A 144,179-nucleotide genomic window follows, 5' to 3' on the forward strand; every position below is an offset into this window, starting at 1 on the left:
ATACACAGTGGAATACTACTCAGCCATAAAAAAGAATGACATAATGCCATTTGCAGCAACATGGATGGAACTAGAGAATCTCATCCTGAGTGAAATGAGCCAGAAAGACAAAGGCAAATACCATATGATATCACTTATAACTGGAATCTAATATCCAGCACAAATGGACATCTCCTCAGAAAAGAAAATCATGGACTTGGAGAAGAGACTTGTGGCTGCCTGATGGGAGGGGAAGGGAGTAGGAGGGATCAGGAGCTTGGGCTTATCAGACACAACTTAGAATAGATTTATAAGGAGATCCTGCTGAATAGCATTGAGAACTTTGTCTAGATACTCATGTTGCAACAGAAGAAAGGGTCGGGGAAAAATGTAATTGTAATGTATACATGTAAGGATAACCTGACCCCCTTGCTGTACAGTGGGAAAATAAAAATAAAAATAAAAAATAAAATAAAATAAAATAAAATAATAAAATAAAATAAAATATGGGAAACATCGGAATGCATCCCCCAAATGGGCCCTGGCTCCACTCTGTAGGATGTGATGATGTGGCTACTTCATGGTTTCCTGACATCTGTTTCTGCAAGTCTTCATGGACAGCTGCTGGAAGTCTCATCTGTATAGTCCCCTTGTCACTTTGTCATTTCTGCTTTCACTCTCCAAAGATAAATGATTCCTTTTTAATGAGAGCCTCTTGAAATAGAGTTTGAGGCAACAACTATTTGTTTGTTGGTTTTCAGTCCTAATTATAGCCTAGAAATTAAACTCAGCTTATACAGACACATAAAACAAGATGCATTTTAAAAGGTAGAGAAAAGAGGAAAGGAAGGAAGGAAGGAAAATAAAGGGCAACAAAATGGCCTTCATATAAGATTCAGAAAACTGAAGCCATTTTACTTTTTTTAAGGCTTTTGGTGGGCCAACATTTGTCCCTAAGCATCCCAAAAATGGGGAGGCTGGTCAGTTATATGGTTCAAAGTGTACATAATATGAATGCAAACCAACTTTTCAGAAGTATAGTTTTTCTTGGTTCCCATACTATACAATAATTTTTCCCAGGTTCCTTATAAAAGGGGGCCCAAAAGGAAGAACAGAATAGTTTCAGCTGAACTGTACTTTAGACAGCATTTAGGAGAGGCTACAAGCAATCGAATTCAGAAGAGAATAATTTGCTTTCATATATGTATTCCTAGTTACTAACAGTGGTGGACAAATAATAGAAATTTGTAAATATTCCTTGTTTGTGTTCAAAAAATAAAAGGGAAAGAATTTGTGATTTACTGATCATCTTTAACAGAAAGTTCTCTGGAAGAAGAACTCTCTTCCAAGGTCCTAATGCAACATCCTGCACAGTTGCATCACCAGTCACACCAGGGTTTTCTATGGAAAGAGCATCCTGTCTTGAGGAGAGTGATGGATACCACTTAGGGTTAAACATTAATTGTATAGAATTGAGAATGTCATTGTGGGTTTAAATTTCTTGGAGGAAATGTCTGTCTAGCTTTTGTAACCATCATTGTGATCCTGAGAACTTGGGAGGTGAACAGTAATAGCTGGTGCTTCGAACTTAGATCTTCTCCCTACTACACAGGGAAAATGGTCACTCATTTTACTTTGTGCCTTTATTCCTTTAATTCCTTCACCTTTAGCTCTGTTTAATCTAATCTCAGGATTGACCAGTTTTTTCCTACTTCATTTTCTGGATTAAATCATAAAATATCTATATCTATTCAGTCAATATTAAAGCTTACTTTCCAAGCCATAGTTTTCTTTACCAACCTTTATGTCCACTAAACAACAATTATACTGTGGCCTGAAAGACAGTATCATTGTGTGGGTTAAATTCAGAGTAGGAAAAGGGCGGGGGTGCATAACAATGATGCTATAGTATTCTTTACTGTGTTGTAACTGTCCACCTAGGTTATGTGAGAAGGCCTAAAGGTGAAGCCAAGTCACAAAAATAGGTTGCTTTATTACACACTGCTCCACCTTCGGAAGCATATTGCTTCAATTAGAACAATGGTACACATTTTGTGTTGGTAAAGAATGAGGCAGTCTTTCCCTTTATTTTCTTTGATCAACATTTTCTTTACTTGGAAAAGCAGTCCCTGTGTGAAAAAGCAGGAAACAAAGCACTCTCATTTGGATTTTATTCTTACCCCTGCCTGTGAAACACCAAAATATTGCAGTGGGCCAGTCTCCCATGATGGCATATTCCACCTTCCTTAGTCTAGCTATTTGGACATTGAAATGGAGACTCCTGTGGATTTTCTTTCTGCTTTTTTTTTTTTTTTTTTTTTAAATCTCATAATACGCTTTTTTTTAAGGGCTAGTTAACATTTCTTTACCACAACAGAATACCTGTACAGTAAAAGAGAGAAGAAGAGAGCTGGGGAATGTAGACCTTTACTGCTGTTCCATTGACTATGCCGTATAGCAAATACTAATAAAGTCCAACAGACCCACTTGGGGTTGTCAGAGGGAAGCCATGCATGATAATCCTCCAGCACTAAGGTTACCAGACCAGCCTGTGAGAGAACTCACAGTCTTGTAAGCATCATGGTGACAGACTCATAACACATGTGCAGCCCTTGCCCAGTGGAATCTGTTGCCATCAAAAGCACTTATATCTGGCAAGCCTTGAAAGCAGAATTTTATATCCTTTCACATATATGTGGATACTGGGCTGTAGGACAGGAAAAGTCTTGAAAGAGGTCAGATGTGATATTCATTGCATTTTGCTTTTATGATCAGTTGCCTCCACCTTGGCTGTCCTTGTGCATATGGAGGCTATGCCAAGGAGCTAGGGCAGCTGGCATTTCTATAGACCATTCACGCCCCTCTACACTGTAAGTCATACTTGTTTGTGAAATTACAGAATCTAAAGAGAATGAGAAAAGTGAGAGAAAGAAGTAGCAACTGAGCTCATAGTCTTGCTTGCATTACATTTGATGGGAAGATGTACCTGTAGGAGGAATGGCTAAGAAAAGGCAGGTTTCAGGTAATCAGGACTGTATGAATATTCCACAAGCCTTATATAAAAGTATAGAAGAAATGTAGCTGCTCAGACATTGGGCTAAAATAGGTTAAACCAACAGCTGTGTTACTTTCTAGCTCTATCTTGGAAAGTTGCTGAACTTTTCTGAACCTCTGTACTCTCATATATAAAATGAGATAGCTAAGAGTGTTGTTGGAGAACCAAACAAGGTACTGTTTGTTTAACTATTGCCATCCTCCCTACTGCATTATTTTCATCCTTATAGTTACTAGTTTTGTTCTCTAGGCACATAGTCTTAAAACATTATTGTTATAATCTAATATCACTAGGAACTCCCTGTATGTCACTGATCAACACATTTGTAAAGCAAGAATAATGCACTTCCTTATTTGAACTAAAGCCTGATTTTTTTTCAAATAGGAAAGAGAGGTTATGTTTAAATCAGTTTATTCAGTCCTTAGTTAAGAATTACTCAAATTGGTAGCTTAATTTGTAGATATTTTCTTTAAGAAGTAATTTTTACAGGGTCCAGCCTCTCAGACTGCTAGCAGAGTCACATTTAATAAGTCATGTCTCTTCGTTGGACTTCATTTTCTTCATTTATGAAGTAATGCATGAGGTCTTCCCAATTCTCACTCACTGTGCACAACTCATTTGAGTTTCATAAAATTCCAAGGAGTTGATTAAGGTAGGGACTGCTTCCCATATTTCACAGATTATCCAGATTATTCAAAGAAATTAGTGACACAGTTTGTCCAAGGTCACTACTAGTAAGTAGAGAGGCTAGGTCTTGAACCAGGAACTTCCAGTCCTAAGGAGAGTATTTTACTCACTGCTTATGTGGAAATGATGACAAGGTATTAAATAATTAGGAAACATTAAAGCTTATTAAGTGTACTGTCATACCGGTTTCACAGGCACTTCAGAATTGTATAGTTCTTTGTGATTATCCTTATAATGGCCTTTATTACTACTAAAAATCAGTGATCACCATTCAGTCATGTAGGGGCTGCTTTCAAAAGTTTGAGGCTGGTTAGAATCTGTACTGACCCCTTAATATTTTCAGGATATTATCACTTTCCATTGAATAAATAATTATTTGTTATGCCAAAGAGATTTATTCCCTTAGATGTTATCTTCCTCTCCAATAGTGTTTAAAAGGGCTGGCAGTTTGACTTTTATTGTCAGTTTTATTCAGAGATGATGGTAGCATTGAAAATAGTAGATAACATTTGGTGAGCTTTTACTTAAAAGAGTCCAGCTCTTTGCCTAGTACCTTAAGTAGATTTCCCATGTAATCTTCTAAATTAAACATATGGAATTATATCTATTACCCTCATTTTATAATTAAGAAAATTGAAACATAAGAAGGTTAAATGACTAGTATGGGATCATAGACCTAGCATGCTGTAGCACCAGGAATTGAACTCAGATCATTTATTCTTATATATCTTTTAGAGGTAGGTTGGCTTATGTTTTTAAAATACTGTTGCGCTTAAGCTTTGTAATTAATCCATTCAGTCTATATTTGCCCAGCACCTATTATGTGTCAGGCACATTGTTGGTGTTGAAGAGAAAATCGTGAACAAAATGGATGGCCTAGTATATGAAGAGGTAATAGGAATAGTTCCAGGTAGGAAGGATGGCAGGTAGAATTGTTCAGTTACTCCCACAGCCAGTCTATCTCAAGAAAATGAAAGCTCTCCTAAGTGCTCAGGACTTAGGATGTTTGACGCTGTCATACCGACTCAACCACTTTGATCCTAAGGACATGGAGAGCCCACCATTTTGAGTAAGCACATTCAAATCAGAATTTTGTCAGCATTGATTAAAATTTTTGAGGAAGAGTTTTAGGGAACCCATTCCATCCAGGAAATTTAATTCATTGAACAATTTTCTATAAGACCTAGCTAAAACATTTTCAGTTGTTTCCATTCTAATGTTCATGTTATTGAAAGTATTTTCATAAAAGTCAATTCTTTCTCCATTTAAATTTAACAGTATTTGACTTATTGATCAGATTTATGTCCATAGCAAGTTAACTTTTCATATTTCATGAAGCATTGATTTCCTATGAAAATGTGTTTTGTTTTGGAGTTTCCACTGTGGCACAATGGGTTAAGGATCTTTGTGTTGCCACAGCTGTGGTGTAGTTTGCAACTGTGGCTTGGATTCAGTTCTTGGCTTGGGAACTTCCAGATGCTATGGGCGTGGCTGAAGGAGAAAAAATAATGTGTTTTGTTTTTTAAAGATTCACATGTGTGTTTTTGGCTGTTACGTTTTATATTACGGTGATTATTTTTTTCCGATAATAGGCATTCCAAGTATGATATTTTATATTTATTTCCTAGCTCATCCTTGACAAATACATGGGCATATAATTTGAAATGATGTAGAAAGGAAGGAGAATAACTCAGGCCATGCAGAAATGGATGGGCAGTAGCAGAAGAATGGAGAAAGTGAAAGGTAGTATGGACTGGAAGGATAAATGGAAAGGGTGTTGAAAGAGAAGGAAGAGGGAGGATAAAGTAAGCAGAAGGTATGGGAGAGGAAGTCGAAATAATCTCATTTTCAAAATGGAGGAATCAGAACAGTTAGCTGCAAGCAGTGAGGTCTAATAACCTGTACCACTTACTATTAATGGGACATCTGTGTGTTACCTCTTAAAGTATGTTGAGTGGGACTTTTTCATTTTAATCAATAGTGACCCTTTTAAGCTTTTTTCTTTGCATATTTGCTAGACCTTTTTGTATCTTGATAGAATCACCTGTTTATCCTTTTCATATTTACCAGATAATGTTCTCTTCGTCTGTTTCCTGGCCCACTATGTTGCTAATATTGTCTATAGACTTATGGACAGAAATTTTGCCAGAAAGAATATGTTTGGTTGGGCCTAGAGAATCATTTTGAAAAGATGCAGTGGCATCTGGAATCGATGTACTCTTGCACAGAGAACACCTTCTGAGGAGGCAGAGGATTTGGTCTCCCCATAGAACTCCACAGAAGGCCCTATTAGCACCCCCACTGCAGTCTTCCATAATGATTTTCAGAATGGTATTAGTGAAACCACCTCAAGCTGGGGCTGTCAAGATCACGTAGAGCTGGTAACTAGAAACCGAAGCCTGCTCTTGTTTGGGAAGGTTGAGTAAAGTTCTGTCCCTCCACAACCACTGCCACCAAGATGCTCTCCAAACAGTCTATGTAGTTTTTCTTCATAACCTTATTACTCTTTTTTACTGAATATTTATTTCTGTGATTACTAGTTTAATGGTTTCCCCTGACCAGAGACCATAAGGTCCCCACAGAAACATACAAGGTCTGTTTTGTTCACCACTTTGTACCTGTATTTAATATAATCCCCAGCACACAGTGGGCGCTTAATTAGTAGTTGTTTAAAAAAAATAAGTGAATGGATAACCTGAAACAGAGGACAGAACAGAGCTTTTGAACTTGGAGAACAGAGAAGGGTCCTATTTATTCATTCCTCTGCTTCCTTCCTATGCCTTTATACTGGTTTTATCCCATGATGAGTGAGTCTCCCTGGTAATGTCCTATGGCTGCATCCAGAGCTGGCTTTTCTTGCTTTCCTGAATGATGGATTTGGTTCCAAGGGAAGTTGGTAGAATTAAAAAAATTCAGAGTCCAGGCTTTCCCTCATGGGAACAAGCTGAGAGAAGAAAAAGACCTTTATAAAATTGAGTGTTAACAACTGTTGACATGAAAGACAGGCGGTATGAAATCAAGAATACATCATTATTTGAATCTTGGAATTTTTCAGATGTTCGGAGGACATTGACACTCCTCCTTACCACCACCAACACCCTGGAGAGCACAAGGGATGCAGTTACTTCTAAATGATGGCTCTAATGAAGATAAACCATGAATTGATCTACTTAGTTTTTGGAGCAAATATGTAAAAGGACTGTCCTTGCTTCTCTCTAACCTGATTTTCTGCCTCTCTTCCCTTCATTCTCTGCACTCCAGCAACACAATAACCTTTTTGTTCTTTGGACAAAGCAGTCTTTCTTGTGCCTCAGGGCCTTGGTGTGTTCTGTTCCCTCTGCCTAGAATACTCTTCCTTAACTTTTTCACCTGTCCATAATTCAGTTCTCTGCTTCAGTGTCACTTTCTTACCTATCACCATGCTCTCTAAACTACTCTCCAACATAAGTCCTACTTTTATCTTTTTTCTTACAGTTATCTCTATGATTATCTTATGTCTTCAGTCTTTCATTCATTCACTTTCTGTCTTTCACCCTAAAAAGTAAAGTTTCTAAGAGTATAAATGTTTCCATCTCTAGATTATTACCTGGCACATGGTATGCATTTAAAGCATTCTTATTAAATGAGTAAATGAATGAATGGTTGAATGAATGGATGAGATAAGGAGAATGTGGGAGTTTAAGAATGTTCAAGAGTCTCTGGTCTTTGAGGGCTACATTAGGGAGTTGGATTTTTTTTAAATTTAATCAGAAATACAGTTTAATTTACAGTGTTGTGATAATTTCTTCTGTACAACAAAGCGATTCAGTTATAGTTATACACAATCTATTCTTTTTCAGATCACAGAATATTGGGTAGATGTCCAGTGCTATACAGCAGGTCCCTGTTGGCCAATGATTGCACATTACAGAGTGTGCATACACCAATCCCAAATCCCAAATCCATCTCTCCCCCAACCTGCCATAAGTTTGTTTTCAAAGTCTGTGAGTCTGTTTCTGTTCTGCAAAGAAGTTCATTTGTATCCTTTTTTTGATTCCACAAATAAGTGATATCATTTTGTCTTTCTCTGTCTGACTTCACTTAGTATGATAATCTCTAGATCCATGCATGTTGATGCAGATAGCATTGTTTTGTTCTTTTTTATGGCTGAGTAATATTCCATTCCATGTACATACCACATCTTCTTTATCCATTTCCTCTGTTGATGGGCATTTAGGTTCCTGTCATGATTTAGTTATTGCAAATAGTGTTGCAATTAACATCAGGATGTATGTATCTTTTCCAGTTATGGTTTTCTCTGGTTAGATGTCCAGGAGTGAGATTGCTGGATCATACGGTAGTTCCATTTTTAGTCTTTTAAGGAGCATCCATACTGTTTCCTATAGTAGTTGTATCAATTTACATTCTTAACAACAGTGTAGGAGGGTTTCCTTTTCTCCACACCCTCTGCAGCATTGAATGTTTATGGACTTTTTGATGATGGCCATTCAGACTGGTGTAAGTTTTTGATTTTCATTTATCTAATAATTAGTGATATTGAACATCTTTTCATGTCTTCTTTCGAGGAATGACTCTTTAGATGTTGAACATCTGTATGTCTTCTTTGGAGGAATGACTGTTTAGATATTCTGCCCCTTTTTTTGATTGGGTTTTTTTAATTGATATTGAGTTGTTTATACATTTTGGAAATCAATCCTTTGTTAGTCACTTTATTTGTAAATGCTTCCTCCTATTCTTTGGGTTGTCTTTTTGTTTTGTTTATGGTTTCCTTTGCTGGGCAAAACCCTTAAAGTTTAAATAGGTCCCATTTGTTTGTTTTTGTTTTTATTTTCATTACTCTAGGAGGTAGATCTGAAGAGATATTACCATGCTTATGTCAGAGAATGTTCTGCCTGTGTTTTCCTCTAAATTTTTTATAATAGCTTATTTATTTATTTATTTTTGCTTTTGTAGGCCACACTCATGGCATATGGAGGTTTCCAGGCTAGGGTTGAATTGAAGCTACAGCTGCTGGCCTAAACCACAGCCGCAGTAATGACAGATCTGAGCCACGTTTGCAACCTATACCACAGCTCATGGCAATGCAAGATCCTTAACCCACTGAGTGAGGCCAGGGATTGATCCTGCATCCTCATGGATGCTAGTCAGATTTGTTAACTGCTGTGCCATGACAGGAATTCCTCTGATCTTATATTCAGATCATCAGTCCATTTTGAGTTTATTTTTGTCTGTGGTATTAGAGAGTTCTAATTTCATTCTTTTACATAAAGCTGTCCAGTTTTCCCAGCATCACTTATTAAAGAGACTTTCTTTTATCCATTGTATACTCTTGCCTTCTTTGTCATATTAGTTGACCATAGGTGCATGGGTTTATTTATGGGCTTTCTGTCCTGTTCCACTCATTTATATTTCTGTTTTTGTGACAGTACCATATTGTTTTGATGACTGTAGCTTTGTAATATTGTTTCCTCCAACTTAGTTTTTCTTTCTGCCAAAGGATTGCTTTGGCTATTTAGGGTCTGTTGTGCTTCCATAAATAGAGTGTACTATATCAATCTATATTCTGTGTTTCCAACAGCAGAATCCACTCATGCTAGTGTAGGCAGAAGAGGAACATATTCAAAAGATACTGCTACTGCTGTTATCACTCCCTCTGTGTTATATGGGATCCAGGCAAATATTTTGTTTCAAGTGATACATGACACTTACTGTTAGTAAGTGATAAATCTAATCTGTGAACATTTAGATGACAATGTAGGGCATGTTAGATAAATGCAATTTTTTTTCTGTGATATTTAACCATATTAAGATCTGGGGCAATCCGAATAGGACACTATCACATCTAACCCAGACAACTTGCTGGCTTGATTAGGTGTATTTAGACATATCTATATCCTATACAAATAAGGTACATGATCTCAAACAAATGCTTGATTATGAGGTTACTTCCTATTTTGTATGTTTTTATTTTCTTGTTTCATTTTTGTCTTAATTTTTTGTGGCTATAATGAAAAGTATCTTCCAAGACATGGAGCTATGCCATCATGATCCACACCCAACCTCACTGGAGACTGCTCTTGTGAAAACTTCTTTTCCCTTTGGCATCAACAACACTTGGGTCTGAATGCCAGAAGTCTGCCACGTGTGCTCTCAAAGAGCTAGGCTCTCACCCTGCTATGCTTTTCAATGGATCAGTCTCTGTGTAGAGCTCTTTCTCATATTGCTTAGGCCCCAAACCATGTGTCCAACAGGTGTGTTTTGATGGGTCAAATTTAAGTGAAACACCTGTCCCCCAGCTGCAAGAGAGTCTGGGAATGGAGTCCTTTTTCAGTTCTTCCTTTGAAAGGCAGGGCTCCTAATGTGGAAAGTTACTTAAGTGTAGGAAGGATTTTCCGTAGTCTTGGCTATCAGAGGTCCAATGAAGCAACTTATTAGCATTTCAAATAAAGTGATATGATTTATATTTTTAAATCATAAAAACAACCTGGCTTCTGATTAGATTGGTTTATGAGTTGGATGGTGGCAAGAGTGGCACAGGGAGACTGTTGAGGATACCATTCTAGTTGTGCAGGGTGGATGTATGAGACATGAAGGTAACTTTGGATTTGTGTGGCAAAAGGATAGATGGAGAAAGGTAGATAGATTCCCATCCAGTGCAACAGTGCTCTGCAAATCCGATGGATAGACAAGAGGGGGTGAGCTGTAGGGAAGACCACCTCATTTAACTAAGGTATTTCTCTCTCAGTATATAAAGAGAATGCCTCTTTTATTAACTTAGTCTTACACTTCTAATAGGATGTCTGTGAAGATAATAGAAGACCAGAAGTTATCAAATTGGTCACCTAATATCACCTAAGATATTCAGTACCAAAATAAGGGCATAGTATTCTATTTTTCTTAGTCCCAGTATGGTTTTCATAATCTTGCTCATGGATAATAATGTAGTTTAATTAAATGGAGTGTCTAAACAAAGCAGGTTAACAATATATTAACCTTTTTCTTTTTTAATATTAATTTTATATTTGCTAAAACTGCAGCAGGCATCCAGGTCAAACTGCAAAGCTCTCTATTTCAGTTGGTTCTTATCTCCTAAAGAAGCCAAGAGCCTGGAGTCCACAAACTAAACTCTGATGCGATTGCTGCAAATCTGAGTCACCAGGAAGTGCTTTTAAAAAGAATTTCCCGCTATTTGTAAAACACATATCATCAGCTCTTTTATTACTAATATGAAGATAAATACATAATATATAATAAAATATAAAATATATAGTACAAATATAAAATATTACAAAAATATAAATATATATTATATGCAATATATCATACATATATAATATATATAAATATATATATAAAACCTGATCCAACTACATCTAAGAGGAATGTGGAATTTTTGAGAAGGTTTGAAAGGTGGAAAACCCTCTATAAAGAAGAAGAATTGTTTTTGGAAATCTGATCATGAGTGATAGAGTGAAAGTGAGTGAGGGGAAAATGTGAGCAAAACATCAAAGATAACTTCCTTCAATTATGGTCACCTTTGTGGTAAAGGAACAAACCTTGGAGCCTCTCCAAACAGGTTTAGTCATCACACTCACTCTGCAAGACAGCCAAATCCTGACCTGGCCAGTCCCTGGCCTACACGGGGAAGAGGTCCTTTCCCTCCAGGGCTATGTTTGTTCAGTAGCAGTGATTAAGTGAGAAATGATTTCAGAAGAGATTTAAAGGATTTGCACAAAGCACCCCAAAATGTCATGGCATCACTCATACCTCCATTGCTGCTTGACAGCAGAGGTGAAACAGAAGGTGGCCAGTGATCACCCACAGGAAACAGACCCTTTATCATGAGAACAACCTATTTTGAAGGAAATTATTGCTATTATAATCATAATTTATTGATATGAGACATAACTTTATTCTAAATAGTGGCTGGATGATTGGTGGAATGTCTTCATTAACTACGAAATGAGTGTCCTGATGATATACTAGAAAACACATTGAGTGAGATTCATAATTTGCCATCCAAAAAACTAATTTGCCACATTAGGAAAGGAGGACCACATTTTAAGTAGTATGTTTATATTTCATGCCTTGACATTTTAAATCTCATGCTAAAAAGTTTATAGCTCTGTGTGTTTTGGCTTTTGTGGTTATAGTCAAAAGAAAACAAAAACTTTGCAGACAAGTTGTGTGAATGAATCTATTTACTTTTCTTCCAGTTTTTTAATTTAATTTTTTAGAGAGAGAGATGTATAAGCAGAGATCTGGGGGAATCTGCTGTTGGTTTTAATGAAATGAGAAGATTGGAAAAAACAGGGACTGCCAATAATCACCTGTGCACTAACATTATATACACTGTTGATAAAAAGAACAGAAGACCTACAAGGGAGTTAGAAGGGAGATATACTGTGTCCATAGGTCTGAAGACTTAATGTTTTTCAAATGACAAGTCTCCCCATATTCATCCATAAATTCAATTTAATCACAAAGTCACAGTGGATTTACTTTCCTTACCGAAATTGAAATACACATTCTAAATTAATAATTTAAAGGTTCTAGAATAATAGCCTTGATAAAGAGCCAAATTACAGAACTAATACTATCTGATTTCAAAACATATAGTAAAGCTGTAGTATAAAGCAATATGATATTAGTGTAAAGCAGGAATAGGAAAACTTCATATGTAAAGATCAAATAGTATTTTAGGCTATGTGGGCTGGTACTGTCTCTGTCATAGTCAGTCAGTTGAAAAGTCATACACGATACATAAAGGAGTGAGTGTGGCTGTGGTTCAATAAACCTTTATTCAAAGACACAAAATTTAAGTTTATGTAATTTTTCCATGTCATAAAAACCTCTTTTGATTTTTTTCCAATCATTTCAAAATGTGAAAATCATTCTTGACTTGAAGCTGTACGTGAACAGGCACTGTGCCAGCCTTGACCTGGGGGCCATTGTTTGCTGACCCCTGAGGTAGGATAGACAAAAGGACCAATGGAACAGAATAAATAGTCAAGAAATAGACCTACAGATGTATAGACAACTAGTTTTTTTGACAAAGGTATACAGGGAATATTGTGGAAAAAGATAGTCAAATGGTGTTGTAATATTCATATGGAAGCAGAAGGAATGTTTATCTGTACCCTACAATATATGGAAATATTGCCTCCAAATAGATAATGTAAAACCTAAAAGTGTAAAAGTTCTAGAAGAAATCTTTGTGACTTTGGTTTAGAACAGAACTTTTTTTTCCCCTTTCTTTCTTTTTTTTTAATGCTACACTTGAAGCATTTGGAAGTTCCTGGGCTAGGGGTTGAATTGGAGCTGTAGCTGAGGCCTATGCCACAGCCATGGCAACAACAGATCCAAGATGCATCTATGACCTATGCCACAGTTTGAGGCAATGCCAGATCCTTAACCCACTGAGCGAGGCCAGAGATCAAACCCACATCCTCATGGAGACAATGTTGGGTCCTTCCACTGAGCCAAAAGGAACTCTGGAATTACTTTTTTTATTAAAAAAAAAAAAAAAATTAGAGCAGGATTTCTTTTTCTTTTTCTTTTTTTTTTCTTTTTGTCTTTTTGCCTTTTCTAGGGCTGCTTCCCGAGGCACATGGAGTTTCCCAGGCTAGGGGTTGAATCGGAGTTGTAGCCACTGGCCTACGCCAGAGCCACAGCAACAGGGGATCCAAGCCGCGTCTGCAACCTACACCACAGCTCATGGCAATGCCAGATCCCTAACCCACGGAGCAAGGTCAGGGATTGAACCCGCAACCTCATGGTTCCTAGTTGGATTCGTTAACCACTGTGCCACAACGGGAACTCCAGAACAGGATTTCTTAGAATATCAAAAGCATGATCCATAAAAGGACAAATTGATAAATTGGATTTTATCAAAACAATAAGAATGAGGAAAAGACTCCTGTTCTTTGGATGACACTGTCATAAAAACTAAATATCCATCAGTAGGTCAGTGGATAAATAATTGTGGTAGAGCCATACAATGGATTGGTAAAAAGGAATGAACTATTCATGTTGCAACAGAGAGAGATGAATCTCAAAATAATTATGCTAAATTTAAAAATCCAGACAAAAATAGTATATACTGTTTGATTCTTTAAAATGTAAACTATTCTCTAGTGACAGAAATCAGATGAATGGTTTCTGGGGATTATGTCTGGGTAGGGGCAGACACGAAGGATTATGAAAGAGCATCAGAAAACTTGGGACTGATGGATAAATTCATTGTCTTGGTCATGGCCATGGTTTTTTGGAGTATATAGATGTCAAAACTTATAGTACACTTTAAATATATGTGGTCTTTTTATATGTCAATCATATCTTAATAAAAGACTTAAATACAGAAAAACACCTAGAGTCAGTCTAATTGTTTTTTGTAATTATTAGACAAAGATGTTTTAAAAATCTATGATTAATATATTCAAGAAAATAGATGAGTAATGGAGAGTTTCATTGGAGAAACGGAATATAGAAAAAAAGTACCAACTAGAAATCTAAAAATAGATAAATACAGTTTCTAAAACCTAACTTAAAGAGTTAGGTTTAACAGATAATTTGACAATTAAGAAGAGGAGTTTAATTAATGGAAACATAAGTTATGCATTGATTATTTATTGTATAACAAAGAACCAAAAAAACACATTAAACATTTATTTTGTTCACTGGCCTGAAGCTTATATAAGGCAGCTCTGCTTTAGATCACAGTTTCTGGGGCGCTCTGCTTCAGGCTGCAGGTATGTTGCTGGCTAGATTCCCTGAATTCCTTGTGACCACATTGAGGGGGAGAGCAGCTTTAGGCCAAGGAATTTTAAAATTTAGATGAAATGGACAGTTTCCTTGAACAACACAGTTACCAAGTTACCAAAACTTACACAAGAGCAAATTTTAAAATCTGAATAATACTAGATTTACTATAGAAGTTGAATATAGAGTTAAAAACAGTATCACACAAAGATCCAGGTTCAAACAGTTTTTGGATGAAGTCTGCCAATGGTTTAAAGAAGAGGTAAAAATCTATCCTAAATCCATTCTTTAGAGCAATAAAGAAAAAAAAGGAACATTTCACAACCCATTCTGAGGCCAACATAAATTTGGTAAGAAAATCACAGACCAATTTTTCAGTTGACATTGACGTAAAACACCTAAAAAATGTTGCAAGTTGAATAATATATATAAAAAAAATATGTCAGAACTAATTTGGGTTTATCTTAAAAAGTAGTGTTGGTTTATCAGTTGAAAAATCAATATAGATCACTGTATTAAGAAAACAAATAAGAAAAATCATATGTTCACATTAATAGATGCAGACATAGCATTAGAAAAAGCAGCAGCCTTTCATGATAATAACATTTTCTTAATCTAGTAAAGAATATATGCAAAACATCTACAGCAATCTTCATTCTTAATGGTGACATATTGCAAGATTTTCCCCAAGATCAGGAATGAGGTAGAGAAGCCTGCTCTGACCAATTCCACTCAACATTGTGCTAGAGGACCTAGCCAGTGCAATAAGGCAAAAAATAAAAGCGTAATAATTTGGAAAGAAAAATTATCATTATTCATAGGCAACCTGGTCTTGTTGGTAGGAAATCTAAAATAACTGAAGACAACTAATTAATTCTAATGAGTGAATGTAGCAGACATCAATTGAGTTTTACATGCAATGTAATAAATATTCACAGTTCATAATGTTTGTAATGATAAATGCATATATGGTTATTGTACAAAAATGTTGGCATCAGATGCCTGTGATTTCTGAGGTTAAGATTTTCTTGCATAAGTTTGTTAAAAACCTTTATAATCATCAAATACCAAGCAAATGATAACAAACTATTAGATATTAATATTTAAAGGATGATGCCACTAAATATAGCATCAAATGATCAATTGTTTAACAATAAGTCTGATGAAAGATTTTTAAGACTTCTATGAAGAACACTCTAAAATACTATTGAGATATTAAATAAAACCTATCATGTTCTTGGATTAGCAGACCCAAAACTGTAGAGACACCAGTTCTTCCCAAATTAACCTATGGATTAAATGCCATTCCAATAAAAATCCTAACATTTTTAATGGAAATTGATAAGCTGATTGTAAAATATATGGCAATTCACATGGAAAGAACAGCCAGGAAAATAATGAAGAAGGTGGAAAATTTATACTATGAGATATTAAAATTTATTATTCTTGTTATAAAACACAGGTGCTACCACAATGCAGTGAGGAAAATAATTGTCGTTTCAATAATTGGTACTGGGTAACTTGGATTATCCATAAGGGAAAAAAATTGAATCTTGACTCCTGCAACCTACTCTACACAAAAATCAATTCCAGGACTGTTGTGGATTTAAATGTGAAAAGTAGAACTTTTTAAAAGATAACATAGGAGAACAGGAGAATTTCTTCATGAATAGGTAGGCAAAAATTAATTAAGAGTATTTTGTGCTCAGCTCCACCCAGCACGAAATAAGCTCAAAAGTTGAAACAAGCTATAAATTGTACTATTATTCACCTGACCATCTCACTTCAAGCCCCTGCATCTTGATTTTAAATAGCTGGAATCCACTTTTATAGGAATCTCTTTATAACAATATCTAAGATATTTGGGGATACTTCATAAAGACAATAAAAGGAAAAACTGGGAATGCATGTGGAAATCCTGAACTATATCTGGTTTACTATGCAGTCATTGTAAGAATAAATCCATACAGCAAACTATAAACAATATACAAGGTTATGATATTTATTTCAAAATCTATCTCCAAGGATTTAATGAAAATTGTAGCCAGCTGAAGCTAAGGGCTTTTCTGTCTCTCCCACTGTGGTTTATATTTCTCCTCTTTTATCACTTAGGTCCTGCTAATGTTTTATATTCCATGGCAGGTTGGAGAGATTGGTTATGATAATAGCTGCCAATACAACTACTCTGCCAAAACAATAGAAAGTATGATAGGAACATGAGCTTTGGAGTCAGACACATTTCTCTGGAATCCCACTGTGGATGCTTCCTGTCTAAACTAGGGCAGTATATCATATCTCTCTGAGCCTGTTTCTCCAGTTGAGGAATAAGGTGAGATTCTCATAGGCTATCCTGAGGACTAAATGAAGATGGTATGTCCAGTCCATAATAGTTGCTCAAAAATGGAAGCTGATTTTTTGCTGCTTCTTAGAGTCATTGCCAACTGCAAGGAATTCATCTCTGAAATAATAATGGCTCAAATTTAGATTTCTTATAGAAGTTTATATCCACACATTTCTTTTTTTTTTTCTGTTTTTTTTTTTTTTGTCTTTTTGCCTTTTCTAGGGCCGCTCCCATGGCATATAGAGGTTCCCAGGCTAGGGGTCTAATTGGAGCTGTAGCTGCTGGCCTATGCCACAGCAATGCCAGATCCGAGCAGCGTCTGAGACCTTTGCAACAGCTCATGGCAATGCCGGATCCTTAACCCACTGAGCAAGGCCAGGGATCAAACCCGCAACCTCATGTTCCTAGTTGGATTCGTTAACCACTGAGCCACAAGGGGAACTCACTATCCACAGATTTCTAAAGAAGGCTTTGCTTTTATTAAACATGTTCCACAAATTTCAAATGTGGTCAGTTCCTTGAACATTCTTTGTTTACCTGTACCCTGTATCCACAGCTTTTGGTTTCTCTCACCCCCTCTGTGCCCAGCCCCCATGGTACAAAGAAGAGAGTTTATGTGATCCAAAGGGCTTTGTTGTTGTTGTTTGTTTGTTGCTCTTTAGGGTCGCATCTACAGCATCTGGAAGTTCCCAGGCTAGGGACTGAATTGGAGTTGCAGCTGCCAGCCTACATCAAAGCCACAGCAGCATGGGACCTGAGCCACAACTGTGACTTAAACCGCAGCTTATGGCAATGCTGAATTTTTAACCCACTCAGAGAGGCCAAGGATCGAGCCTGAATCCTCATGGATACTAGTAGGGTTTGTTATTGCTGAGCCACAATGGGAAGTCCTTTTTTTTTTTTTTTTTTTTTTTAATGGAGAAGAAGTCCTATGTTGGATCAGAAGGAAAAAAATGGGCTCTCCATTGTGGAGAAGTGCTAAGTCCCATGATAACTTCACACAACTCCCTTACGTCTACAGGTGTCCAAGTTTTACTCTTTGAAAACATATGGCCCAAATTATGCCGTAGGCCAAAGTTACTTGGTCCTTTTTTGTTGTTGTTGTTTTGTTTTTTTAGGGCTGCACCCACGGCATATGACATTCCCAGGCTAGAGGTGGAATTGGAGCTGTGGCTGCTGGCCTATGCCACAGTCACAGCAACACCAGATCCGAGCCACATCTATGACCTACATCACAGCTTACGGCAACACCAGATCCTTAACTGACTGAGCAAGGTCAGGGATGGAACCCTCATCCTCATGGATATTGGTCAGGTTCATTAAGCACTACTCCACAAGGGGAACTCCTGTCACAGGTCCTTCTTGTTTTAGTTGAACACACTGGCATGTACTGCAGGGGTTGAAGTCTTTCCTTCTTAGCTATTGTTTGGTTACCAACTCATGCCTCTTCCTTGGATGTCCTAGTATTGAGAAATGGGGGTGGGTTGGGTATTTACAAATGTGAAAACCTGAAGCCAGGCATATCTCTTTTACAATGCAGTGAACCTTCCAAACCCTTGTCTTAGTCTCTTGGAACCAAACAAATTACATGCCATAGTGTGCTGTATATCACGGCTAGAATGTTCATAACATCTGGCTGAGTGGAGTTTGGGAATGGGCTTCTCTGGTGAGCTGGAGCAGATTGTGTCTTTGACTGACAAGCTGCCATTTTCTTGAGATTTGATGATTTGGGCTCCTTCACCTATCCATGCAAAAAAAAAAATCTTAACCTCAGAGAACTTTGGCATTTGACACCAATATTTTTATACAGTAACCATACATACATTTATCACTCAGAGCTTTATGAACAGTGAAGGTTTATTACACTGCACTCAAACCTCATTTAACCTTTTCTATTGAAGCAATACTTTAAAACAGAGTTGAGAGAGTTTGTACAACCAAGGCTGGTTGGTTGACCTTTTTTTTTGTGTTTCCATCCTTGAGAAGCTTTTGGCATGGATGTTTGTGGTCAGTAGATATTTTCTGTAACCTTGAAGAAATTTACCCGCTAGTCTGAATGTATTCTCTTGGTGCTGTAAGTCCTTGGAAGTTTTTGGGCTTGCAGAAATGTAAAAGCAAGACCTCAGAATTGCTTCTTCTTCAGTAGAAGTGATCAGATCTTCCCTTGTGTACACCATCCTTACTTCCATCTTTGAGCATTTCCCTTTTGCTTTTCCCGTTTTCTGACCCACCTGTCAGCCATTATATAAGGACCACTGCATGCATGATGATTATTATTTCATTGCTTACTATTCCGGCCCACATGTAATTCTATTCCTTAAAAGTTTCTTCTTGTTTAAATCACAAAATACAACATTTTATTACCATACCAATATTTATTATCATGCCATTTTACTACTGAATTATCTTGGATTATTATCTGATTTTATACATATAAATAATGCTTTTTCAACTTGCTTGTAAGGTCCTGGAGTCTGGACTTGCATGCTGTACTTCTGAATTCCATGCACACCTAATACCATGCCTGATACATAGTAGGAATACAGGGTAGGTGGAATGAACTTATTTTGACAGAGTATCTTTAGGCAAATAAGTATTTACGCTTGAAGAGAAATATTCCTTAATAAGAAGGCAGTGATTCAGAATGCCTTCTTTGGATATTCAGAAGGTCCACGTAGTTATTATTTCTTAGAAATGGACCTATTTGTATTTGGTATCTGTGAAGGGCTACTGTGTTGCTTCTTGGATCTAGAAGCAAAGCTTTAAACCATTTGTTTTATTACTTTTCCATTCCAACTCCATTCCAGGGGATATCTGCAGCATTGAGTTGCACAAGGAGGAGTTTTAAGCTCAGTGAGAAGGAAGACCATGTCAGCAGAGAGAGAATGAATGGAAATGCATGTGCCATTTATTTGTTATTGCTGCAATGTATATCTCAAAATCAAGTCTGAGAAGTATGGTTGATATTAATGTTACTTTTAGATCTGCTTCTTGGGTGTCTCACTAAAATCAGTGCTAATAGCATTTTCTTCCCACTGGGGAATTGAAAGATGCTGGCTCTAATTTCAAACAGGTCTGTAGACATGTTCAATAATGGCAAAGTTGATCATTTTGGTTCATCTTTTTAATTTTATTGAACCAAGCCATTGTTCCTCTTTCTGTTTTTGCCACCCATAGGAGCTTTCAAATCACTTCCACTATTTAGGGCCCTGACTGGGGCTTTACCATCACTATGTGCATTGTCTTTCTGGTGGTCTGGGGAAAGAACAGACAGGTAACATCAAGCAGAGCTGCCAAACACTTTAACCAGCTATAGATCTGAGCTCCAAACAATCCCAGGAAAGGTGTTCCTGAGCCCCACATCTTTTTATCTGTAGTACATTTGGTGCCTAATACCATTAGATCTGTTCTGAGTGCTTTGTAGATATTAACATAGCTAATCCTCATAACAGCTTGATAAAGAGGGTACTATTTAATAGATGAGGCACAAAGAGATTACTATTATTTTGCCTAGGGTCACACAGTCAGTAAATGGCAGAGGAGGGATTTGAATTAAGGCACTCTTGTTTCAGAGCACATGTCTTTAAGCACTATACTTCATTTCTTGTGTTCTGTGTTTTTTATTTTTGTTAAACATTTAATTGCGAAATTCCCTATATCCAAAGCATCAGTAAAACAGTTTTGAGAATATGGAGAAGAGGAGGCCCCATTACTGACTACAAAGGACATAGCATTCAGAGGAGTAAAGGACATCGTCCAGTTGTGCACAGCATATGGAGGGCATTTTCTCTGCCCTTGAGGACACCTGATTCTTCATTGATGAGAGGAGAACAGCTCAGATGTTGGGAGGACAGATGACTCATTTTACAATGAGAGCAACCACTGTTGAAGTGCTTGACCATTAGGAGACCTTTCATGTGGGTTTTGGGAGTGAAAAATAGAACCCCTCGTCATTCATTTAATAAACATGCTTTAAGCATTGGCAAATACAAGGTGGAATATTAAGAAATACTAGAATATTTATAGATTCTTAACTTTTAAATATTATTCTAAAACTTCACCAATTTGGACTACATGGGGAAAAAACAGTACAAAAGTACTACCCATTTGCAAATTTCATGTTCAAATAATGCAGTGTTATCCCTGCACATCTATTTTCATAAGGAAGGGCAATGAGAGAAATGGAGAAGGGGGAAGAAAACAAAAGATTGGACACATGCCAGTAATTCTAGCACATTCAGTTACTAGGGCCTAAGGATCTTTACTCTCCTTGTCTGAAGATTCTCAATGTGGGTACCCCTGCTTGGCATTTTTAAAATCCATAGGCAGCATGAACTTGGCCAGTGTACCAGCCCCGTAGGAATACTAAATGTACCTCATTTCATTTATAGGAAAGAAGCAAATTAAGACAGAGCACTTTTGTGTGAACCATAAACTGCATTTAACAAGGCAGGAGGCTTGGGAATCCATGCTCAGGCTGCTTGTTTTTCCTGGCACCTTGTTAAATATGGTTAAGAGTCTGCATGCTGGGGAGCAGCTCACTTTCTCTTTGTTCATGGGAGTGGCTCTCTCTGACCTGAGAGACCTGGGTGGATGGAGTGCAGTCTTAGATTCTGGGGCTGGACAAGGACAAGGGAGCTCACTGGACCTAAACTTACCACCTTCAAACAGTGCCCACCTCAGCTGGGCCCCAGAGCCTGTGCATGGGTCCTTCTGTTTGCAAGCCCTCCAAAGAACAGGGCTGCTTCAGACACTGATTCCAACATCTAATAACACTTATTATCAAGCCACTCTTTCTATGTCTAAATTAAATCCTTCATCCTGCAGTTTAGTGCATCTCCTTTTGTTCTGCCCTGAATAAAGATGGAGAACAGCTGGTCAGCATTCCCTGTAGAATAACTCTTCAGACAGACACTTGAAAGCTATTAAGTTCCCTCAGAGTCTCCTCTTCTCCAGACAAATGCTGAAGCTTCCTCCCACTTTTTTTTCTCCACTCACCTTTCTCTTTTTGGCTGTAGGTCCTTCTCCAGCTGCTTACTTCTTCAAGCCACCTGGAATTCTAACTGCACTTGTTCCTGATGGTATTGTTACTGGGAAATGATGGTAGGGTTTTGTTTTTTCTTTCAATCATCATTTGCTGGTGGACTTAGTGTTTATCCTAGATTTTCATCCGTTAGTTCAAATAAATGGAAAAATTTTTCATACTTTCATTTTATTTTTCATTTTTTAAAGTTTTATTCAAGTATAGTTGATTTACAATGATGTGATAATTTCTGCTGTACAACCAAGTGATTCAGTTATACATGTACACACTTCCATTTCAAGTGTGGTTTCTGAATTCAGCATATGATATTGGGTGGGTGTGTGTGTGTATACTAATTCTGATTACTTTGTAATATCTACCCAGAATTCAGTGGTGAGGAGGATTCTGAGGCTCTGCACAGTTAAGCAGAAAAAAATAATGCCGAAATTAATGTGTTGTACTATGAGCTATGGTTGAAAACTGGTGTGACAGCATTATTCTCAAGTTGTATGGTGCCTAAATAAGTGGTTGAAAAATTATAATACTAAATAATTGTGTTTTTCATGTCCTCTTAGGATATTTCCTTTAGGAAATACAGTCCTTTTTCTTAAAAATCTACCTGTGGGGGGAACATCATTGATTTATTTCTCATTTACTCTGATTTAGTACATCTAAAACATATTGGTCCCTCCCTCACCTGCATCCCCTGTATTCTGTTGGCTCACCAGCAGTCTTGGGAAGCATCTCCATCACATCCTAGCAAGTTATTAACCAATTCTTGGGTTATTGACAGCCTGATAACTGGCTTGCTGGCCTTTTTGCCCCATCGCTTGGCCATCCTGCCAGTGCCCTAGTGGATACTTTGTTCTTGGCAGCCTCTTTTCAAGAATAATGAATGGATAAATAGTGCTTAATACAACTCATTTGTTTGTTTCTTTCTTTTTTAAAAAACTGACTTTTAGGGTCTCCAAAGTAGGTATCATCCAGTGTACTTATTTTAGTTTCCTACTACTTTCCAGGAAACCTTTTGTTTCAGCATTTTTAAAGTACATTTTGCACATTCTAAGAATTGTTATCATCTCACCTCGAATCTCCTCCCCTCTTTCCAGGCATCTAAATCTTACCCATTGTATGTGACCCATCATCCATGAAGCTTTTCTAAATGTAGATTTTTCATTCTTTATTGATGTCTCCTTTCTCTAACCTCCTACTACAATTATATTCTGTCACTTAGTCCAATTATGTACAGTTTGTGTGCCTCACTAATTGTTCCATGTGAACCAACTGGTCGACTATCTTCAGTTACATTCTAATTTTCTTCAGAGAAGAGACCATACCTTCTCTTTTGTCTGTTTGTTTTACCCTCCTTCCTTTTGTTTCAGTCTGCCCCACACCAGTGCTATGCTCAGAAATAGTACTCCAGAAGTACCTATTATGTGACCCTCCAAATAAGCAGTCTGATTGCTTTTCATAAAAGATTAGATAAAAAAAATAATCTGGCCACTCTTTATGGCTTTGGATAGATAAATATTTCAGAAGGTATAGTTACCAGTGACATTAGTAAAGCAAAATGTATTTGGGATCACATATAGATTCTTTTTTGGAGAAGAAGAAAAGTGATTTCATTTTGACAGGGCTCAAAGTATTATTAATTACACTGATGCTAATATGGTTTTGAGGAATAGCATAAAAAGGTATTGTAATGCAGTTTCTCACCTGGCTTGCATAAAGGGTGATGAGATGTCCACCATAAGATGTCTTTACTCTGGCACAGTGAACAAATTAAAAAGTGCAGGCAAAATCCAAAAGCAGAAGCAAAACTCTTAATCCCTCATTAGTAAATAATATTCACTAGCGTAGTCAAGAAAAATCAGAGAGGAACCTGTTGGCTATGGTCTGTATCTAATGTTTTGGTAGGACATGCTTCAGTCAGGGAAGGTTTTAGAAACCAGGAAAGACACTGGAGGACCCCAGCATGGCTGTCATTCTGTTCCCCATATAATGGTGGACCTCCCCTAAAGTCACCTGAAAGGCAAAGCAAAACTGTGCCAAAGAGTGGCATTTCTGAACCACAGCATAGTGGCTTAATTGATTTATACTTCATTCTTTTCAAAAGACAGCTGAATGTCAAAGGTCTTTCTTTTGTGTAGTACTGGAAATCTGGTTGTCAAACAACCTCCACTCATTTAATAATTTATCCCATTTTGTAAAAGAAAGGCAGCTGACATGCAGTAAATCTACTCCATATTTAAATTACTGCATTGAACAATAATAAGGAGAATGAAAAATACAGTCCATTATTTAAAATTAAACATATATGAAACTGTTTTTTTTTTTTTTCCAAATGATCACCAAAGGCTATAGTTTAAAGGCAGCACTGAAGCTCTGAGTGGAATAAAAATGCCTAACAGTAGTTTGCAAATGGCAGCAGAATTATTTATTCTATTTTTTCTATACATAAGGAATTGAGCTAAATGAACAATGTTTAAGCATGTCAGAATTTCATCAATTTTGCATGAGCATACTCAAATATCCTGGTGGGGGTAATTGCTTGCAAATACATTTAAACTAATGATATGTTATATCCTTACTTGATATAAAACTATTAAAAGATACGTTATTGCATTTGACAATGCCATGCAGCTGGGTCAGATCTTAATGACAGATTTCTGCATTTGTGAATTAAGATACACTCTGCTGGAAGCAAATATTTTGTAAAAATAAAAGCTATATACTATGTAAGTTTGATCATTTATCTAAAATTTCCATTTCTGTTTGTTGGGAGCTGTAAAATTTAGGAGAGAGGAAGGGTTTGTCCCTTTCCTAAATTTGGGAAATGAATCCATAACTATAACTGAATATTCCTCATACCCCATTCCCCTCAGCAGGAGCAAACAGAACTTGTAAAATCCACTGTGGAGTTTTAAAGGTCTACTTAAGAGTGTGGTTTTGCATCCCTTGTAGGCTGAAGTAACTGACATGCCTCAAACCAATTAGAGAAAGTGGCCCTTTACTCCCATGAAAAAGACGTATTTATTTTGTAAGAGGAATTAAACTAGGCTGAAAGGAAACATCAGATGGGGAAAATAATTCAAGGGAAAAATGAAATCGAAATCCACTTGCAAAAATGGTTTTATTGAAAGGAAAGTGTAAGAGTTTGCTGGAAGGATTCTTTGGTCCTTCACTCTTAGGGGATATTGGCTTGTGTGTGTGTGCACGTGTGTGTGCCTGTTTTTGGTTTTGCTTGAGGTCAGTATACAAAGAGTCCGCTTTGTAACAGCTTGGATTTTACTTGCCTGGATCTCACCCTATACTCTTGTGATCAAAACCCCAGTGTGATTTCTTTTCTTGACAGTGGGCTAAAATGCGTATTAATTTGTCTCCAGTACCAGGATATGAGACTCCTGGATAGATTGTGAAACAGGCATTAATGCTTATACGTGATTATGGAACTTGGGGAGCTAGCTTGGCATCCCACTGGAAGTCAGATGATGTTATGATTACAAGGGAAGTATATCAATACTTCCCTAATTGTTTCTTAGGACTTTGGGTTCTATTTATGATGTCATTACAAAGCCATGCATTATCTGCATAATCGCCAAGGAAAAGACTCTCATGAAGGAAAACACTTCCCACTGAGATAATGCCGCAAGTGACTGCTATACATCCAACGGCATATGTACGGTGTTGAAATAATAAGACAGCATGGAATAATGATGAATTCTTGTTCCCATCATGACAGAAAGCTTTCCTGAAATTATCACTATTACTGGCTTAATTGATCCATGCTCGGTGAAAGGATTTTAGCAAATGCATAGCTTTGGGACTCCTCTATTCCACAGTATAATTTCTGACAGTATCAGCCTAAGCAAGGCCAGTTACTCTTTGCAGGAGCTGTGATTGCCCTGCATAGAATGTACAGGGCATCTCTGGAAGACTCTGTATTTGTGTGTGTGTGTGTGTGTATGTATCTCTATTCAAACATGCACACACACAATTTGGCTGATAGCTTGGGGCTGAAAAATAAAGGTAAGATAAACTTGCCTCTAGAATAAGAAAAAAGATAATTTTTCTCAGCGAACAGACTCTTCATGGAGTGAAAAAATTGCACATTATTGTCGCTTGGTGTTATATATATGAAGCTCTTGCCTTCACTTGGCAGCCTAGCAAAGCTAGATCTTTTATATGGCAAAGAACAGTACAATATACCTTTACTGCAAGGTTTTCAGTTACATGGTAATTCTGATACATATTCTCTCCCTCTCCTTAAAAGACACGTATGCTCTGATTTTCAACATCATTGAAGATTATTACAACTCCACTTCATAATATACTGTAAATTTTATTATAAAGCACCAATTCCTTGGCTCCTAAGAACAATCTTAAGGAAAGAGTGCACTATACTTCTTCCTCTTGCAGTAATGCGAGAGGAGACCTAATGAAGCTCTTTATGCAAATTTTCCAGTTATCAGGTAAAATCTTCACATTGAAATCTGTCACATGTTGTAAAATTTCTTTATGTTATCAAATGCTAATGATGACTCAGAACACAGCCCACAGAGGATCTTTGAAATCCTTCATAAAAACTGTATTCCACCCCAATATCAGAGGGCTTGGAAATTCCACCACTCTGAAGACGCAGGTTTGTAATTAGCATGGTGCAGGCTTCTCTGCCCTCTGAAACCATAATGTTAATTACAAAAATTACACTGTGTTTAAAAGTGCAATTAAGAGACTCCACTGCACAAAGGGAATCTTGGAACCTCTTTTCACACTTTGAAGCCAGGTCATAATGTAGCCCATAAAAAGGAGGCCAAGGCTCATTCCCTTTTAAAGGCTTCAGAAGATCAGAGAGGCGATCTCAGCAAGAATGAGCTCTACTGAGCTCTGCAGCGCTCTTAATGAACAATGTTCTACCTGGAGCCAGGGAGGAGGCAAAAGGAGAAAATTAGCTGAAAAATGATGGCTGTTCTACACCCAGCTTGGCTATTGCCAACATCAACGCCCAGCTTGGGTCTACTTTGGGCCAATTCTGGAGTCATTTGCTTGGTCCTGGTGTCTTCATGGTTCCCCAAGTGAGACCCACATATCCGTAAGTAAAACTCTAAGATGGAGTTTTATGGATTCAGGCCTGTTTTTGTACTTCATTCGGGATGGAACACTGTATGATTTGTTTGAACAAAAATTATACCAAGAAATAAGTCTCTCCTTCCCTAACTTTTTGGAGGAAATAAGGGAGAGAAATAGTAGGATTTAAGCTGAGTACTTCCTTCAGTGACTTAATGGTTGGATTCAGGCTACACTGCTGGTGGTGAAGTGGATTAATGGTTGGTACAAAGCAAGCAGGGTAGAAGAGTAGGCACATCATAAACTAAGAAACAAAGGTCTGGAATTAGTGTCTCAGGTCTGCATTTCTGTGACATTTAGTGACAATTTAACTTCTCTAAGCCTCAGCTGCCCCATCAGGAGAGTGGGAATAATGCAGGTCTTGAGGAAGATCAAGATAGAATCATCTGGAATAATTAATTGGTAGCAAAAATACTCAGCAGTGTGCAAAGGGGGCGAGCATACACAAATTAATATTATTTCATATATAGCTTGGGTAGACAATATGAGAATTTTGGTTAACTCTTGAGGAAGTTCTGCGTCTCATCCTGTGTTAAATTGATTCCCCCCACCCCCACCCTCACAATTCATATGTTGAAGTCCTAACCCCCAGGCTCTAAGAATGGGCAGATGTAATTAGTTGAGATGAAGTTATTGGGTGTGAGGGGCTCTAACCCAATATGACTGGTAACCCTTATAAAGGGAAATTTTCATACAGAGACATTCATGCACACAGGAAAAACCAGGTAAAAAGACAGGGAGAAGACTGCAGTCTCCAAGCAAAAGAGAGGGGCCTGGCACACATCCTTCCCTCTCAGCCCTCAGAAAACCAGCCCTGCCAACACCTTGATCTTGGACTTCTAGCCTTAAGTTCTGTGGGAGACAATACATTTCTATTGCCTGTGCCATCAGTTTGTGGTATTTTGATATGGCAGTCCTAGGAAATTAAGATACCCTGGAAATGAATATGTTCTTAAGGTCGTTTTTTGTTTTCTGTTTTTTGTTTTTTTTTCTGAAAACTGTTAAATGTCTTACCTGTATTTCAAACAAATAATATGTAAGGCCACACAGCCCTTTATATCATTTGTCCTTCACTCATAGCTAGTTTTTAAGTGATTCTTCTCCACTACTGGCCCTTCAGACAAACTTTTGGATTCTAGCCTACCCTAGTTTCCTTGCCTCCCTTTTCCTTTTCTTAGGGAACACCCTGCTACAGAATTGTTGCTGTTGCTGAGGACAAAAGTTAGGAAGTAGCATTTGGCCCTATGTTTATGAGGCAGCAGAAAGCTGCCCCAAATTTATTTACGTCCCAAAAGTGTTCATTTTTGCACAAAGAACAGTATAAGATAGAGAATGAATAAACTGACATTAGCTAGACAATATTTTTAAGAATTGTGGAATGGGACTAGAATGTTAGAATTTAGAGAGAAGATTTTTCTCCAACTAAAAGCTAGAGAAAAGGTCCCAGAAAGAGAGCAGCCTGGGAGATAGGCAGCTCAGCATTGGTATTCTGGAGAGCATAAGGCAGAAAGACATTTTCATACCTATTTGGCCAATCATGTAGGTTCAGGTCTGGAACTGTTCTGGCATATCAGATAACAGTGATAGTTACTCTAGAAAAAGATCCATGTATAACAGACAAAACAGTTTTTAAAGAGAGTTCCCTGGTGGTCTAGTGGTTAGGATTCATTGTTTTCATTGCCGTGGCTAGGTTCAATCCTTGCACATCAAGCTGCTGCACACTATGCCAAAATAAATAAATAAATAAATTCAGGAAGGCATTTTTTAAAATCACCCTTTAAAAATCTTTGTCCTCATTCTTTCTCTGACACGCCTAAACACACACACACACACATACACAAAAACAAAAGCAAACATACATGCTAAATCCCAAATAGAGGATTTTGTGGGTTTTGGATTTTTTTTTTTTTTGGTAGATTTGTAAAATCTGCAAAAATGCATTTCTCGGGTGTCTAGAACAAACATCAGGGTAAAATGCCGCCTAAGTAATTTCTGTCGGGGGAATTTTTGATTCTCTGTCCCCTGAAGACCTGGGACATGTTAAACACACTGTTTTGTACTCATGAGCCCCTATGTGGTCTCTGAGCCTGGTGCACTTTGTTTAATCCTTCCTTCCATTTACAAATAAGTTTCTTGTGAAGTTTAATGTGAAAACTCCCAATACTGCCCAATAAATCACCACTCAGACCTTTTGTAGAAACACTGAAGGTTTGTGGAGAAACTGATTTAAAGATGGAAGGGAAATTCTTTGTCCCCCTTCCCCCCCACCCTGCCCCCCACAGCCCCTAAAGTCCTGCACAGTGTGCTGCCCATTGGCCTGGGCTGTTTGGCCTATGTGTCTGGAAAAATTCACTTCCTCCTCCTTCATCTTCTACCTGCCTGACTCGTTACGGAACCAGACAGTTTACATATGTGATCCTTCCTATTTAGAAAATTAATGGTGTTTTCTGGCTCCAAATCACAGCTTGTGGTGCTCTGCAGGCGATGAAAAACTTGGCCAGCTTCAGCAGCAAGGCAGCCATTAGAAAATTAACCCTTGGTGACCAAGGAGCAAAGGTAGGCGAGCGGGGTCCTGGCGACGTGGCAGGCTGTAGCTTTCAGGTGTCGATACATATGTTAGCCGTGTAGGAACAGCACACACAGGGCCCCCTGAGAGCTTCTAGCTAGCATGTTTGTGGTTGGCCACTGTGGAGAGGGCACGGACATAGCACTTGGCAGTTAGTGCAACCAATATGCCACGGTTTTTATTAGAGCTCAGGAGAAAGCCCAAAGCCCAGCTTTGGAATCCCAGCCATCACTGTCTTGGCTCTACCTGATTAAAAGATGTGCCATTCATGGCATCCCTGTGTGCCTTCATTTCCCAACCCTGTGCTGTACCTCCCTGCCTGCCTTGGGAAATGGCTGGCCTCAGAAAGACAGAATCATAGAATCCAGAGAGGGCTAATTCCACTTCAAGACATTAATTTAATGTGTTCAGTAATTTAATACATTGTCTCTCCTGCTTGCTTGCTTTTAGGGCTGGGTATTTTTTGTTTTTTTTCGGTTTTGTTTTTTGTACACAGGAGTCAAAGGGAGCTTTTTCCTTGCATAGTTTTGAAAGTTCCCTCTGTGTGTGTGTGTATGTAGAGGGGTAAGGGTCAGAGCATGGGGCTTGGACATGTCAAGTCTAACTTTGGGAATTTGGTTTCTTGAGGGCCTATATTCTTGGACCACTGCTATGGTTTTTTTTCTTCACAGTAACAACCAAACCAATGTGTCTTCAAGGTTCGGCTCTGGTCCTAGATTAATCCCCAGTGGATATAAAATCATTTTCCTCACCCTGTCCCAATGGAACTGGCGTTAGTGACCCCTAGGATCAAGTGCACTGAGGCATGCTTTTCTGTATTTATTTCTTAAACTGAAGAGATGGGAGGACCCTAGGTTATGAGCAGTAATGGATCCCTGAGCCTACCACTGCAGGGAGAATGGCAGCCCAGAGCATAGGGGATCATGGACTGGAGACTTCCTGTCTCCATCCCTACACACCTACCTGCAGTCCTGAAGTTGGTTTTATTTTTAGGTTCCTAGTACAGGAAAACACAGCTGCTTATTTTACTGCTTCTGAATGCTGTGCTCCGTGGTATTCAGTGAAATCAGGCTATATTCATCTCTAACATTGTGTAGCACCAGCTTTAATACAAACAGGGGTAAATAATGCTGGCACATTAATTACTCCTTTCTAGTTTACTCTGACAAAAATGTACTAAAATGAAGGCTAATATAATTATAGATGATGCATTTTCAATTAGCCTTTGTTAATACTATTAATAAGATTAATAATATATACTAAAAATGTCAATATGCTTATCTAAATAATTTTTTTAAAATCATCCTTTCAAGTCCCAGCATCAAACATTAAGGCACAGTGTCTTAATTACATGTGCTCATCAACAAAGTTAAATGGATAACATCCCTCAAGTGTGGCAGAGACAGACAGAGGCAAGCTCTGAAGCTGCCTATGTGTTCACCTTTCTCAGCCCCATTTTACTTTTTCTGTGAACAATCAGCATTCATGGAAAGAACATATCCAAATCAGCACTGGGCTTCTCAAAGTTCTTCTATGGTGAGGGCTACACATGGAGCAGCCTGCTCTCTAGTACACACACACACACACACACACACACACACACACACACACACACACACACTACCCCTTTCTGAACTGAATGATAAAATGTGGGTTTTTCTGCCTTTATAATTTTAATAATATACAGCACAACTGTGACTGGTGTTAATGTATAGAATTAATTGCCCCAGTGAGACATTTCTTCCAAAAAAGCAATAATAGCTGGATTCTCCTTGAGAATGTGAAAACCCTCTGGTATACTAATAAAATGAAAAAGGTTCACAAAATAATATCCTAAATAATTGGGTTCCCTGTACCAAAGGACCCCATGTATTTTCTCTTAAGTGAACTAAAAAAAATTGTGATTATTCCTTTGGACTTAATAAAACATAATTGAAAAAATATCAGTGAGGGTAACGTAGAGCAGTCACATCCATGTCCCTTTAATATTTTTAAGGTGAAATTCTTAAGACTTTCTCGTTATTAAGGATAAAAAATATTTTGCAAGTAAACAGAGATTTCACCTGGCTGATAACATACTGGTAACATGCCCCATTCTCCCTACCCCACACTCTGAGTGTGTGTGTGTGTGATGTATACTTGATCATTAAAACTTTTCAGCAGCTCCAGTTTGTAAATCCACTAGCCCTTTCCTCCCCAGAAACTGGGAAACTGCATACTCTTACTGTGTTGTATTCATAAACAAATTAGTGTCCTTTGAATAGAGTGTGTGTGTGTAAGGAGGTTGGAAGCACAAAACTGTTCTCCTGCCTGGATGGATGTTTTCATCCCAGTGGCTTTTCTTTTTTCCCTTCAGACATAAAGGCTTCCTCAGACTGAAAATCTCACCCTTCATTCTTTTTTTCCCTCCTCTTCTTAACCTGTTTATTCACTTGTTCTTAGGCTACAACAACCAGATTAAAAAAAAAAAAGCCAAAAAAAAAAAAAAAAAAACCAGGGCTGGAAATGAACATAATTTTCCATGAAGAGGAGCTAGGGAGGGTGTTGGGGACCTGGAGGGAAATGCAAAGAGGACTTGGGATAGAGCCGGGGATGCTAGAGAGACAGAATGCTGAAGATAGTTGTCCCAGCTACGAGATAAAAGCTACATTACATGAAATTAATGGAGGCTGTCTGCGACATACATGAATCACTGTTTCAACACCAAGAAACCAGCACAAAAGAATAAAGAAATCTGAGTACTAACTACATCTTCAAAGGTCTCCTATTTACCCAGCTATACTGGGTACTGACACAAGTGGGGGGAAATATAAGAAAAAAGCACTGCTGTGATCGAATGAATGCGACCATATGAGCTATATTGGAGCCGTATGCATCCTATTTAGCTGATATCAAACACAGTTTAATGAAAGTTAAATAGTTTCTGAGGAGTGCATGAGCTGGAACAGATTAGATTCCACCGAGGGGTCTCTCAGCATATTGTTGCTCACATGTATTCCCTGCTCAGGGCTGCTACAATTCCAGCACTCCATTAGCAATACACAAAAGACTTATGCAGATAGCGGGCATAAGCTCCTACCGCCATGTTGGGAAATAAAAACACACACACACACACAGACACACGCACACACGGATGAAGGTTTTGTTCAATGTGTTCATCTCAAAATGGATCTCTGTAATTCAAAACTGATAAGAGCATTTGTAGGAAGAAGGAAGTAGCTGCCTATATTTTTAAAAAGAGAAATATGTAAACTGCCTCAAATAGAAGATGTTGCATCAGGCACATAATGAGAGTTTGATCTTTCAGAGGACAATGATGTGGGTGAATGCTATGCCCTTTTGATCCATAAGCTCTGTCTGGTCTAAAGGTATGGCAGCTTCCTTTTTAAAACCACCCCATGAAGTTAGAGGGGTGTACATTTCTGTAAATTCTCACACACACACACACAGCATCCCTCCAGCAATGCCTCATTTTTAAAATGTACAATTCCTTCCAGAAATACTGCTGAACAGCCTGTCCATCTATTCACATGGCTGTCGCAAAAACTGACATGAATTGCAATTAATAATTTCATTACTTGGCAAAGATTTTTTTAAAAACTTCTCTACAATTAAGTTGTCTGTGTGCTTTTTTTCCTTCCTTCTGTCCAACCATCTCCTGCTCTGTCTTTATTGAGCTGACTTTTCATGGACAGTGACAGTGGTGTTTTAATTTAAATAAACAGGAGAGATCTTCATATTGGTCTTTCTATAAAAGTGGCCAGAACAGTTGGATAAAATTGCTTCATTTGCTTCTTTCAGATGAAGAGTAAAGGAAAAGTCAATTCCTCCTTAACTGTGTTCACTTTTTTCACTCTTGCATAATTGCAATCAAACGTCATTGGGCATTTACTGTATCTCCAGCATTTTCTCTGTGCTAGGCTGCATTATAAAGATTAATCAGATATGTTCCCTATACTTAAAGGGCTTACAATTTAGAGTTTCTCAACTAGGGGGTGATTCTGACCTCCACCCCTAGAGGATATTTAGTGATGTCTGGAGACATTTATCTTTGGTTGTCCTAACTGGGGAACTACTACTGGCATCCAGTGGGTAGAGGCTAGGGGTGCTATTAAACACCCTGCAGTGAGTGCATAGAACAGCCCTCACAACAATGACTTGTCCAATCCAAAGTGTCCATAGTGCCAGGATTTAGAGAGATGAGTATTTCCTAGGAAGAAGCAAGGTGAAACTTCCAGTAAAACATTGAACTTGCTGGTATATCGACACCTTGTTCCTGTGTGCAGTAAAGTTTGAACACTTTGGTGTATTGTCACCTGGTGGCACTCAGGGACTGAATGAGTCTTCCATGGCATTTTGCTTAAATTGGGGAGTAAATTTCTAAAGGTTTTTTTTTTTTTTTTTTCAGCCAGGGACAATTCCTCAAGTTTTTGGAAACCTTTTTCAATATCTTAAATAACTGCCTGAGATTAGGGATAAGGATTCTTGTGTAAATTCAGCCAAGTAAAAGGAAACAGTAAAACACCATACATCTGTCTTAACTTTCTTAGCTCTGGGGAGACTTTCCTATTAATACTATTCAAGCCCTTCTAGAAGGGGTGTGATTTTCTCCATCATCTCTTCTATGCCCTCTCCCTATTATTCCTCAAGATAAAAATGGCCCTACATTAGGGAGCTGAGTTCCCATTTAGGGTGGCCTGTCAGATGCACTATGATAATCATCCCTATTTCTTCATCTCTGGGCTCAGGTATAATAATTTCATTAAGAAGCAGAGTAGGTGTTAAAGTTGTCACCGGCTGCCTGTTCTGGTCAAGAAGGATTTCCCCACATTATTCCTGCTGTCCCTGCCATCACATTATATCACCCATTCCATGGGACATCATGTCAGAAATGGTACACACTCCATCTGGTGGTGACAAAATGGGGGGCTACTGTCCTGTTTGGCAACATCAGCTAGCCTAGAATATCTGTGAAAATATTGATGGGTATGTCCTTCACTTCCTCTTAGATTTGTGTTCTTCAGATAATTGGGAATATAACACCACTGTGGCTAGAAGCTGAAGCATAATTTATAATGAACTGATAGCAGAGTTTATCTACTATGACTAATAATCATAATGTAGTAACAGTCGTGTCAGTCATAATAAGAAGGAACTAATTAGAGTGGAAAACAATATCTCTCCTTAAGAAACCTTCCCTAGCTGAGAAAATAAGACATGTGGATTGTACAACGTGTGCTAATTCATTTAGCACAGTGAACCTACGGAACAGCACTTCCATGGGATGATTGACTGACCCAGGAAATAATTCATGTGGAAACTAATTGATTGAGGATAACTCTCATACCACCTTTACCTGTGACACGAGACACTTTACAATGGCACTGAGATGCTATTGCATGAAGTAGCCCAAAGCAATTATTTCCTAGGAAATGACTCCTTATGTATTCTTACATGTAAGTGTCAGCTGGTCTGAGTGTCGAGTAAAGAGGAGAGGCTGGCTGCAGTGGGGATTGCAAAGGCATAGTTTTGATAAAGAACATTGTCAATGAAATGAGACCACATTCCTGCTGATTGGCAAAGGTTTGGGGAATATTTTGGAGAGACTTGTAACAGTGTGCTGTGAGGATTTCAAGAATCCTGCAACAGTTTCTCTTTAACCTGCAGGTGGCATTAGTAGTAAAAATGTATTTCGTATCTTTCCTGAAAAAATATTCAGCAATGAAGTGAGGGAAACAGTAAAGGGCTTCACAGCATGACTCAATTAGAGGAGCAAGCCCGATTCATTGCAGATGGCTTTTTGCTATGTTTAATAATCCAGGGAACTCAATGATCCAAATCCAGAAATAGTAAACTACAATTCTTATAGGAATTGAAAAATCTGGGGGAGTTTTTTCTTTCTTCTGAGTCTGGAATACAAGCATACATCTATATGCACTTGTGCGCACGTGCACGTGCGCGCGTGCACACACACACACACACACACACATCTTTGTGGTTCTCCTTCTATGTGGGAGGCCAAGAATCTGAGCACTGGGAGCAAACTTTGTTCTTTGCTTACAGAGAAGGAATGGAAACTCAGCAAAGAGTGATTGAAACTCTTTCTGAAAACCAATCCTCTAAGATTCTCTCTCATCAATGCTGGCTCTATGTCCAGCACTGCAGACACCATGCATTGCTGGCATACCAGTTCCTACAGCTACAGTATGTATTTTTCAGCAACTTCATGGCATAACAGCATACTTAATTCACTGGCCAAGAAAATCCTTGGATGTGATGAAATACTTGGAATAGAGCCATTTTAGTGAAGTCTTCCCTTATAACCTCTCCAAATACCTGCCAATCTAAGTATTCATACCTGGGAATGGAAATGGGAAACTAAGACAATATTGCTTTAGAAACTCTAAGGCATCAAAGTGATTAAACAAACTCAGGAAGACAGAGAGCAAGTGTAAAACCTTTTGGGATTGGGGTCTGTGCTCTTATACTGTATTATATGGAATAGGATAACTATGAGGGAGATGATGTTAAATAGGATGGCCCAGCATATAGCAAGCAAGCAGTCCCTAAGCATCCTTCAGTGAAACGCGGCCTTCCAGCAGGAAGAGGAAACAAGCATTGACTGGAGTTTTTCTAAACACAAAAATCAGGTTGATGGATAAAGATTCTCCAGGAAAAGGCTGCTAACAACTAACTAGTAAAGTTATCGGTTGTTCTGAAGTGAATAAATTCTTATCTTATGTTTATCACATTTCAATGCTTTATTATTCATGCCTCTGCTTCCCTTTTAATAGACATTTTGAGTATTCTGTTTCCTTACAGTCCTGATCAATATACCGGAAGTAGATCACTAGCCATGGGATCTACTTTTCAAAGTTCTTTTCAGATGAGCTGATATGAAGGCCAATATCTTAGCAGTATTTGGCACTGATATAATATGAAGTGTCTGTCAAGGAATTAGTTAAGTCACTGGGTTTTATTGAGCCTTCAAGTTATAATCTAAGCTTCCCCTTTTCTCATTAGCCTCTGTCTAGCATTTCTATTTGTCTGGCTCCAGAATATAGGCTCTCTATGCACAGCTCTTCCTCCTACCAGTACTGGCTGGGTATTTCCATCAAGAAGTCAATTTCTACTGAGGTTGCCACTTCCAACATCTCTCACTGCAACCTGGGCTGTGACTGGCTACTGCTGTGCCTTTGAGCTCTGCTGTTCCCTGAGTGGGTGAGGTCCTGGATCCCAGAGAGCCCCCAGGCTGCACAGCTGATCTGTGGGGAAGCAGAAAAGATGGTCTTCCTTCCCTTTGGCATTAGCTGCTATTAGAGGGGTTTCAAGCAGTGTTATCTGTGCCCCAAGACTTAAAGAGTATTTAGAAAAAGATCTCCAGTAATAACTTTGAGTTCTCAGAAACAAATGTCCTGGAGGCTGGGCTGGAACACAGAGCCACCATACATACTCAAGACACAAACAACCCAGTGCCTGGCTGGGGCTTCCTACCTCAGACACACCATGTGTCAGAACCTGGGCTCCCCAGTCTAACTTGACACACTGTGCTCAGCTTAGACTTTGTACACAGAGAGCAATCTTAACTCAGTGCCCCATTGTCTTTTGCTCCTACTGAATCTGTCCAGGGACATGAACACCCCGATTTCTTCTGTCTGGTCTCCTTAACTCCAGCCCTTGGATATTTTAAAAAAGGATCCACTAGTCTCCTTATTTAGATGAAAATATTCTTTGAGTTGAAATTTAGGACATGTGGTTTTTAAAAGCATTGTTCTTTCTAATTTGAAAAGTTATTATTTACATTGTGCTATAGATTGAATATTTGTTTGTGTTCCTCCCAAATTCATATGTGGAAATTCTAATCCCCAAAGTGATGATATTTGGAGGTGAGGGTTGGGGGTGATAATTAAGTCGTGAGGGCAGGGCCTTCATGGTGGGATTAGTGCCTGAATAAGAAGAGAGCTGAGAGAGTTTGCTTCCTCTTTCTCTCTTTCTGCTCTGTGAGGACAAAGCAAGAAGAGAGCTCTCACCAGAACTCAGTCATGCTGGAACCCTAAGTCTTGGACTTGTCAGACTCCGGAACTGTGGGAAACAAATTTTTGTTTTTTAAGTTACCCAGGGTATGGTATTTTGTTACAGTAGACTAAGATACTTGGTCTTAAAATGTTTTACAGTTGGTTTTGTATTTAACAAGTAGCTTCTAAAATATCCCATAAAACCAAGACAATCTTAGAAAATCTGGACATATGACTGCCTCAGCTTCAGTGTAAGCAATAGCAATAAACTTGAGGAACTGAGAAAACATGGTACTCAGTCACCTCTACTTGAGGTTCTCTTATCACTTTATCTGGTTTTTAGCTCCTATGTGTTCTGTATGTTATAGAATATATGGGATCTATATATGTGGCAATTTATGAGACTTAATAATGCAGCTTGATTATGTACATGATAATCATGTCTCCCTTGACTCTGTTTTCTATTCCTGACTGGCTCCTTGAGTGGGCCATGGGCCCTCAGTTTTCATTGGTACAACTGTTATGCAGGCTTCAATCCATTTGCATTTCAACAGCCTTGGTGAAACATTTCATTTTCATCAAATTCTCTTCAAAGATCCTTTATAGATAAGATAGGCCTTGGTTTTATGATGCCTCAAATATATGCCTCCCACCTCCGACCATGTAGAAGATGAAAACTACCGGTCCTTGTAAATCCACTAATATGCGTTTGACTTTTGCTTCCCTTGCACTTATTTTCATTTCTATTCTACAGCTATACACCAGACCAGCACCAAGTTGCCCCCAACGCTATGCTCCATAATTTCTCAAGATATACACACACTCCTTCAAGTAAATGCAATTAAAACGGTACAACATCCAGTTATAAGTCCTGAAGATCTTAATGTACAGCATGGTGATCATAGTTAATTATACTGTATTGCATACATGGAAGTCAGAAACAGAGTAAAATTTAAATGTTCTCATCAATAAAAAAAATTATGTGATATTATGAAGGTGCTGGCTAACACTATTATGGTAATCATTCTGCAATAGATAAGTGTATCAAATCAACACATTAGACACCTTAAACTTATGCAGTGTTGTATGTCAATTATATTTCTGTAAAGCTGGAAAAGAAAAGTACATGCAATTGAATCCAATTATTCATTTCGACATCCTACTCTATGCACAATTCTGAAAAGATTTCATGATTACAAAACAATGGGCACTTCAGATTTTTACAGCAGAGAGGTTAAAATATTGGTGAAGGTATGGTATAGAAAGTATGAAGGTGGGAAGTAGGAAATCTCGGGCTTTCATACTAGCTTTATAGCTTAATCATTCTCTGTCTCAGCTTACTCATCTTAGAAATAGGAATCATAATACTTGTTCTCTGTATTTTATACTGATATCAAGGCAAATAAAACAAAAATACTCTGAAGAACATAAAATGGTGAGCAAACATAAGGATGGCTAGTGTTAGATCTATCACTGCTTAAAACAGCTAGATTACCTTCAGGACACTCAGCCTTGCCCAGGAGTCCCTCCCAACAGGTAACAGGTATTATGTCTGCGCTTGGTAAGGCAAGCTTGTATCCGTATGAGACACATACTATGGATTTGGGCCTTATGGACAGTGGTATATTAGATTTGGTCTCTTTATGAAAATTGTGCTTCATCCATTCATTTGACAGAAAAAGTCAAAATGTGAAAATGAATGATTGTCTCAAAAGAAAAGTGGCTATGTAGAGAGGGTGAAGCATGGGGAGATGCCTCTGTCAGGAGTGAATGCAGAGGGAGTATGGCAAGTGCTTCAGACTTTGCAGCTGGAAGATGCAGTAAAAGGAGTTAAGGAGGAAGCATTTTCTTTTCTTTTTTTTAGAGTGCTTGCCCTTTAAAGAAGGGAACACTGACCCAGGAAGTCTGAGGTATTTTTATAAAGAACTTATAAGGCCCTATGTTTTGACTTGGGTGTGCATATTTCTAATTTTCTGCCCCTTTACAGACACATTTGTTCTCACCATATTGCAACAGATCTGTATTCCTAGCCAATTCCCTTGAATTCCTAATTCTTGTTAACAACTCTGGCAATTAACCAATTACTCCTTCCACTGAAGGGCTCAGGGAGGAAGGGACCAATGATTTATAGCAGCACAGCATCCGTGCTTGTTGAATTGAACTCAATTGCTGGAGTACTTCATTTAGAGAATAGATAGGCAGGTGAGTAGCCAACAGGCTGAAGCCAATCAAAAGACTAAAACTGCCAGCAGGTGACAGGTTGGAAGTGCCACTCCCTCTGACTCTTGTGCTGTTTCTTGCCTCTTCTCCGTGTTCCCAGAACGCTGTTGAAAACATGGTGTTGCCCATGTGGGTCAACCAGCTAATCCAGTGCTGACGGTTTTACAGAATTTAAGGAGTGTTAGAAGTTGTCTAGCTGGGGAGTCCAGGAAGCTCTTCTAAAATGCCCTAGTGAACAGCCGTTTAGGTGCTTTACAAATAGTATCAGTAATGACTGAAAGGAAGCTCATTCCACTGCTAGACAAGTCTCTTTGTTGGAAAGTCTCCCTTAAAATGAGAAAACAAAAGCAAAACAAAATAAAAACTTTGTAGTCTGTACTCACCACTCATCCTATTTTTGTCCTGTGAAGCAATCTAGAATAACCCTTTTCCCACCTTAGATAATGTGTCTGCAAAGCTAGAGAACAGCTTTCATGTTTCTATCCTTTTTGGTCACTGTAGTTCCTCTAATGATCATGGAGTATGGTTTTCTTATCTCTTTCCAGCATCATCTAAAGACATGCTTTCCTTTTGCAAGTCTCTTCTTAAATGGCAGTACCAAAATTTTAATGTATTTACCAGTTTGATTTTCTTTTGATCTATATTCCTGCCATTTAACATTCCCATATCACCTGTAGTTCCAGTAAACCATAGATTCTGAGGGAACTATTCAACTGAAGCCAATAAAGTGACCAGAAACATTCTGATGACATTTGCTAGTTCTTATCTGAAATAACTTTTGGAGTCATCATTTCTGTTTCAAGAACTGTTTCTAGGGCTGTGTGGCATGGCTTGAACTTTTGATGTGCTCTTTAAGAGAATCTAAATTTACTGAGTTAATAAAACTATAGACACTGATAAAGGCAATAATAGAGCAAGGGGAGGTGAGCAATGGTATATCAGCTAGAGGGAGGGAAGGGAAGGTCACTCTCGAGAGAGGCAGGCAAATGTTTCTTGCAGAAAAGAAAGCTCTTTGGTGGTAGATATGGAATCAGCCTAAAGGGCAGGGCTGACCAGGTGTGCAGACATGCCAGTGTGTACATGATGTGAATCGAGGGGTGCTAAAACACTACCACTTCCCACATATTTGTTGTACTCCTCCTACCACCAGAAAGCCCTATGTGGTTAACACCTTTTGCTTAAGGCCACCATAAAAATGTAAATGTTCTCTGGGAGATTAAAATATTAATCCATTATCAACCAGTAACATCTTAGCTATACATGACCAAATTAGTACTGGCTGGTCACTGAGTGGATCCCTGAGGGAATAGGCTGCAAAACTGATAGGTTTTAATTGAAGGAGAATAAAGAAGATACAAAAAGACAAAGTTGCAAGATTGTGATGCAAGGCAGTGAATAGAAGGAATAGAGATAAAGATTTGGTGAATAGTGAGCTGCCTGAAACAAGTGAGGGGCTACTGTGAAGGCCTATGGCACCTCCTACCATCCGTGTGGATACTGGGAACTGGATGAATAGAAGGAGGATGCTAAAAAGCAGCTCTAAAGGAATACTAATATATCTCTTAGGTTGAAATGCTATGGATGGAGGCCCTGAAGAAATATCTATAGGGTTTGAGCTCAGAAACTCTAATAAGTCAACTGTGTAGGCATGGCATCCTAGTTCTTTTTTTAATTATCATTTCCTTCTTCTGTATGGACCTAAATGTTTTCAGAGCTGTAAATTATAAGGGGAACTATCATTTGGATCCCTGCTTTTTTCTCTTTTTATTTTATTTTCTTTGATTTTCCCCATTTTATTCCTGCTATTTTCTTGACCAAACCCCAAAAGAGTGTTGAATTAGCAAATGGATGGGAGGAGGGGTCACAAAGTAGCTCATAAGTGAGAAAAAGATAAGAATAATTTTCATATTCTTTATAATCATGAACTAGGAGTCTTTGACTTCCAATGGCAAAGAAACTACTCAAAGTATCTTAGGCACAAAAGAAGAGTTTATTTATTCCAGTAAAGAAAGAGTGGAAAAAGGAAGGTAATCTCAGGGATGTCTTGATTCTGACACTTCAGTGCTGGCACCTCTCTTTCCTCCTATCCTCCTATTTTTATGGATGCTTCTTCTTCTTGCTGCCTGGTAGCATTATTCTTTCCTACAATGGAGGGGCTTTCTTCACATTGAAGGCTTATTTATAGCTTTACAACCTCATGACCATATGAGATAGAAAATATAAAATATATATATATATATAAGTTTTAGGAAAAATGCGAAGCAGAGAAGGCTCTTATTTGTTCAATGTAAGTTGTTATTCCCAGAATGATCATCAGCCAAGGTGTAGAGTGCCTTAATTGGCTTATTCTGAATCCCATGTTACTCCCATGGCCAGCTGATATCAGCCAAGAAAGGAAGGACGTTGGACAAAAAAATCTAGAATCATATAAAGAGGAAGACTGGGGGAGTCATTTGATAGCAGTGTCGACACCATGAATTCCAAATGAGAGTGAAAATCTTGGTGGGGATTTTTACAACCTGCAGCCTACTTTTTGAAATGGACTGTGTTAGTCTACTAAGACTACCATGACAAAATATCACTAACCAGGTGGCTGAATAGTAGAAATTTGCTCTCGCACAGTTCTGGAAGCTGGAAGTCTAAGATCAAGGGGAGGTCGGGTTGTTTTCTCCTGAGCCTTCACTTTGTGGTTTGTAAATAGCCTCCTTCTCACTGTGTCTCACTGTGTCTTACAGTGTCTCCCCATTACACATACATATTTATCCTTCTCATAAGGACACCAGCAATTTGGGATTTGGGTCTCACCCTTATGATTTCATTTAACCTTAATTATCTCCATAAATTTCCTACCGCCAAATAAGTCACACTGGGGGTGGGAGCATCAGCATAAGGATTTTAAGGGGATTAACATGGACTAATCTAGTTTTCCATTTCCACTAAGGAAATGGACCCAGCTGAAGAATGATGTTTGAATTTATTTTTTTCCCCTAAATCTTACAGGGTAGGCATAAGTTTGCAAGGATTGGGAAAAAACATATAGAATATTTGCAGTTTAAGGGTTGATGAGATCAAGATCATGTGGTATAAGGCCTCTGAAGACCAGATCTAGCAAATATGTAAAAGAAATTAGATTAGTATGAGCTGGGAATTCTGCCTAATAAAAATAAACAAAAAACAAAAACTGATGTTAAGTTCTTGGAATGGTCTCCCCAAAGAGGACAGCCCTAATCTCAGGAGAGGCAAGTACTTTTGTGCCAAGTTAAAGAAAAATCTCTCTCTGATTTTGTCTGATGTGCAGGTTGGCCATATTTTTTGTCAGTGCCATCATCCAAGAGCTAAGTTTTTTCAAAATGTCTAGGAAAATACAATACTTATCTGTAAATGTGAATGCTAATGTAACCCTATTGCTTACTAACTGCCATAGGATGAAATAGATACATATTTAAAATATCTATGGTTGGACCTTTAAAATCATCATTTCTACTAAGAGGCAGTTTATACCATATTTTTTCTTTTTACCTAAAGTGAAAATCCAGTCTCTTTACTGAGAGACTAATAATCTGGTAGGGATCCTTATTTATTTGGAAGAATGAGGTTTAGGAAAACAGAAATAAAAGTATTTTTGGAAATCAGGTCTGGGGAATGGATCACTACTGTGATCCATTGAATGAAAGCCGAGTGTTCACTTGGTGTGTGGTTCATTTATAATCCCACCTACCTGTGTACGTGGACTATATTTGAGGTGTGTGTGTGTGTGTGTATGTGTGTATATATGTATGTGTGAGAGAGAGAGAGAGGTTAGTAAGAGAGGTGGGGATGAAACAGAATTGAAAGGGAAGGAAATCAGTATGTGAGTAGCACAATTTAGAAATTACTCTTTTAAAAATAATATAGTTTGAAAAATAAGAGAAACCTGGCAATGAGTTTTCTTTCTTATAGCCAGGTTTGTGTTAAAAACTTTCTCATATACAAATGGAAACTCATGTATCATGCCCTCTGCAAATATAAGCAAGGTTGTGCACATATGTCCCAAATTAATTCTGAAGCAATTTCAGACCAAGATTTGTGTTAATGTATTTAACAAGTAATTAGTTGTTCATTCATTCATTAACAGCATATTTAAAAACTTCTTGCAAAGCCCCACCTCCCCCCTCAACAAAGTGGAACTTCTAAGAAGACAGAAGGGATATAAAATATGTTGGGGAAAATGGGAAAAACAAATCAAAAAATGAAAATTACATGTTAGTTGTAGAAGAACATTAGTCATAGAAATGGGATTTACAAAGAAAACACTTTGCTTCCCTTTACCTTTTCACACAAAAAGGGTGAAGTTGTGAATTGGAGCTGCATCAGTGGGTACTTTAGCATTTTATGATTCCAGTTTAGTATAATGTTTTTCTCTCTTGGACATTATAATTTTTTCTTCCATTTGTAAAGTGCTTTATAGTTTTCTAAGCAGTTTCACATAGAGTAGTTCATTTGTGGAACTAATAGCATTTACGGGGGATAACAATATTCTAATAGAATTGTGCAATTCACATAATGAGTTTAACTTGTTATAAAAATGAATGTCACTAGAATAAGATTGAAGGAGGAACAAAACTGGTCAACAAACTTTATGTAAATGCTGACCATTCCTGATTTGTAGGAGGCAGGGGTTTCTGTATTTTTCTTCAGGCCTCTTCATTCTTCCCCTTTATTTGTAGACCACCTTTCCTGTCTGTCTCCATTTCCAGTTAGCACAGAAGATGACTTGGAGCAGCAGAGGTAGGAATAAGAGGGCTTAATGTGGTGCTTTGTACTTACTCAGGGCACAAGAAATATGTATGTTTTCATGTTTCATAAAAATATTAATGAGCACAGTTGGCCACTTCTTAGTAGCTGACAAAGATTTGAAAATATTTTATGCAGAGATTAATAGAAATGCAAAACAGCATTTAGGATAAGCTAATAGCATTTTACCCTATTAAAACATACCTCTAGCCTTAGCATAGAGAGATTAGACAATACCTAGTGTTGAATCACCATATCTATTATTTTTTCATCTCTTCTCTGCTCAAACATCGATTCAAGCCTGGCTTTCCAACTTGAGAACTTCATACCATCTTCACATTTCATTTTTGGTAAAAATAGAAAATCATCTAGGATGGAATAATTAATTAGGTAGTTATCAATTTGAAGTAATCTTCAAAGAAGGAATTGGAGGATCTGGAACAATAAAGAAATGGAGGAGTGGGGGGTGAGAAATAAAATTATTTTGGATGAATACAACCATGGGTAAAATATTTTAACTTTCAACAAGGAAGGCTAAAGGCACAAAGATATCCTGTGCCTGCTTCACATTCCTTAAATGTTGTGACAGAGATTGCTTGGTTCCATTCTCATTTTTTCCCTCTTATAAAAATGTCACCCACATTGTCATATGTGGCAATGTGCCCAGCTAAAAATCTGCACTGCCCAGCCTCCCTTTCTCCTCCTTGTTTATATCAGCCTATGGTTTTTGCAATATAGTTAGACTTCTGATCACAAGGAATTGTAGAGAATGGAAGCTACATTCTAAGGATAGACAGGAAAAGACAAAAGGAATCTGAGATACATATGTTGTGTTGAATACCTCTTGTGTATGCCTATTATTCCAACTACTGCTAGGTGACCAGCTTTGCTCCGGTACCTCATCCTTCCTGATCCATAGAATCTCTAATCATTATCTTTACATGGGACATTAGTAGGAACTTCTTTGACACCTAATTAAGTACTAATCCAGAAATGTTAGTGGTGGTGTATATGGGGAGTTAACAAATCTGGGGAAGACTCAGTACCCTTACCAATGGGAAGTGGGGGACAATCAATCCATTGTCCTCTTTCTTTCTGTCAGAAAGTCCTGAAATATATATCATAAAACTTCTCTAACAGCCCATGGAACACTGCAATAGGTCATCCATAGTTGTACTGTCTCAATAAAGCAATCTTGTATTGGCATTCTGTTTTCCTCATGCACACTCCTTCTATACTCCACTCCTGCCCATAAAATGACTTGTATATTCACCTTTGCCTCAGACTCCTCTTTCCAGAGATTCAAGGCAGAAAGTCACAGGAAGAGCAGGATTTTGTTTGTTCTTCCTCCTTTAGGTGTTTTAGGCATAAAGTTAGGTTGTTTGAGATTTTTTTCTTATTTCCTGAGGTAAGCTTTTACCATTCTAAACTTCCCTCTTAAAACTGCTTTTGCTGTGTATTACAGGTTTTGGATCATTTTGTTCTCATTTTATTTGTCTCTAGGTATTTTTTATTTGATTTCTACAGTTATCCATTGATTGTTCACTAGCATATTGTTTGGCTTCCATGTGTTTGTGTGTTTTACAGTTTTTTTTTTTTTCTTGTATATGATTTCTCATTTCATAGCATTGTGGTTGGAAAAGATGCTTGGTATGATTTCAGCTTTCTTAAATTTACTGAGGCTGGCTTTGTGGCCCAGGATATGATCTATCCTGGAGAATCTTCCCTGTGTATTTGAAAAACAATGTGTATTCTACTACTTTTAGATGGAATGCTCTATAAATATCAGGTTCATCTAGTCTAATGTATCATTTTGACCTGTGTTTTCTTATTAATTTTCTGTCTGAATGATGTGTCCATTGATGTAAGTGGGGTATTAAAGTCCCCCACTATTACTGTGTTATCGTCAATTTCTCATTTATGTTATTGCTTGCCTTATATATTGAGGTGCTAAGTTGGGTGCGTATATATTTTCAGTTGTTACATCTTCTTGGATTTTTTTCTTTTATCATTATGTAATGCTTTTTTTTGTCTCCTGTAACATTCTTTATTTAAGTCTATTTTTCTGATATAAGTATTGCAGCTCTGGCTTTCCTTTGATTTCCATTTGCATGGAATACCTTTTCCATCCCCTCACTTTCAGTCCATTTGTATCTCTTGATCTGAGTTGAGTCTCTTGTAGGTAGCAAATATTTGGGTCTTGTCTTTGTATCCATATAGCAAGTCTGTCTTTTTGTTGGAGCGTTTAGTCCATTTACATTTAAGGTACAATGTATGTTCCTACTGCCATTTTCTTAATTGTCTTGGATTTGATTTTATAGGTCTTCCCTGCCCCTTTTTTTCTTTTGTTCTCTTGTGATTTGATGACTGTATTTAGTGTTGTGTTTAGATTCCTTTTTCTATTTGTGTGTATATCTATCATAGATTTTTGTTTTATAGTTATGAGGTTTTTATATAGGAGTCTACATACATGCTTGTTTTAAGTTACTGATCTCTTAATTTCAAACACATATTAGATACTTTGCATTTGAAATCTCCTCCCCTCACAATTACTGTTTTTGATTTTATATTTTACATCTAATTGTTTTGTGGGCAGCTGTGGGCTCAGGAGTCTTTAGGCAGTCTATTTGCTATTGAGTGGGGCTGTTTCCCCACCCTGTTTGTTCTTTTACCTGAGGCATCCCAGCACTGGAGCCTTAGACTGTTGGGTGGGGCTGGGTCTAGGACACAAAATATCAGCCTCCAGGGAGCTCACATAGATGAATGCTCCCCAGTGTATTTGCCACCAGTGTCTGTGTCCCTAGGGTGGGCCACAGCTATGCCCTGCCTCCCCAGGAGATCCTCTGAGACCAGCAAGCAGGTCTGGCTCAGGCTCCTATTAACCTCACTATTTTGTCCTTGATCCTAGTGCGCATGAGATTTTGTGTGAGCTCTTTTAAGACTCTATTTCCCCCAATTGTGTGGAGCCCCTGCAGTCAAACCCCCCTGGCCTTCAAAGCCAAATTCTCTGGGGGCTCCTCTTCCCAGTGCTAGACTCCCAGGCTGGGTGGGCCTGATGCAGGGTTCAGGACTCTCACTCTTGTGGGAGAAAAGCTAATGAAATAAAAACAGGTGTAACAATTTTTTTTTAGGTGGCAGACTTAAGCCCTAACATATCAATATTTACATTAAATGTAAAAGGTTTAAATACACCAATTAAAACACCATGATTAGTAGGTTGATTAAAAATAACCTAGTTATTATTTTCTATATAAAACTTCAAATACAATGATATAGGTATATTGGAAGTAAAAGGACAAAAAAAGATATATTATTGATATATATTAATAAAAATAAAGCACAGATGGCTATATTAATTATATAGAGTTCAGAACAAATACAATTGCCAGGGACATTATATACTAATTAATTGTTCAGTAACCCAAGAATATCAGTTCTAGCTATGTATGCATTAGACAAAAGGACTGAAAATATGTGAAGCAAAACTGATACAACCAAAAAAGAAAGTAGACAAACCCACAATTATAGTTGAAAATTTAAATATTTTTCTCTCAACCATTCATAATGTAGACAAAAAATCAGTATGATTATGGATCATCTCACAAGATCTGTTTGACATTTATAGAAAATTTCAACCAAAATAAAGAACACACTTTCTTTTCAAGGGCTTATGGAACATATCCTATGCCAAAAAACAAGCCTTAACACATTTTAAAAAAATGAAATCATCCCAGTTGGGTTCTCTGACCACAGTACAATTAAATGAATAATCAATAGCATAATGAAAATGGGCAAGTCACCAAACGACTTGGAAGCTAAACAATACACTGCTAAATTACTCAAGGGTCAAAGAGGAAGTCCCAGGGGATATTAAAAATTATATTGAATTAAATGAAAATGAAAACACAATATATCAAAATTTGTGATACACTGATGAAATAGTGCAGAGAGGGAAATTTATAACAATAAATTATTACTTTAGAAAAATGGAAAAGTTTCACGTCAATAATCTAAGCTTTCACCTGAAGAAAGTATAAAAGAGCAAAATAAACTGAAGAAAAAGAAGTAAGGAAATAATAAAGATCAGAGGTCAGATAAATTTAAAATACTAAAACAATGGGTGAAATCAATAAAACAAAGATCCAGGTTCTTGAAAAAAATCAACAAAACTGACAATCCTTTAACAATTCTGACAAAAAATAATGACACAATTTACCAATATCAAGAATGAAACAGGATATATCATAACAGACTCTGAAGAGCTGGAAAGGATAATGAGAATAATATGAACAATTGTACACATAAATTTGACAACTTTGGGGAACATAGATGATCAATTTCTCAAAAAGTATAAACTACTATAACTCATTCAACATGTGATATATAATTTAAATATTCTTGTAACTGCTGAGGAAATTGAATATGTAAGTTAAAATCCTCTGAAATTTTCCAGGCCCAGACAGTTTCACTGAAGAAGTCTACTGAACTTTAAGGAAGAAACAGAAAAAGTTATACATAGTATCTTCTCAGAAGAAGAGAAAACATTTCTCAACTCATTTTATGAATCTAGTCTTAGCCTGATACCAAGTAGAGTATAGAGGATAGAGCAGAGAAAATTTAACAGCAGAATTTATCAATGACATTAATAACTATTTTTTTTTAACAATACATATGTATCATGATTTGGCAAGTCTGATTAAGAAAAGAGTAATATCACATAAACACTGATTTGTGAAGTGGGATGTAATTACAAATATGAGGACTATTTAAATAATAGCGAGAGCATACTCTAAGCATATTTAAAGCAAAAATTATTTTATTTATTTATTTTTTTTCTCTAGGGCTGCACCTGTGGCATATGGAGGTTCCCAGGCTAGGGGTCTAATCTGAGCTATTACTGCTGGCCTATGCCACAGCCACAGGAACATGGGATCCAAGCCGCATCTGTGACCTATACCACAGCTCCCAGCAATGCCAGATCCTTAACCCACTGAGCAAGGCTAGGGATAGAACCCGCAACCTCATGGTTCCTAGTCAGATTCGTTAACCACTGCACCACGATGGGAACTCCAAAAATTATTATTATTCTCTTTTCAGGGCCGCACCTGAAGCATACATAAGTTCCCAAGCTAGGGCTCAAATTGGAGCTGCAGCTGCTGGCCTACACCATAGCCACAGCAACACAAGATCTGAGCTACATCTGTGACTTACACCACAGCTCACAGCAGCACCAGATCCATAACCCACTGAGCAAGGCCAGGGATCGAACCACATCCTTATGGATATTAGTTGGGTTCATTACTGCTGAGTCACAATGGAAACTGCCAAAACAAAAATCATTAATTTTTGAAAGAAAAAGTGGAAATCTTGACTAAACTAAAAATAATAGGTGGACATTGAAAGTCAGTCAACTCTGGATTTCCAATTCTGGTAATGAATGAATAGTATAATCACATATCTTGCTGAAAAAAAGCCATGAAAAACATACATTAAATATTTTGTGTATATACGTGTTTTTTGTATATGTGTGTGTATGTATCTGAAGGCACTGGAGAACTAGTAAGACACTGAGAACTTATCAGAACAAAGCATAAGAAAAACAAGAAATACAGAGAGGTGAGCCCAGCACTTACAGCCCCTTTTATATCAGTGCATTCACTGATACCTGATTCAGTGAGCTGCAAAGATAACAAAGAATGTCAAGTAACTGGAAACTAAAAATAACTATTTTTAAACTATTTTATGCAATGTCAGAATTAAACTATATAATTACTACAATTGAGAACTCAATGCACAGATTTCAACTATTAAGTACAGTTGAAAATAGAAATAGAAAACTAGTACATAGGTAAGATGGAAAAAGTCATGAATGAAGCACAGAGAAACAAACTGAAGGAAAATACAAAAAAAAAAAAAAAGAGATGTAAAAAGGAAGAATTTCACAAACCTGCTAAGAAATGTCCAGAAGCAAAGTAGAGAAAGTTTAGAGAGAGTAATATTTGAAGAGGTAATAGTTGAAATATAAATGCAGATTACACATTAATCTCCATGAGTCTCAAGTAAAAGAAATTAAGAGAAAATCACACCTATCATGGTAAATCTACTGAAAACCAAAGAGAAGAATAAGGTCTTGAAAGCAGTTGCGCAAGAACAAATTACTTTTAAAGGAGCCACAACTTGACTAACAGCAGACCTAACCAGAGAAATGATGGAAGCCAAAAAACATTGAAATCTTTGCTGTACAGTAGAAAATTGACAGAACACTGTAAATCACTTACAACGGAAAAAATAAAAATCATTATTAAAAAATCATTATTTATTTTATTAAAATAAAAATCATTATTAAAAAATCATTATTTATTTTATTAAAATAAAAATCATTATTAAAAATCATTATTAAAAATCATTATTATGCTGAGAAACAAAATGTTTAACCTAGAATTTTATAAAAAGTGAAATTATCCTTCTGCAGTAAAGATTGTTTAAGAAAAATAGTAAAAAAAAAATTCATCAATAACACTAAATTGAAAATAAATGTGAAATGGTATTTTTTAGAAGGAAATGAAATGATTTAAGGAAATGAAATAAAACTTCTTTGAAAAAGACACATGTACCCGCATGTTCATTGCAGCACTATGAAGAAAAGCTACAAAATGTTAGACATTTGGGTACATCTAAGTGAATACTGACTGTACAAATAAAATGAATTATATATTTTAGGCTTTTACATACATACACACAACCAAAATATACAACAGAAGTTTATAAGCTATAAAATTGGGAAGTGGAGTTAAGGTGTTTTGAGATCCTTGAAATGCCTGGGAAAAGAGGAGTCTCATTTTTTTTATCAACTTTTTATATGTCAAGAATTTATGCTCTAATATCTAGAGTTACTGTTAAAATTAAATATTAACAGTAAATGTTGAAATTCCCTTGTGGAATAGTGGATTAAAGATCCAGCATTGTCATGATGGTGGCTTGGTTCACTCCCTGGCTCAGGAGCTTCCATATGCCATGTGCATAGCAAAAAATAAATAAATAAATAAATAAATAATGTTAAAGTAATAGAGGAAAGGTTTAAAATAATTAAAAAATAAAACCCTTAAACTAAAATCAGGCAAAAAGGACAAAAATTTTAGTGGGATATACCTATAGCAAATAGTAAAATCTTATACTTGGAAATAATTTATATTAGCTATTACTTTAAATGTAAATAGAGTAAATGCTCTAAAAAAGACAAAATTGTCAGCTCAAGTAAAAAATAGAAACCACCTACATGCAAATTAAAAGAGATGTTAAGGACACAGAAGAGTGAAAATTAAAAGATAGAAAATGCATACCAAATAAACTTTAAGCAAAAGGCAGGTTGTATAACTATATTATTCTAAGGCAAAGATTTTAAGCAAAAATCATTAATTGACATTAAGGATGCTTCACAAAGGCAATAGTTTTATTTCATTACAAAGGAATAATAATCCTAAACTTGTACATTTATGCCCAAATAAATTCAAATATATAAAACAAAAGTAACTGATAAGCTATTACCTCAAATCCTTATAAATCTACAATATATTTGAACACACTTCTGTAAGTTAACTTTTTTCCTTCTTTCCTTCCCCCTCCTTTCTTCCTTCCTATTATGGTGGGTGAAGAGGAAGAATGAGAGACTCAGCAAGGAAAGCATGTATCTCAGTACATTGTCCAAAAAAAATGAATAGTCCAATATAAGAATTTAAAAAATGGCAAATTAAAATGGATACTATACCTTAAAAAAAATCAGGAACATTCAAATGGGAAAAAAAAGACACTTTAAAGGATGAAGACAAACAAACATAGTATTTGAGCTTGTGTAGAGAAATGCAGACAATCATACACCATTGGTGGTAATATAAATTTGTATAGTCTTCCCATTCTTGGGCATATATCTGGACAAAACTTCTTTGAAAAAGACACATGCACCTGCATGTTCATTGCAGCACTATTCACAATAGCCAACACATGGAAACAACCTAAATGTCCATCAACAGAGGAATGGATTAAGAAGATGTGGTATGTATATACAATGGAATACGACTCAGCCATAAAAAGAACAAAATAATGCCATTTGCAGCAACATGGATGGAACTAGCGACTCTCATGCTGAGTGAAGCAAGTCAGAAAGAGAAAGACAAATACCATATAATATCACTTATATCTGGAATCTAATATATGGCACAAATGAACCTTTCCACAGAAAAGAAAATCATGGACATGGAGAACAGACTTGTGGCTGCCAAGGGAGAGAGGGAGGAAGTGGGATGGACTGGGAATCTGGGGTTAATAGATGCAGACTATTACCTTTGGAATGGATAGGCAATGAGATCCTGCTGTATAGCACTGGGAACTATATCTAGTCACTTATGATGGAGCATGACAATGTGAGAAAAGGAATGTATATGTGTATATGTGACTGGGTCACCTTGCTGTACAGCAGAAAATTGACCAAACACTGTAAACCAACTATAATAGAAAAAAATAAAAATTTGTAGTCTTTTTAGAGGAGCAATTTGTCATTTTCCATCAAAATTCCCATAGGGTTTTTAGTATTTACTCTGAATGAGTAATGAAAACCTACAAAGAAGCAGGTAAAAGGATACTTGTGGCAAAAAAAAAAAAAAAAAAAAAAAAAAACGGTAATTGAGAAAAACTTGGGGTAAAAGATCCTAAATAACTTTCAACAATCAAATATTTATATGAATTATGTTTTTCCATGTTATGGAAAACTATTCAGAAATCCCAATAGTAACAATCTAAAATAAGTTAGATTTACAAATACTGAAATAGAAAGATCTTTAAAAGAAAAATTAAGTGGAAAACTTAACTTATAAAACAGTATTGAATACTATCCTATTTATGTAGAAGTAAACCATTTATATATTAAACACACAAATGTGACTGTATTTATGTAAATGAATAGTAAAAAGTCAGGAAGATACATTTAAGTGATAAGTTACTGTGATTAGTTCTGTGTAAAGAAGTAAGATTTCTTACTTTTTTCTAGCTACATATTGTTTCCATTTATAAAACAAATTTGTATTTGTGCATTTTTTGTGTGATTAAAATATGAATTACAGATATACTGTAATACTCACGTCAAGGTATATGGCTTTGTGGTTTTATCAGTCCCTCAGTGAGATTTATTTTTCAAGAATTCAAATATCTACTTTTCTGTTTCCCAGCAAAGCCTCTCTGGTATCAAATGATGAAATTACAACATGAAATATTAACTATAAGAAAATGGTCTAATAGAAAAAAGTAATAGAAAAAGTAGTAAAGAGTTGTAGTAACATATGAAAAATGAGTTGCAATAGGTTATACATTTCAGCTGCAATTAGTACCTGAGAACCTATAGAATATCAAGATTTTTTTATAGACTACTTTCAGAAAGATCTCTACCTAATTTTTTGATGTAAAAATGACTCTATATTCCACCTGATATTTATTGCAGAATTGGGGACTTGAATGGGGCATTCCATCCTCCACTTCCTTACTCCCCACTTCCCTTATTATTCTGGTTAAATGGAGAGAGTATTGACTTCTGTTCCAAGCATGTGTCTTTCTTAGTGGGACGCCCCTTCTGGACCCTAGGGACCTTGAGCAACTAGTTTGTGTGCCAGCTGTTCTGTATTTTTGGATGATGAAAATTGATTTTCCTCCCTTTAGCAGGTGCCGTCTCCAAGTGAGCCTCTTCCCTCATGACCCGTACAGATTATGCCATCAATAGCAGGAGAGGGGATGAGGAGGAAAGTTTGGAGTGCTCAGCACACAGCACCAAGGGGCCCCATGAAGGCTTACAGCAGTGAGGGTGCACTAGAAAAAAGGTAATAATAAACTTAATTTAGAACTGTTTCCTTCTTCACATATCTTGGTCATATGTAGTGTTTATATGCATTTTCTGAGATTATCTACATGGACAGACAGACTGGTCTTATATTGGTCTGTATAGTCCTAAATGATCATTCTTGTTAAACTTGAATAACGGGAAGACGCATTTCAAGAAGAAGAATAATTATAAAGGATCTCAGTGTGGCTTAATTTATTATAATAGACCTAATTTTTTCAAATATGTCTTATTGTGCTTACCACTGCTGGGCAACTATGGAAATCTAACTACAAAGTTGAGACTTTGATACACATCAGAAAAACTCAGAAATTTTGAGTTGGAAAATAAATACAAAAGTACATTTTTGTGCTTGTATATAGGATAAATTTAGGGTTTTGAGTCTAGAAACTGGTAACTAGTTATTGCAAGTGCCTAGATCTAAGTTGTTAAATGTGTGAATGAGTGTATGGTGGCTCTGGGAGGAGGGGACAGGGGTAAATGCAGGTGGAAAAACAGGAGTCTTTCTATTACAGATGAAAACTCAAGAGAAAAGCCTTCCAAAGTTCTAGGTATTTTTAGATATTTGTTTTTAAAAAAAGGGTGAGACTGACATCTAGCAGTATAAGTTAGCGTCAGTTACTAAGACAACTGGAGTTGGAGATAGAGTGTGGTTGGATGGTAGGATCACCAGAATGGTTTATATAAAAATCAAGTCTTCCTAGAGTGAATACACAAGACCAGCAGACAATGTGCCATGAAAATTTATGAGACAGTTTCTAGGAAAAGTCATACAGAAAACGTAGTTCATCTGGACATCCACAAAGTTTGAACATTACGGGAGTTGTCATCCTAAAGCTCTGTGGTACTCTAGGTTAATTTTCCTCCTTCTTGTATTCAATTATTGCAGGTAGTGGTAGTGATACATTTTATTGCATAAAGATTAGTTGTTTTTTTGCCAGAGAAGGTAAATGTGGAAGAGGTAAAGAAAGAATATGTTTTAATGCTTCAGATAATTATATGCTGTGGAGAAATTCTAGAGAGGATGAAATAAAATGTGCAGGATGAAAAAAGCCCAAGAAAAATACTTGAAATAGTCACAAGGAAGCAAACTCTGGATCATACAACAGAGCAGGACTTGTTTTGCTAGAAAAGTGTTCATGTCATTAAAATTATACAAGGGATGATATTGTAATGATGTGACTAAGAGCTCTAGAGACAACTTTGAAACAGAGGAACAATTGCCTGGCAGAACTCTAAAGGAAAAACACTAAGGCCAAGTAAGGCAAATGATGTGCCCCAAAGAGTAGTATACAGGGTGCCCAGTGTTTTTCTGTAAGAATAACATGGCCTTTCATATGTTAATATAATAGGTGACCAAGTGTGAATAGCAAACAAATTAAAAATTTGGTACAATGACCAAATATATATACCTGGCATGTGACTTGTGATTATAATACAGCAACACAAGAGCAAATCTTTTTGATTATCACTTATGTAAAATGTCTTTTTTTTTGGCTGCATGGTGTGGCAAGCAGAAGTTCCCAGTGTGAAAGGTCTTTTTGCTATTAATTGATTCCTCTGTGAATCAAAATGAGAATAGATGCATTTAAAGAATTTTAAATGTACATAATATATAAAAATATGTTATATATTATACGTAAGTATATATGAAGTTCATGGTCCAGCATCTGAAATCTGAATCCTGCATTGTAAAGACACACTGCAAAGACTTCATTTAGAGAAAGGCAAATGGAAAAATGCCTTGTCTGACAGTTACTTCATGGAAGAAGTAGACTGAAAGCCAAGAGAAGAAATAACCCCATGTTGCATGGTTTCTCTTCCATATATTCCAAATAATTTTCCACATATTTGGAGAGAGCTTTCATTGAGGAAGGATTGTCCCTTTCTATCAAACTAGAAGAAAAAACTTGAACCAACAGGTTAAAATTGCAAGAAGTAAATATAAAGCAAAGCTTTCTTTGTAATAATAAAACCTTCCCCACCTCAGAACAGCCTTCCTGTGAGGCAGGGATGTCTTGTTACTAAGAGTGACAAAGTTGAGATTGGGTGACAACTGCCTAAAATGCTACAGAGGATTTACTTGTTGGATGGAAGGTTGGATTAGGTTAGTCTTAAGGTTCCTTCCAACTTTAAAATTTTAATATTCTATGAAAATAAATTAAGCAAGATCTGACTATTTCAGATTGTGGCAGTTCTGCATACGTGGTTTACAGCTTGTCTATAAAAGTAAACTGAAGGGAGAAATTACAAAAAAAAAAAAAATCAACCAGAGCAAAGCTAGAAAATGGGAAGTACTTCCAAATTGGACACTGAAAATTAAAACACTTGTTTAAATAAATAAGATCATAGACAGATGGATAATATCCTTATAGTTATTTATTACTTTATAAATATATCTCATATGTTCTAAAATATCCAGATATTATAAGGACTCTTCCAGTGAACACTTCTTGACGTGGCAAGGGAGGAGTTAAATCTTCTGTCCTCAAAAGTCCACAGGAATGTTTATCAACTCTGGAGCAGGCCTTCTTTCTTCCTCTTGGTGAGTTAAGTCCGTCTCTGCTTTGTTTGACGCTGCCCATTTGAGGAAAGCTTATCCCTGACCTTCTGCCAGAGAGACTGATGACAAGGACGGTTTGCACTAACCTTGACATTCACCAGGGTAAATGGCTTTTTCCACAAGTAGTCAGCAAACAAGGAGAGCCAGTCAAGAGCTAATGAATCTGTACCTGAGAGAAACTGAACAACAATTGTGCTTTTAAAGAAGAAAAGAGTCCTTGGAAGGTGCAGGCCCATCTGATGCTTAAAGGTTCAGGGGAAATTAACTCTTTTAGCCAAAGCAGTTTGAAAATAAATAAATAAAGACAACCCCTGGTGTTAAAATCTGCCATGAGAGGACCTTTTTAAGTCTGACTTTCTGGTCTTTCCTTCCTTGAATGAACTTGCAGTGCCATTCTGTGGAACACAGAGAAGACAGGGTGATGTTACAGAGTGACCAGGATGGCAGGGTACATTTTTTTTTTCAGCCATCATTTATCCCACTCACCCCAAATCCTTCTCTACCAAGTTCAAGAGAAGTAAATTGTGAATCTTATTTTTTCAAAAGAGTGGCTCAGTTTATCTCCTTCATATGTTTTATAAATATATATTTATATTCATGTATTTACATGAAATATATAAACACAAAAAGCAATATAGAATGGAACTTCCCTATTATAGACAATCAGAAAAACTAATATTCTCTAAGGGATCTCTGTGACCAGATAGAAATACCACTGGTCAAACTAAAAATTGTAGCCCTTTGATATTTTGCCCCACTCGATGCCCTGTGAATTCTGTTCTTATTCCTCCAGTATTGATTACTCTATTTTCATTATATTTGTGTATTACAATCTCTTCTATATAATTTTATCCTGAAGCAAAACTACTAACATTATTCTTTACTTGGGGTTTGTATTCCTTGGTTCTTAACTAGATTTGTAAAAATACTATTCAGGTTACAAGACATTTTTTATCCACTACAGTGTGTTACTCACTTCTGGGATACTTAAGTTTAGCATGGAAATGTATGCTGGTGCCTTTTAAAAGTTGACCAGCTGTTTTCCTGAGCTTCCATCAATTTTCTTTTTGCTCTTCAACATGCAGTATCAGTGCTGGTGTTCTCACCCACATGACTTTATCCATCACAGCAAAAGTGTTCCTACATTTACATTACTCTCTGTTTTTTATTTTTAATTGTTACATTTTAACATAACTAAGAAAATGCACAAATTTTAAGTATACATTATAAGACATTTTTACAAAGTGACACATCCATGCAACCACCTAGATGAAAGAAAAGCACAATATCAATGCACCAGAAAATTCTCTAATGCCCTGTCGCATTCACCCCTTTTCCAAGTGTCCTGAGCTAGATATTTTTCCAACAGTGTTACATTTCTGAAATTCCTCCAAGTGGTTGAGTGTAGCTGTAGTTTGTTCCTTTTCAATGCTATATAAAATTTCATTGCATGAATATACTACTATTTTTTTATCAGTCTTCTACTGACAAACACTTGAGTTGTTTCCATTTTTTTTTAATATAATTGTTTGTTATTAGGAATCATGCTGTTGTTTCTATTTTCACATGTGTATACAGTTTTCTTAGGAATGAAATTGTTGGGTCATAAGTAATGTATATATCCGCTTTATTTTTTTTTGTTTTTTTGTTTTTTTGGTTTATTTTTTTTTGTCTTTTGTCCTTTTAGGGCCTTACCTGCAGCATATGGAGGTTCCCAGGCTAGGGATCTAATCAGAACTGTAGCCTCTGGCCTACGCCACAGCCACAGCAACGCCAGATCTGAGCTGCGTCTGCAGCCTACACCACAGCTCCCAGCAGTGCTGGATCCTTAACCCACTGAGCAAGGCCAGGGATCGAACCTGCAACCTCATGGTTCCTAGTGGATTCATTTCCTCTGCGCCACGATGGGAACTCCTATATCCACTTTAGTAGGTATTATCAAATAATATTCTTGTTCCAAATCCTCTCAATACTTGATTTTACAGTATTTTCTTTCTTTTCTCTTCCTTGTCTTTTTTTTTTTTTTTTTTTAACTTTAGCTTCTCAGGGGGAAAGAAACACAGTTAATTTGTGGCTTTAATTTCCATTTCCTTAATACTAATGGTTTCAAGCATATTTTCATATATATATATATATTGACTTTTCCGACATCCTCTTTTGAATAGCGACTTTTTCAAGTCTTTTGCTCATTTTCTTACTGAATTATTTGTCTTTTCATCATATAGTCTGGACACAAGGCATTTTTAAGATCAATGTATTGCAAATATATTCCCCCACTATATGGCTTGCCTTTTAATTAAACTTTGTAATAGTGTCTTTTGATGAAAAAATTTTCATAATTTTAATGATAATCAATTTACTGGTATTTTTCTATATGCTTAGTACTTTTTATGTTCTACCAAAGAAATTCTGCCTTACCAAGATCATGAAGAAATTGTCCTTTGTTGTCTTCTAGAAGTTTTATTGTTCTACTTTTACATTTTGTTCTAGAGTCCAACTGAAATTGATTTTTCTATATATGTGAGGGAATTGAGATTTATTCTTTATATGACTGTTCAGTTGGCCCACACATCAACCTTTACATTAAAGCAGTCATACATGTGTGAGTTCCTTCGTAGACTCTCTATTCTGTCCCACTGAGAAGTCTGTCATGATTCGGCAATATTATATGGTATTCTTTATGGTAATAATTGAAAAATGGTTGTATAAACTTTGTTCTTCTCCAAGATTGTCTTGATATTCTTGGTTAAATTTCCAAATGAATTTTATTTTTTTATTTTTTAATTTTTTGGCTTTTTTAGGGCTGCATCCGTGGCATATGGGAGTTCCCAAGCTAGGGGTCAAATCAGAGCTATAGCTGCCACCCTACACCACAGCTCACTGCAACGCTGGATCGTTAACACACTGAGAGAGGCCAGGGATCGAATCTGCATCCTCATGGATACTAGTTGGGTTCGTTACCGCTGAACCACAATAGGAACTCCCTCCATATGTATTTTAGAGTTAACTTATCACTTTCTCTATACACATACATATATAAACACTAAATCTGCTAGTATTTTGACTGGTATGATATTAATTATATGAATTTAGAAAGGATTGTGTTAAATAGAAGTGAACTCTTTGGCTTAGACGATTCGGGCATTTTCTAGTTATTTCTCATAGATTTCTAATACCTATCATAATTTTCAGGGAACAAACAATATAATTTAAGTATTTAAAGTTTGTGAAACTATATTTTAAATATTGCATTTGTTTTTAAAGAAAAATTTTAATATATATTTTCATAGTCTCACGTCTTATATAAGTCAGTTAGGTTAAGTTGATCATTTATGGGATTAAATCTATATACCTCGACTGATTTTTTTGTCACCTTATACAATCAGTTTCTGAAGTGCTTTTAAAAGTCCAATAGCATATATTGTATGACTCTACTTTTACCAGGTTTTGTCTAACATATTTAAGATTATGTTATTACTTACAAACAAATTTAAATTCTTATATCCTAGTCATTTCACCTTTTTGTCATTATGAAGCACTTCTTGTTATCTTCAACAGTGCTTCTTAACTCAGGCCTATTTAATCTGATATTAGAGTAGCTAAATAGACTTTCTTTTGGTTATTTCCTATAGTCTATACTTTCACTATCAATCTTTTCATGTCTTGATATTTAAACCAAAATGATGTTGGATTTTATTCTTTTATCCAGCAAGATAATTTTTATTTCTTTTTTGGAGTATTGGATCCATTTACATTTAATGAAAATACTTTGAGGGCTTAAATCTGCTATTTCACCATGAGTTATCTATTTGCATCACATGTTCTATTTTTTTGTCAATTTGTTGCCTTTCTTTTTGTTAATCAGGCAATTATTTTAATATATTATTCTTTCTATTTCAATTATATATTCATTTGTTATTCTTTTAGTTGACCTTACATATTACAATATGCATCATTGACTTGCTACAATTTATTGCAAGTTAGTATCTTTCCTACTTTTCTGTCCATACAAATGATAATTTAACCCATTTACTCCCCTTCCAAATATGTACTACTGTTGCCTTTAATTTTCTGTATGTTCTAAACCAGATACAACTCATATTTACTCATGTTTAATGTTTTATTCATTCAGTATTCATGTAGGCTTACCCACATGTTTACCATTGTGTATTTCAGGCTTCTCTCTGGGATTATTTCCCTTCAATTTGCAGAATATCTTTTGATAATTCTTTTGTTACAGGTATACTGACAATTATTTCTTTCAATTTCTTTTTGTCTGAAAATATCCTTTTTATTTATTTTGAAATAAATATTTGCCAATTTAGAACTGTAATTTGAGAGTAATTTATCAGATTGCATTCTATTGTGTCCAGGCTTCATTGTTTCTCTTGAGAAGTCAGCTGTATATTTTGATATTTCTCTTTGGAAGATAATTATCTGTAAACCATAATGTCTATTTCTGTCTTTTTAATATTTTACCTTTGTCCTCAGTTATAAGCAGTTTTTTCCACATTGTGACTAGGTATATATTTCTTTGAATTTATCCTTAATGTGGCTCATACTGTTATTTATTTCTTTGGTTTGATATCTTTCCCTAATTTTGGACTTTTTTTTTTTTTGCTATTTTTCCTTAACATTTTGATTATGTACCCTTTGTAACTTTACATGATGTCCTTTATATTTTTTTTACTAACTTGCCTTTTAATCTGATATTTTCCTTTCTGATGCCATGTCTAATGTGTGATAAATCTGTTTACTGAGTTCTTCATTTACTTATTGCATTTTTAAATCTATAACTTCCATTTTATCTTTTTAATAGATTCATCATGTTGCCTTGGTAGCACTAACATCCAAATTTCAACACCTGGACTAATGTTACTACTAAAATCTTTGAGCTACATCTTCTTCTTGGCTTTTCTTGACTTTGGGCCACTTAGTTATGATAAGATGCGTCAAGGAGAAAGTAGAAGGAAGCTCACTTGAATATCCATCTTTTCTCCAAAAATTCTGGTCCCTCAAGTCCTAGATGCCTTCATTGCTCTCCACTGCCTTCAAATAACTATATTTTATACTTGTCTATTTCTGTAGTTCTTTACAGAAGGGCTGATTTGATATGATACACTCTTCATATCCAGATGATTACTAGAATTAGCATATTCAAATTCTCTTCCAGGAGAAGATGGTTATGGAAACTGGGCATACTTTGTAATTGAAGGGACAATGAAGAGGAATGAATGCCAATATGCAAAGTTTGCCTAACAGAGATGATAATGGATAGCTTGTGTAGATAGAATTTCTGTGACCTGAAATTTTTGTATGTATTAAATTAATTTTAAAAACTTGAACAAGAAATTATTGGAAGTTCATGTTGCGGCTCAGTGGTATCAAGCCTGACTAGTATTCATGAAGTTGTGGGTTCAATCTCTGGCCTCGCTCAGTGGGTAAGGATCTGGTGTTGCTGTTAGCTGTGGTATACACTGCAGACACAGCTTGGATCTGGCATTGCTGTGGCTGTGGTGAAGGCTGGCAGCTGAGGCTCTGATTTGACCCCTAGCCTGGAATCTTTAGTATGCTATACTTGCGGTCATAAAAAAAAAAAAAAGCAAAAACAAAAAAATTTATTTAGTCAACTTTATTCATTAGTAAAAGGAGGAAACTACATTCCAGAAAAGCTTGGTATCCTAATCTAGGAGTAGCTGATGAGAATAAGAGTTGAAAGTACCTCCTGGGTTTCCCAACTTTCCATAAGTTGTTCTCACAAAGATCATGTGTTGAAGCCCTAACTAAAGGAAATGACTTCAATTGGAGCTTTAAAGAGGTTTTTAAGCTTAAATGAGGTCATATAATCTGATAGGACTCATGTTCTTATAAGGAGATGGAGAGAGACCAGAGCCCTCTCTCTCTGTAGGCACATGCAGAGAAAAGGCCATGTGAGGGCACAGAGAGAAGCAGCCCACCTGCAAGTCAGGAAGTGAGGTCTTACCAAATACCAACCCTCATGGCATGTCGGTCTTAGAATTCCAGCCTCAGAACCATGAGAAAAAACATTTTTGTTTTTAAGCCACCTAGCTTGCGGAATTCTGTTATGGTAGTCTGAGCAGACTATTAGAGCGCCTTTCCGCTAAACCAGCTTGACCTTGTTCTTCAGAGCTCCACCGATCTATAGAAATATCTAAAGGGAGTCATGCCATGTCCACTCCACTTCAATCAAAGGAAGCTCAATGTTTACCCTTTCTCGATTTGGGGATTCTTTTTTTCTTTTTTTCTCTATAGGTCTGCACCCTTAGCATGTGGAAGTTCCCGGGCTAGGGGTGGAATCAGAGCAGCAGCTGCCAGCCTACACCACAGCCACAGCAACACGGGATCCAGGTCACATCTGCGATCTACACCACAGCTCACAACAATGCTGGATCCTTAACCCATTGAGAGAGGCCATGCATCAAATCCACATCCTCATGGATACTAGTCAGGCTTGATACTATTGAGCCACAGTGGGAACTTAGTCAATTTTGGGATTCTTGATTAGATTTTGTTTGAAAAAATCCTCTGCTTAAAATAATTTGGAAATCATTTATCTTATATCAAGATTAGGAGCATTTCTTTAAATGTAAAAGAGAGATCATTACTTCTAATTACTTTGTTAGGAAGATAACTGAGATTGCTCTGTTGGACTTTGTAACATGAGGCAATTGATTTTAATTTCTCCAAGTTTCAGTTTACCTACCTGTAGCAAATAGAAATTCTAGTCCTTGCATAAAGTTGCCTGTGCAAGAAATATGTTTGTGTAGTCTTCTATAATACAAATTTATTTTGTCAAGATGGTTGATATGTAATGTCATTTGTTTTGAGATGTCCTTCTTTTCCATGACTGTGTCTAAGTTCTAGGAGACTTATTTAGTGTTATGGCCTCATTGTGAGGAGGAGAGAATTAGGGAGTATCTAACTGCTGATATGTATTCATGATGGCAGACACTCAGATATCCTTTTTCCCATGTGATCATCTGTGGTCACTCTACACAGGTGGCTGCTTGCTTCTTTCTGCAGGTGTCTTCTGCTCCAGTGGCTTAAGCTGCTACTTTCATGTTGTAATGCACACTGGATGTGGTAAACTCTTGAAGAGGGGTGACCTAGGTTTTGCTATTTTATATACAGCATGTATACATTTTATTTTGGCGATTTTGTATTCCTTTAGCCCACTCTGCATAATGGGAAATAAGTCACTAATGGTTTCAGCTGCTGCAAATCAGAGGGTTTTACTAATAGTCTGTGGCTTGACTCAAGGAGTGGAACATGGGGCATCACCTTCTTTGGGATTTACCAACTTCTGTGTGTATATCTTGTCTTGAGCCCAATTTAAAGGAGGTATACTGCCTTAGGGTATGAGAAGTTTTATTAATTTATCATTATCTTTATTCCCAAATTGATAGTCAATATTGCATCATTTCTGTTGCCTTGAGAGTCTTGGATTTTGAAACTCAAATCCAGAAAAATACCTCCTATCTTTCTCTCCTACTTCCATGTCTCCTTCCTAAGGCAGAAGCATAGAATGGTCTAGCTACCACTTGAATAATGGAGAAAGTAGGGGAAGTTACAGGGATGGATGGGCAGATGGAAAGATAGATAGATAGATATCTCATAAAATGTATTGCTTCAACTAGATATCTAGATTTGCTTCTACTTTTAAAATTCTGAGATATAATAATATTTTCATAGTTCCTTATGCTGAGTGATCCCTCTATTAGGTTACCATGATGAGAACTTTTTACCATTTTTTTTTTAACTTTTATAGCCACACCTGCAGCATATGTAAGTTCCCAGGCCAGCAGTCGATTTAGAGGTGCAGCTCCAGTCTACACCACAGCCACAACAACACCGGCTCTGAGCTCTGTGATCTATGCCACAATTTATGGCAATGCTATATCCTTAACCCACAGAGCAAGGCCAGGGATCGAACCTGCATCCTCACAGAGACAATGTCCCTAACCTGCTGAGTCATAAGGGGAACTCCAGTATTATCTTTAATTCACAAAAAAAAAAAAAAAACAAAAAAAAAACAAAACTGAGACTTAGAAATGGTTAACTAAAATCATGGAGTTAATTAGTAGCAAAGCCAGTATTCTAGTCTTAGTCTATTTTACCTCAACATCTGTGCTCTTAATCACTTTGAACTACTTCTCTTTAGGGGACTAAAGTCTTGCCATTCTATAACCTATGCCAGAATATATTTAATTGTATTTGACAGATGGAAAGCTATGAAAGAAGACATCAATGCATTGACATTAAGTAGGAGTCAAGCCATAACTTAGCCTTTGATAAGTAACTTGCTTATGCACAAATTTATTTAATCTTCACAAGAAAATGAAAAGATTGTCCTATTATTATATTCATTTTTATAGATAAGAAAATGATGCACAAAAATGAGTTGGGCTCTAGAGGCTATGTTCTTAACCACCTTATTTGTCTGCCTTCTCCATAAAAGAGATAGGAGAGTGGAGGTACCCCTAGGAAAAGCCTGCGAAGTGGTAAACAAACATATAACTTCTTTAGCTCCTCATGGGATCCTCCTATCCATGACTTCTACCTGCCTGGAGGCTTACTAAGTAAAATTGTATACAGTGGGGAAGGTAATATTTCATCTCCCTCCTGGTCATTTGGTTCTTAGCAGCATGTTTTCTGGTTTGAGATTTGAGGATCTCCAGACAGACAAACTCCACAATCCTTCAAAGGTCAGTCTAAATATCAGCCATATAAACAGCAACTTAATCATAAGCACACAGCTGATTTATAGTTCTCAATTCATTCTTCCTTTTTCATGACAGGGCATAACATGCGTAAAAGAGAAGACAATGAGTCAAGGAGGTGCCTGACTCCCTTTGAACTTATCCAAAAGTTATTTCTCTGGCTATTTGCTCTTGTATCCTTCTTTGGCCTGAGCATTTTTCTAACATTACCACATAATGAGTCTTATGTCTTCCTTTATTCTTACCCATTTTCTTAGTAGTGGTTGTTTGTGGTGGTGGTGGTGGTAGTGTGTGTGTGTGTGTGTGTGTGTGTGTGTGTGTGTGTGAGAGAGAGAGAGAGAGAGAGATACAGGAGGGGAATATATATTATAAAATATGATGATGCCTTTGTTGCAATTTGCAAAATAAAGATATAATGAATAGAAACATATTTTGATTCTAAATGCATTGGTTTCAGCTTAATAAATGCCTGTTTTTCATAAGTAGGTCATAACTGGGAACTCCAACAGGGAACTCCATGCTGGCAAACTTCTCCTTTCCTCCCCCATGGGCAGCATCTGTATGTTGAAGTCCTCCTCAGAAGCCAACAAAAGATGGGTAGACATCATTGAGCTCTTTCTCTGATGAACACCTGTGATTGGACTCTATCATAACTGTCCTCACTATCTTTTGGACTGTTTACTCCCTCCAAGTATAGCAATGAAGAAATAATATTCTAGTTCTGCTTGTAGATCTCAGCTGGGCTGGTTTATTGCACTTAATGGATTTAAATAGACCTTTGGCAAACTTTATTATTAAATTGACTTACTTGCTCACTGCTTTCTTTTGTTGCTAAGTGAGCACTAATGCTACTGAGTTGCCATGGGTGTACCAGCATAGAAAATGATCCTGGATGGTCTGCTATGGTAATTTTACACTTTATTCAGGCAGTGGGCATTCCTATAGGGAATCTAATTCTTTCTGCCATTAGCTTTTAGGTGGAGTCCAATTCATCATGGGCCCCTGGTGATTACAAATCCAAACAACTTCTTATTAGTTATCTAAGTAGGGATTACTCATGTGATCTTATCCTTGAAGTGAATATCTGTTCTCAGATTGGCATCATCTGTTCTTGGCCCCTGGTATTGAAGGACTACTCAAGAATTCGAATGTCCTAAAGTAATCTGACCTTGTCTGCAGATCACCACTCCCATAATACTCATTGTTTCAAAGTAATAATAGAAGGCTTGTTTCCTTGCTGATATACTTGCCTTTATGTCTCTGCCATGCATCACCTATATTAGGGAGAATATTTCCCCAAAAGCTAAGACTGCTTTTCATCCTGGGTTCCTACATTCACTGATGATGGCTTTGAGCAAATCGCTTGATCTTTCTGGATCCCGATTTCTTCATCCTTCCAGTGACAGAGTTGTATTTCTAAGGAGCTTTCCCTTCTGAAACTTTCATGATCACACTCTGGAAAGCTCAGAAACCTTCCTTTCCACATTTTCTTTAACATGCCTTTACAACTCTGCCTGGTTAGCATATTACATAATAGCTCATGAGAGGGGTTGAGGAATTGGTTGTATGGTCTGGATGCCTAGCATGTGCAAAGAGCAATGTGGGGTGTTCTGCACTCTCCCTGCCAAATTGATACCGAGCTGAAGCAGGGAAGTTGCCCAGTAAGCCTTTGTCTTTCTTCTCTCCATATAGTCAGCCTTGAATGTTGATTACATTCAGATCACAGTAAAATTTTTCATCCATTTAAAGAAATGTATGCTTTCCATTCTAGAACTTTTTTTTTTTTTTTCCACTTGAACTCATTTGCCTTTTCCCAACAGATACTATATTTAGTCAGTTTGTGGAAACTAATTTTTGGTGTCACTGCACATTTGCTCAAGGTATTTATTTATTTTTAAACTATAATAAGCTAATATTTGCCAGCAAAGGATCCTGTTTGAGGTTCACTGATGCAACTGGAGATGCTGGCAAGGGAATTCTAGTTCTGTTAGCCAGCTCCCCGACGATGGCTCAGGATTCTAAATTGCACAGATTATCTCTCTGCTCTGAAATCTTAATACAAATAACTTTTCAATAATTAGTAAGGTTTTATCACATGCATAAAGACATTGTAAAGTTATGAAAAACACTAATGTTGTTTTAATTGCCTTTAAGTTCCCTGTGGGAGTTATATTTTCATAAGGATACCCCTTATAATATTCACAGTTGGGAAGTCATATCTGAGTACAGAGAGGAGTACCTTTTAATTTGCTTAACTCTTTCAAGCCCTTCCTTTATTTTGTATCCCAAGTACTTGTTTAACTTTCACATATAAAAATGATCTGAGGACTGCATTCATTTTTCTAAAGATGGTAGCTAGAGGAGCCAAGTGCATACATAGAGGAATAGCAAGGAATAGTTAGACAAGATAAAGGGAAGGGCCAGCAGTAGGATATCATATCTGCTCAGCAAACCTAGGTTTTAGGCATGTGGCATGCATGCTCCCAGAACACAAGTGCAATTTATACTTTAATGAAAGTATCATAAGTATGCAATTTAAGTTTACCTCTCAAGATCATTTTGTTTAAAAGCCACAGAAATTTGTTAGAATGACTGGCTTCCACCCCAGCCACTTTGGACACAGTCCATTGACAGACAATTCAATGCATAGGTGAATTGTCAAGCAAGCCTTGGACATCTCTTTAGCTCTGATATGGAAGGACTTAGCAACTTCCAGTTGGACCTTATATACAAAACTCCTACCACCAACCAGTGAAAACCTATTAGGAATTGGGGATAGGATACAGGAGTTTGTCATGCTCCTGCCATGCTGGAGTCCCCATCATCTTTCCCTTCCGCAGAGAATCTGCAGTGTCCACCCCTAAAATGCATACCTGGGTCCTTGCTTCTCACTTTGCCTCACAATGAAAATTCAGCAAGTGTAAGAAATGAACAAAGGAAATCTCTCCTCGCCCTTGACTCTACTTTTCTGAATTCCAAATATACAAGTATTCTTCAGTGCAGAATTCTTGCTTTTAGATTAACAATGGTTAGCACAAGACTGATCTTGACTAAGAAACATTCTCTTTGGTCTATATGAAAGTCTAGTTCAAAGCTCCTCATTCATCCAGATCCTAGATATACTCAGGCCAAGAAACTGACCAATGGCTTGGAGCCTCCACTGCCCAACAGGTAGGATGGTGGGTAGAGGGGAATATCAAATCCTTCTGATGAATATTTTTCCAGATAAGAAGGAGACCTGTGTGCCAAAATAAGTTCTAACCCTTAACACATTGTCTCATTAAAAACTATGTGATACTATCTGATAATATAATAAAACAGGTACATTACTGTAGGATTCAGAAACTTCAACAGTATGAGCTACATAGAATTTCCCTAAAAGAATAAAGACTGGATTCCAAATTCTAAGCCACTGAATAATAAAGGCCTTATTGAGCAACCTTTAAAAAATACATTTGGGGACAAAATAAGCAGAGATGAAAGCAACAATATTAGTTATATTTCAAATATTCAGTTGATATATATTTTTAGTTTTTAAACAATACTGAATATTTGAATATTTTCAAGTCATGCACATACATTCCCTAACACGCGCATGTGCACGCACACACACAACCCTCTATGTCACTTTATTTGAGCTTTCAAAGTAGAACAAGTTCTTCCCCAGGAGATATTATCTACCTAATAAACCAGGGAAGATTAATTTAGCCTAGACAGAACTATATACATGCAAACGTGGCAGAATGGGAATAAGGAAACTCCAATTCTGGTTCTGACTATATTACTTTCTGGTTTTGAGATTCTGAGAAAGGCACTTTTTCATTCTGTGTTCTTAGTAACTTTGCTAGAGGCACAAGACTGAGCCATGGTCTTTAAGGTTCCTACTGAATACACTATGGCTGTGGTTCTAAGATTGATCTGATGGTACACAGCTATTTAGTGGTATAATTGATATGAGAGAAAAAGTTAGTGCTCTTTCCACTAGACCTCTGTTTCTGCATAGCTTAAAGATACCTAAAACTATCTGGGTAAGATGGCAAGGAGGAACAGGGACGGTAATTGTTAAAAGAATAATATAGCTGGAGCAGTCGGATCAGGAACCAAGAATTTCTCTTCTGGAGAGTAGGGAAAAGAAATAAGACTATTAGACTGACAAAGGTTCAAATAAGGGCACCAAATACATTCTCCTTCAAAGGAGAAATGCACAAAGTGCTTGGTAAAGGGGAAGTGGAATGAGTACTGGGCCCTAAATGGACACCCGGTACTCAATCTAACTGGACACAATATAAGCCCTGGAACTTGTGGAATGGTGAGTATGGTCAGATCACAGCTCTGTTCAAGTGAGATCAGCTGGATGCTCCAGACTGGTCTGTGGAAAACCTTGGGTGTAACCTAAAAACAATGCAAGTTGTTCATTGATCCATATTTTGTGGACTGAAAATGAAATCACGAGTTATTTTGAATTTAAGTGTGCCTTATGGACCATTATTTTATGAAAAATGGAAATATCAAAAGCAAAAAAAAGTGCAGATTGGCTCTGTATTATAGATGGATATTCTGCTCTATGCAAAGGAGTTCTCTAGTATTTAAAATACAAACCCCTTAATCTTTTATATGTATGACTATAGATACAGTTAATTACTTAATTGGGTTGGAAGTTGTAGGTAGGTCAGAAAGGCAAGTTGAATCACTTCTGCTTGACAAGTGGTAATAAAAATGAAGACAGAAGCAACCTATAATAATGTTCAATAAATGATATGGCATATAAAGTTGAAGAGGGTACTTTTTTATTGTTGTGCACCTATGTTTGAATAATAAATATGGTTCCTTGGGGGTGAAGTTGCGTTTGGATCCAAATATGCTTTATTTTTCCTTCAGTGTTTTACTTCATTATGGTATGAGGTATAATGCACTAATACAGAGATGGAAAAAGACTGAAGAGGTCTCAATTCCATTCAAGAAAGATTTTATTCCAAACATATCAATGAATAGTCCTAAGCTCAAGCTCCTCCGTGGACAAAGTTTTTGAGTGTTCCTCAGCATCAATATACTCAGAAATACTTATCAACAACTGACTTAAAGTCCTATGGCTACAAACAAAATCCCTTAACTGAAAATATAAATTAACTGCAGATTATCAAATATACTGATCTTCTTAGCAAAATAGGATGGCATTTTGGAAATATTGATCATTTTTCTTCAGCGATAGCTTCTAACTTGGACCTTGCCAACTCTTACTAATTTAGGTATCAGCTAGAAGATTCTGAACTTATCTTTAGGAAAGAAAATGCTAACAAAGAAGAAAGAACTTATTTCTGTGGTTTTAGTTTCAAAATCCCAGGCTGTAAAAAGAGATGGCAAGGACTCAGGTGTATACAGTGGATTTATAAGACTACAAAGGGAATCAGAGAGTAAGTCTTCTTATCTAAGAGTGACTATTCTTGGTCAGGGAAGGATGAGAATCAGAAGAAAATCAAGAAGGACCCAGATATTTGTGAGGTTCTGTGTCCTGCTCTTCCACTCAGGGCATTTAGAGGATGGAAAATTTCACCCACCTGTGAGATTTGTGGAATCTGAGAGAAGAGACAGACAGTCTTAGGTAGAGCCCCCCAAAGAGTGGCAATATCTCACTGAAGAAATGCTTGCTGTTTTGTCTGGGTAGATGTGACCTCATAGATTCTATGCCCCAACATAGAATGAGAACAGTCATGCTTGAGGACAGCCCACAGTTCCCTGGAAACTCAGAGGATATGGCATAGGACAGAACATGTCTGGACCTGAAGGCCCCCACACACTGTCTTGGCAGTGACATGAATGAGTGGAAAAAGGAGAACTTGATGGGACAATGATCATCTTAGTGGTTATCAAATATATGGAACATAAAAGAACACCATGTACTTCCTTTTTCCACCTTGTTGACAATACATAACTGTTAAGATACCTAGATGAAAGCCTAAGGAAAGAGTTCAAAGAAATTGAGACTAACTTTCCAATCCCCATGAGTGAATCTCAGATTAAATTAAATTTTAAAAATTACATTATTTGTAAAATTTGCATTTGTCATCTGATTTTATATATCTAGATATAGATATAGATAGGGATTGGGAAACATTTTCAGAATGTTTATATGATTTATTGCAAAGAGTTTTCTGCCTATGTTTTCTTCTAGGAATTCTATTGTTTCTGGTCTTAGTTTTATGTATTTAATCCATTTTGAGCATATTTTTGTATATGGAGTAACAAAATATTCTAATTTCATTGTTTTACTTATAGCTGTCCAGTTTTCCCAGAGCCACTTATTGAAGAGACTGTCTTTTCTCCATTGTATATTCTTGCCTCCTTTGTCATGGATTAATTGACCATAAATGCCTGAGTTTATTTTTTGGGGCTCTCTGTCCTTTTCTATTGATTTATGTATCTGTACCAATACCAGATTCTTCTGATTACTGTATCTTTGTAATAAAGCCTGAAGTCAGGAAGCTTGCTTCTTCCAGCTCTGTTCTTTCTCAAGATTGTTTTGGCTATTTGGGATCTTTTGTGTTTCCATACAAATTTTAAAATGATTTGTTCTAGTTCTGTGAAGAATGCCCTTGGTATTTTGAAAGAGATTGCATTGCCTTGAGCAGTATGGTCATGTTAACAATATTAATTCTTCCAATTCATGAACACAGTATATTTTTTTATTTTTGTGCATTATCTTCACTTTTTTTCATCAGTGTCTTATAGTTTTATGAGTAAGGTCTCTTACATCCTTAGTTGGACTTATTTCTAGGTATTTTATTCCTTTTCATGTGATTGTAAACAGGCTTTTTTTTTAATGTCTCCGATAGTTTGTTGTTAGCATACGGAAGTGCAACAGATTTTTTTACATTAATTTTGTATCCAGAAACTTTACCAGATATATTTATGAACTCTAGTAGTTTTTTGATGGCATCTTTAGGATATTCTATGTATAGTATAACGCCATCTGTAAAAAGTTACAGTGTTAACATTTGCTGTATTTGGGTGGTCCTATGTTGGGTACATATATATTTGCAGTTGTTCTATCTTCTGGGATCAATCCCTTGATCATAATATAACCTCCTTCTTTGTCTTCTGTAGCAGTCTTTTTTTTAAAGTCTATTTTGCCGGGTTTAAGTATTGTTACCTCACTTTCTTTTTTTTAATTACTGTTTGCATGGAATACCTTTTTCTATCTCATTTTCTGCTTCTTTAAATGGGAATTATGATAGTACTGAATTCTCAGCTATATTGTGAGGATTATATAAGGTAATATATGTCAGTCATGCCACATAGTTATGACTGCTACCTTTCCTTTTCCAATCTTCAATGTTAATGTTATTAATACCTGTTTTAAAATGTACACACTATATCCCCTATCTCAAAAACACATTTAAAACACTCAGCTACATGGAGGTTAAGTCTGCATTCACAGTGAGATAAATTAATTAACCAGAAAAAATATTACAACCTATTATACTCAGATAATAAGCACTATATGTGGGGCATTTGAGTTTTCCTTGCACTTATAATAAAACCAAACCATCTGCCACACCTTGGAGATCCAAATGGTCTTTTTTTGTCTATCTCCAGCTCATCTTAGTCACTTTCTTACTCTCTTTTTGAAGCCAGTAAGCAAGTGGTTTTTTAGTTTGGGGTAGGTTTGTGTGTGTGTGCGTGTGTGTGTTTGTAATCACATAATCTTTGCTCATTCTATTCCCTCTGTGTAGAATGCATTTCCTTATACTCTGTGTATAAGGCTCTTTCCCATCCTTCGTGTCACAGCATAAATATCACCTCTTCAGAAGGACCCCTGGACCACTCTAGTGATCCTTCTCTATTGTTTTCCCTCTGAACTCCCTTGTTAATGTCCTTCAGAGCACATATTACTACTTGAAATGATTCTGTTTATGGATATTTTTGTTTGCCCAATTATTATCATTGCACTCACTGGAAGGTAGTCTCCATGAAGGCTGGCACAATGTCTTCTTGGTCCTTGACACTTGGCACAGGGACCCATCCTATCTGAAGAGGAATGGACTGCTTCTGCTCTACCCCTACACACCAGGATCACCCCTCCTCTTGCTATCTGTACATTTTCAGTGAGTTATCCTGACCTTCATCCCTAGGTCTGAGTCCTTTGTTATGGATCCTTAGAGTAAGTTGCTAGCACTTATTACAGTTTGTAATCATATACTCATTTGTGATCCCATTAGGTATATGCCCCTGGCTCTACACCCCTTGCATCTTTCATGGAGGCAGCAGATAGGATTAGAAACATATGAGAAAGACACTATTTAGCCATATTTTTTGGCCTTCCAAAATGATACTATCTAATGGCTCAATCTAATTCCTCAACAGGTGACTTTTCCTTTCGAGATTATGCTAAAATCTGCTTTTCATTTCAATTTCTAGCAAAACTCATTTTCCAATAGGTATAAAATTGCAAAGCAAGAACTAAAGGCTGTATATCCAACTGAGTCAGGTACACACACACATGTGAACACCCCAACTCACCAACTCGCCAACAAACACCTCCTTTCTTGTTTGTCATACTCCTATATCTATACCTAGCCTTCTCCATCTGCCTCAAGAGAAGAAGCAGGAGTTCCCGTCGTGGTGCAGTGGTTAACAAATCCGACTAGGAACCATGAGGTTGCGGGTTCGGTCCCTGTCCTTGCTCAGCGGGTTAACGATCCGGTGTTGCCGTGAGCTGTGGTGTAGGTCGCAGACGCAGCTCGGATCCCGCATTGCTGTGGCTCTGGTGTAGGCCGGTGGCTACAGCTCCGATTCGACCCCTAGCCTGGGAACCTCCATATGCCGTGAGAGCGGCCCAAGAAATGGCAAAAAAAAAAAAAAAAAAAGAAGCAAAAAAGGAAATATGTCTGTGGAATATTCTGGGATGGAACATGTCCTACTGTACCTGGCTGTGGAGGGTCATCACTGGGGCAAGCTGCAATTTTCTAGGAGCATTGTTATTTTGTCTGTATCTCTTTGTTACTCTTATAGAGGTCAGTTGTGTGAAAGAGCCAAGGAGCCTGGAGAGTGTTAAGCACCAAATTCTGTTTAATATATAATTCATATGGGCATTTTTCTTGCATCTAAAAAAGTAAAATACCATAACAATCATTTTAATATCCCACATTTCCTTTTCATGGGCCATGTTTGTTCTGTTACCATCTTTACAAATACTTCCTATCTCTACATACAGTTTCTCAACCACCATTTGATCCTCTCTCCACTTTTCGCCCCTTTCTGTTGGAAGAGAGGGTCTTTGGTTTGTAGAAAGCATCCTAAACTTTATAATCTCTCAGCACTGTTCACATCAATAAGGAATTTCCCTTACTCACCCTTCATCTATGTCGTGGGATCAACCCATTGCCCTCTTGACCTCTTCTGGGAGAAGAATTAATAGGACACACACATTCCCTATGATGGTTTATCTTGGGGGGTTGGATCAGTGGTATATCTCCACTCTTCTTTTTTGTGTCTGCATGAATGTCAGTGCAATTTGAACCATGGGATATATTCCTGCCTGCCGCTATTCATCAGGATGTGTTTGGAACTAAGAGTCCAGGAAGGAGGCTTTAAATGAGCAAAATGAATGAAGGAGGAAAGAAGCCAGTACATAAACAACAGAGATTTTTCTGTGATTAAATGGGGGACTATGATCAGATGGAAGCTGATTAATATTTTCAATGTTTATCAACGATGATTTGTGATGGGATAATAGTCATGGATAAGTATCTTCAGCCTAGAATCCTGGCAGGCCTCTACAGACAACAAATATTCAATATGATTACCAGATTAATAAAATACATTCCATGAAAAACACTGACGGTCTTATGCAGTGTTTTAACAGTGGCAGAAAACCAAATAAAACAATAATTGGACTCTTAAAAAGGATCCACATTTGCCCTGTCCTGAGTTGTAATTGCCTTATTCATTTGAATATCCTCAGGAATATATAGTTTGAGGACTGGAGCTTGGAAAGGGCCATTTTCTAAAACTAACCTGTAAAATTACTCAAAGTGAGCCCCAGTCTCACATTATTAGAAGATGATGTAAGAATTCTGGGATACAGGAAGGCATGGGGTATAACTTATTTAGTAAGCAAGTCATTCATTTTGGCTGCTAGCATCTGAAGCCATTTCCTTTGTTTGGGGAATACCCATCTTACTTAAAAGATCCTGCCTCCTAATATGCAGACTCAAAATTCCAAATATTTGCTTTCTTTAGTGTCCTTGCAGCTAAGTAGAAGGCCTGTATTTTATCCAGTGGAAAAACAAGGATCCTTCAAATGCCATTCTCACATGGCTGGCAGTGGTTAGTGACTACATGTGCTTTCCAGAAGCAGAAGTATCTTTAACAGTAGATGCCCATGTTCAGCTTGAGTGATGCTGACTGTATGAACTGGAGTCAGTGCAGTCCAGTGGCTGCAGCCATTGTATCTTTATGGAACCACTCCCACTGTGTGATTTGGAGAATTGCTTCTAACTGCATAGGTTGCAAGCCTGGTTTCCCCAGACCTTTTGGAGATTATGTGAACTATGATACAACCTTTAATAAGGTAAACAGAGTTGACTTCTATAGTTTGTAACTAATAAGCAACTGACAGAAAGCCAAAGATAGACCCAAGAGTGATTTGGCTATTGGTACTACTTTTTAATTGCTGTCTAAAAAATTAACACAAGCTTAGTGGCTTACAACAACAATGTATTTCCTCACACGTTCCATGGTTCAGGAGGCAGTGCATGGTGTATCTGAATCCTTTGCTCAGGATCTCAAAAACTTGTAATCAAGATGTTGGTGGAGTGGCATTCTCATTAAAGGGTTGACTGAGGAAGGACCTGCTTCCAGGCTTCCTCAGCTTGTTGGCAGAATTCATTTCCTTGCAGCTATAGAATTGGCAGTGGTAGGACAGAGTCTCTAACCTTTAGACATGCTTTTAAATGGCTCACCTGATTTGGCTAGGCATGCCCTAGATAATTTCCATTTGGATTTACTTAAAGTCTGTTTATTCAGTGCTTTAATTATACCAGTAAAATCCTTCCATCTTTGCCATGTAAGGTAATTTAATCATGAGAGTAACATCCCCTCACCTTTGTCATCTTGTGCTGGTTAGAAGCAAGGGGCATGTTCTGTCTGTTCCCAAGAACAGGTCATTATACCTCAGTATAGGTCATTAGGGGTCATCTTAGGATTCAGCCTTCCACAATTGTGTTCACACACATGCATCTTTATGTAGCTGAACTTAACATTCCAAGTTGAGTTGTATTGATAACGGTTCCTAATAAAAAATCCTCCTTGTGATATTGGGGCCTTCCATAAAATCCTACCTTAAAGCAAGGATTTCTTTTAAATTAATAGACTCTACTCTGAATTTGATGATGCTTTTGGTCTCAAATTTATAAAAAAATAATACAGTTTCATTACCTGGCTATAGATTGACTAAACCTATATTTTGGATTATCAGAGTAATTAACTTAAAGGTTATAAGTTCAGAGAGTCTGTAAGTTATTTGTACATGGGGAGCTTAGTCTGTGATTGCCTGGCCATTCTCAATAAAAGATCCTCCTCCATGCAGTTAAATGCCCGCAAAAGGTGAAGCCTTCTTTCTTGAGCTGCCTTTCAGGTTCTGTTACAGGCACATACTGTTCCATATTGGCTAGGGCTGAGGCAGTGCTGCTCAGAGAGGAACCCCATGAGCTGCTCAGACGTTACCTCTGCTTCCCTTGCCCCTTACACCATCTTGGCATCTTGCCCATGGGGCTTCAGTGTGAGACCCAGAGTGTGCACACTATAGCCTTTGCTCTCTTCTGTACTTTCTCCACAAGATGCAGATATTGTAGGAGTCAGCCATAAGGCTGCTTTTGTTTTTAATTCTCTCTGGTGAATTAATGTTCCCTAAGGGCCCATATAATTTAAGCAAAAAAACTTGCTCTTAGTTTTACCTTCAGAAATAGATTATTTTTTTTAACAGGCTAAAAAAATGGTGGGAGTTAAGAGTTAAAATTGTTTATCTAGAGTGTGATAGCAAGTACTGAACTTAGACTGTCACAATATTCTGGTCTTTAAAAAAAATTTAAACTTAAAAATATTTATTGCAGTATAGTTGACTTACAATGTTGTGTTTCAGGTGTACAGCAAAGTGATTCAGTTATACTATACATTTTTCCATTCTTTTTCAAATTTTTTTCCTATATTGGTTATTACACAGTATTGAGTAGATTTCCCTGTGCTATACAGTAGGTTGTTTTTACTTACCTATTTTATATGTGGTAGTGTGTATATATTAATCCTAACCTCCTAATTTATCCCACTCCCCTCACGTTTCCACTATGGTAGCCATCAGTTTGATTTCAAAACCTTTGAGTCTGTTTCTGTTTTGTAAGTCTTTTTGTATCATTTTTTATTAAATTACACATATTAGTTATCTCATATGATATTTGCCTTTCTCTGACTTACTTAGTATGATAATTTCTAGGTCCACCCATATTGCTCTAAATGGCATTATCTCCTTTTTTATGGCTGAGTAATATTCCGTTGTATATATGTACCAAATCTTCTTTATCCAGTCCTCTGTTGATGAACATTTAGGTTGCTTCCAAGTTTTGGCTATTGTAAATGGTGCTACAGTGAACACTGGGGTGCATGTATCTTTTCAAATTATGGTTTTCTCCAGATAGATGCTGAGGAGTGGAAACGCTAGATCATATGGTAGTTCTAAATTTAGTTTTTAAAGAAACCTCCATACTGTTCTCTATACTTGTTACACCAGCTTACATTCCCTCCAACAGTGTAGGAGGCTTCCCTTTTCTTCAAATCCTCTCTAGCATTTAATGCTGGTAGACTTTTTGATGATGGCCATTCTGAGGTAATACCTTATTGTAGTTTTGATTTGCTTTTCTCTAATAATTAGTGATGTTGAGTATCTTTTCATGTGATTTTTGGTGTGTAATGTCTGGCATTTGTTTAAAAGGCAAATGTGTATCATTCTAATCTCTGTGAGAATTTGTTCATTAAAATTTTAACTATGCTTACCTGGAGAAGGAATTAATTTTCATGTTTTGATGAGGCTTTCTCCCTCCTACATTCTCACTTCTCTATTATTTTTTTCTGTTATTAAATGCGAGTTAAAAGCTCTCTTAATTTTATAACAGAGAATCAAGTGAACAAAGAAAGCCTTTATGGGCCAAAGTTTCCCACTAGGTACTGCCTTGGCATGCACCTCTGCAGCCCACATTGCTGAGACTCTGCCCTTGCTAGTTGACTGAAATGGCCCTAACATTTTCTCCCATGACTTCCTGATTACTTAATTAATGAGGATCACCCAGTCATCATCTTGTTGACATCACTGGCCATTTGATTCAGGCTTCTTGACTCTGGAAGACAATACACTTCCCTGGTTTTCCTAGCCTTTAATGTCTTTTCTCAGGGCCTTTATTCCTTCTTCTCCTTTTCTTATGCCTGCCCCCGACAACTCTCTCCTCCCACTCCCCCAACCTCATGTTGTTAATTCCATAGAATCAGGACTTCATACTTCTCTTTTCATGCTCCATGATTAAGATCTTACTGTGAAGTAAACTCTTTTGGGGGTGGGGGGTTATCAATATCATATACTAATTACATAAAAGTGTATTTTTCAGTGTAGTGAATTCTGTGTTTTATTTTTCATGGGCAGAAATGATTTGCATCTACCCATGACACAGAAACAGATTCATTCATTCAACAGAAAATAAACAGTTTACAGAAAATGCAGTGTTCAACTTTACGAGGTTCCAAATAATGCTAGGCTGCTGGGTCATGGACAATCTAAGAATAAAATCTCAAGACTGTAATACAATGAATGAGATATATGCTAACATATATGGATGTACAAAAAATAATTACCTTTGGAGGAGGAACTGGGTATTCATATTTATTGCTGTGATATCATGTAGCAATAGCCAAACTTTGAAACTTCTATAGAAATTAGTGTTTTTTAAATAAACTATAAATTTTAGCAGGGTGCTGCATAAATCATATACTTGTATATGATATAACATGCTTGTGATGGGGGGAAGGCAGTAGAGTTGGAGGAGAGAAGGCAAGCAAATAAAAGAGGAAATATAAAAGAGGGTTACTCCATCTGGCACTATCTTCCTCTCCCTCCCTTTCTTCTTCCTCTTTCATCTCTCCTGCACTCCCCTCAGCTAGGGCACAGGTTTTGCAATTTGATCCATAGTCCTTGCCAGCCATTATTGTACCAGATATGCTCCATTCATTCTTGCTTCTGCTGGCCTTTGAAAACAAGCACCATGGCCTGGCTCTGTTTGTTGTCAAGAATGAATGGCTCAGAGTAGGAATGTTTCCCAGACAGGAGGTGAAGGGGTCAGTCTGGACCTCTGGACATTTGCAGTGCTTAACTTGCAGGCATGTCATGTGAAAGGAAGGGTGTCTCCCTGTGCTTCTGATGGCAGTTTGTATATATGCCTCAAAGCACCGCTCAGATCATGAGATTGCCTGTCAGGTCATCTGCTGTGAAATCCATTATGAAAAACACCCGGAAACTGATGCCTGACTTGAAATCCTTAGTTTACTAAATTGCAGAAATTATCTTTGGAAGGTTTTGTCACTTTTATATTTTTTTTATAAAAAAATAATGTTTGCAGTAATGCCTCATGCAAAGTGCTAGTTGAATGAATCTGTCACTGAAACTTCAATTCCAGATTACCACATTGCAAGATCTGCTATTATAAATGAAAACACATCTTTAGAAAGTTCACAACAGTCTGAAGTAGATGAGCTATTGAAATGCAATAGAAAAATCTACCCTTTACAGATTAGTCAAACAGTGATTGTAGTCCAATATGTAAACACAGCCTCACTTTATTGTCAGGGTAAAATGGTCCTTAATGTGCTACTCCAAGAGCAGGGTAACATTACCTAAGACTACAAATAATGATATAAATTATCTTTAAGAATTCTTTGCTCGTAAGTATGGTACAGAATTCAAAAGCGAATAGAAAATCATTGCATTACCAAACTACTAGATTTTCTTGATAAGTTTTTTTTTTTTTAATCTCTATAAGCTTCAAACCACAATTTACTAAAAATGTTTATGTGAAGTTCTTAGGAAACCTTTAAAAGTAGGCTTTATCAAAAGAGGCCAAAAAAAGCCACATCCTTGAAGGGACAAGATCAAATGTGAGTAAGCTGATCTCACTTCCCTTCACTGTGCTATTTACAAGGGGATGTAGGGATAGGGTCTCTTTTTGGTTTAGGTATTGTCCCTTCAGAAGATTATTGTTTAATGACATTTCACTATTAATGTGAGCTATGCTTTTTATAATAAAGATTGTATTTACTTAGTTTGCCCGATGACAAGAAGTTGCATTAAAGGAAAAAGAAGTGGGACTTAGAAGGTGGGAAGACTGAAGAAGAGAACCTTGAGAATCTAGGACAAACAGGTCAAAATCTTACCAGACTTGCAATTTCTACCTCAAGTCCAGCTCTCTACAAAATTTTATATTGAGTATGCTTATGATCAAAACCTTGAAATGATGATTCAACTTCTGAAATTGGTAGAGTTTGGCAAGGAAGGAGACAAAGAAGAAAAGGACTAAGTATGAGAAAGAAAGTAAAAGTTCTTGTGTATTGTCCCTGTCCTGAAACAAATGTCCTTGTGGGAGAGACAATAACGGCTATCCATTTAAATTTCAAGGCTGACCAAGGCACATATCACTACTACACCTTTTTTTATTTGCATAAAGCAATTACCCCCATGGTCAGTGGCTTCAGAGTTGTCTAGACAACATGCTTCAGATGGTATTGATGACCTCAGACACACCAGGATAGCTCTACATTAGTGATGAGCAGAGCTGGAGGGATATATTATAGTAGTTATAAACCATAAGAAGGTATTTAAATAGATAGATAAGACACATGCAAATCTTTTCATTGCCATGACAACCATCTTGATATAGGTTTTCCATATGTAGCAAGAAGGGCAGAGCAAAAGGCACTGGAAAAATAGCAGGAACCTGTAATGAAAATGAACCCTGGCAGGGGATTAGTCCAAATCTTTGTCATTTATTAGCTCTTAATAGAATACAAACTTCTGTAGTAATACACGACAGAGAACGACTCTTGCAAACCTCAGCTGTGAAGTTCCCAGCTACATGACTACATCCTAGGTCTCAAGTCTTCACAAATGGCTCTGATTAATACAAGAAAGGAGGGAGGGAGGCACATCACTAGTGTGCTACTAAGTCCAAATTCTTTGGTGCCAACAGAGAGCTTTTCAGCGAGGGGTTCATCCAGTACTCAAATGAATTACTTGTAGACATGTTTTTGGTTGTTTGTCGTGATCAGAGACTCTAATGAAGCCTATATAAGCACACTGTGAGGTAGTACGCTTCAGTTCAAAGCGGGGACAGGGGTGGGAGGGAGGTGTAATTTGTTCTTTTCCAACTACCATAAGGGAGAAGAAGGGAAATGCTGCCTGCCTCCCCTCCTCCCTTCTTTTGAGTTCTCATCTCTCTTTTTCTCTGTTTCCCCCTCTAGAGTTCTTCATTGGTACTAAGTGTCAGAATAGTTTCAGGGCAGAGTGGTCCTGCTGTGGCCTGGGAAGCTCCCTACAGCCTGCTTTCTTCTGCCCACTGCTATGAGGAGTGAAGCCAGTGAATCCAGGCTATCCCATCTCAGCCTGTGTCACATCTGCTAGAGGTCAATGATGGGGTGGGAGAACAGAGTACCTCCAGCTCCATATAAAGTTTCCCCCTACAGATCACAGACCTCCACAAAGCCCTGCAATCTTTTGAAATATAAATGGCAATTCTACTTGCTACTTTTAAGGCCAAGACTGGTACCATCCGCACCACAGTCATTAAAATTCTTCAGTCAGATCTTTGTATGTACAATCAATGTATAGATTCCTTTTGACACAAACTGGCATTTCAACACACAAGGGAACATTGGTGAAAACAAGCTGGTTTATTAATTAAAGTGATAATAAATAATTCCCCTAAACTTCAAGTCTTGGCTCAGTCATCCATGTTCTGAGCCTTTTTAAAAATGTGGACTTCCTTTGTGTTCTTTCTAGCATGAAACCAAATCAAAGCCAGCAAGATCCTTTCTTATCACATAGTAACTTAAATGCTAACTTGATAGTAGCCTTTATAAACCAAGCTGTATAGGGTGTTATTTAAATATGGTTTGTTTAAAAAAAAAACTATTTAAGTGGCAATTTACTATAGAAGGGGGGCAGAGACAAGAAAGGGTTAAACAAGAAGCACCCTTCAGCAAAGCACAATTTAAAATCTCATTCATCAGATTCTACCTGTCCTTTGGAAAACACTCTAACTTTATAGAAATTGAAGACTAACCATAGCCTCGAAAACTGTTGGTATTAACACTGTAGGGCATCCTGTGTACTGACGTCTCAGTTCCTTATCCAGAATACGTGTTCTGTCTGACAAATTTTGGGGTGTCGTTTTGCCTTCAAGATATTCAGATGTTACTTTTTTGACATCTGGGGTTTTAATTAGCATTTAAAAGTATTTAAAGGAAAATGAACTTGGTCTGGCCTGGACAATGCTGAGGAGCATTTTTATTTACGAATGTCATCCCTGTCATGTTAATTTGTACCACATTTCTGATTTATCCTAAAAGAACACATTACACAGTGGATTTGGAGGAGTTAAAGGGAATCTACAGGGTGACTTTAATCTTTATGTCTTTATATACTGGAGGGCATTTTACTGCCCCTCTGCTCTGCTCTCACTATACAATCATTTTCTGCTTTAGAAATGTAGCCATTTGGATCAATAGTTACAGTACAATATATTGTACTTCTGATGGGGGCCTCCTAGGACAGTTAAGAAGCACTGGCTGTGGTGATTTCACCAAATGCTTGGTTATACTCTGAAATCTATTTTAAAAAAGAGTTAACACAACATACGTAGAGTCAAATTTATAGGCATTCTAATGAAATTTTACTTAGTCTCGCTAGTTATATTAAAATAAAATTAGGAAAAATGGAGTGCAAAAGAACATTTTGCAGCTTGAAAAATAGAGATTTTTAATGGGACACCAGAACAGTAGCAGCTAGAAGTAGCTGTCTTTTGGAATTTGTAGCTGCTGCTGTCAAACACTAAGATTTTAGATTTGGTGTCTATTTCTAGATGTTGTGATGACTGTACACTTCTAATGTTGGAAAGAAAGGGGAGAAAAATCCCTGAGATGGCCACAGATGTTTGCAGAATGCGATGATGGAGCAAGCAAAGATGTAAAGAAATTATATGTCTCCTAAAGTGTTAAATGTAGGCTGCAAGTTGAGGATTTTACTGTAAATTCTTTATCTATAAACAAACTGGGTTATCACAGCTGTTTATTGTACTGCTAGCCCTGATCCTAACCTTTATGTCTTTATTGCTTACATACCATTCCCTTGTTTATGCGTCTGTACCATTCGGTGCCCTTGAACTTGGTCCCTCGGAGCCCCGACCCCTGCATGCTTGCTCACTCACTCCACTCACGTCTGCAATCAGTAAATCTGAGACAGGCCCTGGCTGATAGCCGAGCTGCAGTAGGGCAATTAACACAGAACTAAAGTGTCATTCCTGGCAGGGTGGGGAGAGTGGCAGACCACAGATGACAGTTCTCAGTTCTGAAGCTGTGACATCCAGGCCAGACCTGGGATTATAGGGAACCAGGGGAAAAAAGGAAAGGGGGAGTGAGGAGGGGTGCATTTGGGGGGGGGGTGTTCCTCAAAGAAAAGCGCTGAGTGGCTTCTCTTTGAAGAATTGTTTATTCCCTGTATCAGATTCCAGCTGTCTGACCAGTTAATTGGATGAATACCTAGAGGAAAACATTCTGTGCTCTAAGTGAATTGGGGAAAATGGGCATCTTGCTTTCTCTTTAGAAGGAAAAAGTGCTTTTTCTTTAAAAAAAAAAAATCACCAACTCTCAATCACCTTTTAATGGTGTTCCTGCCAGACTTAGATTAAAAAAAGGAAAAGAAATATCTTTTATTAAGTGCTTGCCTCCCCCCACCTTTTTGCCCACTCACGTTTTCCCCTGCAGCCACCTACCTGCTCTGGCTCTGATATCTTAATAAAGTTAGTGTTGAATAGAAGCAGGGCATCCAGGCAGCTGCCTGCTGAGAGGCAGCTTCCCTTTTAGCCCCTTCCTGCAGTAGCTCTGGAGACCCACCTATACAGTAAGAAAAAGCTCTTCTTAGTTCCAGGGTCCAGAGGACCCCCCCCCCCCAGGCCACCAGATGTCATCATGATGCTGAGCTTGGACACCCAGGTGTCAGCTTCTTTGGAGCTGTGCAAATCCATTTTGGAGCAAAGTCAGCCCTTCCTTGGATTGCATGCTCGCTCTTTCCCTCCTTTTTCCACTTCTGACTTTGTCTTCTATTTCCCTCAAACATAACTTTTCATGGGATTGCATCTGATTGGTAAGAAACCATAGTTAGCAGTAGCAGCTATCATTTATTGAGTATGTAACTGGTGTCAGGTGTTCTATAGACTGTATATTATTAACTTTTCACCAAGAACAAAGAAACAAAATCCACAAAGCCTAGGTTATTCTTTCCACATTCCAGAGGAGAAATTTGAGATCCATAACAATCAAATATCTTGCTCAAGGTCAAATGGCTGTAAAAGGTAGAACCGAATTTCAACCTACGCTGATGCCAAAAAACATGGCTGTCTCTGTCAAAATGTGAGCCTCTATCTCAGGTCTTTTCCATATAGGTTGTGAGAGCTTAGGACCATCCCTTGATCACACTGTGTCTCAGGTTCCCCCCCTGTAAAAATGGGGATAATAAACCTAATAGTGTTGTTGTGAACATTCAGAGTTGATACTGCGTATAGGACGTACATGGAGTACTGTCTAGCACATCTCAAGAGCCCTATATATGTAGCTGATTTTGTTGTTGCTATCATCATAATCACCATCATTACCTTGTCTCTGATTGTTTATAGTGGGGAGGTGAAGGATTAGCAGGTTGAGGAAGCCAGTGTGGTAATTTGCATAAAACAATTTGCAAGCTACGGAAGTGAGAAAGAAGAAAAAGAAAGAAAAGACTTGAATTTTAGACACAAGGGGATGTTTTTTGTTAAACGTCATGTAATTCCATCCTGACAAATCTAGGTGATCCACCTGCACACTGAGGTCACACAAACAATGGATTTTTCAAAAGGAGCTTCTAACTAACTTTTTCATGTGAAATATTTGTTAGTAAGATAGCTGATAAGGCTTTGGCATTACTGTGTTTCATACTGTACAGTTTATTATCCGGTTGTGAAATGGAGGCCATTGTTTCAAACTCTGCCTTATGAAGAACATGATATATTGGAATCAGCATCTTGTGGAGGAAGATAAGATTGAAGTTCTAAATATACATCTGATAGTGTGATGTTCTATATTAGCATGAAAAGGATTGTAGAACCTTTTTTAAGGATGAGGTGCTAGAATAGTTAAGCGTCATGATGTATTCCTTATGTGCCAGGAGTAGAGCCCAGTTAACCAGCCTCCTGCTTCATCACTTTTCCCAGTGCACCACACCATTCCACACAGCTCTGCATTTTCTAACAATCTATAGAGCTCAAGAAGTGATAAGTGTGCTCAGTAATTATGACAGTATCAAGAATGGTGTCATGTATAAGTGATGTCATATGGTATTTGTCTTTCTCTTTCTGACTTACTTCACTCAGTATGAGAGTCTCTAGTTCCATCCATGTTGCTGCAAATTGATTATTCTGTTCTTTTTTATGGCTGGGTAGTATTCCATTGTGTATATATACCACTTCTTCTTAATCCATTCATCTGTCAATGGACATTTGGGTTGTTTCCATGTCTTGGCTATTGTGAATAGTGCTGCAATGAACATGCAGGTGCATGTATCTTTATTAAGGAAAGTTTTGTCCAGATATATGCCCAAGAGTGGGATTCCTGGGTCATGTGGTAGTTCTATATAATATATTTCTAAGGTACCTTCATACTGTTCTCCATAGTGGTTGTACCAGCTTACATTCCCACCAACAGTACAGGAGGGTTCCCTTTTCTCCACACCTTCTCCAGCATTGGTTATTTGTGGACTTATTAATGATGGCCATTCTGACTGGTGTGAGGTGATATCTTATGGTAGTTTTGATTTACAATTATCTGCTACTCAGTGATGTTGAGCATTTTTTCATGTGCTTGTTGGCCATCTGTACATCTTCTTTGGAGAAATGTCTATTCAGCTTTTTTTTGCCTATTTTTCAATTGGGTTGTTGGCTTTTTTGCTGTTGAGTTGTATAAGGTGCTTGCATATTTTAGAGATTAAGCCCTTGTCAGTTGCATCATTTGAAACTATTTTCTCCCACTCTGTAAGTTGTCTTTTTGTTTTATTTTTGGTTTCCTTTGCTGTGCCAAAGCTTGTCAGTTTGATTAGGTCCCATTGGTTTATTTTTGCTTTTATTTCTGATGCTTTGGGAGACTGACCTGAGAAAACACTGTAAGGTTGCCATCAGAGAATGTTTTGCCTATGTTCTCTTCCAGGAGTTTGATGGTATCTTGTCTTATATTTAAGTCTTTAGGCCATTTGAGTTTATTTTGGTGCATGGTGTGAGGGTGTGTTCTAGTTTCATTGATCTGCATGCAGCTGTCCAGGTTTCCCATCAAGACTTGCTGAAAAGACTGTCTTTTTCCCATTTTATGTTCTTGCCTCCTTTGTCAAAGATTAATTGACCATGGGTGTCTGGGTTTATTTCTGGGTTCTCCATCCTGTTCCATTGGTCTGTATGTCTGTTTTGGTACCAGTACCACACTGTCCTAATGACTGTGGCTTGGTAATAGTGCCTGAAGTCTGGGAGAGTTATGCCTCCTGCTTGGTTTTTTGTTTCTCAGGATTTCTTTGGCAATTCTGGGTCTTTTGTGGTTCCATACACATTTTTGGATTGTTTGTTCTAGTTCTGTGAAAAATGTCAAGGGTAATTTGATAGGGATTGCATTGAATCTGTAGATTGCTTTGGGTGGTATGGCCATTTTTACATTACTTTTTCTAACCCAGGAGCATGGACTATCTTTCTATTTCTTTACATCTTCTTTAATTTCCTTGATTAATGTTTTATAGTTCTCAGCATATAAGTCTTTTACCTCCTTGGTCAGGTGTATTCCCAGATATTTGATTTTTTGTGGTGCAATTTTAAAAGGTATTGTATTTTTTGATTTAATATACGGCACAAATGAACCTTTCAACAGAAAAGAAAATCATGGACTTGGAGAATAGACTTGTGGTTGCCTAGGGGGAGGGGGAGGGATTGGGATGGATTGGGAGCTTGGGGTTAATAGATGCAAACTGTTGCCTTTGGAATGGATTAGCAATGAGATCCTGCTGTGTAGCACTGGGAACTATATCTAGTCACTTATAATGGAGCATGATAATGTGAGAAAAAATAATGTAAAAATGGGTCATCATGCTGTACAGTAGAAAAACAATAATGTATTGGGGAAATAATAAATTAAAATTAAAATAATGGTGTCACGTAGCACTCAGAATGAAAATAAAATAATTCTTAGTTACCATTCTCTAGCAAAACTAGGTAAGAAATCCTGAAATTTTTTCTTTTATTCTTCCTTTTAGGGCCACACCTGTGGCATATGGAAATTGCCAGGCTAGGGGTCAAATTGAAGCTGCAGCTGCCTATCACAGCCACAGCCACAGCCACTCTGGATCTGAGCCACATCTTCCACCTACATTGTAGCACATGGCAACGCTGGATCCTTATCCCACTGAGCATGGCCAGGGATTGAAACTTCGTCTTTATGATAGGGACTCCAAAATACTGAAATTCTGATTTCACCATTGAAATCACTAAGGACTACTCCTTAAAAAAATGGCACTGTGGGAGTTCCTGTTGTGGGTCACCTAGTATCTGTGAGGATGCAGGTTCGATCTCTGGCCTCACTCAGTAAGAAAGGAGAGAGAGAGAGGGAAGGAGGGAGAAAGAAAATGGCACTAGGAATCTGCCCTTAATGCACACACTGGTTGCATTTGTTATTACCTTTGAAGTATTCTGAATGCAGCCCCTGGTTTAATTAAAGGGCATCAGAAGTGAACATCCCTTTACCTCATCCCCATACCTCTGCTAACTCTACTCTTACTTTGACCATATTTCCTTGACATGTGATAGGTTTTTTCAGAAAAACAACAAACAAAAAAACAACATTTCTGTGACTAAGTTTAGGGAATTCTGGTTTTGTTTTTTGGCTTTTTAAGGCTACACCAGTGGCATATGTAAGTTGCCAGGCTAGGGGTCGAATCAGAGCTGCAGCTGCCAGCCTGCACCACAGCCACAGCAAAGTGGGATCTGAGCAGAGTATGTGACCTACACCATGGCTCATGGCAATGCTGGATCCCTGACCCACTGAGCGAGGCCAGGGATCGAACCCACATCCTCATGGATACTAGTTGGATACGTTTCTGCAGCACCGCAACGGGAACTCCAAGTCTGGGGAATTCTGAATGGTTTAGCGCCTTCTTAGAGGCTCATGACAACCATTATATTTGAATTATAAAATGATCCAGGGGTTCCCGTCATGGCACACTGGAAACAAATCCAACAGGAACCATGAGGTTGCAGGTTCAATCCTTGGCCTCGCTCTGTGGGTTAAGGATCTGGCATTGCTGTGAGCTGAGGTGTAGGTCGCAGTCGTGGCTCAGATCTGGTATTGCAGTGGCTGTGGCATAGGCTGGCAGCTCCAGCTCTGATTTGACCTCCACATGCTGCAAGTGCGGCCCTAAAAAAAGACAAAAAGACAAAAAAAAAAAAAAAATCAAAGGAAGAAAATTCTAATTTTGCTTGACATAGCATTGCCTAATCTTATTTGACCACAGAATTATTTTCTTGCATAACAGCATGTTACCGCAGCAGAACTGTTTGCTGAATCATCTGCAGGACACAGAAGAGGCAAATCACTTCTGCCCACATGCCACTGGCCACACCTAACCTCAAGGGAAGCCAGAAAATATAATCCAGTGGTGTCCAGAAGGAAAAGGAAGTGTCTTGGGAATAGCCAGTTCACTTTCACTACATATAGCAATCGATAACTTCTTTCACAATGAGGTTTCCACAATCCAGAAACTTAGCTCTCTCTATGCCATGTTCTTTTACCTCCTTGAAATATGACTAGATGCTTTCTAAATGTATTTCCAAAAAAGGCCTAAGCTCTACAAGGTTATCTTTAAGGTATGCTTGTTTATGGAGCAGACAGCGCTTCTGCTATAGTTTTAAGTAAACAAAATATTCTAATGAATATTTTTCCTCTTAATTACAACATTAAAGAATCAATATAAATTTTAATTCAGAAGTAGAGCCGGGGGAATGGGGTTATGTAGGTCAGACATAGATCTTTCTGCTGTTCTAGGTTAACAAAGAGATAAAGTTTAGGGATTTGGAAGTAATGGTTGTCAAAACCCATTTGGCAGTATTTCTTATATATCAGATATTTCAAACCAGCTTTGGACCAGTCATGGTTCACACTTAATTCGCAGGTGAATTGTCTTGATGAATATTTAAATGTTGATTTCCTGTGCTTTGAGTTGAAAAAAAGGGATACACATGGTTTGGAGTTTAGGCAGACAGGAAGCAGACTGGTACGCCAATGTGAAAAGTTCTGAAGCCAAGCTTTCTTTTTCCCTGAGGCATGTGTTAGCTCTTAGCCCATAGGAGTAGATCACAGGGCTGCTTGAGGGTAAGACCAGGAGGTTTCTAGAAAAGTAACAAGTCGACTTGAACTCTGTGACATCCACAGAAGTGATACTCACAGAAGTGATACTCCAGAGCTCCAAATCCTTCATTTGGATCTGGAAGATATAGTAAATAGTTATAGTTGTTTTGACCATAAATGAGCCTAAATGCATGTGAAATAAGAAATGATTTTGCAAGAAAAATTATGTCCTCATGAGCCTTCTAGGTTTATTCAAAACCCATCTTGAAAAGTTTAACTCTGATCAACACATAATCATACCACTTATTGAGTTAGAACTTATCTTAAAAATAATCTAATTTCCTGATATTAAAGGAGAGAAAAAGCCCAGAAATGCAAAATGGTCTGGCCAAAACTGCATGTGATTTGTGGCAGAACTGATCATAAACTTCATGGTAATAGCATTGTCCAATATCTAGGTGATCGGTTATTTCAGAATATTTAAATAATCCATTTATGGAGCTATTTACTTAGCAAAGGTAAACTCAGAGAATATTGTGAATTAGGTTTTTTTTTTTCCCCCAAAACTACTTTCTGAGGGCTATGATAGGTACTGAGTTTAAGCCAGCAACAACAAAAGGTCAAAGGTTGTTGTGCGGAATAAATGAGCTAATGAGGTATGCACTTAGAAAAAGGTTTGGCAAATAAATGATCAATGAATGTTCATTGTTGTTGCTCTTGTCGTTGTCATTCTTGTTATTCTTGCCTTAATGGAGCTTTAGTAAAATAAGAAAACACTCCCCATTTGGTTTCTTCTCTGTAAAATCTCACTCCGTGTGCTTGTGGCTTCAAGAAATTCGAGTCATTCTATAAGAACCCCTGACACAAGCCTCCTATTCTTCATGGACTTCATTTTGTGATTCCAAGCCAAAGCTTGTTTGGCAATATGTTTCCTGGGAATATTTACAATTAGCGGCTGATTTAGAGCAGACAAATGATTTAAGGTTTATAAGCAGCTTGTATTAATATTTTTACTATTTTATTCTGAATTGACTAAGTTTGCAGTTGTAGGAGCTATTAAATTTCCCAGCAAGAATAAGAAAGGAGGAAAATAGAGAGATAGGGGAGAGGGAGAGAGATCAAGGGATAATTACGCAAGTTTTAAAATTTATATATGGTAAGGAAGTGATAACTGTTGGTGCTACAGGACAACAAAATTGTGAGGTCCATCTCTGTCCTTAGAGGGCTTTGCCAACTATTCATGGAGATAAACAGAGTGCACAAATAAGAAGACACACAGTAGAGGTGGGAGCTGCATGAAGGTCTGGAAAGAAAATAGAAACAAATTCTGAAGGGAAACCAGAGGAGACCGAGGGCTCTTGCCTTTGAAATCATAGAGAAATGACCACTGGGCCAAGGAAGGAAGGTGTTGAACTCAAGATGAAAGAGCACTTTCTCCACTGTTGTAGTAGCACAGTGTTATCTTGTTTGTTTGCTATAAAAATATATGTTCCAAATTGCCTATTATTACATTAGTATTTATTTGTGCACTGCAAGTGCAACCTGTGCCTGAGGGAATTTCTCTTCAAGTGTTTTAGGAAAGACATTTCAGATATAACAAAGGTGAGAAGGAGTGTAAACTCATATGCGACAGTATTAGAAAACTATAAAGCTTCAGTGCAGAGTGACTGTGTAGGATTCAAAGGCATTGGGATTAAAGAAGACAGAAATGTAGATTCAGAGAAGGGGCTTATATTCTGGATAGAGAGAAGTCCTAATGACGACTACAGCTGTTTCAATCTTTCAAATGTTTTTATAAACTATATTCTCAAACTTGGTGAATAAATCTGTCAAAAATTAGTCCACTAAAATAGGAAGCAATCTACGTACATTTCCCATCAATCAGCACTTGAGAGTCACAGAATTTTCCTCCACCCAGTAATCCTTGCAAACTAATTAATTCAACCCAAACTACTGTACCTTTAAGTCACATGAAGAAATGGAATAAGGAAGTACTCAGTTGATAGCAAAAACCATTTTAAAGATGACTTTGATCTTCAGCCAGATATTTTTTCTGTTCATTTTCTTTTCCATTTGTCTATCTCGATTCTTAATAATTGCTAATTTCTACTTTAACTATATTAAATGCCACCCTTGGGGGTAAAAACCTATTTTACACCCGTATTAATTTCCTCCTATTGTGAGGACTATGTTGATATCATGAGAAAAATAGTGTGCATATTTTTCTATTATCAGCGTACTCTGTACTATTAGACAACTGAGTGCTTTTATCTTTTCTTCATTCATTCATTCAGGTGTCACTGATCATCTACTATATGCCAGATACTCCTAAGTCTTGGAGATAAAAAGATTGACAGAGACGTGGTCATCTCTGCTACCCTTCCGCATTCGCACTCTATTTTTCTTCTCCTTGCTCTGTATCATGGATGCTTGATCTTTGTAAACATTATCAACAGGCTCATTTGAGCTCTGAGCTAATGGGATGCACTGGAAAGAAAGAAAAGATGGGGTGCTTTTTGCCCCTGTTGCCTCTCTCTGCAGGTTGCTCTGTGTGGCTGTGTTCTACTACTGAAGAGCAGCCTCCTATCAGGCACTGCTTTCCACAAAGCTGCCCTTTCTAGGTTCTGACACCTGCTCCTTCTCCTACCCTTTTTGGGCCAAAGGATGATAGAGAAACTGCTGTTACTAGGCCCATGATACTATACCATCCTTCCTGGTCTCCTAAACACAAATTTCAAACAACTCCTTTTAAAAATTCTGGTCAAATACCAATTTGAGAGTGGACTGTTTCTTTCCAAGACTAACTGACACACCATGTTTCTTCCCTTCAATCCTGAATGAACACCAATTAAAGTTAATAGTTACAGATTTTCTAGGCTTCACTGAATTCAGATAGTTGCAGTGGTGGCCCAAATGATAAAAATAACCTTATGACACTAACTCTTCTTTTGATGTAAATGTTCTCATAGATTTTTTTCATCATTTCTAGATGCAAAGATTTATCCTGTCAAGCATTCCAGTAGGCTCTTAATGGTTATAAATATCCTGTAACTAAAAATGCCCTTTCTTTTTAGAATACATAGCAAAGATATCACAACAGTTTACAAGGCTTGGAGCAGGAGTGTCACATAAGGCTATGTGTGTGTTCTATCTCCAACTCAGCTTCCAGTCTATCCAAATAAGACCCATTGTAAAAATCCATTCACTATGTCACCCATTTTCTTACCTGCTTATCCATATATACTTGGAAAACAATGAAAAATCCAACTTGGCTTTCCCTTTCCATTCACAATCTTTTCACATTTACCGTTCTGTTTCTTCTTCTGAAAATATGAAATCTCTCTTAAGAGAATTCTGACAGTTTTGTGGATGGTTTTACTGTTCTCAGATTTATCCCAGTTTCCCTTATTGTTTTAAAAAGATAAAGTCTTCCTACCTAAAGTCACCATTAAAGGTGACTTTCTAATTCCATATTTCCTGAATGACTATTAAGATGTTTTAGTATATAACAAAGATGTATTTTTCACATTGTCCTCGATTTCCTTCTTAATACAACCCAACATTCTATTTTTTTTTTCATCTTCTCCTGTATGTCAAGTCAACATATTTTTTGAGCTATTGATGGTGGCATCTCAATTTCTTTCTTGAGAGGCTGTGGGTAATTCAGAAGCCATTAGTGTACTGTGTATGAGTAGTTTGAATTGCTTCTTCCACTGGGTCTTACCTTGAACTTGCTACACTCAATTCCATTCACCATTGTGGAGCTTGATTACTTAACTGCCTTTGGTCTTTCTGAAGTTCTTACCACCCCTTATTCTTGACTCTATCTATGTCTGGTATCTGAATAATTATACGGTTTTGATAAATTTGCTTCTCTGCTATTCACCCCATCTTTCAGGTTGTTAAATAAACTTACAGAAAACCAGTGTCACTTTGATCCAGAGGCCATCAACTAATTTCTGAGTAGAGAACTAGTGATGTCTCTCAGCATTCTTTCTTTTAACCAGTTTTCAATCCAATGCTGCTAGAATTCAGTGATTTTTTTTTTTTTTTTTGTCTTTTTTGTCTTTTCTATGGATGCACCCGTGGCATATGGAGATTCCCAGGCTAGGGGTCTAATCAGAGCTGAAGCCACCGGCATATGCCAGAACCACAGCAACGTGGGATCCAAACCACGTCTGTAACCTACACCACAGCTCACGGCAGTGCCGGATCCTTAACCCACTGAGCAAGGCCAGGGATTGAACCCACAACTTCATGGGTCCTAGTCGGATTCACTAAACACTGAGCCACGACTGGAACTTCCAGTGACTTTTTAAAGATACCAAAAGAATCAAATTCTTACTATTCGGTGCTAATAAAAATAGTTAAAGCTTTTATGGAGATGCAAACCTACATACTATTCTGACAATATTCTAGAGCCTCTTTTGAATCTCGACCCATGGCCCACCATTTGACAAAAGTACAAATAAATTATTTCCCAATTATTTATCCTTTTAAAAAATATTTAAACATTATTAACAGGAAAGGCATTATGGGATATAACTTAGTATTAAATGCAATTTTCCAACATGTCGAGACTTATCAAAGTACCTACTTATTGAATATTTACATGTGGAACACCCTGAACTAGGTACTCTACAGCAGGTAAAAACATTTAAGGCTTAATTTCTTACTTCCTTTAGGGAAAGTAAAACATAAGCAAAGATTTAATGCATGAGCCTACAAAAAGTTATATAAGAATCATGTAGCAGTGTGACAGGATTCCAAAGATGAATTATAAGCAATTTTATGTTTAATTTTCAAATTGATGTTAGAAGTAATAAATCCTAAGGATTCTCAGAAGGCCTTATTTTACTAATTTCATAGTTGAGTGGAAAGAGCATGGACTTTGGAGTTAGGCTTTGGTTTGAATATTCTTTCTGGGCTCATCCATTCAACTCCTTAAGATTACAGTTTAGGTGGTCATAGTTGACACAATTATGACTTGTTCAAAATTAAACTTTTGATTCAGCCTGTTGTTTCCTTCATCTGTTTGCTCTTAGGCTTCCACATATCAGCAGATACAACTATGTTTCCAGTAGTTCAAGTTAGAAACTTAGAAAATATCCTTGATTCCTCTTTTTTTTCCTCAAAATCCTCACATTTCACTCTTAAGCAAATTTATCAAGTCTACCACTAACATTTGAGACACTTTTCTGTCTCTTCCATGCCTTCACTTTAGCCTGGCCACCATCATCTCTCATCTGGAATATAGCAGTAGCCTCTAACACATCTTTTGACTTCTACCCACAACCCATAAATCCACCTTCTGTGTGGCAGCCACTGTAATTTTCTTAAAATTCCATTTTTAAAAATTCATATCTTGATTAAAATCCTTCAATGACTGTCACTACACGTAGGAAAAAAAAATTAAATTCATTCTCAAAGGAGACAAGGTCCTCCAAGGATCAGGTCTTCCCTAACTCTTCATTTCACTTGTGCCACTCTGCCCTCCCTACCCAACTGCAGCCCTGTTTTCCCTCAGATCCTCAAATCTCCCAGTGTCTCACCTGACCATGGTCTTTACACAAACTGTCGCTATCAAGAATATTATTTACATGACCTGCTCCATTCCCTTTAGGTCTTGGACTTCCTTAAAGAAGAATTTATGTCCCAAATGGAGGAGAAAGATAATCTCCAAGGGGGCGGGGACTTTGCCTCATGCACTGTTGCATCTGTCATACCTGTGTGTGATTGGTACTCAGCCTAGTATTAGTTAACCGAGTAACTAAATAATAGTAAAATTCTTATGGCTCCTATTCTAATTCATTCAGACAGCCATCACCATTTGCAAATTATATTAGCATTCCTCTTAACCTCTCTAACTTAAAGTTCATTTTCTATCACCTCAAATTCTCCTCATATCTCAAGTGGAAGATCTTTACTTATGGACAACAATGACCAAGGAGATCAGACTAAGAAAATACAAAAGCTTCTGAAGCTTTGTGAAATGAGAATTTTTGATCAAGCTTAAAGTAAGTGGTACTGGATTAAAAATGTTAAATCAAAGTGAAGAGAAAATTGCATTGTAGGAATATAGGTCTCAAACTTTTTTTTTCAGGTAAGATCCCAACTCAGTATTTACACTAAAATTGTTCTACTTAATGAACTAGAATAATGTCCTAGTATCTTGATATAGAATATGAAAAAGTTCTAAGACTGCTTTCTTTTTATTTATTTATTTGTTTTTCTTTTTCTTTTTTTTTAATTTTCCCACTGTACAGCAAGGGGGTCCAGGTTATCCTTACATGTATACATTGCAATTACAGTTTTTTCCCCCACCCTTTCTTCTGTTGCAACATGAGTATCTAGACATAGTTCTCAATGCTATTCAGCAGGATCTCCTTGTAAATCTATTCTAAGTTGTGTCTGATAAGCCCAAGCTCCCGATCCCTCCCACTCCCTCCCCCTCCCATCAGGCAACCACAAGTCTCTTCTCCAAGTCCATGATTTTCTTTTCTGAGGAGATGTTCATTTGTGGTGGATATTAGATTCCAGTTATAAGTGATATCATATGGCATTTGCCTTTGTCTTTCTGGCTCATTTCACTCAGGATGAGATTCTCTAGTTCCATCCATGTTGCTGCAAATGGCATTATGTCATCCTTTTTTATGGCTGAGTAGTATTCCATTGTGTATATATACCACCTCTTCCGAATCCAATCCTCTGTCGATGGACATTTGGGTTGTTTCCACGTCCTGGCTATTGTGAATAGTGCTGCAATGAACATGCGGGTGCATGTGTCTCTTTTAAGTAGAGCTTTGTCCGGATAGATGCCCAAGAGTGGGATTGTGGGGTCATATGGAAGTTCTATGTATAGATTTCTAAGGTATCTCCAAACTGTTCTCCATAGCAGCTGTACCAGTTTACATTCCCACCAGCAGTGCAGGAGGGTTCCCTTTTCTCCACAGCCCCTCCAGCACTTGTTATTTGTGGATTTATTAATGATGGCCATTCTGACTGGTGTGAGGTGGTATCTCATGGTAGTTTTGATTTGCATTTCTCTTATAATCAGAGATGTTGAGCATTTTTTCATGTGTTTGTTGGCCATCTGTATATCTTCTTTGGAGAAATGTCTATTCAGGTCTTTTGCCCATTTTTCCATTGATTGATTGGTTTTTTGGCTGTTGAGTTGTATAAGTTGCTTATATATTCTAGAGATTAAGCCCTTGTACGTTGCATCATTTGAAACTATTTTCTCCCATTCTGTAAGTTGTCTTTTTGTTTTCTTTTTGGTTTCCTTTGCTGTGCAAAAGCTTTTCAGTTTGATGAGGTCCCATGGGTTTATTTTTGCTCTAATTTCTATTGCTTTGGGAGACGGACCTGAGAAAATATTCATGATGTTGATGTCAGAGAGTGTTTTGCCTATGTTCTCTTCTAGGAGTTTGTTGGTGTCCTGTCTTATGTTTAAGTCTTTCAGCCATTTTGAGTTTATTTTTGTGCATGGTGTGAGGGTGTGTTCTAGTTTCATTGCTTTGCATGCAGCTGTCCAGGTTTCCCAGCAATGCTTGCTGAATAGACTTTCCTTTTCCCATTTTATGTTCTTGCCTCCCTTGTCAAAGATTAATTGACCATAGGTGTCAGGGTTTATTTCCGGATTCTCTATTCTGTTCCATTGGTCTGTCTGTCTGTTTTGATACCAGTACCACACTGTTTTGATGACTGTGGCTTTGTAGTATTTCTTGAAGTCTCTGAGAGTTATGCCTCCTGCTTGGTTTTTGTTTCTCAGGATTGCTTTGGCGATTCTGGGTCTTTTGTGGTTCCATATAAATGTTTCAATTGTTTGTTCTAGTTCTGTGAAAAATGTCATGGGTAATTTGATAGGGATTGCATTGAATCTGTAGATTGCTTTGGGTAGTATGGCCATTTTCACAATATTGATTTTCCCAATCCAGGAACATGGAATATCTTTCCATTTCTTTACATCTTCTTTGATTTCTTTGATTAAAGTTTTATAGTTCTCGGCATATAGGTCCTTTACCTCCTTGGTCAGGTGTATTCCGAGGTATTTGATTTTGTGAGGTACAATTTTAAAAGGTATCGTATTTTTGTATTCCTTTTCTAATGTTTCATTGCTGGTATACAGAAATGCAACTGACTTCTGAATGTTAATCTTATATCCTGCTACTTTGCTGAATTTATTAAACAGTTCAAGGAGTTTTGGGGTTGAGTCCTTAGGGTTTTCTAGGTATAGTATCATGTCATCTGCATACAGTGACAGTTTGATCTCTTCTCTTCCTGTATGGATGCCTTTTATTTCTTTTGTTTGTCTAATTGCTGTGGCTAAGACTTCCAAAACGATGTTGAAGAGCAGTGGTGAGAGTGGGCATCCCTGTCTTGTTCCAGATTTGAGTGAGAAGGCTTTCAGTTTTTCCCCATTGAGGATTATATTTGCTGTGGGTTTATCATAAATGGCTTTGATTATATTCAGGAATGTCCCCTCTATACCCACTTTGGCGAGGGTCTTGATCATGAATGGATGTTGAACTTTGTCAAATGCTTTTTCTGCGTCTATTGAGATGATCATATGATTTTTGACTTTTTTTTTGTTAATGTGATGTATGATAATGATTGATTTGCGTATGTTGAACCATCCTTGTGAACCTGGGATGAACCCAACCTGGTCATGGTGTATAATTTTTTTGGTATGTTGTTGGATTCGGTTGGCTAAGATTTTGTTGAGAATTTTTGCATCTATATTCATCAATGATATTGGCCGATAGTTTTCTTTTTTGGTGGTATCTCTGTCTGGTTTTGGAATGAGGGTGATGGTGGCCTCATAGAATGTCTTTGGGAGTATTTCTTCTTCTTCAACCTTTTGAAAGAGTTTAAGGAGGATGGGCACCAATTCCTCTTTATATGTTTGATAAAATTCACCTGTGAAGCCATCTGGTCCTGGACTTTTATTTGTAGGGAGTGATTTTATGACCTCTTCAATTTCATTTCTAGTGATCGGTCTGTTCAGTTGGTCTGTTTCTGCTTGATTCAGTTTTGGCAGGCTGTAAGATTCTAGAAGATTGTCCATTTCTTCCAGATTGTCAAACTTGTTGCCATACAGTTGTTCATAGTATTCTCTTATGGTTTTTTGTATTTCTGCTGTATCCGTTGTGATTTCTCCTTTTTCATTTATAATTTTGGTTATTTGGGTTCTTTCTCTCCTCTTTTTAGTGAGTCTGGCCAGGGGTTTGTCAATATTGTTTACCTTTTCAAAGAACCAGCTCTTGGTTTTATTAATTTTCTCTATTGTTTTTTGAATCTCTTTTTTATTGATTTCTTCTTTGATCTTTATAATTTCCTTCCTTCTGCTGACTTTAGGACTTTTTTGTTCTTCTTTTTCTAATTCATTTAGGTAGAGGGTTAAGTTGTCAATTTGGGATCTTTCTTCTTTTTTGAGAAAGGCCTGTATTGCTATAAATTTCCCTCTGAGCACTGCTTTCGCAGCATCCCATAGATTTTGAGAGGTTGTGTCTTCATTATCATTTGTTTCAAGGTAGTTTTTAATTTCCTTCTTGATTTCCTCATTGACCCATTGGTTTTTTAGTAGCATGTTGTTTAGTCTCCATGGAGTAGGTTTTTTCTCTTTGCTTTTCCCATGGTTGATTTCTAATTTCATGGCATTGTGGTCAGAAAAGATACTTGAGATAATTTCCATGCTCCTAAATTTATTGAGATTCACTTTGTGTCCCAATATGTGGTCGATTCTTGGGAATGTTCCATGAGCATTTGAGAAGAATGTGTATTCTGATTTTTTTGGATGTAGTGTCCTGAAGATATCAATTAAGTCTAACTTTTCTATTGTTTCCTTTAGGATCTCTGTTGCTTTATTGGTTTTCTGTCTAGAGGATCTGTCCATTGATGTGAGGGGGGTATTTAGGTCTCCTACTGTGATTGTATTCTCATCAATATCTCCCTTTATGTCTGTTAATATTTGTTGTATGTATCTGGGTGCTCCTATATTTGGGGCATATATGTTGATGATAGTAACATCCTCTCCTTGGATGGATCCCTTAATCATTAAATAGTGTCCTTTTTTGTCTTTCTTTATGTCTTTTGTTTTAAAGTCTATTTTGTCTGATATGAGTGTTGCGACTCCTGCTTTTCTGTCATGTCTATTGGCATGAAATATTTTTCCCTACCCTTTCACTTTCAATCTATATGTATCTTTTGTCCTAAGGTGAGTTTCTTGTAGGCAGCATATTGAAGGTTTTTGCCTTTTTATCCACTCAGCCACTCTGTGTCTTTTGATTGGGGCATTCAGTCCATTGACATTTAAGGTGATAATTGATAGATTATTATTTTTTGCCATTTGAACCTCGTGTTCCAGTTGATTCTATGGTTCTCCATTCTTCGTTTCTTTTTTTTTTTTTTTTTTTTTTGGTTGGATGGTCTCCTGTTATTATCTGCTTGAGTGTATTTTTTTTTTTAATTTTTTGCAAATGCAATATTTGGTATTGGTTTTGGCTTGTGGTTGCCCTGTTTTTTAAGTATGCTAACCCCTTCCCATAATTGTGTGTTTTAGCCTGATGGTCCTGTAAATTCAAACACTTCATTACTATATTAAAATTAAGAAGAGAGACATACATACAAACAAAAAGGGTTATTTACCTCCTAACATCCCTTGCCCACATTTTATGGTTTTGATGACTCTTTTTTCTTTTTTTTTTAATTTTATTTTGTTTGAAGCATGTTCATGATTAAATCTGTATGCTGGCTTATTTGAGTGACTGCTCTCTGATTGCAGTTTCCTCAGTCCTAGTTCTTCCTCTTCTTCTTTTTTTTTTCTTTTCTTTTTTCTTCCCTTTCCTTCCTTTCTTTTTGGTTTAGAGAAGCCCTTTCAATATTTCCTTTAACCTGGGTTTTGTGTTGCTGTATTCTTTAAGTTTTTGTTTGTTGGGAAAAATTTTTATTTCCCCTTCTATTTTAAATGATATTCTTGCTGGATAGAGTATTCTAGGTTGCATATTTTTTCCTTTTAGCACTTTAAATATCTCTCGCCATTCCCTCCTGGCCTGTAGTGTTTCTGTAGAGAAATCAGCTGATATTCTTATGGGGGTTCCCTTGTAGGTAACATTCTGGTTTTCTCTTGCTGCCTTTAGGATCCTCTCTTTATCACTAACTTTTGCCATTTTTATTATGATGTGTCTTGGTTTGGGTCTGTTTGGGTTCAGTTTGTTTGGGGCCCTCTGTGCTTCTTGTATCTTGAATCCAGTATTCTTTAGACTTGGGAAGTTTCCATCGATAATTTCTTCAAATATATTTTCCATTCCCTTATCTTTTTCTACTCCTTCTGGAATTCCTATTATGCATAGATTGGCCCGCTTTATATTATCCCATAGGTCTCTTATATTGCTTTCCAGTTTTTTGATTCGGTTTTCTGTCTGTTGACCAGATTGAGTGATTTCCATTATTCTGTCTTCCATATCACTGATTCGTTCTTCTGCATTATTCATTCTGGTTTTTACTGCCCCCAGTTCAGTTTGCATCTCTGCAAATGAATGTTGTAGTTTTTCTTGGCTCCTCCTTATATTTTCTAGTTCCTTTCTGAGGGTATCTGCATTACTGTTCATATCTTCTCTTAATTCCTTCAGTATTTTCACTATTTCTCTTTTGAACTCCAGGTCTGTCTGACTGCAGAGTTCTGTTTCATTGTTGACTGTTTTAGGTGAGTTGTCCTGTTGGTTTGACTGGGGGTGGTTTCTCAGCTTCTTCATCTTGCTTGTTGTTTTCTTTCTCCTGAGGGAGTTGTACTCTCCGTTATCAGGCAGTGTTTGCCTTGTCACTGCCGTGGAATATTTCCTGAGGGCTGGCATTGTTGGTCAATCTTTTTTGAGGCAGTGTGGCTTTTCTGGAGTGTTGATGGGGCTAACAGTGTTTCTTTGAAGCAAAGGAGGACTTCCTGAGGGCAGACAGGACTGAGAGGTCCACACCACGATGGTAGCAGATTTCACTTGGTCATGCAGAGCTTGCTCTGGTGTTTTTAGGCTGTGGGGTTCTTGCAGGGGGTTGGCAGTGTTGGGCAGCTGCTCTTCAGGGGTGCATCTCCCCCTGGGGGCTGGAGCAGCTATCTGGGTCACTGAGAACCTAAGAGGCTCTTCCCTAGGGCAGCCCAACTCAGAAGGACAGCCTGAGAATGTAGGCGGATCTTTTCACCGTCTGGCTGAGCTTGTTGCAGCTTTTCTGGGCTGCAGGGGCTCTTCCAGGGGGCTGGTGGTGCTGAGCAGTTATTTCACAGGAGTGGGGCACCCCCTGGGGGCTTGGGCGGGTAGCAGGGCCGTTGGAGACCCAAGAGGCTCCTCCCCAGGGCAGCCCGACTCAGAAAAACCATCTGAGATCTTTTCCCAACTCGGCCAGGCTTGTTGCAGCTTTTCTGGGCTGCAGGGGGTCCTGCCTGGAGCTGGCAGTCCTATGCAGCTGGTCCACTAGAGCATCCCTTGGGGGCTTGGGCGGGTAGCAGGGCCGTTGGAAACCCAAGAGGCTCCTCCCTGGGGCAACCCGACTCAGAAAAACCATCCGAGAATTAGGCCTATCTATTCACAGCCTGGCTAAGCTTGTTCTAGCTTTTCTGGGCTGCAGGCCTTTTCTCGGGGGCTGGTGGTGTTTGGTGCTTCTCTGCGGAAGTGTAGCCCCTCCAAAGGGCAAGCAGGCCTGTGCAGGGACAGCCCCTGCGGTGGTAGGCTTCAGGCAATTGTTGAGGCCAGCCCTTCTGGATGGCAGGCAGCCCCAGGTCCATGAGAGCGTAGGGCATGGCGGGGGTGGGGGAGGGGATGCACTGGTAAGCACAGCTTTCAGCTAGCTATTGGGCCTGTAAGCTTGCTGTGGCGTGGGGGGTATTCTATGGGAACCCACCCCTTCTTTTCTCCCCTCCCCAGCACGGGCGCAGACCAGGCTCTTCTCCCAGGTTCCCTCTGATGCGGCTTTCCACTTCCCCGCTCCTAGAGTATTGTTCCCTTCCTCTGTGACAGCTTTGTTTTCTAGTCTCCCAGGCAGTCTCTGCCCCATCAGATGGTTTCTAGACCTCCCAAGCAGTTTCCGCTCTGCCCCGCCCCCCTAGCCTGGGGACTAATCTCTGGAGCCGAGGTCTCGGTGCCCAGCCCCCACCCAGGCGTCCCCCGGCCCTTTCCCGGGGACTAACCTCTGGAGCCGAGGACTCGGTGCCCAGCCCCAACCCTGGCGTCTCAATTTTTGGTGACTGTGCCCATAGTTCAGATGGTGCGTTGGGTTCTTGATCGGCTTTTCCATACTCCAACTTACTGCTACACTCTTCTCTGCATCTGGAGATTCCTCCGGTTCGTTTGATCTTTCCCCCGGTAGGTGACTTTCCAGGGTGCGGGATCCCTTTCTCCTCCGCAGTTCCCTTTCGGGAGCGCCCGTCCCGCTTGGATTCACCTTCTCTCACTCTCCTCTTTTCTCCCGTTCTGCCCAATAATGTCACGAACTTCTTGCCGTTATTGGAGTTTAGGTTCCTCTGCCAGCGATTGGTTGCTGTTCTGTGCGAGTCATTTATTCTGTAGATGTGCTTTTTTTGTTGTGTTTGTGGGAGAGGGCGAGCGTGTCCCCCTACTCCTCCGCCATCTTGTCCTCTTCCTAAGACTGCTTTCTGATGGGTTTCCACAGTCCTCTCCTGAGGAAAGGAGAGCATTGAATGCTACTGCAATAAAAGGGAGAAGCCCTGGGGGAAAATAGCTCCTGTGGTTCAGTGAACCCCATACTAGTAGCTGAACTGCTAACACTTGATGCATTTTATTATCTACCCAACTACACTTTTAATTATTGACATGGCTCTATATTTATCTATAGAGTTTCACCTAGAAGTGGAAGAAGTCACTGGATTTCCTTCTTATTAAGTTAAAATAAACCTGTATGTCCAAGCCAGTCCCTGAAACCTGGAATCTTCAATGAAATCCCCTTCTTTTCCCCTAGGTGTTAGCCTGCCTATCACCTCTTTCAGAGGTTGGTCCTGTTCCATTTAGTTTTGCCAAGATCTCAGCAGCCTCATGTTGCAAAGAGATGACATTCAAGGATACCATGGTAGAGTTAGAGTGTGACCATAAAAATTACAAGGTGCAAACAAACACCACAGGCTGGCTGTGTGTTTATCAGCAACACCCAGAGCACATAACACACAGTCTAATCAGCAAATTACCTAAATACAAGTTGTCCCATTGGCCACCTCAGGTGAAAATGAAACAGCTGTTTAATTTAGCTTTTAGGAAAAAAACTCATATCCTGAATCTTTGATATCTTTATTACTATTGCAGTTTATTTATTTATCTATATTATTTTGATCTTCCTTGGGATCATTATGTTGTTCTAGAATTGTGTTTCTCCAAGTGTATGGTATGCATGGTACATGGTAGCATGGATAAATATTTTACTGGGTACTCTGATGAATTTAAAATAATGTAATAGTGGTTTAGTTATTTTTAGATATATTAGAAAAAATATGCATACCCCCCAAATCTCTGATTTATTCCTTAGAACAAAATTAATGACATGAGAGTCAATCTCATGATAGAGTATATAATACAAATACTCAGATCTCCATAATTATTATGAATGTGGTAAATGACTACCTAAATGTTGGGAAGCATGGTAATATTCCCCAGTCATAATCTATCTTGGTTTATGACAGGGGTGAAAGTAGTTGAGTAACTTCCTTCTCATTTGGCAACTTGGAAAAAAACTAAGTTTGGCCTGAATGGAGCCCCAATTAAATGTCTTTGCAGAAAAAAAAAAAAAAAAAAAAGAAAGAAAAAAGATAAAGGTGGAGGGAAAAAAGAAAGTAGGGATGGGAAAGCAAAAAGAGAGGACAAGATTGAAATCCAGGTTCTGGTTTTAATAGCACACTTGTGTGCCAGGCTGGTGGGGAGGAAATATGATTTGGGAAGCTGGACTGTTCAGACTCTTAAAACCTCCCAAGAAAAGAGCTTTGGTGGGTCTGAGGCTTTGCAATCACCAGGCACAACTGAATGCTTTATTGCTGTCTGGAAGTGTTTATTTTCTGAACATAAATTCAGGGGACAGATTCAAGGCATGTCTAGAAATAAAGCATATCATCATGTGAGCTGAGCTGACAAGGACAATTTACTATACCCAGCATTTGTTCTGGGCCAATCGGAGGAGAGTCAGTGATTAACATTCTAAAATCCCTGCTGTTCAGTTTTGATTGCCCCTTCACTGAACTTTGGGATGGCATGGATTAACCCCTGAGGGACTCCAGTGCAAAGACCAGAGCCAAGGAGGGACCTTTGTTCTACTGTAGAAGATATATGCAGTATCAGGACGTTCCTACGTCAACAGGCGGGATTGATCTTGTGCCTCTGAGGGCTTTGGGAAGAAGAGGCAGCCAAAAGCTGAACTGTTCCTAAAGGCTTTGATAAAAAACCTGAGGTTTGGGATTTACTGGTTAAGTTTCCATTTGCTTCTGCAGTAAAGATGGAGCAAGTGTTCATGCTGATTGAACAGGGACTGCAAGCCTGATAATTGGGAGAGGCAGGAGAAGATAGTGTTTAAGAGCATGAATTCCAGAGTCTGGCAGAGCTGGATCTGAATGACAACCCCATCATTTATAGCTATGTGCAAATTATTAATGCATCTGACCTTTTGTTTCTTATTTACAAAGCAGACAGAGTAACACCCATATCATAAGGAAGCTATGAGAATTAAATTAGATAATGTGTATGAAGTGTCTGGCTCAATAAATACTGTGTCCCATAACTGTTATTAATTATTATATTTTGTTTACACATTGAGCGATAAGGACCTGCAGGGGAAATTTTTGCTATTTTCCTGGAGGTATGAGCACACTATTTTTAGAAAACCTAATTTCAACTATAGGTGACAATGTTTAATCCATTATTAGAGTGTATACTTTTGAAATATTTTTCAAACCTTAAGGACATTAGATTGAAAAAAAAAGAAAAAGAAAAATCCTTCAGTTTCAAAACTTCAAGAGAGTAAATTTGAGAATTGTCTATTGAGGCAAATTCACAAATAGCTTGCAATCACTTTGATGTGCATCATATTAGAAATATGAACCTAGAATTAAGTTGAAGTTGGAAAAAGAAATTGGATAAGGTAGTATGATATATTTGAGGTTGAGATTTCAGTATGTGTTCCTTTCTATCATATAAATGACTAAACACTTGAGGTTAAATGTGTTCATGATAGGAAGGCAATTTCTACCACTTGTTTTGGGTTCTCTTCCCCAGCTCCTCCCTTCTGCTTCTAGCTCTTTTCTCTAAGAAGGAACAAACATCAGCAGTCAGAAGTCAGACAGTTGAGGTGGGGTGGGGAAGAAGAATCACAAGGAAATATTTATCTGAAAGGACGTAACGTACACTCTTGCATAATTTTTCCTGTGCGATTTCTGAGCATCCTACTGAGTTATTGGGTAGACGACAAGGATTTTAGGAGTATGGGTTCTATCTTACTTAACATTAATATTTGGTCCTTAACTATCCATCTGGGAGACAAAGAACAGTATCATTGAATTTTGGGGTGAAAAAAGCCCACAAGTCTTTATTGTCTGTTTTGATGGTTGTCTAACAGATATTTTCAGGGCCAGTTGATTTGTGAGCTGAGAGTAACCAAGGAACAGAGTCTTCCTCCCTCCACCTTCCCATCTTCCCTCTCTCCCTTCCCCCTCTCTTTTCTTCTTCCTTCATCTTCCTACCTTCCTTCCATATATCTTCTGATTTTACCTAGCTGTGGAGATGAGCCTGCAGTTTAAAGTATACTATTTATTTTATTTTATTCAAAGTATATTATTTATTTTCAATTGTGCCTCATCTTGACTGATTTAAAATAAGGATCAAGGTAAACCAATTGGGAATCTAAGTCCTAGTTTTGTAGGCTTATTATTCATTATGTTTATTTATGATACTGGAGTTAGTGATGTATTTCTCAACTATACAAATTAAGAAGGCTGTTATTAGAAATATACAAATGGGGGAATTAAAAAACTTACCAACTGGCATATTCCATTTCTCTTATAACTCTGTATATTACTACTTTTGTTTAATAATCTGGTTTTTAAGATGTTAACAATTTACTCTTTGTCCTACTTAATCCACCTCTATAATGAAATTCTCAGTATGTTCTCTGGGCCTTGTTCACTTCCACACTAACTGTGATGAAACGTTCAGTAGAATGCACTGATAAATATTTGAAAATTGGTTAGAAGGAATGTGGAAAAAGCACTTTGTGTTTTTAATTGATATGCCAAACAACATTCATTGTAAATGGAACTAATCCATTTGATTTTTTTTCTAGATGTGATTTAAAAATTGTGGTGCCTGAAATTACCTAAGTTGGTTATTCAAACTCTAGTTAGAATATCTGTGTCTATGTCAGCTGTCCTTGCTTCATTTTCTTTCTTTCTTTCTTTTTTCCTATAAGAAACCATTTACTAGCAATATATTCAACTTAATAACCAAAGTTCATTTAGAATGATTGATAGAAAGGTTTTACTAAAATCTGGTTCACCATGGCCTCTTACCACTCCCCCTCCATTTTTTTCCTGCTTTTCTGAACGCTCCTTTCTCATTTTTGCCTCAATCAGTTATGTTTTCCTGAATTAATCCCAGGACTGAGAGCCACTGGGCATCTTTCACTTTTATGCAGTGTCAAAATTGTGGGCTTAGTTTTGGGTCTTGAAATTGTGTTACATTTTAGTTATTTATATTATTTAGTTCTCTCTATGTGCATGCATATATATATTTTTTTCACCTTTTTCAGGTTAAGAAAGATCTTGTGATGGCTTTCCTATCTTTTCCATTAAAATTTTCCCACTTGGAATTTAGTGGCAGTCTCACAACTACTGAAGTCTTTCCCCACAAGCCAGAGTATCAGGATCTTTGGGGTTTAACCATTTGCTTCTCTGGCCTCATCTACTACATCACTCCATTCCCCCCATCCTCTACTGCCCCTGCCACACATACACACCGGCTTTTGCATCCTGTGACCTCATTAAAATCCTCATGTGCTCTCCCAAGCCTCTGTCCTTGAGCTCAGAGGATGTCGCCCCCCTGGTATCCTTCCCTGATACCCCAGAGCAGAGTTAGGTTTCCTTCCTCGCTATAGTCATACAGCCCCACGTGCTCCCTATCATACTACACTGAAATGGCCTGTTTACTTGGCTGCCTTTCACACTGAACTAGACCTTTGAGGGAAAGATCCTGTCTTTGAGCTTCCATTCCTCAGTACTCAGCAGAGTGCTTAGAGATGGCAGGATATATTCTTTGGTTGAGTGAAGGTATGAATGAACATACCGTAATTGAACAAATGAATTCTCCTGAGCAAATGCCACAACCTCCAAAATATTGCTAGATTATAGAGTCAATTCCGTGAATTGTCTATCTTAAAGATAATTGCTTACTTTCTCCATTTCTGTAGGAACAAGAAAAAAATTTAACTAGTGACAATTTCCTGATACCCACCAGTGTTTTCAGTACTATTTAGGTACAAAAAAGAGATGAAACAAAAACCTTTCTTTAGGGAATCTCCAAAATATGTCAGGTCACTTGACACTGCTATTGATACTGTTAAAAAGTAGCACTCTTTTCTGAGTGTTTGGTGGCTGCTCAGCCTTTGTTTAAGAATTGACCAGGTGGCTAAGACAGACTGGGAGTTTTTTGGTTAGAGGCAAAAAGAAGGCCAGAAAAGACCTGAGATGGTACCATTTCTACAGCCACTTTAGATACCCTTAATTTAGAAAGATTGACCAAAAGTGTAGTATTGGCTTAGGCCCCTCCCTGAAATTTATAAGCCTTTGCCCTCTTTTCTCCTCTGTTTATACATGAACACTGTATATTTTTCTGTTGCCTGTTAGGAAGTTCTACACGTGGAATTTTGGGAATTTTTTTTTAATGTTATAGTAATGTAGTACGGCTATCCCAGCTTTCCATCAGAAGTGGCAGGCAGCCAAAAACTAGAATCATTGTTTGCAAACTCTAAATATAGAGTCAAGATTTATATGAAGAAAACAGATATGTCTTGTTATAAAACCATGAATAAGCATTGGCACAAACATAATAGTTTATTCTTCCTTGATACCGCTTATTTTAAATAGCTATCTATCTTTTCCTAAGATACTGTAGAAAGATACATTACAGAAACATTTGCTTCGGCTCAAAGTACCAGAGGGTTGGTTGCTCTTTTCTTGATACAGTTAAGACTTCATTATTTCTAGGAAGTGATGAGGGAAATAAGAGCCTAAAGGTGATTTGGTCTTTCTGAGCTTCAGGTAGCCCGTGGGGATGTTATTATTAATAATGCATCATATTCATCTTTAGGTCACTGTTGATGTGGTTTACTTTTTTATTCTGGATATGCTCTAACTGTGCACAAAGGTTGTCTTGATCCTGAGACTTCTTCGGCCTTTGGTTTACATACACGATGTCACATTTAGCAAAGGAAGAAGTCTCTCCCATACCCCATCTGTGCTTCTTTCTGCTTCTTTCACATCCTGCCCCCTCTCTTCTGATTTCCATACCCTTTAATCATTTCTGTCTGGTCCACAACAAATGGGCAGCATGGAGAAAAAAGACTTTAAGAAAGAGTTAAAAAGGATGGATGAAATTCATACAATGTACACCATATGGCCTGACGTTTTCCAGATTAGGTAAACATTTCTTTGGGGGATAAATAGTCCTGTACATTGATGTAAAGAAATGGCATGAGACAAGGGCATATTTGGCATAGTTATGCTATGGAGTAATGCTGTTTGTTCAGTGAGAGAAATCTGAACACTCAAGGGCAAGTGGTGGGGGCCAGAGAGGTGGGGTCTTGGTATAGCACAACTTTTGGAAGAAGGGGTTAAAAATCATGAGTTTTTGGCCAAAGGAAATACTATCTCCTCTAAGTTGAACGTTAGTAATTGTTTTCAAATGCGTGCCCACAGACACATAGACAGGCATTCTCAAGAAATTCCACACAGTCTATCAGACCTCTCTGAAAAAAACTGAAGGATTAAATTTTGTCAAAATTCATTTATGAGTGGCCCATACCTGCAGAGAGACACTTGCAGTGGCTGGCAAATTGATTCTAGGTAGACTGTCACTAGTGTTATGTGCCTGCATTGGGTGTAGACTGATCTGCTCCTTGGTGAACAGCCCCAGAACTATAGATTTCATTTGATCTTTGCAAAGGCTAACATCTGTCTGCTGTCATTTTAGTAAGATTGATGACAGGCACGAAAGAGGAGAGGGGAGGGAGTCGAGGGAACAGGGACCTGGAGAAGGAGCTCTGGGTGGCCCCAGTGGCAGTGGCTGAGGTTGCCAGGGGTCACTGCTGCAAAGTGGACTATGAGGGCCTTAGTGGGAAGCAGCCAAGCCCCACACTGGCAGTAATTGCACTGGGTTGTTACAGCTGATAGCGTGAACTCCAAAACACAAAGGCAGCATTTTGCACCTTATATATCTTAATAGATTACTCACATTGCAGGCAGCACCAAGCTAAATGTTATGACAGCCATAAGAATGTAGTTTACTGTTATCTTAATGTAGCTGGGCAGTGCAGGGTAAAGCCATCAAAAAATATCGTATTTTTTTTTTTTTAAGTTTCCAAGAGAAACTAACTGGTACAGACATGGAGCTATTTTTACACAAAGTCCTGAATTTTGGCAAACGCCTTTCAAACCACAATTTTAAATATATACACACATATTTCACATATGCATATGTATATACATCTATGCACATTTGTATATGCGTTTCCTCTACTTGCTAAATACCATTTTTCTTTCACTACTTCCTTTAAAATTGTTATGTGAACACCATATAAGGAAGAGTCACTTTAGATATTTTTAGGAAATGATCTCATATTTAGAGTTTGTCTAGCAAATAGTAAGCATTGTTTTTGGAGATATAAATGGCCCACTCATGGAGTTCCCTGGTAGCTCAGCAGGTTAAAGATCTGGTGTTTTCACTGTTGTGGCTTGGGTTGCTGCTATGGCACAAGTTCAGTCCCTGGGTCTGGGAACTTCCTCATGCCTCAGGAGTGGCCAAAAAAAAAAAAAAAAAAAAAGATTCCCTTGGGAGATTTGGTATGAATGAATGAACAAATGAATAAATGATGTCTTAGACCTTCCATTAACAACATAGTTTAAATATACTACCTACATTCATTTTCCCTAGATACATACACCTGGCAGGAAGATGCCCTTCCTGACCTGAGAAGCAAATGAAATTTGATAGAATTAAATACCCATAGAACAGGGGGAGTCTAAGGACAGCAATACAACCTATTTCTTTGCATTTTCTTGTTTTTGTACTGGTGTGGTCAGATGTTTGATTTGAACTTGAAGCAGTAGCTTTAGACTAGTTTTGGCCTTTATCAGCAGGAGGCAGATTCCATGAATAGAATTTAATCCAAACACATAGAACACTTTCCAAATTTAGATGGAAAGTTAAATAACTGCTTTTTTTCAATGGGCACCCTCAGGGCCTTAGAATTCCTTGTGACATCATGGTGATGACATGATAGAGTGGCTGAGTTCCACAGCCCAATTTATGCAAATTCCAGGACACTCCAGAAAGCAGCCTTAAAAATCAAACCATCTAGCCCAACACAATTATTCTACAAGTGAGAAAATGGGTATTTAAAAGAACTGATCTCCAGTATCTTGCCAGAATTCTCTTTAATTTGGCAAACAAAATTGTACTCTGAATGTGTTCATATAGAGCTGGATCAGCAGTGAGAATAAATGTTTAAACATCAGAAAGGAATGAACACACAAATGATTGTGGGTTGCTATTTATACAATATAGAAGAAATTGTTTAAAAACTGTCAAGGCCAGTAGGTGATAGTAACTAAGGTGATTGATTTCCATGGTGTCGATCAGTTTTACTACAGTTTGGTTCCCTGAATTGTCCTATTACTTAGGGGAATTTCTGAAATGTGTAAATACATTTATGGAAGTTCATTATGTTTTAGTGGAGGGTAGGGAAAGCTTCTTCATAAAGATTACTCCTTTTTCTTATAGAGTGCCAACGACAGGAAATATCTAGTTCTAACAAAGGAAGCTTGGGAAATTACCTCTTCCGCCCCTGTGGCTTTGTTTTTTTTTTTTTTTTTTTTTTTTTTTGCATGTGTGTTCCCAAGTTTTCAGTGGTGAATCCTGATACCTGAATCAGGGAAGATAGATTTCACTGAGGATGAGGGACTCTCTGGCTGAGACTGGGAATTCATATCAGAATCTGGGTTGATAAGGTCATTTTTTTTTCAAGCATTCTCAATACTATATATAATATGTAATATATATATAACTATCTTAGAGTCCATGTTCATTTACAAGGATAATGAAAGCAAGTTTGATTGATAGCTTAGGCAGGGTTAAGCAGATCCCCACGGGATGGTGAAGCATGGAGGTACTGGCCCCTGGAAAAGCCTGAAGGAGGAAAGGAGGACCAGAATCTCTCAGAGCTAGACCAATCTGCAGTGGGTTGAAAAATGGTCCCTCCATAGATAGACCGACCCAGAACCTACACATGTGACCTTATTTAGAAAAGGTCTTTGCAGATGTAGTTAAGGATTTCAAGACGAGATCATTCTGCCATCATACCACTGGGCCCCAAATCCAATGGTAAGTGTCCTTATGAGAGAGAAGACACAGACAGAGCGGAGAAGCAGAAAAGGCCATGTGAAGACAGAGGCAGTGACTGAATTATGGGGCAGCCACAGGCCAAAGAATGCCTGGACTTACCAGAAGCTGAAGGAAGCCAAGAAGAATTCTCCCCTACAACCTTCAGAGGGAGCATGGCACTGCTGCCACCTTGATTTTGGTCTTTTGGCCTGCAGAGCAGGGAGAGAATAAATGTGTGTTGTCAGCCTCCCAGTCTGAGGTAACTTTTTATGGCAGCTCTAGGAAACTAAATCAGACAGGGTCTTCTGGATAGGAGCTACTGCCAACATAGCTACCAACATAGCTCATGGTGGTGAGGAGCAGAGACAACATAACACTTAACCGGTCTTCCTTCCACTCCTTGATCTCTCTCTGATGCCTCCCATTGGCTGAAGTGCATCAGAAAAATTGGGTGCAAGACAGCCTCAATGAGATGGTCCAAAGAGGCCCAGCTTTTTGCAGGGGAAACAGAGACTGCTGGGCACAACAGTGATACAATATGTATTCCTTTATAACTCAGCCTCCAAATGTCAAATCTTTATAATGTCTCGTTACTCAAAGAGAGTCTCAAAAAGTAAGCTCAAATGCCCAGGTATCATGATTTGAGGGAGCATGCCCTCAAGGGGGAGTGATGGCAGTCAAGAATATTGAGGGTTTTGTTAAACTTGGAATTGGTATGTTTAGGCTCATCAAAAGGTCTACATGTTAAAAGGCTGAGAAAAAAATTAGATAGTCTCTGGAACATACAGGGAAATCCAATAAAATATGGAATATATGAATATAAACAAAATGAATTTTTCCAGTTGCTTTGTTACCTTCTTTCCATGCTCTATTATACTCTGCTTCTAGTCATTATCTACAGCTTTTTGTACATTCAGATTTCTAACTGTCTGATCAAGTGAAGATTTTAGCTTCTCTATGAGAATCTCCAGTTTCTTTTATTTGTAACTACATAACTTCTGAGAGGTGAGATGTTTCATAACTTTTATCATATCACCACCTCTTTTTCAAATTATATTTGAATTATATTTAAAAACGTCAAGCCTCTTGTGGGACAAACCATTCCCCAAAGTGTAGGTTTTCAAATTCTGCATGAAAACCAGCATCCTAAAGTAGAAGAAACACTCATTCAGGGAGACAGTACAGAAAAATAATACTTAATTATATCATTTTCTCAGTTTAAATTTTTACTTTACGTTTGTTTATTGAAAAATGGTGCTTGCTAGCTAAGATATAATGTATAATAATATCTAATTTAGCACATATACATTTTATACAGTTATTTTACATTTTCCATATTATTTTTTCATGGTAGCTTACATGAAAATTCCTATTTTCAGGTGCTCCATCACATGACACTTTTAAGAAATTTAGCCCTCAAGTTTCCCCTGTTGGAAACTTCACAAGCAATATTAAAATGAGCAGTATCTTTACCTGGACCTTCATCTCCATGGAATTTTCCCTAAAGCAATATATTGTTCCAGCACTGGCCTTTCTATTAAAATTATTGATCTTTAGAAAAAAAATTCCCCCTTGCAGAAGTTAATGAGCCCCTTACTATTTTTGCCACATTGGAATAATGGAGAGTACATGAGCTTTGGAGTCAGGCAAACCTGGAATTGAATTATGACTTTGACACAAACTGGAGTTGGAACTTGCTTTTTTTTTTTTTTTTTTTCCCTAATCCTCTGAATCCTTATGTATAAAATAACTGATCACACAGGTCTGCTACAAAGATTAAGCAAAATTATGTAAGCAAAGCTCCTGGCCCATTGTAGGTGCTCAGCAAATATACAGTGATTAAGTGACCTTGTTTTGTTTTGTTTTGTTTTTAATTTAGGGGCACACCTGTGGTATATGGAAGTTCCCAGGCTAGGGGTCAAATCAGAGCTGCAGCTGCCTACCTACACCACAGCCACAGCAATGCCAGATCTGAGCCTCATCTGCAACCTACACAGCAGCTCACAGTAATGCCAGATCCTTAACCCACTCAGTGGGGCCAGGGATCGAACCCTCATCCTCATGGATACTAGTCAGGTTATCATAGCTGAGCCACATTGGGAGATGCTAATTAAATGATCTTTAGATTCCTATTAAATAAGGAAGCCCAGGAAGAGGAGATGAAATAAACTAATGGATCTTGAAAGTTACCTTTGATTTTATCACTTTGGGCTTTCTGGTCCTCCCCTAACTCCTTCTTCCTTTTTTCCCCATCTGCTCCAACAGCCTTGTCTTATCTTCATAATTTATCTCCTCTCCTTCTCATTTTGTTTTATTCCCACTTATTCTTACCCTCCTTTGCTGTTTGGTGCCTAATAGAGAGCCCAGCAGGAGGATTTGGCTATGTGTAGGTGTCCCCATTTCCCTCCCCAAATTAAAGGCAAGCTCTGACTTGGCAGATCAGGTTCATTTTCTTCAGCTCCACAGGACCTGTGTGGGATAAGGAGCTGATCTGTTGCTAATTAGAATCAGTGACCCCAGCCTGATTCCAAGATTTAGAAAAAGACAAAGCTACCCATCCTGGCACTGGCCACTTCTTGATAGCATTGCTTTTCTCCTTGGCTCCCTTTTTTTCTTGTACCAAATTAATTCATTTTTCCATACCCTGAAAGTCCATTTAATCAACTATCTGCTAGGTGGGACAGAACACATGCTCTTAAACTTTGCAGTTTGCTCTTGTTACAACAATACTTAAAGTGTGATGGATAAAAATGTGAATGATGTGTAGCTTGGAGTCAGGCACTGAACAAGAATTAGATGAAAATATTTGTCTGTGTCCCCCTTTTGGACAAGTGACACAGTTTCTGTCTCAAGTGCTTTTCTCAGGTGAACTGCTCAATCTTATTAAAGAATCACTTATGGTGAGGGCAGATTGTCCAATGCAGGACATTTATATTAATCTGGATATATTTGGTTGTTTATAATTCTGTCCTAACAGTCACTTCCAGAGAGAAATGTATCTTCTTGGGATCTTTACAAAATATAGTAGTAGAAGAAACTTCTGATGAAAGATTCACTTTATAAAAGTAAAAAATTAGTTTAGAAAACAAAAGAAGAGGACACATATTTCTCAGTGACACTGGGGAGATAGGATATGGATATTATGGGCTATCACAGTTTCAATCCTACCTGGAGCAAAATATTATGTTCAAGTTACAGGTGCCATAAATGTTACAAAGTGTGTTTCCTACCCTCTGTTATATCCAAATTTAAGGAGAAAATCTTCTTCATGGAAATAACCTTCTTCCATGGGTTGGATTTCAATAGATAGTGCCAACAAGGGTGTTATCATCATAAAATCACTAAAACCTCTCCGCTTTCCCATTGAAAGTGCCATTTACATGGTCTAGAGAAGTTGAAAATAAAAGTGTAAACTAGAATGGGTCATGTACATCTATACAAATACATCCATACATCCAGTTAACAAATGATACTCCAGAATGCAGAGAGACTGGGCAGAATTAGAAGGAAGGCAACATGCTTTTCGATTGAGAGAAATGCTACAGATGCTTTGTAATGAGCAGTAACCCCTTTTTATCTGTCAAGCTTTAGAGCTTGTTCTCCATGGGGACTAATTTGGGATTACACTGGAAGTAGGGGCTGGTGAAGACATGAAGTGGTGTAGTTTTAGAATGAGTATGAGTAGAAATTAGAAATGTGGTTGTGTGTGTATGTATGTGTGTCTATTTCACCAGAACAAGAAAAGCATTTCAATAGCAACACAAACACAAGTTGCAGATTCAATGATAATGAAATTCACCTTGTAGCAGAAGGCTATGTTAAACCATAAGAACTGTAATTTCCTCAGAGCTAACTCCTCCTTGCCCCCACATTCCTAGTATTTATATCAGTCCTGGATATGGTAAAAAACTCTTAAATACTAATTATGAAGTGAAGAGTATTCTATTTAAATTATAGACCTAAATTGTTCTTAAAGCATAATATTCCATCTTGTGAAACACCAGCAAGAACTCAGAGCCAAGCAATATGCTAAATAAGAACTACAGTATTTTTTTTAAAAATCACATCTGCACACAATCACACAGGTCCTACAAAAAAATCCTGTCTAGCCACCATTTATGGTAATGGGAAGTGTGATAGTTTTTCATTTGCACCACCCTTTCTCTCATCCTTCCTCTTCTACTTTTTAATTTTTAAATTTTTGACAAGCAAAATCATGATTGGAGTTTTGATGAGAAGTATTATTGGGGATAGGAGTAAGTATTAAATCTAAATACCAATAGATATGTGTAATATCTATAATATTTTATCTTTCAGCTGAGATTCAGTGCTGCTCACCATGTGCCTGACACAGCATTAAGTAATGTGCTATGTAGGTGAACAAGGCAGAAACTAGGTCAGATTTTGATAAGGGATACTACCTAAGAATCAAAAAAATTTTTAAAGTGAGAGAATAATAATGGCTAATACATTTTGAATATGACATGCTGGATACTAGTCTAGGTGTTTGTCATGTGCTAATTTATTTAATTATGAAAGGCAGGCATACTTGAAATTATCAATAAAGGCTGAAATGGGGGTACACAGCAGGGAAGCAGCTTAGGCACTGGGCACTGAAGATACCACATTAAAGGTAAAGTCTAAAGTAGCAGTTAATCAGTCCCAAAAGTATTGAGAAACATTTTCCAAGCATAGAATGCAATATACCTGTCTTACAATGACCCAGGGTGTGATATGGTCAGGCCTCCATATCCATGGATTCTACATCCTTGGATTCAACCAACCATGAATCAGGTAGTTCTTTGCTTATGATCTTTGGTTGGTTGAATCCAGAGCAGACTAAGGTACTTGAGCATCCTGGATTTTGGTAGCCACATTGGCCCTGTTATCAATCCCCACGGGTGCTGAGGAAAAACTGTATATATTGGGACTGAAATCACTTAAATTTCACTGGATCCAGAGGTTCAAAGATAAGACATGAAGCTGGAGAGGTAAGCAGCGATTGTTTGGTTCTCAAAAGGTAGGTAATAAAACCCTTTGACTAAAGGGAATATGGGAGAGAGAGTGATTTTTTCCCTTACCTTCTTCGCAAGTGCTTAGGTGACCCCCTCTGTATGCAGTGCCCATTGGCATCCAGGAGTTCCTGAAGGCTGAGGGAGGAGGTTCATCAGTACTTGCTCACTGTTCTTGGTATCACTGGTCTTGCAGCTGTCATTGGTCTGTCCACAGGAACAGACAGAAACAATTCAGCAGACTCTAGCCTTACTGTCTAGCTAAAGTGATAGTCTGATTGACCCTCTTAAACTTCTGGTGGCTGTCCTCTTCTATCTATACCTTTGCTCATCTCGCCCCAACTTTATCACAGATACACAAGGTTAAGAACTAGATGATAAAATTTATTTGTAACTCTACATATTGTAGGTTCTCCAAAAAAAAAAAAAAAACCCATTAGTTGGCTCTCATGCTCCCAGAAAAGTTGGTTATGAATTGCATGTTGCTTTCTCATATATTTTATATTTAACTATTCTAGCATTTTTCTGTAGTAAAATTATGTTAGTATTTATTTTAAAACATACTGGCCAAAAATATGAGCACTCTGCTGAACACATAGAAGACACTCAAAAATTGCATTCTAAATTGGAAAATAAATTTTGGAATTTAGAGAGTAAGTAATGAGGCATGTTGTTTATGAATTATCTATAACACACACACATATATATATGAAAGTTTACTGAATGAATAAAGTAAACTAGGTTATTTTATTTATTTTAATGTTATTGTATTAGTTTGTGGAGATTGAGGGTTGCATGAACCACTTCCCTGCTTACAATTCTTACATCTTTTGAATCTCAAAGATCATTTTTATAAAAATGGTAATGAGATGCAAATCTTTCATGTTCTCCTTTATGTTTCAAAAAATACATGATTTTGGATATCTGTTTCTTCACTGAAAGACTGTCACATCCAGAAAAGGGGTTGGGGGCAGTCAAAGTCATTTGGGGTGCCACATGGTGTGAAATTTAGGTTCAAATGAAAAAGCTTATCAGAAAAATCTTAGGTGCCCCAAACTGGAGAATGTAAGATTTTATAGGTATTATAGATACAGTGTTTTTATCTTAGATTTCCAGGATGGGGAGATGTAATAAAAGGAAAAAAAATGGAAAAAAGAAGCAAATAGTTTCAGTTTTCCGATATCTCAAATAGGAAAAGGATGCATGGTCTTCTAGGCTGTTTTCTGAGTTCCAAATAACATCTATGAATTTTCTAAAATATCTTGGTTTAATATTTCTGAAGAAAAAGAAATATGAAATTTTCTTTTCGTATTGAAAAGAGTGAGAAATAATAAGTGAATACTCATTATTAATAATGAGTAACAGTGATAACAAGAAAGGATTTTGCTGATTGGATTACTTTTGTTTAATTGCATGCTGGGTGTTTGCAAATGTTTCTAGTAGATAAATAGTAGGTGTACAACTTGCTACATCATGTTCTGGAATTTTGGTCCAATCAGCCCTAAGCCAGCCTAGAAGAGAATGAAAGTAGCTAGTTTTAAGGTGACGAAGCATTTTAAAAATATCCATGTATGTGGCATGGGTTGAAAATACTCAAGTGCTATGTGCATTGGATGGGCTGAACCATACAATTCATAAAGGGGTCCAGAAATTGTGATTTACTTTCTAACTATTAGGACCAATGAAATGGAACAGGGCCCATGAAAGAAGAAATGAGTAGCCAGAAATGGCTCAGCCACACTCACCAAGTGCATGTCCTCAGATGGAGACCCACGATCAGCTTTTAGATGCTATTTTCAAAATCTTCACAAAGGACCATGCAGTGATTATATGTATTCATGATGTGCATATCGTGTGCTCAGCTCAAAGGATATCTGAATGATGCTTTGAGAATTATCCCTAAAAAAGGATTGAGCATCTGTAAATTGCTTCATCTTTAAGAATGGGAAGACAAAAAATATGGCTTGATTTTCTTAAAAAACAAATCCCAACTCATACAGCAGCACAGCGTCTGGGAGATGGTGTTAATGCCCTATTACCCATATACACACAAGCATAATCACATGCATTCATGTGCCCACAAACACAAACAACTGTGTGGCATTGGTGCTTTAAATTTTCACTGTTTTCTAGCATATTCTAGAAAACAGGACTGTCACCCAAAACAGTCTCATGAAGTCTAAGAGAACTTTCACTGACAACTTGATATTATAAGTAAATATAAATTTAATCCATTACTTAATTGCAAGGTATTAATATTTTAAGCATATACTCTTATTGTAGAATTCAAATTCTTACATTAGGTTAAACCAGTTTATTCTCATTGTTGATCAGAGAGAGGAGATGTGGCCATATCATAGAAAGAGTAGCAGATGGGCACTTGGATAGCACAACTTCAGACTCTCACTTTGAAACACAGTAACAGATCTTTACTCTGTCTAATGATAAATAAGGTTATGGTCTCAACCCTTAACTGTATAGAAGTGAGCTTGTTCATATATTATTTGTTCAAGCTCAAAGAATGAACTGAAATTCTAAGAAGTTGTTTTAAACTTTCACACTGAAAATAAGTGATCAGTAAGAGGCCTAACTTGCATGCCTGTTGCTTGTCCCAATTTGGGTATGAATGAACACTTTCAAGAGAATGTGTAAAGATAGAAGTACAGTGGGAAGACTTGATTAGTAAAAATATAATAAAAAGGATGTTAAAAATATGAAGACAACATGTAGAAAGATGCCAAAACTTGATCTTGTGAGTGGAGGATTATCTAGCACAAAGACAAGTTAGAGAAAATAACAAGTGAGAAAAAAACTACTTGTTTCATAATCTAGAAAGTCTTCCCAGATAAACTGGAAATGTCTAAGCTCTTGAACTCAGGGTTACAGACCCCAGTCAAAGAGTTATGCTATGGGTTGTAAAGAGTTTTGCTCATCTGTATGTTCCCTTAGCCCAGAAAATTGCTGCACCACTTCAAGAATCACAGATCTTACAGTGGCAATTCATACATACACATCTTTGCACTGTTTTAATTTCATGCCATCAACATCAACAATCTTTTATGGAGTCTCCACAGCATGCATGAAGCATTAGATATGGTATATGTTTTACAGAGTAGAGAAGACAAGGTTACTGTCCACTGTGGGAGTCCATTTATTCACTTAGTGCAATCACTTAATCAATTAACCAATCTATCCACCAGCCCATTTCCGGCAACGGTGAAACATCAGAACCCTGCAGTTCATTTGGCTTCTCTGGGCCTTAGGCTGGATGGAGCCCAATACTTTTCATGTAGTAGATGTTGAACAGATATTTGTTGACTTGATCCAAGTGCTCCATATATTCTGAATGATTGACAGACCGCTTCCTGGGAATACTGCCAAGAAATAAGGAAGGAGAAGGCTTCTGCAAAAGGATTTTCTCTTTCTGTGGTATCTGGACCTTTCTTTAGAACCAACTCTTTAGCTAAGAATAACAACAGGAGCTGAGAACTCCTTTTAGGTTGCATTATTTGGGTTTTCATCCAAAATCAAGATACAACTTGTGTTTCTTAATTTTTCTGTCTTTATCCTTGTGGTGTTTAATGTGTGTGTCTAAGTCCCAGCAAAAGTAGTGTAGACACTGGTTTCATTTTAGTCTAGTTATTTTTTCATAAGACTCAATTTTGTCTCTTAAATTCCTTGCTTCTCATAAACATATTTAATTATTAGATCTTCTGTCCTAGCTTATTTTAATTTGAAAAACATATTTCCAGTAGGTTTACCCCAGTCAGGTGCCCAGCCAAATCAAATATGTGATTTAGAGAATTAATGAGCTCTCCCAATGAGCATATGTTGCTTCTTGTCCCTCACTGCTGCCCCCACTCTGTGGCTCCTAGAAAATAGGGGTGATGCTCTGAGGTGCTCTATATCAAGAACAGATTTTAGGGATTAAATTGGGTAACAAGAGGCAAATAATACTACTTTTACATGCAAGGTATAATGAATGAACCATGTGGATTGGACTAGATGAAGCAAACTCCATAACAAAATTTGGTATTACTCAGACACACTTAATTTGGGATCAGTTTTATAGTAAACACTCAGTATCCTACCCAGATCGCCTCGATACTCACCATTCTGTACATGCTAAGAGCTTTCTACTGTAAGCACTCCTGCTCTGCAGAGTGTTTTCTCTGTATGTTGGAGTACATCCAGTCTTCATATAGAGTAGGCAACAGTGGTGAGGAGCCAATATCTGAGTGCACTCTTGGCCAGTGACCAACAGGAGTGAGTGGATAAATACAGCAACGTTTTTAGCCCTCAGGTGGGACAGCTCTGCGTGTTCCACACTGGCATCCAGTGGTCTCCTGCAGGATGAAGCTCCAGGTGACTGCAGTGGAAATCTACTCATGAACACACAGTTCCCTTCTCTTTCCTGTCTGCTTCTTCACTCCACTCCACTCCTCCACTCCTCCATCTACTGAATGAATCCTTAGCTCAAGCTTTTGTTCCAGGAAAGTCCAGCCTACACAGCTCTTAGTATGATTTCTGCATTTAAAGAGAGAATTTATCTCAAGCAAAGCTTGGCACAAGTTAAAAAAAAAGGTCATGACAGTAATTTTTGCTTCACTTTCTGATTAGTTTCTTCCATATCTGAATTATAGAAGGGCTACCACAAAACCACATTTAATATTTAAATCTAAACATTAAAATTTAAAGTTTTCCCCCTTTTTTTTTTCTTTTTAGGGCCACACTTGCAGCATATGGAAGTTCCCAAGCTAGGGGTCATATCAGAGCTATAGCTGCCAGCCACAGCCACAGCCACGTAGGATCCAAGCCACATCTGTGACATATGTCACAGCTCATAGCAACACCAGATCCTTAACCCATTGAACAAGCCTAGGGATTGAACCCGCATCCTCATAGATACTAGTAGGATTCATTTCCACTGTGCCACAGTAGGAATTCCTAAAAGATATTTTAAAATATTAGGTTCCGGTCCTTCTTTCCTCCCTCCCTTTCTCCTTTCTTTCCCTCCTCCCTCCCTCCCTTCTTTCTTCTCTTCTTTATATTTAGTTTCCGATTTACAGCCCCTAGAATGAATATCTTACATCCTTGAGATGAACTCAGTACCATCCTCATTGACCTAGCAAGCCATTATTTCCCATGATGACAAGCTAGGATCACGCCTCTTAAATGACGGCTGCAAGATTGTCTTGTTAGGAGAAGGGCTAAGGTGGGATCATCTTTAATGACAGTGAAAGCACCTCATAAAACCTGACTCCTCAATTTTACAGGCATGAGTCTGGAATTTTAGCAGATATAGACTTACTAAATCAGTCAGTCAAAAATTATATCTGTTGAAGTACAATGTTCCTGGCAGTCCAAAAATCCTGAACATGTAGGTGATTTGGAGGGCATTTCGTTAACTCTTTAATTGGTTGCTTCAATGCTAGAGGCAGTAGCTAATTGCCTGTAGGTCACTGTAGTCCTGGAGCTTAGGTAAATGTATATTGTCATATGTCACATTTTTATATGGTTCCTTTGCACAGGTTGGTAAAAATGATTGCTGCATAATTAAAATTAAGACAAGGTGGGGAAAGTGATTCAATTAAAGCCCTGGAGCCACTGCACAAATTATCTGATGTACCAAAAACTAATGAATAGTTATAAATACTTTTATCTTTTGCCTCCTTGTTCTTCAATCCTATGTGCCTCATAGAACTCCAGGAACTCTTCTCAAGCTCTATGGAACTGTATGTTGGGTGGACAACTGGTGTCAGGAACAAGGGTGCAAGAAGCTCAAGATTTTAAAATACACATATACAGGAACCCTGTGGATGGGGATTTAGAGTGAGCAATTCCAGAGATCTTTCTATGGCCCAATATTATTTTGAAAACAAGAAAACATCTATAGGAGTTCCCATTGTGGCTCAGCTTGTAATGAACCTGACTGGTATGCATGAAGATGTGGGTTTGATCCCAGGCCTCACTCAGTGGGTTAAGGATCCACCATTGCCGAGAGCTGTGGTGTAGGTTGCAGACATGGCTTGGATCTTTCATTGCTGTGTCTGTGAGCTGTGGTGTAGGTTGCAGACATGGCTTGGATCTTTCATTGCTGTGTCTGCAGCTGTGTCAGAGCTGCAGCTCTGACCCCCAGCCAGGGACCTTTCATACGCTGTGGGTGTGGCCCTAAAAAGAAAAAAAATTAAAACATTTGTCTTCATGGAGCAGGTATTATATTAGTGAATGATGACAGGGAAAATAAATGAGATTTGTCATACCCAAAACATCCCATATTGTACATAATTTATTTTACAAATCTCCAGACATTCTCAGGAAGCATTAAGTTGGAGCCAAGGGTAAGAACTTCGTGCTGCCATGTTTAGCAACAATTTTAATTACCTAATATTGGCATAACAACTGAATGCATATCTTGCCTATATAAAATTAAGCGAGAAGCTTGTTTTAAAAGTACGTAATCTGTCAGATAAGCTATGGGCATTTATCTCCTGAATTGTGTGGAGTGAAAGCTGTTCACATTCAACCCTGACTTTATCCACATACAGGCAGGAAACAGCCTTTAGTCAAATACAAGCAGCAGCTTGTGATGAGACTAATATTCTTCAGGATCCTGATTTGACATTAAAATATTCCTGGAAATATGGTCAGAAAACTAACAACATCTAACAACTTATAATTACTACTTTTTATTAACATCAATTTCCAGGAATTTTACGTATGTTATATCCAACATTTGCGACATCTTTGTTAAGTATTATTATTGAAGTCTTATTATTTAGAGCTGAGAAATCTGAGCCTCATAAAGGTTAAATAATTTCACCAAGGTTATCTATCTATGAGTGGCAGAGAAAATGTTCTCATATGGTTATTCTTTCTTCCGATGCATAACAAACTATCCTGAGACTCTATGGCTTAAATAAAAAACCACTTTATTGCCTCTTATGATTCAATGAGATGACTGGGTTCAGCTGATACTTGGTGAGTCTTCAGATAGCTGGACCTGTGACTGAGATGGACCATCCAGGATCTCTCACTCACTGGGTCTGGGTTGGGTTGGCTGAAAGGCTGAGCTCATATGGATATGAGGATGGTTAGGATTCTCTGCTCCATGCTGTTGCAGAATCTCTTCCTCTCCCCATGGCCTTTCCACAGGATATCTCTAGCAGGGAGCTAGACCAGTTAGGTGGTACAACACAGTTCCCCAAAAGCACAAGAGGAGGACCTGTCAGGCCTTTGTAAGACTTAGACATGAAACTGGTATTGTGTTACTTCCACCACATTCTGTTGGTTAAAATGTGTCCCCCCGCCCCAGATCCAGTATGGCGGGGGTGTGGGGGCATGATTACTTGAAGGCATATTTAGTTGGGAATCATCTTTAGGAATTCACTAGATTACTGTGTGATTCAAAACTGCTTATTTTTACTAAGCATCTTCACTGATGCTTATTTCTTCCTGAGAACAGAAATTATGCCTTCCTTTTCTTTCTTTTTTCCTCATCTTTACATCTTGAGTACCTGGCAAAGTATCTGGGACCTAGTAGTGGGGTCATCATACTATGAAACTGCCATAGGTACATGTTCGTGAGATAATTTCCCTGAGAATGAGTTTGGGTAGCCCTAAGTTAAATATGATAAAATATGATTAATTATTCCACTGAAGGCTAAACATGAGCCAGGAATAAAGAAATCATTATTTTGTGTTCTGGAGTGTAAATAACAATCAAAACAACAATAAAGATTCCAAACCTTTTATACGTATGGACTTAATTCTTTTACAAACACTCTGAAGTAGGTACTATTTTTTTATATTTTAATTCTTATATAATTATATATGTATAAATATTTCTATCTGTTCACTTCTTTCAAATTATCTTTTTCTTTAATTTTTATTTTGTATTGGAGTGTAGTTAATTTACAATGTTTAGTTTCAGGTGTATAGCAAAGTGATTTAGTTATACATATATCCATTCTTTTCCAGATTCTTTTCACATTTAGGTTATTACAGAATATTGAGTAGAGTTCCCTATGCTATACAGTAGGTCCTTACTGACTGTCACTTTATATATAGTAATGTATATATAGTAATTCCAAACTCCCAATTTTTACCTAGCCCCCTACCTTTCCACTTTGGTAACCATAAGTTCGTTTTCAAAGTCAGTTTCTTTTTGTAAGTAGGTTAATTTCTACCATATGTTAGATTCCACCTGTAGGTGGTATCATGTGATACTTGTCTTTCACTGTCTGACTTACTTCACTTAGTATCATAATGTCTAAGTCTATCCATGTTGCTCCAAATGGCAATATTTCATTCTTTTTTATGGCTGAATAATTTTCCATTGTATTTATTATCACATCTTCTTTATTCAGTCCTCTGTTGATGGACATTTAGGTCATTTCCATGTCTTGGCTATTATAAATAGCTCTACAATGATCACTGGGGTGCATGTATATTTTCCAATTAACATTTTCTCTGGAGTAGGATTGCTGGATCATATGGTAATTCTGTTTAGTCTCTTAAGGAACTTCAATACTGTTCTCCATATTAGTTATACCAATTTACATTCTCACCAATAGTATAGGAGGGTTCTCTTTTCTCTACACTCTCTCCAGGATTTTAATGTTTGTAGACTTCTTGATGATAGCCATTCTGACCAGTGTGAGGTGATGTGATGCCTCATTGTAGTTTTGATTTACATTTCTATAGTAATTAGCAATGTTGAACATATTTTTATGTACATTTTGGCCATGTGGATATTTCCTTTGGAGAAATATCTATTAAAATATTCTGCTCATTTTTGGTTAGTTTTTTTTATATATATAGAGCTGCATGAGATGTTTGTGTATTTGGAAGACTAAGCCATTGTTGGTTGCTTCATTTGCATATATTTTCTCTTGTGGACTGTCTGTTTTATGGTTTCCTTTGCTATGCAAAAGCTTTTAAGTTAAATAAGGTTCCACTTGTTTATTTTTGCTGTTATTTTCATTCCCCTAGGAGGTTGATCTGTAGATACTTACCAATTTATGGTCAAAGAGTGTCCGGCCTGTGTTTTCCTCCAAGAGTTTTATATCTGGTCTAACATTTAGGCCTTTAATCCATTTTGAGTTTGTTTTGTGTAGAGTGTTGTAACTTCATTCTTTTAAATGCAGCGAGCTAGTTCTCCTGGCACCATTTATTAAAGAGACTGTCTTTTTCCTATTGTCTATTATTGCCTCATTTATCATGGATTACATGATGAAAGGTGCATGGGTTTATTTCTGGGCTTTCTATCCTGTTCTGCTGATCTGTGTTTCTGTTTTTGTGCCAGTACCATTCACCATACTGTTTTGATGACTGTAGCTTTGTAGCATAGTCTGAGGTTGTGAAGCCAGATTTCTCCAGCTGTTTTTCTTTCTCAGGATTACTTTGGCTATTCAGGTCTTTTGTGCTTCCATATAAATTAAAAAAAATTTGTTTTAGTTCTGTGAAAAATCCCATTGCTAATTTGATGGGGATTACATTGAATCTGTAGACTACCTTGGGCAGGATAATCATTTGACAGTATTGATTAGTCCAATCCAAGAATATGATACATCTTTACATCTGTCAGTGTCATCTTTGATTTGTTTCACTAGTATCTTACTTCATTTTTAGAGTACAGATCTTTGCCTACTTAGATAGGTTTATTTCTAGGTATTTTATTATTTTTAATGCAGTCTTAAATGGGATTGTCTCCTTAATTTCTCTTTCTGATCTTTTTTAGTGTATAGAAATCTGAGAGATTTCTGTGTATTAATTTTGGTATCCTGCCACTTTACTGAATTCATTAATGAGCTCTAGCGTCTTTATTGGCAGTATATTTAGGATTTTCTGTGCACATTATCATGTTGTCTATAAATAGTGATAGATTTAATTCTTATTTCCCAATCTGGGCTTCTTTTCTTTTTCTTCTCTAATTGCCATGGCTAGCTAGGACTTTCAAAATTATGTCAAATAAAGGTGGTGAGAGTGGACATCCTTGTCTTCCTCCTGATCCTAGTGGAAATGCTTTTGGCTTGTCAAAGTTGAAAATGATATTAGCTGTGGGTTTGTCATACAGGGCCTTTATTATGTTGAGGATTATAACTTTTGTGGATCTTTTCAAAGAACCAGCTTTTAGTTTCCTTGACCTTTTCTGTTTCCTTTATCTCTGTCTCATGGATTTCGTCTCTGATCTCTATGACTACTTTCTTTCAGCTAACTTTGGGTTTTGCTTGTTTTTTGTTTTCTAGTGGCTTTAGGTGTAAGATTAGTTTGTTTATTTGAATTTTTCTCATTTCATAAGGTAACACTGTATTGCTATAAACTTTCTTCTTAGAACTGCTTTTGCTGTGTTCCATAGGTTTTAGATCCCTGTATTTTCATTTTAAATTGTCTAGGTATTTTGATTTTCTCTTTGACTTCTTAAGTGATCCATTTGTTGGTTACTAACATATTGTCTAGCCTACTTTTTTTTTTTTTTACATTTTTTTTCTTGTAGTGGATTCCTAAGTGAGAAAAGTGCCTTATATGCTTTCAATTTTCTTAAATTTAATGACGCTTGCTTTGAAGCCCAGGATATAATCCATCATGGAGAGTTTTTGTGCACTTGAGAAGAAAGTATATTCTGCTTCTTTCAGATAGAATGTTTTATAAATATCGATTCAGTCCATCTGGTCTAATGTGTCATTTAAGGCCTGTGTTTCCCTGTTGATTTTCTGTCTAGAAAATCTCACCATTGAAGTAAATGGGGTGTGAAAGTCCCCTAATATTGTGTTACTGTTTATTTCTCCTTTTATGGATATGAGCATTTGCCTTATATATTGAGGTACTCCTGTGTTGGGTGCATGTATATTTACAGTTATTGTATCTTTTTCTTGGATTGATCCGTTGATCATTACGTTGTTTCCTTCCTCATCTCTTGTAACAATTTTAAGTCTATTTTGTGTGATAGAAATACTGCAACTACAGCTCTCTTCTGATGTCCATTTGCATGAAATGCCTTTTTCCATCCTCACACTTTCCATCTGTACATGTCCCTAGATCTAAAGTGGGTGTTTGATAGACTGCATATATACAGGTTTGATAGACTGCATATATCCATTCAGCCAGTCTGTGTCTTGGTTGGAGCACTTAAACCATTTACATTTATAGTAATTATTAATAAGTATGTTCCTATTGTCATTTTGTTAATTGTTTTAGATTTGTTTTGTCAGTCATTTTCCTTCTCTTCCTCTTGTGATTTGGTGACTATCTTTAGTGTTTGCATTGCTTTTTCTTTTTTGTGTATACACATACACATGCAATTGTTTTAAGTTGCTGGTCTCTTAATTTCAAACGCATTTCCTATATCCTATATCTGTATTCTCTTCTTATGACTGCTACATTTCATATCATATTTGTCTGTGGATGATATCCTACCTTTTTGTATGTTTGTCTTTATCCATGAGCTTTCCCATTCATAATTTCCTTTATCTTAGTTAATTGACCTTTTCTCTTCTGCCTAGAGAAGCTCCTTTAGCATCTGTTGTAAAGCTGCTTTAGTGGTGCTGAATTTTCTTAGCTTCTGTTTGTCTAGAAAGCTTTTGATTTCTTTTTTAAATTTGAGCAAAGTCTTGCTGAGTAGAGCATTTCTGGTTGTAGGTTTCTGCTTTTCATCACTTTAAATATATTGTGCTATTTATTTGCTCCTGACCTGCTGGGTTTCTGCTGATAACCTTATGGGAATTCTCTTGCATGTTATCCATTCCTTCTCCCTTGTTGCTTTTAATATTTTCTCTTTAATTTTTGTCAGTTTGATTAATATGTGTCTTGGCTTGTTCCTCCTTGGATTTATCTTGTATGAGTCTCTCTGCACTTCTGGGAATTGAGTGAGTGTTTCCCTTCCATTGTTAGGGAAGTTTTTGGCTATTATCTCTTCAAATATTTTCTCAGGTCCTTTCCCTCTCTCTTCTCCTTATTGGACCCCTATGTGTGAATGTTGGTTCATTTAATATTGTCCCAGACAGAAGTCTCTGTCATTTATTTTCATTCTTTTTTCTTTATTCTGTTCTGTGGCAATGATTTCCACCAATCTTCTAGCTCACTCATTTTTCTACTGCCTTATTTATTTTGCTCTTGATTCCTTCCAGTGTATTTTTCATTTCAATTATTGTATTATTCATCTGTTTATTCTTTAAATCTTCTAGCACTTTGTTAAACATTTTTTGTGTCTTCTCAGTCTATACCTCCATTCTTTTTCCAAGATTTTGGATCATCTTTACTCTCATTACTCTGAATTCTTTTTCAGGTAGATGGTCTGTCTGCACCTATTTAGTTATAATTCTGGTGTTTTATCTTGTTCTTTCATCTGGAACATATTTCTCTGTAGTCTCATTTTGTCTAACTTTTTGTGTTTAGGGACTCTGTTCCACAGGCTACAGGAATGTAGTTCCTCTTTTTTTTTTTTTTTTTTTTTTTTTTTGTAGTTCTTCTTGACTCTTGTCTGTCCCCTCTTGGGTATGGTTGGTCCAGGGGCTTGTGCAGGCTTTCTGGTGGGAGGGACTGGTGCCAGCTCACTGGGTGGGTAGAGCTGGGCCATGTCAAGGAATGTGTTTAGAGGCAAGGTGGCTGTGGGCTCAGGGCAAAATTACCTGCCTGTCTAGTGGTATGTGGTGCTGTGTTCCCACCCTGTTGGTTGTTTGGCCTGAAGTGTCATAGCAGTGGAGCTTGTGTCATAGCAGTGGAGCTTGTGAGGCTATTAGGTGTGGCAAGGTCTTTCTTTATCCAAAATGTTGAACTCTGGGAGAGCCTATTCCAATGAACATTCCCCTGAGGCCTCTGCAACCAGTGTCTCTGCCCCACAGTGAGCCACAGCTGACCCCCACCTCCCTAGGAGTTCTTCCAAGACCACAAACAGGTGGCCTAGGTTCCCATGGATTCACTGCTTTTCCCAGGGTCCCAGTGCACATGAAACCTTATGTGAACTATCTAAGAGTGGAGTCTCTGTTTCCCCCTGTCCAGTGGAACTCAAGACCACTAGCCCTCAAAGACAAATGCTATAGGGCTCCTCCTCTTGAGCCAGACCCCTATACTGGGGAGCCTATCCTGGGTCTCTGAACTCTCATTCTTATGGGAGAATCTCTGTGATATATTTATTTTCCAGTTTCTAAGTTGTCCTCCCTGTAGATACGGGAATTGATTATACTGTGAAAGCTCCTCTCTTACTGTCTTACTGCAGTTTCTTGTCTTTGTGTGCAGAACATCATTTTTGGTAGGTTCAAGTCTTTTTTTTGTCTATGATTGTTCCACTGTTAGTTATGATTTTGTCATTTTTGTGAGATGAGGTGAGCTCAAGTCCTTATACTATGCCATCTTGCCTCCAATCCTCTATTTTTCTTATTTTATAAAATAGGAAAGTGAGACACAGAAAGGTAAAGTGATATGCCAAAAGTCACACAGCCAATGTTTGGCATAGCTAGAAATTGAATTGCAGCATTATCCTGTCTTTATATTGTCTGTCATGATAGTTCTATATTTCAAAGGTGATTTGTTTTCAGACTGCAAACTTGAAAAGGTATAACATTCAGGTCAGGAGAGTTGAAATAGAACAATGTTTCATTTTGAAAATCTTTGACTAGTCCTTAAAGCTTAGAAAACAAAACATAACTTACAGGCAATTGGTCCAGGAGTCTGGAGGGAAAGGAAAAGCCATCTCTGGAGTTTCACCAATTCCCTGATGAAGTGTTTTCAATCTAAGAAGAAACCCCTTCTTAATACAAGCGAGTAAGGCCCTGCTCTCTTTTTATTGGAATCCTCAAAATAAAATTACATGCTCAAAATGTAACTATTTTTTAAGTTATCTGCATTTTTTGGTCATTATTTTCTCTTATGTTTTACAGTTTACATTTCAGTTAAGTTATGTGGAGTGCCTGAGGCTGCGTGTGTTGTAGGAAGAATATCCAAGAATCTTCCTCTACACTTGAGTCAGGAAAAAGGTACAGCACGTAAATCTCATGAGAGGAGAGGTTGGACCATTAGGACTAAGTCTGACAAAACTTTATAGAGGAAATGAAAAGTTTAAGAAAACTTGAGAGAGATTTTGTTTCTTAATTTTTTTCAGAGACAATTGGAAAGGTCAGATTTATGTTGTGTTTTTAAAATGGATGCACCTTAAAAGTAGATAATGCAGTGACTAACAATAATGTTCATTATATAAATAGACTGCATCTGTGAAGATGGTAGGGGCTACGGTTTCATCATTTTCAGGCCACTTCTCTAGTAAAAATGTCACCATATTTTATATGTATGGCACATCCCCTTTTGAACATTGGAAAGAGTGAATTTGACTAAGATGTTGACATTCCTAGAATTGAAACTATTCTCTGAGTTAATCTCGGAGAGAGAAGGGTAAGTATCTTGAGCATGGTAAGCAATCTGAGGAGGAGACTTTTGCCTATTAAGGAAAAAACACCCATGAAAGTGAAGAATTTGACAGCTGGAAAAAGCGGACACTGAAAGTGCTAAAAATTACAGGTGGTGAGTATCTACAGATTGGCTTTTCAGTTCTTCCTTCTAAGAGCTGGAAGTCACCATAAACCGTCCCACAAGAGCCCAGTCATGTAAGATATGCAGGCAGGACTCCCAGAGGAGGAGAAAGATGGGAAGAGGGGTCATTTGTATATCTTTGTATTTTTTCCACCACTTCTAGACATGTAAGATAATTTCTATCATCTTAGGCCATCCTTAGCCTAAGCTTTGCTTCCTTACTTCAGTAGCATAGAAATTGGATACTCTTATGGTCTTTCACTAAAAGAGCTGTAGGTGAGTGTGACCACCCATTTTGTGGGCAATTATGTAAGCTAAGCATTATAGAAATATACAGGATAAGGGATGGAAACTGAAATTTTGGTATGTATCAATACCCTCAAGGATGCCAATATCACATTATTAAAAGGATGTCATAGATAGTATTTTGAACAATGGACTGATTTTAATAGCAGCTAATAGTACAGGCAATCATAACTATTTGCTCTTAAAAATACTAAGACCCTTTCAAATAAAAAATATTATGAATATCTGTTTAAGTCAGAAACATTTGTTGAGAAGCTATTCTGGGCCAAGCTAAGTTTCAGAGTCAGGCACCCAAACCCTTGTAAAAATATTATGTGTACTATTTAAGTTCCCTCAATCCTTTCTTTTTTCCTTTCTTGCCTCAAAAAAATGAGAGCTATAAGTTCTCATTTTAAAATGTTGATTCTTTTATTCCTAATAACATCAACAGAAAAACTAGATACAGTCCTCTTTCTAAAATGAGACTCCCTAGAATACTGAGATTCCCCCCCAATGTACTGTAAGTATATGGACAAGGTAGAATTCAACTCTTACGGTTTTGGTACCAGGCTAAGGTGATGGAAAAGGATTAAGAGTTAATCTGATGATGGAATTTTAGATTTTTTTATCTTTGGGTGGAGGTCTCTAGAGAATACATTCCAATATATCAAAAACCGTACAAAGACTTTGGGGATAGGGGACTACACTTTCCTGAGATGTCTACAATTCAGATATGGGAATCTGTCTAAGTTCAGTTAGATTTGTGTGGTGGGGAGTGTGGGTGAGGTGTGCAGCAGTGGGACACTGAGAAACAAAAGCAATGCTATATCCTATAATAGAGTGCACAATGCAAAAGATAGCCAATCAGTTAATCCAACAATGAATAGGAAAATCTTCATGGTACACATTCTGTAGTCCCAGGACCATTGTACATTTGTAATAGGAAAAACAGTGCAAATTTTTCTAGTGGTGGAGACAAAACAGAAATGTTATGAGTGTTAAATAATAGAAAATTTTGATAATAATAAAGAGTATTCGGGACCACATAAACATTGACTAAGTTTGGAAGGAGGCAAGGACACTTGAAAGAGGAGAGATACAAATAAGGCTTTAATCCTGTTGATCTTAGAAGATAGTAAAAGAGAGGATAGGAACTCTCAAAGAGCAGATGGCCCTTTAAGTCCCAAGTGTCTTTCTAAATGGCTTTCTTCTCCTTCCCTTTTTCCCTTCCTCCTCCTCACTCTTCCTCTTCACAGGAAATGACTGTATAGATATCCTACATTTTCCTCTTTTCTCTTAGTGCTTTTTTATTTTTAAGAGATCCCTAGAGTTAATGCAGCAGAAATTCCTGGAATTCTTATGCATGCCTGAAGTTTGCAGTTGAAAATCAGGGTTTTCCATGGCTGTTGTGGGAATTCTGCAATATGGATTAAGTGTGGAAAGGGGCTAATACTTGAGAGCTACATTTCTCAAATAAGGAAATTGGAATTCAAGGAATATACATCAGATAAAACTTCTTGGTGATCACTATAATGAGGTAGTTGAGGACAAAGGTATTATCTGGTCCTGCCACATCTGAGGTATTACCAGTTAAAAACTTCCCAGGGATCTAGAGGTGCTCTTAAGACCATATTTCTTTATCTGGAGGTTAAAGGTGACATGATACTCCAGTGTAATGCTGGTTAGGTTGCTCAGCTTAAAATCTACTATTGGAGTTCCCGTCGTGGCGCAGTGGTTAACGAATCAACTAGGAACCATGAGGTCGCGGGTTCGATCCCTGGCCTTGCTCAGTGGGTTAACGATCCGGCGTTGCCGTGAGCTGTGGTGTAGGTTGCAGACGCGGCTCGGATCCCGCGTTGCTGTGGCTCTGGCGTAGGCCGGTGGCTACAGCTCCGATTCAACCCCTAGCGTGGGAACCTCCATATGCCGCGGGAGCGGCCCAAGAAATAGCAACAACAACAACAACAACAACAACAACAAAAAAATCTACTATTGATGGTCAATTTTGGCAGTGCCACACTCATTCTTCCTCTTAATTAAGATAACAAATTGTCCCTTGTTGGAGGCTGGTAAACTGAGAAGCAGAAAAGTTGACAGCCTTGGAGTTGCCTAGCACTCTCAGCCCCTAGACTGAAAAATGATTATCCTCACTTATAATGTCATTTTGTAATTATATTTTTTAAATCAAAATTCATCTGTTTTCATATTTAAGGAGAGGAATCAAAAAGGAAACTTCATGGAAAATAAATGATCATAATCTCAAAGTGACTTCAATACTGGTTAGACACTTTGCCAGTTTTCTCAACTGGACAGTATACCCTCATTAGACCCAATTCTCTATATGTAAGGAATTATATAAATTACTTATCAAAGGTTTAATATGGCTCTTGGAGTCATTTCATATTTCTCGAATATCTGCATTTGGGATTATACACATTTCGCTGTGACTCAAGATATTATCAAATTGTGATAAATGTTGAAACCAGTTTCTGACTCCCTCAGGCAGATTTTAGAGTTGAATACCATCACTCTAGATTCTAAGGTTCTTTGACTCTGACTGTTTATCATCAGACTTCAGGTCAGAAAAGCCTTTGAACTCATGTAACTCCATCATTTATTTGGAAGAAAGTAAAAATACTCATACATAAATTTTCTCTTGATTTATTTACTAACATGTCTTCAAGTTTTGACTTTTTGAGTCTATAAGAAGACTTAAGACTATTTTAAGTCCTGATGCCCAAGGAAGAAAAGGACTCTGTTCTATCAATATTACATTCTGATGGGAAAAACAGAAAACAAATTCACAGATAAATAGTTTCATATTTCAATGAGTGCTACAAAGAAAACGTATCAGTTAATGGGATGAAGAGTGGCAGGTGTGGGGGTTGGGAATCTCTTTTAAAAAAGAAGGCAAAGAAAGCTTTCTCCTACATTTGTACTGAGAAGTAGTAGTCAGCTAGATGGAAATCTGGGAAAAAAAATTTCAAGAAGAGCATAGGAAGGGCTGAAATATGTCATTAGTAAGAAATTGTTTTTGACATTATTTAACAAAAGATCTCAAAGAGGACATTAGAGATGGGGTATTCAGAGCAGAACCTCTGATGGAAGTTATGGTTGAACTTGAATGAATCTGCAGAGAATAACAGTGAAAAAGACAATCTCAAGGCTATAAATTGTATGACTTGGAAGTTCCCATTGAAGTTCAGAGGGTTACAAATCTGACTAGTATCCATGGGGATGCAAGTTTGATCCCTGGCCTCACTCAGTGGGTTAAGGATCTGGCCTTGCCGTGAGCTGTGGTTTATGTCACAGACAAGGCTCAGATCCTGCGTTGCTATGGCTGTGGACTAGGACCACAGCTGAAGATCTGATTCGATTCCTAGCCTGGGAACTTCCTTATGCCACAGATGTGGCCTGGAAAAGCAAATAAATAAATAAATAAGCTGTATGACTTCATTTATGACACATTTGTAGAAATGGAGAACAGATCAGTTGTTGCCAGGGCCAAGTATGTTGGGTGAAAGTGAGCGTGTCTCTAAAAGGGCAACACGAGGGATCCTATGAAGATGGAAATGTTCTGAATTTTGATTGTCGCATGTTAGTATCCTGGTTGTGATGTTACACTGCAGCTTTGCAAGATATTACCATTAGGGGAAGTAGGGCAAAGGGTATATGGGATCACTTTCTATTATTTCATGTGTGAATCTATAATTATATAAATCTATAGTTATCTCAAAATAAAATCTTAAATATAGGAAAGAAACTATCAGAAGAAATTGTAGTGGAACAGCAGCATATATGTATAAGGATACAAATAGAAACTAGACCCTTATCTCATCCATACACAAAAATTAAATTGAGATATATAGCTCCAAATACAAATGTTAAGATTATAAAGCCTCAAAAAGCCAACTGTAGAATATGTTCAGATGTTGGGTTAGCCAAATAATATTAAATATGACACAACAAACAATAACCATAAATGTTATAGATTGAACATTATTAAAATTAAAACCTTTGTGTAAATCAATATATAGACCATTAAGAAAATGAAATACAAGCCACAGACTTGGAACTGTTTTCCCAATATGTGTATCTCAGAGGTCATCTTATTCAGAATGTATAAAACTCCTATAAATAAACAATAAAAATATAAAATCACCTTATTTTTAGAATGGGTAAACAACTTCAACACTTTACAAAAGAAAATGCACAAGCGATTAACACATAGAACTGTTGCTCAGTATCATTAATCATCCAAAAAGTATAAATTAAAAATATAATAGCATAATTTTATAACTTCTGAGATAGATTTTTTGGAGTAAAAAATACTGTCTATACCAAAAATTAGTGAGGATGTGGAGGAACTGGAATGCTTGTACATTGTTGACAGAAGCATAAAGTAATACCACTTTGAAAAATGGTCATTTTTTAAAAAAAGTTAAATATACACATTCCTTATGATTCACCAATTTTTCTTGCAGGTATTTACTCAAAGAATTATAGACATGTGTTCACGAAAAAAGGCTTATGTAAGAATACTGACATCAGCCTTATTCATAACTGCCAAAACCTAAGCAAACCACCCTTTCAATAGAAGAACTAGATGAACTATGGTACATTCCTACAACAGAATACTACTTAGCAATGAAAATGAACATACTATTGATACAACAAGATGGATAGATCTCTAAAACATTATATTGAGAACAAGACAAATATAGATGATTATGTGACATATTACACTTTAATGAGCAGGTGAAACTACTCCAAGCTGACAGCAATAAGAAAGTCTCTCTTAGGGATAAGCAAAATTGACTAGGAAGGGTTGGGAAGGTCCCTTTTTGTAGTGATAGAAATGTTTTGTATCTTGTTTTCGATGATAGTTCTGTGGGTTTACAAAATTGTCAGGATCCATAGAATTGAAGAATTAATATCGGTGCCTTTTATTACATTTAAATTATACCTCCATAAATAAGCAAAGATTAAAAAATCCATAAAAATTTGTAAGAATTTGGTGAGATTTCTCTAACAGCATAAAGATAATGATATCTTATCTCTACAGTTACTAACTTAAGAAAATCAGATGCTGAAAATTGTCTGCTGAGTGGGGTTCCACTTGGAACTTCAAGCCCAAGAATCTAAAATGTAAATATTTTCTCATTATTTCCCTTATTTAATTCCCCAAAGATTCAGTTAGTTGACACAAACATACAAAGTGGAGAGCTGCTAAGAGACAGAAAAACTTTAAAAGATTTTTTAAAAAAGTAAGAAAACCCAGAAGTTTTTCCTTTTCCCTTAAAAATATCCAAACAGATTTTCTCTTTCAATTTGTGAAAAGAAGGAAGTCTCTTTTCAACTGAGTCTTATTAAAGCACCAAAGTATTGTGCAGTCAGATGAGAAAGCTATGAATCAAAGGGTTCATAACACCTATGCTGACAGCCTTCTCTCCAGGGCTCAAGGTGGAAAGAAAAGGTGGAAGAGACCCGCCTCTGCATTGTCCCCCATCACCCGGCCTTACCCCTCCAGCCTCCAGCCCCACCCACAGCAGCTCAGATGTACCTTAGAACTAAGTGAAGGATGTGACTTTTGGGGGAGTCCAGTCCATCTCAATTCATCACCTTTAACTGAAGATAAAATTAGGAACTAAGATGCCTTTTTAACTCTAGTGGGAGTTGGGTAGATTGAAACCCCATCTTTATACTCTTAGCTGGCCAGTATCATATCTTTACATCTATTGTATTCCAAGATAGAAAGGTATAATGTTATTTTGAACCTGGCTTTTCTCTTGCATTCATGTTTATTTATTCTATACATATAATTAAGCACATACTCTGAACAAGGTAGCTTTACTCTAGAGGCTGGATCAGACACATGGAGAAGAGACTATGACTGAAGCCAAAGAGCACATTTATAGATGGTGGCGGCTTCAGACTGAATCACAGGGGATAACAAGTAGTTGAGTGAAGTTTTGAATGCAATTAAAATGCCAGTAGGAAATCCACATTATGATAGCACTTTGAGATCATATTAATGATGTTTAACCAAACACTCTTAATGAGTAGTACATCTTTCACAAGTTCTGTACATTAATTCCTGGATAAATAACTTGACTGCTTAGCGTATTTGAAGTTAAGTTTTAACACACTGTGTTTTGGGGGTGTTTTGCCACCTTCCTTGGATATGATGTAGGATTGCTACATTTCAGGATAAATGTACTTATCCATGTACTGGATCCAGTTATGACCCATAAATGGCTTTGTATAGAGACATTTCAGTGACATCCTAAACATCATGCTATTGCAGATGCAGTTTTACGTAGACATGTTTTTAGTATGCTTTCATAGACCCTAATAGTATCTACAGAGAACAATAACAACATGCAACTACAACTCTTGGCACCAAGATAGTGGGAATTTAGGGGCTGATTATCTGCCCCCAACACCCGGCTTCTCTAGCAGTACAACCGAAGGAATCTACATGAAGGAAAAAAATTAGACTATTTCAACTTGCAAAATGGAAAGCAGCTGGTTATAAAACATAATTTATTTTGATTCTGGTGTTTTACAACGTTACATAAATCTTTGGTCATTGGGTCCAAACTTCTAGAAACTTTGTTACAAGGGTAGTGGTGGTTATCAAGAGCTAGTCAAATGACAAATTGTTATCTGTATGAATCTGAGACCTCCAGCACTTCTCTTTGTGGTCTAACAGTATGGTTAGGGAAAGTCTATGTATTTCCTCTCACTTGTGATGCCTACCTGAGCAGAAAAGAGGAGTTCCCCAATATTAAGAAGCTTATGAGTGCCCTCAAACTGATACTTGAGTAACAGGGACATTGTGTATAGTCTTGCAAAGGGATAACAGCAAAGAGAACTGAGCATCTTTTGGAGGAGGCTTTGAGGTAGTACAAGACAAAGACTCTAAGAGAAGAGCATGAGAATGATTGTAACTGAAGAGCACTCAGGAGAAACCTCCAGTGCTCCTTGATTCAGATGTATGGATCTGGGTTCCAGAAATGTCAATAGTCATGTTATTGTGATTGAGGCTAATATGGTCTGGGAAATGAGACCTGTATTTGCATTTAGGATCCCCAAAGCTATAGTGTGTTGCATGTCATGCTTGCTTGCCACCCTCTTATGGTTTCCCTATTCTTTTAGAGGCTTCTCATGCCAGCCTGGGTAAGTTACTTAGAATCTCTATGGATCTCTGTGCTTCTATGTCTTCATACCTGTAGGATGGAAGGTGTCATCCTATGTGCTTCCTATCCTTGCTGTTGTTGTTTTTTAATTTAGATTTTATAGAAAGAGAGAGGAAGTCGGTGGAGAGAGAGAAAGAGAGGAGGAGATGGAGGAGGAGGAGGAGAAAAAGAAAGGAGAAGACGGAGGGAAGGCAGGCACAAATTCCATAAAAAAGAGTCCCTGAAATCAGACAGAAACTAAAAAAAAAAAAAAAAAAAAAAAAATCAATTTTATATTATATATGCTATGTAAAATATTAACATTATTCAGTTATTTTGGAAGTGGGGTAGACAGTTGTTATCCGCCAAATTGTGTTTCGCCCCCAAATTCCTATGCTGAAGCCCTAAATCCTGGTACTTTGGAATGTAACCATATTTGAGATAGACCTTCAAAGAGGTGGTTAAAATAAGCCCACAGGGTGGGGCTCTAATCCATTAGGACTGGTGTGTTTAAAAAGGAATATACCCAGGATGGGTGCACACAGAGAAAGGGCCATGCAAAGGCACCAGGGAGAAAGTATCACTCCATGGTAGGAGCACATGTGATTAATTTCCTTCTTTGTCCATTTCTGTTTTTCACATAATAGTGTTCGATGATCAAATGTTACAGATAATTATTTTTTTAAATCGCTGAAATGCAAATTTGAAAAACCAAGACAAACATACAAAGCATACATTTGCCACTTCTGTATTTCAGTCCACTAAGAGAGAGCGCTAGTTTTATATGTTGACTTCCTAAGGTATACTTCTATATATAAAAGTTTTAGTGAGAAAAAAAGTAATTTCCAAATAAAGTTTTATTTACTTTTTGAGGTAAATTATCTTTTGTTGTTATCATTAAATAGAAAAGAAAATAAAGGGGAAGAAAAGAAGGAGAAAAGTGGAGAATCTTTAAAGCATAAAAAAAAACCAAAAAAAAAAAAAAAAAAAACTTCCTGTTCTAAGCTCAGAGAAATTAAACTTGCAGAATCTGTATTTTGGTTTCATTCCTCGTATTTGGTCAATGCAGAATATTCTCGAAAGACCTAATACTAATCAGGGCAAGATTTGCATCAACATTAGCTTCTACCTTAAACATGTTATTCCATCTTCCTTATTGATCTGCCATAAATGAAAAACAAACATTGTTTTAAGTCACAAAGATTTTGAGGTGTCACCGCAGAATAAGCATGACCATCCTGACTGACAAAATAAAGAACTGGCCTTAATGTAGAGTTAAGGGATTTCAAAAAAAGAAGTGTAACATTGGAGATCGGGAGGTACTTCATAGCAGGGTGACACTTCAGATGGACATTGATGAATGGACAAGGCTTAGATAAGGGAAGATTGGAACAAGGTCACTCCTGATGCAGGCAAAAAGCAGAGCAAAGGCACACAGGTAGGAAAGAGTGGGCATTATGAAAAAGAATGAGTAATTGTGTTTACCTGGAAGAGAATATATAATGGGATTAGCTAGTAATTAATCTGGAATAACTCATATGCCAACAATTTTCCCATTATTTCAAAGGTACCTGGATATTATAAGTTTGCTCCCATTTGGGTATTGCAGAGTGTTCCCAGCTTTCTAGCCACTCCACAACTACTGTATTCTGTAGAATGTAAACTGATATGTAGAAATGTAAATTACCCTACTCTGAGACTTTTTTTTTTGTTGAAAGTGGCTCTATTATTTGTGTTAATAATATTACTGTGTGACACCTTAGCTCAAAGTGCCAGAATGACATCATAAAATGATACCCAAATATACTTAGGCCATCTTTCATCCGAGAACCTCAAAGTGCTTTACAAACATTAATTAAAGTTCAAAATTAATTAGATGTATTAATTTTTCATTGTATAGAATAGACTTAGCAGCTCCATTGATTTTTATGTGCTAACAAGCTTTGCTTGAGTCTCTCTTTCTTTATTTAATTTTCCCCTTAATGTGTAAATAGGTATAAAGAGGAGAAGAAAAAGACTCATGGCATTTGGAAGAGTGGAACTTGATTTCAATTTGGACTTTTCAATTGTCCATGTGATTTTTAAATGCCACCCCTATCATAGGGAGGACTGACTCTGTGGGGTCACTTCAAACTTTTCTGATGTGACACTGGGGAGCTCTGCCAGGAGCAGAGTCTCAGCTCTGATGCTTTCTCTTTTTTCCTGGCGTGCCAGGTTTTTAACATTTTGCTATTGCCTTGACCTAGATTCATATGGAAATAGTGGTGCTAATGTCTGGACAAGACATGGACAGTCTGTGATTGTGTAGCTTAAGTGCCTATAAAATATGACCCAAGTATCTAAAAGGGGAAAAAAAATGCTGACAAATCAGATCTTTTCACATTAGAAGTTGGTTTGAATAAATGCACCTAAGGGTCAGAATTTTTTCTCTGAAAGTATGTGAAGAAAAAAATTTTTTAAACAAAACAACAACAAAAAATCCCCAAAACAGATGACTATTACATTATACTTAGGGAGTAGAAATTGGAATACCTATCTTGAAGGCCTGAGTTTATTCTTTCTCTTTTGTTTTAATCATGCTAGCTTCCAGCAGCAGATCAGGATTTGGGGTTTGTTTGTATTTACAATTGGTATCTTAAAAGATTCATTATGAAATGTGTTGCTGTTTCAAAAGAGGAAGCTGAGGCCCAAGCTGGTATGTCCTGGCTGGGCAAATGCAGACTCCCCCATCTGCATTCTGTTAGGGAGAACACTGACCCTGTGTGTCCAGGAGCAGGTTGGGGGTGGTATTGCTTACACATGTGTCTGGGAGCTGAGCTGGGCTTCAGCTTATGGTTTCCTTCTTTCAGGGTCAGACACCGGCCAGCACAGATTTAGCCATCTTGGCCCTGATGTACTCCACATGGCTCACATTCCTAGTCCGTTTACCCTTGCTGGGGCTGAACTGCCAAGTCCCTGGCTCATTCCTTCCTGTTCTCCAAGCTGTTCAGTCCTGCATACAGAGAGCACAGCACACTTCCCAATGTTCACACTCCTCTCTTGGGGAGTTTTCTTGCACGACTAGATCATATGGAAACAACAGAAGCAAAATTTCTGGGATCTGGTAATTTGCCTGAGAGCTGCCACCAGTCACTGGCATTGGATTGAGGACTCTGTTAGCCAAAGTGAATTTAAAGGCAGGCAAATGAAAAACAGGTCATATGAAGCTGGTCCTTTCTTTGGGGAGCCCAAGGACATTTTCTCCCCTGAATTATTTTCTGCAGACTAGAGCATTCATTGTTGTCACTTTTACTCTTCTAGCTTTCTTCTCAGATCTAGATTGTTGGGCTTCTGGGATCTAAAGTTCCCCTACTTTGGACCATGGAAGGCCTCCCAGTGGAGGAAGTCTCACTCCTTTCTCATTCCTGTCCAGCTGTGCAAACTCTAACCATTCTTCAGGCTCCAACCCCTGTCCTCAATCCTTATTGAAGTTTACTTGTCTACCCAGCCCCCAGCTCTCCTCAGCCTCTGAACTCAAAGATATTGTTGTCTGGACCATCTGATAATTAATCATGTATACCACTGCCTTGCGACATCTTCAGTATTATATCATCATTAAATTTACAGGGTTTAACTTTTCAGGTGTCAAAGAGTTTCTAATACATTTTGTAGCAGGGACCAAATGTTATATACAATTTTTGAATTCTCCTTGGTACCTATCAAGTTTGGGGGGAGGGGCATATTGTCTCAGTATTTATTGATTTGAAGTACTTAGGCAAGAAGAGTGAATTATATAAGTTATTTACAAGAGTAATAAGATAAATTCTCTGATTGTAATTTTTATCATTTATGTATAAATCATATGTACACATCTATTTTTCTATGAATGTGAGTTCTGGAAAACAAATTACTTGGAAAGTGGGAAATTTGTTGGAAGATTACTGGATTTGCTGGGTTCTGGAGTACCTCTAGGAAGTCAAAGGCAGCTAGTTTTCTGGAGTACTTTATGCAGAAACTGAACAGGCCTCAGAAATGTAGGCAGCCCTCTTTCTTCCTCAGTGTCTTATCTGTTTCTGTGTACCTGACTTTCACTCTCTTGGTATACAAACTGGCTTTCTCTGTTGCTATTAGA

The 144,179-nt window shown here is 37.5% G+C and overlaps 2 long non-coding RNA genes across 2 annotated transcripts; one reads left to right on the forward strand and one right to left on the reverse strand.

Annotated features, from left to right (window-relative positions):
• LOC110260009 lies at positions 21,854 to 57,307 on the forward strand. The gene is made up of 3 exons (XR_002342709.1): positions 21,854 to 21,926; positions 54,250 to 54,407; positions 56,850 to 57,307. It is a non-coding gene; the product is annotated as an uncharacterized LOC110260009 (long non-coding RNA).
• LOC110260010 lies at positions 57,304 to 119,972 on the reverse strand. Its single transcript, XR_002342710.1, has 3 exons — positions 119,825 to 119,972; positions 118,149 to 118,286; positions 57,304 to 57,385 (listed from the first exon to the last, which is right to left on the reverse strand). It is a non-coding gene; the product is annotated as an uncharacterized LOC110260010 (long non-coding RNA).

The sequence above is a fragment of the Sus scrofa genome, chromosome 3 (assembly GCF_000003025.6).
Source record: "Sus scrofa isolate TJ Tabasco breed Duroc chromosome 3, Sscrofa11.1, whole genome shotgun sequence".
NCBI classification, from domain to species: Eukaryota; Metazoa; Chordata; class Mammalia; order Artiodactyla; family Suidae; genus Sus; species Sus scrofa.